The sequence below is a fragment of the Salvelinus fontinalis genome, chromosome 12, assembly GCF_029448725.1.
Source record: "Salvelinus fontinalis isolate EN_2023a chromosome 12, ASM2944872v1, whole genome shotgun sequence".
Classification (NCBI taxonomy): Eukaryota; Metazoa; Chordata; class Actinopteri; order Salmoniformes; family Salmonidae; genus Salvelinus; species Salvelinus fontinalis.
The window spans coordinates 4,320,843-4,465,021 of NC_074676.1; the positions used below are offsets into that span (position 1 = coordinate 4,320,843).

A 144,179-nucleotide genomic window follows, 5' to 3' on the forward strand; every position below is an offset into this window, starting at 1 on the left:
GCTCTGCCAGTGCCATGAGTTGGGGCTGAAGATCATTGAGCTGCAGAGCAAGTTCAAGAAGCCAAGCCTGAAGAAGGTGAAGATCTCAGCTGAGATGATGCTCAGTGTTCTGCTGGGCTCCAAGCACAAAGAGACAATCGACTTCAAGTCCAACCTCAAGACAGTCAAGAAAGCAGAGGAGAAGGTAAGACTGGTCCGTGCTCAGTCCGTTGTACTTTGTCAAGACGTCTACTTGCTTTTACTTGTTATATTGAGGTATTATCACAGACAGTAGACATCTAAGATGCTCTTCATCTCGAATCCAAACGATGAACGCGTTGTTCATTCTCACGCTAGTTTATTTGTCAATGACGGATTGAGTGTCAATGATACATTTCTGGTCCCCACAGAAAGAGGAGGTCACCGACTGGCGTCAAAATGTGGATGCCATGTCAGGCATGGAAGGCAGAAAGAAGATGTTCGACGCTTGGTAAGGCACACAAAACATTGCATGTACCGAGAAGATCAATTCCTGTAGTCGGCATATTGCTACGACACAGAACTATAATGACATTTGTTTACTTTGGGATATGACATGTTTTGCAGATTGGTGATGATTATCAAGGAAGGCTTTTGTGATTGGAGATAAAAGAAGACGCAAAAGAAAAGGAGAGGGCAACGGAAGGTATCAATAATAACTGTAAGAGAGAACTGAGTGAACACATGGAGAAGAAAGAAAAAGTTATGAAATATATTTGTTATTTTTTTTGTACAGGATATCGACATTTTAATTTAAATAACTATGCGAGACTGTTGAAGCAAGTATAAATAGTTAAAATACGTTTTTATTAAGTATTAATACAATATCTATTGTATTTGAGCAAATGCATTTCTTTATTTGCAACACCTGTATGCGGAAGTTACAAGACAATAAAAAAAATGGTTTGAGTATTTCAAGTGCAGTTTCCTGTTTAATGTACAATCCTCCACTACCGCCTGATATCAGTGTTACATTTAGGTCAGAGAAAATTGTCTTGGTTCTCTTGGCTAGGTTGGATGGGGAGCGTCTCTGCACTGCTATATTCAGGTCTCTCCAGAGATGTTCGATTGGGTTCAAGTCTGGGGTCTGGCTGGGCCACTCAAGGACATTCAGAGACTTGTCCCAAAGCCACTCCTGCGTTGTCTTGGCTGTGTAGGGTCATTGTCCTGCTGGAAGGTAAACCTTCACCCTAGTCTGAGGTCCTGAGTGCTCTGGATCAGGTTTTCATCAAGGATCTCTCTGTACTTTGCTCTGTTCATCTTTCCCTCTATCCTGACTAGTCTCCCAGTCCCTGCCGCGTGCCACCACCATGCTTCACCGTAGGGAGGTTTCCTCCAGATGTGATGCTTGACATTAAGGCCAAAGAGTTCAATCTTGGTTTCATCAGACCAGGTAATCTTGTTTCTCAAGGTCTGAGAGTCTTTAGGTGCCTTTTGGCCAACTGCAAGCGTGCTGTCATGTTCCTTTTATTGAGGAGTGGCCTCCGTCTGGCCACTCTACCATAAAGGCCTGATTGGAGGAGTTCTGCAGATATGGCTGGAAGGTTCTCCCATCTCGACAGAGGAACACTCAAGTTTTTGGTTCCCTCCATGAGAAAGGCCCTTCTCCCCCGATTGCACAGTTTGTCCGGTCGGCCAGCTCTAGGAAGAGTTTTGGTAGTTCCAAACTTCTTCCATTTAAGAATGATGGAGGCCACTGTTCTTGGGGACCTTCAATGCTGCATAAATGTTTTGGTACCCTTCCCCAGATCTGTGCCTTGACATAATCCTGTCTCGGAGCTCTACGGACAATTCCTTTGACCTCATGGTTGGTTTTTGCTGTGACATGCACTGTCAACTGTGGGACCTCATATACACAGGTGTGTGCCTTTTCAAATCATGTCCAATCATTTGAATTTACCACAGGTGGACTCCAATCAAGTTGTAGAAACATCTCAAGGATGATCATTGGAAACAGGATGCACCTGAGCTCAATTCCGAGTCGCATAGCTAAGGGTCTGAATACTTATGTAAATAACGTATTTTTTTTATTAAAATTTTGTATAAATTTGCAAAAACTGTTTTTTACCCTGTTTTTACTTTGTCGTTATGGGGTACTGTGTGTAGATTGATGAGGGAAAAAAGTATCTAATCCATTTTGGAATAAGGCTGTAAAGTAACAAAATGTAGAAAAGTCAAGGGGTCTGAATACTTTACGAATGCACTGCATACTATGTATTACTGCATTTGCATATCCCCCATCAAGAGTTGCAAGTGTTTCAACATGTACAGTATGACCTATTAATTAATACATCAATACACTTTTCAACTCAAGTGCAAATTTAACTGCTTGTCAAATGATTATGGGGGCCTTATGGATTGCTGTGGTCGAAGATTCAAGAAATGTTCATTTTGTAGACAACAGGACAATACTTTTAATACACTCTCAATATACTCGATAGAAATACGTCCAGAATCCCTTACTTACTAAAACATGTTCAAAAAAATGATTTCTAATTTGTGCAACTTAGAATATTGTTGACAGAGGTACACCTGACTTATTTTAGTGCCAGTCACTGCCAGGTATACAAAACAAAAAAAATGAAAGTCCTTGGGAACATTCAACTCTTATAATACAGATGAGGTTAACTAAAATCTGTGTGGTCATTATTATTTTCCAAATTACATGGCTTTGTACGGTTATGTGACAGACGAAATTCTCTGAAATGCTGTTAGTTGTGTACACCACATATAATGTATCACTTATATAAACTGTATTACACTCTCACATGTAGTACAACCACTTCAACTGAAATCAAGTCACTTCATCAAGTTCGTCCCCCTTCGGTCACTGTGTATGAACAGACAACCAGACAGGTGAAAAGACAAACATAATTAACATCCACAGACCAGAGATTGGGATCTGCAGCATTTCACAGCAAGAATGGTGAGGACAGTGAGTCTGTTTTAGTGAACACCTCACATGAGGTCGAGAATCTATATATCTACTTACTTTCCGTCCCTCCAGCCTCACATAGACAACTAGTAACGTTACAGTAGGTTTTCTTCTAATGAAAGGTACGTTTTCGGTATTATGGTTTTGAAAGTGGCTTGCTGTCAGTATGAGTAGTCGCCCCAACAAAGAGAGGTTAAGTTGAAGTAGTAAATATGAAGTTTGTTCACTTGATTTACATGAGGATTGTTTTAGTGTGCCAACAATTTCTATTGCAATAAAAACAATTTTTTACAATTGGATATTTTATGAATGATCGAAATACCAGAAAATTGTTATGTTCTTTGTGTTACCTATCCTATTTTTGTGAGATGTTACAGAAGATAGCTAACCAATTAAGCTATGTATATGTACAATTTATGCAATCTAAAGTCTACAATAATTAAAAGGAGATCTCTTGGGAGAATACCTTCATAAACTAAATTATAAACCTACATAAAAGCATTATTTAATCAATGCCTCAAATACAAAATTCTAGTGATATATGTTTCTAAATACTAATAATATTGAATAAAAACTACATTAAATAAAGACCAAATACTAGTCAGACAGATTCATTGTGTTAACAGTACTGACTATAATTTATTATTTAATGGTTCCTAGATCATCTCATTTTCTGTAGTTGTATCATATGTTTTATAACAGTCAATTGTTGTAGTTCTGAACGACAGGTAGCCTAGTGGTTAGAGCGTTGGGCCATTAACCAAAAAGTTGCTAGATCAAATCCCAGAGCTGACGAGGTAAAAATCTGTCATTCTGCTCCTGAACAAGGCAGTTAACCCATTGTTCCTAGGCTGTCATTGTAAATACAAATTTGTTCTTAACTGACTTGCCTAGTTAAAAAAAGGTAAAATGAAAAAAATAAGCCAAAATGTAAATTGATAACCTGGCAGAATGAATATGAATGTCATCCAAACCAACAACATGTTTTTAGAAAGTTGAAACACAATTTTGCATGCTCATCACTTGTATTGTCCATAATATAGTGACATAGTTGAGAAAAACAATTTTTTTGTCCATTTTAGTCATCTTTTTCCTTGACAGGCGACACACAGAGCCACAGCCATGTCTGAAGCGTAAGAATCCACGTCTTACCACATTTTCTTACATTGCTGTCAACATTGACAGAAAATAGCAGCTATAATAACAATATAAATATGACCATCTTCCTCTTTGCCTATTTTTCATCTTTATCTCAAATGTACTGTCTGTCCAGGCCGGTAAGTTCATTGTCATATTCAAACCAGGCCAAATTAATCCTGCTCCTGTAGTTGACTATTGTGACAGGTCTAATGTCACTCACGATCATTTATGCCTCATTGTCCTTTGGCTAGAAGTAGCCGTTGGAACAGAACACAAATCATGTCATGTCAGGATCTTATGTTGTGGATTTTTTGGGGGGGACTATACAGACAACTCATTTGAGGCAGCGATAAAAATTGTCATGTATACTGGTCATAAAACATCATTAATACTTAAATAAGAACATATTGATCATTTACATTACTGTTTATTCCATGTTCAACAATGTGCTCAAGACACCTTTTCTGCCCTGATTTCAGCCAAAACCAAAGTCAAAGACCTCTCTGCATATCAGAGACTCTTGTTGAAGGTAGCTTTTGTATGTTATTTACCTGGCAGCTGTACAATAAGCTTATCCATAACGTGTGTGTGTTGTAATTTGTGGGTAATATGTTGTACATAGATACACTGTATATAAAACATAATGCAAGTTATGCTACTATTACACTCAGGTTTGGACGGATTACTTGTAATCAGATTACTGTAATCAGTTACTGTAATTAAAATGTAATCAGTTACTGTAATTAGTAAGGCAATCAATTGGTTTACTCGAAATGACATTACATTACTAATTACTTTTGGATTCCTTCGTTGGTGAGCCAGCATCTGCCTCGTCAGTTTATGCTGCAGACCGATCAGTTCCCTCTTTAACTCTACCCACTCTACTCTACCCACCTTGGTCAAGTGATGGCTCAACTTCCTGCTGCGTCTCTGGATGAAATGACCTCAGTGGTCAGCTTCACTGTCAAGTTTCAGGGAAGGCTTTCCCAACCCTCATCTTTTTCATTGTGAAATTATAGGCCTATAGACAAATCAAATCAAAGTGTACTGGTTGCGTACACAGTTTAGCAGACGTTATAGTGGGTGCAGCGAAATTCTTATGTTACTAGCCACAACCAATGCAGGAAAATGTCAAACAAGCACACACAAAAAATAAAATGAATAAAAACACAACAAGAAATCAAGAAATGTCGGAACGAATCCAATTAACAACTCAAATAGCACTGCAACAGTAATCCAAATGCAATCTATAGGCACGGTGCATTCGGAAACTATTCAGACCCCTTCACTTTTCCCACATTGTTACGTTACAGCCTTGTTCAAAAAAAAAGTTTCTTCATCAATCTATACACAATACCCCATAATAACAAAACAGCAATACCTTTCAAAAATGAAAAAAAAAACAGCAATACCTGATTTACATAAGTATTCAGACCCTTCGCTATGCGACTAGAAATTGAGCTCAGGTGCATCCCGCCCCCATTCTCATCGACGGGGCTGTAGCGGAGCAGGTTGAGAGCTTCAAGTTCCTCGGTGTCCACATCAACAACAAACTAGAAATGGTCCAAACACACCAAGACGGTCGTGAAGAGGGCACGACAAAGCCTATTCCCCCTCAGGAAACTAAAAAGATTTGGCATGGGTCCTGAGATTCTCAAAAGGTTCTACAGCTGCACCATCGAGAGCATCCTGACTGGTTGCATCACTGCCTGGTACGGCAATTGCTCGGCCTCTGACCGCATGGCACTACAGAGGGTAGTGCGTACGGCCCAGTACATCACCGGGGCTAAGCTGCCTGCCATCCAGGATCTCTACACCAGGCGGTGTCAGAGGAAGGCCCTAAACATTTTCGAGGACCCCAGCCACCTCAGTCATAGACTGTTCTCTCTACTACCACATGGCAAGCGGTACCAGAGTGCCAAGTCTAGGACAAAAGGCTTCTCAACAGTTTTTACCCCCAAGCCATAAGACTCCTGAACAGGTAATCAAATGGCTACCCGGACTATTTGCATTGTGTGCCCCCCCCCAAACCCTCTTTTTACGCTGCTGCTACTCTCTGTTTATCATATATGCATAGTCCCTTTAACTATACGTTCATGTACATACTACCTCAATTGGGCTGACCAACCAGTGCTCCCGCACATTGGCTAACCGGCTATCTGCATTGTGTCCCGCCACCCACTAACCTCTCTTCTAAGCTACTGCTACTCTCTGTTCATCATATATGCATAGTCACTTTAACCATATCTACATGTACACACTACCTCAGACAGCCTGACTAACCGGTGTCTGTATGTAGCCTCACTACTTTTATAGCTTGTCTTTTACTGTTGTTTTATTTCTTTACTTACCTATTGTTCACCTAACACCTTTTTTGCACTATTGGTTAGAGCCTGTAAGTAAGCATTTCACTGTAAGGTCTACACCTGTTGTATTCGGCGCACGTGACAAATAAACTTTGATTTGATTTGATCATCCGTGAGATGTTTCTACAACTTGGAGTCCACCTGTGGTAAATTCAATTGATTGGACATGATTTGGAAAGACACACAACTGTCTATATAAGGTCCCAGAGTTGACAGTGCATGTCAGAACAAAAACCAAGCCATGAGGTCCAAGGAATTGTCCGTAGAGCTCCAAGACAGGATTGTGTCGAGGCACAGAACTGGGCAAGGGTACCAAAACATTTCTGCAGCATTGAAGGTCCCCAAGAACAAAGTCTCCATTACTCTTAAAAATAAGAAGTTTGGAACCACCAAGACTATTCCTAGAGCTGGCCGCCTGGCCAAACTGAGCAATTGGGTGAGAAGAGGGAGATGGTCAGGGAGATGACCAAGAACCCGATGGTCAGTCTGACAGAGCTCCAGAGTACATCTGTGGAGATGGGAGAACCTTCCAGAAGATGTTTTTTAAATTAGCTGGCGCACACCCAGAATAATAGTTTGTGTGGAGGTACTGATTAACGGCGAATAAACTATAAACTATCAAAACAAATTATGTCGCACACTCCATGTGTAATCTCCCAGCAATTTAATGGGTATTTACCAATGTTTCAGCATCACTGTGCCTTCTTCAGGGTGCTGCACAGTGATGCCGAAACGTTGGTAAATAGGTCAATTAAATTGCTGGGAGATTACACATGGAGTGTGCGACTTTCTTTATTTTGAGAGTTTATAGAACCTTCCAGAAGGACAACATCTCTGCAGCATTCCACCAATCAGGCCTTTATGGTAGAGTGGCCAGACGGAAGCCATTCCTCAGTAAAGGCACATGACAGCCCGCTTGGAGATTTCTAAAAGGCACCTAAAGGACTCTCAGACCATGAGAAACAAGATTCTCTGGTCAGATGAAACCAATATTGAACTCTTTGGCCTGAATGCCAAGCTTCACGTCTGGAGGAAACCTGGCACTATCCTTACGGTGAAGCATGGTGGTGGCAGCATCGTGCTGTGGGGATGTTTTTCAGCTGCAGGGACTGGGAGACTAGTCAGGACCGCGGGAAAGATGAACGAAGCAAAGTATAGAGAGATCCTTGATGAAAACCTACTCCAAAGCACTCAGGACCTCAGATTGTGGCGAAGGTTCACCTTCCAACAGGACAAGGACCCGAAGCACACAGCCAAGACAACACAGGAGTGGCTTTGGGATAAGTCTCTGAATGTCCTTGAGTGGCCCAGCCACAGACCCCAGACTTGAACCCGATCGAACATCTCTGGAGAGACCTGAAAATAGCTGTGCAGTGACGCTCCCTGTCCAACCTGACAGAGCTTGAGAGGATCTGCAGAGAAGAATGGGACAAACTCCCCAAATACAGGTTTGCCAAGCTTGCCAAAGGTGCTTCAACAAAGTACTGAGTAAAGGGCCTGAATATTTATGTAAATGTGATATTTCAGCTGTTGTGTTTTTATACATTTGCTACAATATCTAAAAAAATGTTTTTTCTTTCTCATTATGGCGTATTGTGTGTAGATTGATGAGAGGTAAAAACTATTTAATCCATTTTAGAATAAGGCTGTAATGTAGAAAAATTTGGAAAAAGACAAGGGGTCTGAATACTTTCCGAATGCACTGTATATACACTGGATGAAAGATATACTAAGAATGACATGTACAGTGGTACATATATTACAGTGAGCTATGTCAAGAATCCAGTATATAAATAAATATATGGTGTGTATAAATAGTGTAACTAAAATGCCATGTACAATAGTAGAAACATTAGAATGAGCTATGTTGAGAATATATTTAAATATTTAAATACACAGTACATGGCAAAATGGATTGAATTGCAGGAACTTAGCTTCCAGACCAAAGTTTGAAATATAAATACACTGCTCAAAAAAAATAAAGGGAACACTTAAACAACACAATGTAACTCCAAGTCAATCACACTTCTGTGAAATCAAACTGTCCACTTAGGAAGCAATACTGATTGACAATAAATTTCACATGCTGTTGTGCAAATGGAATAGACAACAGGTGGAAATTATAGGCAATTAGCAAGACACCCCCAATAAAGTAGTGGTTCTGCAGGTGGTGACCACAGACCACTTCTCAGTTCCTATGCTTCCTGGCTGATGTTTTGGTTACTTTTGAATGCTTTCACTCTAGTGGTAGCATGAGACGGAGTCTACAACCCACACAAGTGGCTCAGGTAGTGCAGCTCATCCAGGATGGCACATCAATGCGAGCTGTGGCAAGAAGGTTTGCTGTGTCTGTCAGCGTAGTGTCCAGAGCATGGAGACGCTACCAGGAGACAGGCCAGTACATCAGGAGACATGGAGGAGGCCGTAGGAGGGCAACAACCCAGCAGCAGGACCGCTACCTCCGCCTTTGTGCAAGGAGGAGCAGGAGGAGCACTGCCAGAGCCCTGCAAAATGACCTCCAGCAGGCCACAAATGTGCATGTGTCTGCTCAAACGGTCAGAAACAGACTCCATGAGGGTGGTATGAGGGCCCGACTTCCACAGGTGGGGGTTGTGCTTACAGCCCAACACCGTGCAGGACGTTTGGCATTTGCCAGAGAACACCAAGATTGGCAAATTCGCCACTGGCGCCCTGTGCTCTTCACAGATGAAAGCAGGTTCACACTGAGCACATGTGCCAGACGTAACAGAGTCTGGAGACGCCGTGGAGAACATTCTGCTGCCTGCAACATCCTCCAGCATGACCGGTTTGGCGGTGGGTCAGTCATGGTGTGGGGTGGCATTTCTTTGGGGGGCCGCACAGCCCTCCATGTGCTCTCCAGAGGTAGCCTGACTGCCATTAGGTACCGAGATGAGATCCTCAGACCCCTTGTGAGACCATATGCTGGTGCGGTTGGCCCTGGGTTCCTCCTAATGCAAGACAATGCTAGCCCTCATGTGGCTGGAGTGTGTCAGCAGTTCCTGCAAGAGGAAGGCATTGATGCTATGGACTGGCACGCCCGTTCCCCAGACCTGAATCCAATTGAGCACATCCGGGACATCATGTCTCGCTCCATCCACCAACGCCACGTTGCACCACAGACTGTCCAGGAGTTGGCAGATGCTTTAGTCCAGGTCTGGGAGGAGATCCCTCAGGAGACCATCCGCCACCTCATCAGGAGCATGCCCAGGCGTTGTAGGGAGGTCATACAGGCACGTGGAGGCCACACACACTACTGAGCCTCATTTTGACTTGTTTTAAGGACATTACATCAAAGTTGGATCAGCCTGTAGTGTGGTTTTCCACTTTAATTTTGAGTGTGACTCCAAATCCAGACCTCCATGGGTTGATAAATTTGATTTCCATTGATAATTTTTGTGTGATTTTGTTGTCAGCACATTCAACTATGTAAAGAAAAAAGTATTTAATAAGAATATTTCATTCGGGCCTCCCGGGTGGCGCAGTGGTCTAGGGCACTGCATCGCAGTGCTAACTGCGCCACCAGAGTCTCTGGGTTCGCGCTCTGTCGCAGCCGGCCGCGACCGGGAGGTCCGTGGGGGCGACGCACAATTGGGCTAGCGCCGTCCGGGTTAGGGTGGGTTTGGCCGGTAGGGATATCCTTGTCTCATCGCACTCCAGCGACTCCTGTGGCGGGCCGGGCGCAGTGCGTGCTAACCAAGGGGGCCAGGTGCACGGTGTTTCCTCCGACACATTGGTGCGGCTGGCTTCCGGGTTGGAGGCGTGCTGTGTTAAAGAAGCAGTGCGGCTTGGTTGGGTTGTGCTTCGGAGGACGCATGGCTTTCGACCTTCGTCTCTCCCGAGCCCGTACGGGAGTTGTAGCGATGAGACAAGATAGTAATTACTAGCGATTGGATACCACGAAAATTGGGGGGAAAAGGGGATAAAAAAAATAAAAAATAAATATTTCATTCATTCAGATCTAGGATGTGTTATTTTAGTGTTCCCTTTATTTTTTTGAGCAGTGTATATATGCAGGTGAATGGTGTTTATAGACAATATGCAAATAGAAAAGGTGTGTTTAGCAGTAGTTATATAGGATGAGCCATGACTAGAATACAGTATATACATATAAAGTCTGTAAAACAGTATAGAAACATTATTAAAGTGACCAATGACTTTATGTACATGGGCAGCAGTCTCAAAGGTGCAAGGTAGAGCACAGGGTGGTACGGAATATTCAGGAACGGAATATTCAGGTACGAATCTGCTTTCTCTTCACAGAATATTTGTAAAGTACTGCAAATTGAGGTTGTTGTTTGAAGAGCGGTACAATGTCGCAAATTAAAGTTTCCAAAAGTGACATAGAGGTACCAGACCAACAGATTCTCAAATTAAAATATTACAAACCGTTAAATTCACAGTATGATCTTTCAATTCACACTCTATCCATGTATGGGATATATTATTATGCGAATGTATAGCTCTCTGAAGATAATAAACCTTTGTTCTGGTCGATATTCTAAAAAATAATGTGCTACCATGAAAGCAAAACAGATTTTTTTTTACAATAAAATTTGAATCAAATCAATGTACAGACAGTACATATTCGTGTTGGTATGTGAGACTTTTATTTTTTAAACCTTGCTATGTGGCAATATAGATTGGAAATCTGACCATGAAGATCATTGAGCTGAAGGGCAAAAAGAGACCTCAGTTGAAGAGGGTAAGAGTATCAGCTGAAACAATGTTGGGGGCTCTGCTGGGAGCCAAGGTCAAAGTCTGTTGACTTAAAGGCCAACCTCAAGACTGTCAAAAAGGAGGAGAAGGTAAGGAAAATAGTAGTTTTACATAGTAAGATAGTAAGATAATTCTAGTCATTCAATAGAAAATGTCTTATTTTTAATGGAAAGTAATATATTACTTTTATGTAATTTGTTATGAAATTGCAGTATGTAGTATGGACACACACAATGTTGGATAGTTAGAAGTTATTCATAAAAGTGTGTTACTGTCAATAAAGCACTTATTAACATCGTATTATCATTGTCACTTGCATGTGTAACTTTAGTCCGTCCCCTCGCCCCTATTCGGGCGCGAACCAGATACCCTCTGCACACATCAACAACAGTCACCCACGAAGCATCGTTACCCATCGCACCACCGCTAACTAGCTAGCCATTTCACATCCGTTACACATGCTCAACAGTCAGCTGCACAGTTCATCCCACAAAGTTAACACTGCGTTTGTGTGAGTGCGCGCGTGTGTGAGTGAATGCGTGTGTGTGCGTGCGAGCCTACGCATGTTGTTTGCATTGTGTATCAATCATAGTTTATACTGTCGTTTTTTTTACAAAAAAAGTACAGTATTTCCCACTTTGCAGGCAAAACACTAACATAGCAGATACTTAATAATGTCCACATTCAGTGACTTTTAAAATGTAGCCAGCTAAATATGCCATGCCACGCCTTCTTCCTCCATGATGACGGTTCCAGACAGCGCGAGCCGTTCCTTTCATCCGTCCATATATGGGCAGCACACGTTACACAAATCCCGCCCAAATGTGAGATTTACCGCTTCGATTGGACCACAAGCTGTCAGTCGCGGACTTCTTTTGAACGCTCTGGATGGTGTTACAAATATCTGTCATCAGTCACGACTGCACGACAATTGGTCTAAACTTGTAACTCACGCAGGGTAAGGTAGTGTCCATGCTATTATTGTAATACATTTTCAGTTTTAATTGTTATTGAATCGCATTTTGTAGCTTGAACGTCTTTACACGCATGCCCTCGTAAAAACGCATGCACGCTATCTGAATTCTGGACAGAGTAGGCTACCAATGTATGAGATGACAAGTGCAAGGCATCCCAGCTAACGTTAGCTGCTTTTATTGTCTGTTGATATGATGTAATAATATGGTATTGCGTATTCATTACGACACAGGGAATGTGTAATAGCCACATTTCGTTGTTTAGATTCAGCGTTACCCTGTGCAATTATGTTTAACTTGGGTTAACATAACCGTGTGTTGGTTTGTAGTATGCCACTTGAAATGTTTGACCTACCAGACCCACCCCTTAAACCTCTCAGCCATGTTGATGATGGCTACTGCTTCTGATATCACGCTCATTAACAATAGAGTTGCATACAAGTAAAATATTAGGCTTATAGCAAGCGGAGTTGTGTACATGTAACTAATAACAGTGCTTAATTAATAGTGTGTGCCGTGACAAAACGTATGCACGGGTGAAGGGTGACCTCAGTGGATCTGGAAGAAAAAAAACACATTTATAATAAAGCATTGCATGCATATCATCGCAATTGCTAGTGCCATAGAGTAGAAGCACTTACAGAAGTTGCAAACATGGGGAACATTTTTAGTAGTTTATGGTCCGGGAAAAATTGGGTATTTTATGAACGCATTTCATGCATTTATACAATGACTGGATACTTTGGCAGATACCTCACAAATGATCGAAATTACAGTTTACTTTGACACAGACAAACTGAGAATCTGAAATCAGTAAAAACAACCTTGTCTTGAATCCATCAATGGCCTAGGCCTCAACCTGGTCTCAGAGCATTTTGTATTATTCTGTATGTGAATCTGAGACACTCCATTTAGTGTGATAAGTTATGTGTGGTATGGTTACATAAGACAGATGCTTACTTAAGTAGGGGGGTCAAAATCAAAGGTAACAGTCAGTATCTGGTGTGGCCACCAGCTGCATTAAGTACTGCAGTGCATCTCCTCCTCATGGACTGCACCAGATTTGCCAGTTCTTGCTGTGAGATGTTACCCCGCTCTTCCACCAAGGTACCTTCAAGTTCCCGGACATTTCTGGGGGGAATGGCCATAGCCCTCCATCCCCGATCCAATAGGTCCCAGACGTGCTCAATGGGATTGAGATCCGGGCTCTTCGCTGGCCATGTCAGAACACTGACATTCCTGTCTTGCAGGAAATCGCGCACAGAACGAGCAGTATGGTTGGTGGCATTGTCATGCTGGAGGGTCATGTCAGGATGAGCCTGCAGGAAGGGTACCACATGAGGGAGGAAGATGTCTTCCCTGTAACGCACAGCATTGAGATTGCCTGCAATGACAACAAGCTCAGTCCGATGATGCTGTGACACACCACCCCAGACCATGACGGGCCCTTCCACCTCCAAATCGATCCCGCTCCAGAGTACAGGCCTCGGTGTAACGCTCATTCCTTCGACGATAAATGAGAATCCAACCATCACCCCTGGTGAAACAAAACTGTGACTCGTCAGTGAAGAGCAATTTTTGCCAGTGGGTCTGCCAGTCCTGTCTGGTCCAGCGATGGTGGGTTTGTGCCCATAGGCGAAGTTGTTGCCTGTGATGTCTGGTGAGGTCCTGCCTTACAACAGGCCTACAAGCCCTCAGTCCAGCCTCTCAAAGGCCTATTGCGGACAGTCTGAGCACTGATGGGGCGACACAATTGGCATAGCGTCGTCCGGGTTAGGGAGGGTTTGGCCGGTAGGGATATCCTTGTCTCAGTATGTAAAAATGTAATAAAATGTATGCACTCTACTGTAAGTCGCTCTGGATAAGAGCGTCTGCTAAATGACTAAAAATGTAAATGTAAAAAATGATGAAGGGATCGTGCGTTCCTGTTGTAACTCGGGCAGTGGTTGTTGCCATCCTGTACCTATCCCACTGGTGTGATGTTCAGATATACCGATCCTGTACAGGTGTTGTTACACGTGGTCTGCCACTGCGAGGACGATCAGCTGTCAGTCCTGTCTCCTTGCAGCGCTGTCTTAGGCGTCTCATAGTATGTACATTGCCATTTATTGCCCTGGCCACATCTGTAGTCCTCATGCCTCCTTGCATCATGCCTAAGGCACATTCAAGCAGATGAGCAGGGCCCCTGGGCATCTTTCTTTTGGTGTTTTTCAGAGTCGGTAGAAAGGCCTCTTTTAGTGTCCTAAGTTTTCATAACTCTGACCATAATTGCCTACCTTCTGTAAGCTGTTAGTGTCTTAACGATCGTTCCACAGGTGCATGTTCATTATTTGTTTATGGTTCATTGAACAAGCATGGGAAACAGTGTACCTTTACAATGAAGATCTGTGAAGTTATTTTGGATTTTTACGAATTATCTTTGAAAGACAGGGTCCTGAAAGAGGGACGTTTCATTTTTTGTTTAGCTAATTAGCAACTTTTCAACTGCCTTTTTAAGTATAACACACAAACGTCAACCCAAAGGTTGCAAGTTCAAATCTCATCAGACAATTTTTTGCTAATTAGCAACTTTTCAACTACTTACAAATTTTTTGCTGCTTTGCAATTACTTACCCTAACCTTTTTAGCTAACCCTTCCACTAACCTTTACCCTTTTAGCTAACCCTAACCTTAAACCTTTAATCTAACTTCTAAACTTAACCCTAACCTATATCCCCTAGCTAACGTTAGCAAGCTAGAATTCGTAACATTAGTTTTGCAAATTTGTAACATATTGTACGTTTGCAAATTCGGAACATATAAGACATTGTTGCGAATTCGTAACATAATGTACGTTTTTCAAATTTGTGACCTATAATCAGAATTTTAATTTTTAACATATCATACGAAATGGGTGATGGACATCCACAAATGAATACATACAATACGTAACATGTCATACGAAATGCATTGTTTACGTATTTACGTACAGAATAATACAAAATGCTCTGAGGCCAGGTTGTAGGCCTAGGTGTGTGGAGATATATTGTAGGCTACAATATGAGGAAATTATAGTCCGGAAAATGCTTTCCAATTTCACTGAATCACCCAATGATGCGCAGCTCACACGTTGCTGATGGCCAACGCGTTTGTGCCAAAAGCCTATCTCTCTCTTTTTTAACTTTACAAAGTAAGTCAAGTATTCTTTTAGCTTAAAGCAGACAGATTTGAGTCGTCTCTTTTCATCAGGAGCCATTTGCTTCCTGACCTTGTGTTTTCCCGTGACAGCAGAACTTCTATAACTTTGGCAAATGTATTGCAATTCGCACGGCTATGATTCTGTATGGAAATAAGTGATGGTGCAACGCTGGAGAGATGAGTTGCAGGCTCATGTCTATCAGAGTAGAGGGAGAGAGATCATATCAAGTTGATCTCATTCTAGTTCTGTGAGGGATACAGGCGCGCTTCTCATACAGCCATGGCCACGCGTTGCTTTCGAACAGGTTACTATGTTGGTCAAATCATAAGCCCAGGCCGGCCCAACTTGATTCATAAGCCCGGCTGGCCCAACCTGCTGGGATTGAACTTTGACCGCTTTTATTATAATTTTTACATTGCAAAAAAGTGAAAATAAGGTGGCTATTATTCAATCAAATAGGTTGTGGAACAAAGCAGTCCAAAACTGAGCGGTTCCGGCTCAAATTAAGCACGGGTAATAATACAAAGCACCACTGAATTGCTGCTGTACATTTAGGTTGTTGAGACTCATCAAGTAGCCTATTTGAGACTAGTTGAATCATTTTTATTTAAGTTGTGTGCTAAGTGACTGACGATGTTAGCTGGCCACAGTCACAGTCCAGTGCATTATGGAACTGAACCTGCACCCTCAGCTTCTATAATTCCACATGGTTTGTTTGTGTACAGTACAGGCTCCTGCTGCCAGCCTGTCCTTCCGGATGTACTATAATTCAACCCATTGTTTGTTTGTGTACAGTACAGGCTCCTGCTGCCAGCCAGTCCTTCCGGATGTCCAAGTACAAAGTCTTTGTGATGAGGCATGGAGAAGGGGCCTGGACCAAAGAGAACCGCTTCTGCAGCTGGGTGGACCAGAGGCTGAGTGAGGATGGGGTAAAGGAGGCCCTGGCGTGCGGTCACCTCCTAAGAGATGCTGGCTACCACTTGGATGTGGTCTTCACATCCCTGCTCAGCCGCTCCATCCACACAGCCTGGCTGCTGCTAGAGGCCATGGGGCAGGAGTGGGTCCCAGTGGTGAAATCGTGGAGGCTGAATGAGCGCCATTATGGTGCTCTGATCGGACTCAACCGCGCCGAGATGGCCCTAAACCACGGCGAGGAGCAGGTGAAACAGTGGAGGAGGAGTTACGACCTCACGCCGCCGCCTATCGACAAATCACACCCTTACTTTCTGGAGATCTACAACGACCGGCGGTATTCTACTTGCGATGTTTCTAAAGAGGATCTCCCTAAGTCGGAGAGCCTGAAGGATGTCTTAGAGAGGCTCCAGCCATACTGGGATGGCACCATTGTGCCGGAGATCAAACAGGGGAAATCGGTGCTCATCTCTGGGCATGGGAATAGCTGCAGGGCACTGCTGAAACACTTACAAGGTATGTGTGTGTGTGCGTGTGTGTGCGTGCGCGCGCAACCACACTAGGCTTGTCTGCATCAGCTCCACCATTATTACCATTGACATTTGCTGCACCTCTATTGTCCTTTTTTAGTTCTCTTTTGTTACTGCGGATTTGAGTAAGAGCTGCATGGCCACTTTCTCTTTCACTTCCATTCGAATGTTTGAATCTACAAAGGGAGTTCGCTAGGCCCTCTATGCTTTAGGCCTAGTTCGTAACTATCGTTCACTCCCATTTGGTTTATAGCAGTATATGTGAGTTCCAGAAATGGCACGTGGTTGAACTTGTACAAAAAGGGCACTAGGTTTATGTTACATCAGGCTACTGCCATGAGATCCACATTGACCTTTTAGCTCCTCCACTGGTCACCCTGTAACTTTATAGACAGTGATGTAATGGGGATATTAATTATAAATCATCTATGCTATATAGCAGGAATTTTTGTCTTGCTCATTTGTTGTCAAAGATGACCTACGTTATAGTCCTACAGTAGTCTATTGCACATAAGAAAGTTATTCCCTTATCTGTTTATTTTGATTTGGTTTTAATTGGTTATTGATAAGTTCAGATAAGTTTACTTCAGATAGCCCGTGTACAGAAATCAGAAAAGCTTTACATAAGAATATGGGATTAAGCTGTACTAACATAATGGTTCTATTATCGTCATGGTGATAGTATAATAGTATGCCACGGGTTGTTTGTTTACTGTGGTTCACAGCAGCACGACACTACTAATCAAACATGATCTCTATTATTTCAACAGGTATATCAGATGCTGATATCGTCAACGTGACGTTACCCACAGGAACGCCTATTCTGATTGAGCTGGATGAGAACTTCCGGCCCACCAAACCCATGCAGCTCCTGGGAGACCAGGAAGCCATCCAGGCAGCCATCAGGAAGGTGGAGGATCAGGGGAAGGTTAAACAAACAGCCTGATTGGCCTGAATCTAGTCAACTGAATTATATTCATTATAGATACTAGTGGCTTCTAGAATCTAGTCAACTGGTTGTAAGACTAATATACGAATTTGCCCAGGCCTGGGCTAGCACTTATTTGGTTGCCTGTTATGCACCATTAATCAGATTCACTCAAAGCTGAATTCTTGGATTTAATTCAATCAATATTAAGTACATGCTATTGTAGCCAGTAAGTCTCATAGTGAATTGACCGTATACATAATCGTGGTATGGCCTTAACCCAGGCTACCCTATTGGGTGCAACAAGGAAACAAAATAATATTGTTCATACAGAAATAAGTGGTGTCCTGAAGGGAGTTACATTAACAGGCATATTTATCATTAACAAGCATATTTGGTAATAGGCTGACTAAGCGTGTATTGAGGCATTTTGACATTAAAGGAATAGCAGCCTGTAAAACCATCAAATGTTCCTTAAAAAAAAAAAAAAAAAAAACTTTTTCAAACCTCTTTCACGTGCCTTCACTGCCATTATTCTCAATTTCTGTAGGACTTTGCGATGCAATTTTGTTAGTTCTTACAAGTGAATTATGACTGTGACAGAATACAGAATCTAGCAGTAAAATATGAGCCAGCACTAACAGGTACAAATGACGTTATTTATCAAGAAACTTTAAAAGCACTTCATAACAAGTATTACCTCATTGAGACTGACAGCCAGGCTATTCATTCCAAGACAGGTCGGTGATTGTGTGATCAAAGCTTCTTTTAGTACAGTAATGCTGTAAATGTGTTGTTGAAAAAGATAGGTCAAACTTGATAAGAACATGTCCGCTCATACGCTACATGCTAGTTTAAGAGAAGTTCGGATGAAATAACTGTAGTGCTCATGCGGTTAATCCTAAAATACCTACGTTGACATGCTGATTTATGACTTGCTGTATATTGCCGTATAATTTGACACAAAAGCTTCTCTTGTTTCAATTTGTGACCCACCACCTGGATTCGGTTCTATGCAGCAAAATCAGATTTGTAAAAAAAAAAAATTATTTTTTATTTTTTACATTGCATGAAAGTAGAGACTCAGAGCTAGAAAATGGTATTTGATACACTGCAGTTGAGGAACAATGGAAAATGTATTCTGCTTTGAATGTTGATGAACTTATTTTTGAGAAAATTGCTATTAATGTTTTGGTACACCTACTGGAGAGGTCTTCTTTGTCTACACCCATTCAACATGGTTCACACCCTCTTAAGTCTCACCCATCTCTTTAAGGATTCACATGTGAGCCCATGTGCTAAACAGAGGGAGTAGTGTAGTAAACAACTAAAGATTTCAAGGCTAAAAGGGGTAAAAGTAGTAGCCTACAATAAGGAAAAACTCCAGGTAAAAATATACTTTATCTAGTCCTATATCCTAATATGACATTGTTGCAGGTCATGTTGTTCAACACATTAGTATCTCTGGTAAACGCACACTATATCAAATAAAATCTATGTTTATTTAAGGTGTAAACGGTACAGTGAAATGGTTACTTGCGTAGTAGTAATATAAAAACAGAAAGAGTCCAGATAAAAAATATTTGTTCAATATTTTATAGTTATTAGATGACGCTTACCCAGACAAACCTGTCCATATTGATGGGTCATGTGTAACCACCCCACGGCCACATCTAGCTAAGTGGATGGGTCACTATTGTCTAGACATGTACACTTGTTCATGAAATACAAAAGATGTCTGTAATCAACCCCGGTCACACCTGGCTAACTCGATGTAATCATCTGGCAAAGTTGAGTCTTTTTGTTTAGACCTGTAGCTAGCTAAACAATGAGCCGGCATAATCCCAACTCCAACTACAATCAATAGAAACATTGTCATAGCTGTAGTATGAATCTGCAGGTAGCTGTGGTGGTAAAGCTAAAGCTAACCAACTAGGTTCAATGTTAGCTAGGTAACATTAGGCTATAACTAGCAACGCAAATGGATTTCTGATTTGAATACATTTAATTTTTGAATGGCAACAATAATAACAATATTACACATCAATACAGGGACATTCCTGTGAATACAATGAAAGAAATGATATAATACAACACCAGGCGAACCCCCCCCCCCCCCAAAAAATAGAATAATTCAGGACATTATTAATGTGACAAGGCAATGAGACATTAACAGCCATTCAGAGACATGACTTTTTCAGAGATATATGAATTTTTCCAACTTTTTAAGTTTCACAAGTTTGATAGATTTATAAAATTGTAACAGGTCAATGAAAAAAAACTACAAAATAAGGAATCGCCCCATTTTACATTTGTGAATTGTGCTTGAATATAATTTTCCAGAAAAATAACATTACCTGGTGAAACTTAGACAATTTCCCAGGTAATTTTGGAGGGTCAAAATCACATTTCTTTAGGAATTCAAGTCCACCAAGTTTATTAAACAGACTGTTAGGGATATGATACCACATAGAAGTAGGATTAGACAGACATGATATCAACATAACGACTCAAAATCAATAGCCTGTAAATCTCCACGATCATAGTCTTACTAATTGTTATTTCTGAATATTCCTCCAAACAAATCTTAATATAACAGAATTTACTTTTTTTATGTTATTAGAAGAAAGAGAAAGGGACTGACTTGGGTAAATGGTTCTAGATAAACCATCTGTCTCGGACAAAAGAATACGACCCAAAATTGAGATATCACATTGCTGCCACTGACTTAATGAAACTCTCATGGAATTAATCATATTATCGATGTTTAAAGATTCTCTATCTGAAACGTTTTTAGTGATAACAATTCCTAAATATTTAACTTCCTTTCTAACAGGTATGGAGGCAATGTTGACGAAGGCAATGTTGACGGAGTCACAGCAAAGAATTGTCATGAGATCACATTTGTTAAGGTTGAGAGTCAACCCAGGGGCCATAGAACATTTCTTGATTCTGTCAATAGCCAAGGGAATAGACGCTCTATCCTTTAGGAAAAGGGCCGTATCATCTGCAAATTGACTGATATTTATATCTTTACCAAAAATACGGATCCATTTTAAATTCTCAGATTTGTTAAGAAATATGGCTAGTAAATCTGTGGCTAAAATAAATAAGAGGGGAGATTGGACAACCCTATCTAAATCCTCTAGCAATAGAGAAACAAGGGGATGTACCATTACTAATAGCCACCGAACTGCTAATATCATTATACAGTACATCATCCTTATCACTTATCACACCTTATCACAGAAATCCACCCAAAAGTAGAGAGTTCTAAATTAAAAGTTGGGTTCTAAAGTGTCAAAAGCCTTAAAAAAAAAATCTGAAAACATTATAAATCCACCTTCTATGAACACTGTAATCTAAAATACCACTCGTATATGGTTATGGATACTGCTTCCTTTTAATGAAGGCTGATTGAGTTTCACTGATTATATCATCAAGGCCTTTTTCCAGCCTATTGGCATAGACATGGGCTAGTAACTTGTAGTCAGTTGCCAACAACGTGATTGGTCTCCAATTGTCCAGGTAAAGAGAGTCCTTCTTTGGGTTTGGGTATAACAACTATTATTCCCTGTTTTCTAAAAGAAGGTGGTAAGATAGCATAAGCAATTCCCTCTTTGTAGTCCGAAAGCAATAACTCTCTAATATCAGGCCAAAAATGTTGATAGAATTCAGGAGTCATGCCATCCGGTCCAGGAGATTTACCTATAGCCATTTGTTTAATGGCTTAGTCCAACTAAGTAATATCTATATCAGAATCACAGAGTTTCTTAAACCTTTCTTCTATAGGGTTAACCGAGTTATTAACTGAATCAAAAAAGGAATTCAAATCGCCTTCTGAAAGATGAGATTGATATAGTGAACTGTAGAAAGAGTATTTTCTTATTAATCACTTCAAGATCATCAGATATAGTGTCATTTACAGTGGGGCAAAAAAGTATTTAGTCAGCCACCAATTGTGCAAGTTCTCTCACTTAAAAAGACGAGAGAGGCCTGTAATTTTCATCATAGGTACACTTCAACTATGACAGACAAAATGAGGAGAAAAAAATCCAGAAAATCACATTGTAGGATTTTTAATGAATTTATTTGCAAATTATGGTGGAAAATAAGTTTTTGGTCACCTACAAACAAGCAAGATTTCTGGCTCTCACAGACCTGTAACTTCTTCTTTAAGAGGCTCCTCTGTCCTCCACTCGTTACCTGTATTAATGGCACCTGTTTGAACTTGTTATCAGTATAAAAGACACATGTCCACAACCTCAAACAGTCACACTCCAAACTCCACTATGGCCAAGACCAAAGAGCCGTCAAAGGACACCAGAAACAAAATTATAGACCTGCACCAGGCTGGGAAGACTGAATCTGCAATAGGTAAGCAGCTTGGTTTGAAGAAATCAACTGTGGGAGCAATTATTAGGAAATGGAAGACATACAAGACCACTGATAATCTCCCTCGATCTGGGGCTCCATGCAAGATCTCACCCCGTGGGGTCAAAATGATCACAAGAACGGTGAGCAAAAATCCCAGAACCACACGGGGGGACCTAGTGAATGACCTTCAGAGAGCTGGGACCAAAGTAACAAAGCCTACCATCAGTAACACACTACGCCGCCAGGGACTCAAATCCTGCAGTGCCAGACGTGTCCCCCTGCTTAAGCCAGTACATGTCCAGGCCCGTCTGAAGTTTGCTAGAGAGCATTTGGATGATCCAGAAGAAGATTGGGAGAATGTCATATGGTCAGATGAAACCAAAATATAACTTTTTGGTAAAAACTCAACTTGTCGTGTTTGGAGGACAAAGAATGCTGAGTTGCATCCAAAGAACACCATACCTACTGTGAAGCATGGGGGTGGAAACATCATGCTTTGGGGCTGTTTTTCTGCAAAGGGACCAGGACGACTGATCCGTGTAAAGGAAAGAATGAATGGGGCCATGTATCATGAGATTTTGAGTGAAAACCTCCTTCCATCAGCAAGGGCATTGAAGATGAAACGTGGCTGGGTCTTTCAGCATGACAATGATCCCAAACACACCGCCCGGGCAATGAAGGAGTGGCTTCATAAGAAGCATTTCAAGGTCCTGGAGTGGCCTAGCCAGTCTCCAGATCTCAACCCCATTGAAAATCTTTGGAGGGAGTTGAAAGTTTGTGTTGCCCAGCAACAGCCCCAAAACATCACTGCTCTAGAGGAGATCTGCATGGAGGAATGGGCCAAAATACCAGCAACAGTGTGTGAAAACCTTGTGAAGACTTACAGAAACTGTTTGACCTCTGTCATTGCCAACAAAGTGTATTTAACAAAGTATTGAGATAAACTTTTGTTATTGACCAAATACTTGATTTTCCACCATAATTTGCTAATAAATTCATTAAAAATCCTACAATGTGATTTTCTGGATTTTTTTTCTTCTCATTTTGTCTGTCATAGTTGACGTGTACCTATGATGAAAATTACAGGCCTCTCTCATCTTTTTAAGTGGGAGAACTTGCACAATTGGTGGCTGACTAAATACTTTTTTTGCCCCACTGTACATAGATGGATGTAATACTATTCCTAGTCTGCCTACTCTTCTCCAAATGAAAGAAATAAGTGAAATGTTTTTTCAACTTTTTTAATCCATTTGGCCTTTGAACAGATGAAGGCCCCCTGTTCCTTTTTCATCTTCATTTAAATCTAGTTTATTGCTCAGCCTGTTAATATCAACATCTGCTTGGAGAATCTTTTCTGAGCTAGCATTTTACCAGTAGTGATGGCAAGACATTGAATTCTGAATTGAATCATTTCCCATTTGTTCGTAGAAGAAAGAGCAGGATCGAGACAGGTCTCTCTGGTAAGAGCTTTAGGCTGTAAACCAAATGACTCATTCTTTAAAAGAAAAGAGTTACATTTCCAGTATGCTTTCGAAAATCTCTTGTCATTATCAAACTAAAAGGAAAGAATAATGGAACAATGGTCTGTCAGAGGAAATAGCTGAGGAAATACTACATTCACTGACAAGATTCATAATATTGGAAGAGGCCAACCAATGATCAATTCTAGATTTTAATTGTCTGTCGCTAGTTGTAGAGTTGAACCAAGAAAATTGTTTTAAAGTTGGATTCGGTGAACGCCAAATGTCGGAAAGTTGAAAGTTGGAGCAGAAATTTAGAATTGAGTTAATAAAACAATGGGCTGAATGCCTGGTGGGATACCTATCCATCCAGTCATGAGGAGCAACATTTGAATCCCCTCCAGCAATAATGTTATCTGTAGAATATTTGTTTTTCAATTCAATTAAGACTTCACTAATAGATGTTAGAAGAATATCGTTTTTTGACTGTATGTTATAACCATAAATATTTACCAATATGTAACATGACCCTTTTATATTCGAAAACAATAGTTATCCAGTGACCCTCAGCATCACACCTGCTTTCTTAAACTGTACCAGGAAACCGTCTGAAAAGTATTCCCACACCAGCAGAATGAGATGAGCCATAGCTAAAAATTATCTTGTCACCCCATTGTGAAGTCCAACATTTTTAAGTCAGCATCTGAGGAATGTGTCTCTTGAAATAAAAAACAATTGGACTTTAATGAATCTTTACAAAAACAAAAATTCAATGCGTTTTAAATTGGTACAGAAAACCCCTGGAGTTCAAGAGTAAAAAGCAAAGAAATGTTGAAGAGCAGAGTATCCGAGATAGAGTTGTCTAGAATAAACAGGGACCCTGAATATGACGGCAGCATAAGCCCTTCAAAAATGTACTTGACGAACAGTAACGACCATAAAAGGAAAATAAATGGATAGACCGTGTAATAACACATATTATATTAATAGTTTAGATCTTCAATGGAACTCTTAAACTTAAAATAAAAACATCTCTGACAGCTAATCAACCCATATGAAAAATAAATGGAGATTTACTTACATATTATCAATCTTGAAACAAAACGAAATGAATAATAGATAACTGATATCTTAGTATGCCATCAAATGAGAATCAAAAATCAGTGTGCTTACGTTGGTTAATGTTCACATTCAAAACTCGCCACTACGGACAGTATGGCCCTATGCAATATCACCTATATGTGGTGTTCAGATAAACGATTGCATGAATAAACCAGTTGAAACGGTATATGGCTTCATTAGTATAAGCAGGCCAACTCATGAAGCATAAATCAGTCAGGCACGTGGCTCCACCCTGCGGTCGTCAATGACAGCAAACCCCTCGCGAAAGGAGGCTTTTTTTCTCCCTGCGTCTTGCCTCATCGACCTGTGGCCACAGCTTCGCATGGGCATCCCTGTCGCGCTTGCTGAAATCTTCTGCAAAGCGAATGCCTTTCTCCCTGTAGATCGGCGCAAGTTTGGCACCTCTCCACACCTCGTCTCTCACGTTCCTCAACGCAAACATCATGATGACCTGTCTGTGTCTGTTCATCTCCTTTCTCTTATCTCCGAGACGGTGTACAACATCTACAGCGATGTTCATAGCAGGGGAATATGAAACAACTTTCCCAATAATGTCAATCACAATCCCTCTGATATTCTCACCATCAGTTTCAGGTAGGCTATTCAGTCTCAGCCCCCATCGGCGCTTGTATCGGTCCTGTTCATCACTGGCTGTGCGCAGCTCCTCGTTTTCTTTTGTCAGGGCATCAACTTTATTTTTCAACAGTTTCACATCCGTGGTAATATTCTTAATGCCTGCTGCATTAAACTCTGTAGTTTTGTGGGGTTTCGAAGGGGTTATTTGGACACCTGTACCGAAGACTAATTCCTCCGACCTCGATACCGTTACTTCTGGGAGAGTGTCAAAATCTTCCATAGATTTTTTTGCTAACTTCCATCTCAGCTAATGTTACTAGCTAGCTAGTCTTGGCTGAACTTGCTTGAAGTATAACAAAGTGGAAAAGCGATGTTCGATAAACCCCCAAAAAAGACAGCAAAAATTTAGAGCATCAATGTTATTGAGAAATGTAGCAAAACTTTTGTAGTTCTCGATTGATAATGTTGTCTTACACAGCGGTGGAAAGGACTATCAAGACATACTGAGCAGCTCACGTTATAGACAGAAGCATGCTACATGGCAGACCAATCCAAACTCATCTCCCGGCATGTCCAGCCCATCCATTATCTCAGCCAGTGTTACCTTAAAAGTAAAAGTATTCTTAACATAGTTTAGGTTATGTGAACACCACTGCATTTTCAATTGAATACAGTGCTACTAAAGATGTTTAAGATTTGTACATTATTGGGATACTAGTATTCAGGGCCGGTCCTGGCCGTTCTGCAGCCCTAGGCGGAAAAAAAATGGCTGCCATTACAAGAATAATCCCAGTAAGCAAAATGAAGTTGAAAAAACGTCTAAAATAAGTATTTTTCCAGATGTTGAAGTTGGGTTCAATTTAAGCTAAGTTTAAAATAGGTATTTTCCGGTCGTTGAAAATAGGTATTTTCTGGATGTTTAAATCAGGTAAATTTTTTGGTTCTGAATGAAAGTTGAAAATATGTAATTTATAGACGTCTATGTTTGGGCCAAATCAAGGCTGGTCCAGACCGGAAAAAAATCGGAACCAAACATAGACCAAAAAAATCCACTTTTACATTATGCGGCATAGGTCAGTGACAGAAAAATCTAATTTCAATACATTTCAAATTCAGGCTGTAACTCAACAAAATGTGGAAAAATTCAAGGGGTGTGAATACTTTCTGAAGGCACATTGTTTGTGGGGCATTACTGTGGTGTTTTTTTCCCCCCAGGGAAGATACATGTATGTTACTTTGTTTGTGTGTCTCATTTTGTATTGTACGTCTGTCTGTCTAATATTTTTGTTACGCTCGCCATCTGTGTCATAATAACCATCATCTTTGGTGTTGTGGTCATTAGGGAAATGACTAATATTATTAGTTAATCCCTAAAACCGTAAATGTGTAAATATATTGACACTACAAAATACTGTAGTCATGTCCTGTAATGTATTATCCCCACGGTTATACTAAATGTGCAATGATGACATTAAGTATTAAACTTAGTTTGAAAACTTGGCTTTGCCATTTGATGGTTTCCATGGTGGTTATAGAATTAAAGGGAAATGACTCACTCTGTAATTGTAACGAATGTGAAAATAGAGTCAATAACACCCGAGGACAGAACCAAGTGGAGTGACAGATATAGGGAAGATAATCAAGGAGGAGATGGAGTCCAGGTGAGTGTCATGAGGTGCAGGTGCGCGAGACGATGGTGACAGGTGTGCGGGATAATCAGCAGCCTGATGACCTAGAGGCCGGAGAGGGGAGTATACGTGATAGTAATGATATGACTGTCTCAGAAGTTTTCTTTGTGGTAAAAATGCCAAAGCTGTTTCAAAGATGTGAAAGTATATCAGTGTAGTTGGTAGTGTATTATGATAAATGTTCCTTTAAGAAAATGTCTGTTCCTACCTGTTGGAGCTACAGTTTCCCGGAATCATGATACAGTCAAGTGAACTGCAATGAGCAAAGCCCAAAGATAATGAACCTCGACAATAGATAATGAACCTTTTCGTCCGGGTGACCACAGGCGGATACAGCGGGGAGTGGATGTGTTAGTTATTTGGCATGAAGGAGAAGACGGGGACTGTGCCAAAAACCATCAGTTCTGGGTGTGAGACTGTCGCCTGGGATCAGGCTAACAAGAATGAGGAGTATGGTGTACAATATGATTCTTATTCCCCATTGTGCTTAAACTGAGCTTGCATGTTGCAAAGGAACCAATAGAACATTTTTAAAAGTGCAACCCTCACCCAGCTTGCAGTCCAGAGAGGTAAAGCAAGATTTTAAATAATATTTGAACCTAGATCTGTTTAGCGTATTGGGAGGGTACTGTATATGTACTATAGGCCTACACATGCACTACATGACCAAAAGCATATGGACACCTGCTCGTCCAACATCTCATTCCAAAATCATAGGCATGAATAGAGAGTTGGTCCTTCCTTTGCCGAAATAGGAGCCTCCACTGTTCTGGGAAGGCTTTCCACTAGATGTTGGAACATTGCTGCGGGGACTTGCTTCCATTCAGCCATGAGCATTCGTGAGGTCAGACACCGATGTTGGGTGATTAGGCCTGGCTTGCAGTTAGCGTTCCAATTCATCCCAAAAGTGTTCGATGGGGTTGAGGTCAGGGCTCTGTGCTGGCCAGTCAAATTCTTCCCCACTGATCTCGACAAAGCAATTCTGTTTGGACCTCACTTTGTGCACAGGGGCATTATAATGCTGAAACAGGAAAGGGCCTTCCCCAGACTGTTGCCACAAAGTTGTAAGCACAGAATCATCTAGAATGTCATTGTATGCTGTAGCGTTAAGATGTCCCTTCACTGGACCTAAGGGGCCTAGCCCGAACCATGAAAAACAGCCCCAGACCATTATGCCTCCTCCACCAAACTTTACAGCTGGCACTATGCAGTCGAGCAGGTAGCATTCTCCTGACATCCGCCAGAACCCAGATTCGTCCGTCGGACTGCCAGATGGTGAAGTGCGATTCATCACTCCAGAGAACACATTACCACTGCTCCAGAGTCCAATGGCGGTGAGCTTTACACCACTCCAGCCGATGCTTGGCATTACGCATGGTGTGCGGCTGCTTAGCCATGGTAACAGATTTCATGAAGCTCCCGACAAACAGTTATTGTGCTGATGTTGCCTCCAGAGGCAGTTTGGAACTCAGTAGTGAGTGTTACAACCGAGGACAGCACTCTGCGGTCCCTTTCTGTGAGCTTGTGAGGCCTACCACTTCGCAGCTGAACCGTTGTTGCTCCAAGACGTTTCTACTTCACAATAACAGCACTTACAGTTGACCGGGGCAGCTCGAGCAGGGCAGAAATTTGACGAACTGACTTGTTGGAAAGGTGACATCCTATGACTTTGCAACGTTGAAAGTCGCCGAGCTCTTAAGTAAGTCCATTCTACTGCCAATGATTTTGTCTATGGAGATTGCATGGCCGTGAGCTCAACTTTATACACCTGTCAGCAACAGCTGTGGCCGAAAGAGCCGAATCCACTCATTTGAACAGGTTCCACATATTTTTGTACATATACTGTATCCTTTGAACACGATTGCTCTTTTATTTAGGTGGACAGAGGAGTTTCAATGAGCTGTTGACTGTTGGAGTAGTAACATGTCCTTGTTTGGTGGGAGGCTACTGTAGCTCTGTGTTCTGGCAGGAGAGAGAGATGTCAGCTGTTGGAAAGGACTTTTATAGTCTCTTTTATTTACTCATACATTTCGGCGTGGTTCAGATTCTTTTTAGATTACTGCATTGACTTCCCATCTCACTTAATAAAACTCCTTTTAAACGGATTATATTGCCAGTTTGCAAGCATCAGTATAAGTAAGCTACACGGTATATTTATTTGTTGGTACATTTTCTGACAATCACATTAGTTATTGGTCTCGCAGCACTCGCCACTCTACTTAGTTTGTATATTCCGACCTGAAATAGCTGCGTCCAATAGCTGCCAGTATGGTTAGTAATTAACTATGTAATTATTAGCCTACAGCTTTATTGAAAGCAGTAATGGTTTCCCCAATTCCCTTTGAATGAGGTATTAGCTCTTAAGGATGGTCTCCTACCTATAGTCTGCCTATCTGTTTCTAAAGTATGAATCAGACAACATTCCCACCTGGACTACATCATGGTCCCCTCCCTTGTTCTCTTTGCCCTGCCACATTTTTGTACATTTCACATCTGTCACATAGCAAAGCTGCTATATGGCCAGCCCCAAGACTAATGGCACAGTGCCAAGTTTCGTCACATTATTTCGAAGTATTTGTTGAGAGCAGCCAAAGTCTTTCAATATTGATTTCTATTTATTTCTTCAAAAACATGATTTGTCATTTTTTGGTGAAGTATAATTGTGGAGATAAGGTGGTCGGCTACCGGTTAATAAGAGAGTTAGAACAGTAACAGAAAGTTCGCTGGTTCGAATCCTAGAGCCGACTAAGTAAAACAATCTGTGGATGTACCCTTGAGCAAGGAAGTTAACCCACTGTTCCCTGGCCGTCATTGTAAATAAGAATTTGTTCTTAACTGACTTGCCTGGTTAAATAAAATAAATATATGAATTGCTCTGGATAAAAGCACCTGCTTAATGACTGAAACATATATAAGGATGCTTCATCATATTAGAAAGCAATAGTTACCTTTTTTAGAAGAAAAATACATTACAACTCTTTATTATTGCTTTTATCCTGAGCGTTTCATGATTAGGAAAAGCCAACTGCCTCCGATACACATAGATGACTACAGGTAGAGAGAGAAATAGCCAATGTAGCCTAAACATTTTAGAAATGTGAGCGAGACGGGAGGAGCCAAAACTGCACCATAGCCAATGGATAAAAGCTCAATTGTTTCAACTCTCTCCGAAGCTTCTGACATCGAACATAAAGAAACAACTGAACTTGGCTTTCTGCAGGACAGGTACGTTTGAATTAAATATTAACTTTACATGTATTAATTTCACACGCGAGAACATGTGCCACAACTCACCGCGGAGCATCAGTTGTCACGATTTTGTGCGCATCCCATTTTCCAAAGAAATTCGTGGCTTATTGCAGGATAGGCTGCGGGTATAGTTCAAGAATAATACGTTATTCCTCATAGTATGAAATGAAACGATTTCACATAAAATGTTTGCCATGTTTGCTGTATGTTCTTTAAATGGATAATTGCAACGCAGTTCTACTAGTTTTTTGACTCAGTAGGGTAACGTTGGGTAGTACCCCTTAAGAACAATTTCCAATTGCTGTGAAAAAAAAGCAAGGTTTGGTAAAAATAAACATAAGAAAAAAAGTAGATATCAAATAAACTATGAAGAAAAATGAGGCCCCAACACACTCACCTTAAATTTGACTGCTTTATTAATTAAAAACGGATTACATTTTTTTTTTATCTCTAAGCAAGTGGATTATTTCTCTTTAGGCTCCCCTAATGGTATACAGGGCCTTCAGAAACTATTCATACCCGTTGACTTATTCCCCCCAAAAATCCACAGCCTGAATTCAAAATCAATTAAATATATTTTTGTTGTTGATATTTTTTTTAATTTATTGAAAATGGAATACATAAATATCTAATTTACATGAGTATTCACATCCCATGTTAAAATCACCTTTTGCAGCGATAACAGTCTGGATGGTACAATATTTGCACATTATTATTATTTTTTAATTCTTCAAGCTCTGTCAAATTGGTTATTGATCATTGCTAGAAAGCCATTTCCGAGTCTTGCCATAGATGTTCAAGACAATTTAAGTCAAAACTGTAACTAGGCCACTCGGGAACATTCAGTGTCATCTTGGTAAGCAACTCCAGTGTATATTTGTTTAGGTTATTGTCCTGATGAAAGGTGAATTTGTCTCCCAGTGTCTGTTGGAAAGCAGACTGAACCAGGTTTTCCTTTAGGATTTTGCCTCTGCTTAGTTCTATTCTTAGAAATAATGGACTGTTTCTTTTTATCCTAAAAAAACTCCCTAGTCCTTGCCAATGACAAGCATACCCATAACATGATGCAGCCACCACCATGCTTGAAAGTATGAAGAGGGGTACTCAGTTACGTTTTGCCCCAAACATAACACTTTGTAATCGGGACATAAAGTAAAAAGTTTGCCACATTTTTGGCAGTTGTGCCTTATTGCAAACAGTATGCATGTTTGGAATATTTTGATTCTGTTCATGCTTCCTACTTTTCACTCTGTCATCTAGGTTAGTATTGTGGAGTAACTACAATGTTGTTGATCCATCCTCAGTTTTCTCTATCCGGATCAGAGTTCACCCTCTCCATTCACCATGGTATGGTGAGAATAGTGTCAACATCTTTAGTACACAACATCAATCAAAACAATCAATCCCTAATACATTAATTGCTTCACTCATATAGTTATTAACATACTAATCTCAAATCAATCATTCAGTTTTAAAAATCATTCCGTTTCCAAGTCATAATCAAAAACCCAATTAATTATCCAACCAAAATTTAGAATGACATTGCTCAGTGATTCAAATTGGTCCTATCACTCAAAGTAGAAATAACCTCAATTTAACAACATTGGCAGAATGTACATTTATATTAACATCCAGTGTAATTATCCCATAATTCTACTATTAACTTTTTTTATCATGATTATAATATAGAAATGAACCACACCTATCACAGCCATTAAACTCTGTAACTGTTAAAGTTACCATTGGCCTCGGGTGAAATCCTGAGCAGTTTCCTTCCTCTCTGGCAACTGAGTTAGGAAGGACGCCTGTATCCTTGTACTAACTGGGTGTATACACCACCCCAAGAGTAATAAATAACTTCACCATGCTCAAAGGGATATTCAAGTTTTTACCTATCCACCAATAGGTGTCCTTCTTTGCGAGGCATTGGAAAACCTCCCTGGTCTTTGTGGTTGAATCTGTGTTTGAAATTCACTGCTCGACTGAGAGACCTTACAGATAATTGTATGTGTGTGCTACAGAGATGAGGTAGTCATTCAAAAATCATGTTAAACACATGCAACTCATGTGACTTTTTAAGGAAATTTTTTGCAATTTTAAATTCAGGCTGTAACACAACAAAAAGTGAAATAAGTCAAGGGGTGTCAATACTTTCTGAAGGCACTGTAATATAAAACATTTAAAGATCTGACATAATTAGATTATATTTATATACCTTTTTATAAAATACTAAATATTAAATCAACTTACCTCAGAATCGTTTTATTAGATGAGACAGATAATTTTTTTTTAGCAAGAGTAGTGGCAGCCAGAGAAGGTTTGACACCGCTATATTGATTGTTATTACTAAATAATACTTAATAATGATACGATGCCTTGGAAATGATATAAATAGTGGAGCAGAGTTTTTGGTAGCAAGTTAAGAAACAATGAAGAAACGTTTATTTTCATATTCTTTAGATTCTCAAGATTTATTTGTCCCTTATTCAATCTGAATATAATTAGAGAAAGAATACATGTACATCTTTTACAACATCCATTTACCAAAGATGCTAACTGCATTCTGCATTCCCTTCGAAGGGAAGAAAGACTTAGGGCTGGATTCAAACAGTAGTGCCGAAGATCTGCATTGTAGCGCGGTTGAAATGTACAAGTCATTTTCAACTGAGTCGTCATATGCAGCGTTTACCGTGAATGCAGTCTCGGCGAACGCGGAAACGTTGCCTTTAAATTTAAATCACGCTATATGCTGATCTTCGGCGCTACTGATTGATTCCAGGCCTTAGGCTATTTTAGCCTTGTAACAGCGCCATGGTCTCAACTGTTAAACTAGATCACATGCCTCAGACACCTTGTTTTTGAAGCTTGGTTAGTAAAAACTCTTATTCCAGACATGATGATGAGCATGAAGCCAGTCTGGTGATATGAAAGCAGCCACAGACAGTCTCAACTTGTTTGAAGTATTGTCTTGGGCTTTAAAGGCGTGTAATTGAAGGCCACTCTCTGCATTCATCACCCCAGCTATAGTCACATGCACGTGCACACAGGCACACATTCGCGCGCACACACACAAAACCAAGTGGAGCCCATTGGAAATATGTGACCTGCAGAACAAAACGGGATGGTGAAAAGAAAGAAATGGTTAATTCGAGCATTCCTCAATCATGAAGTAAGAGTAAGCTGAACCCATGGATTTTGTTGATTTAAGTCTGTGCAAGTATGCCTTAAGTAGCCTAGCTTGCAGATGTTTCGCCAGCCAGTAACATAAATTCAAAAATTCCTAGGAATTACACCATACAGTACCAGTCAAAAGTTTGGATACACCTACACATTCAAGGGTTTTTCTTTATTTGTACTATTTACTACATTGTAGAATAATTGTGACGACATCAACACTATGAAATACCACATATGGAGTCAGGTAGCAACCCCCCAAAAATGTGATTCTTCAAAGTAGCCACCCTCTGCCTTGATGACAGCTTTGCACACTCTTGGCATTCTCTCAACCAGCTTCACCTGGAATGCTTTTCCAACAGTCTTGAAGGAGTTCCCACATATGCTGAGCACTTGTTGGCTGCTTTTCCTTCACTCTGCGGTCCAACTCATCCCAAACCATCTCAATTGGGTTGAGGTCGGGTGATTGTTGAGGCCAGGTCATCTGATGAGACACTCCATCACTCTGCTTCTTGGTCAAATAGCCCTTACACAGCCTGGAGGTGTGTTGGGTCATTGTCCTGTTGAAAAATAAATGATAGTCCCACTATGCACAAACCAGATGGGATGGCGTATCGCCGCAGAATGCCGTGGTAGCCATGCTGGTTAAGTGTGCCTTGAATTCTAAATAGATCACTGACAGTGTCACCAGCAAAGCACCCCCCCCACACCATCACACCTCCTCCTCCGTGCTTCATGGTGGGAACCACACATGCGGAGATCATCCGTTCACATACTCTGCGTCTCACAAAGACACGGCGGTTGAAACCAAAAATCTCAAATTTGGACACATCAGACCAAAGGACAGATTTCCACCGGTCTAATATCTATTGCTCATGTTTCTTGGCCCAAGCAAGTCTCTTCTTATTATTGGTGTCCTTTAGTAGTGGTTTCTTTGCAGCAATCCAACCATGAAGGCCTGATTCAAGCAGTCTCATCTGAACAGTTGATGTTGAGATGTGTCTGTTACTTGAACTCTGTGAAGCATTTATTTGGGCTGCAATTTCTGAGGCTGGTAACTCTAATGAACTTGTCCTCTGCAGCTGAGGTAACTCTGGGTCTTTCTTTCCTGTGGCGGTCCTCATGAGAGCCAGTTTCATCATAGCACTTGTTGGTTTTTGTGACAGCACTTGAAGAAACGTTCAAAGTTCTTGAAATTTTCTGGATTGACTGACTTTCATGTCTTAAAGTAATAATGGACTGTCGTTTATCTTTGCTTATTTGAACTGTTCTTGTCATAATACAGTATGGACTTGGTATTTTACCAAATAGGGCTAACTTCTGTATACCACCCCTCCATGATTGGCTCAAACGCATTAAGAAGGAAATACATTCCACAAATTAACTTAAAACAAGGCACGCATGTTAATTGAAATGCTTTCCAGGTGACTACTTCATGAAGCTGGTTGAGAGAATGTCAAGAGTGTGCATGTAGTGTATTTTCCCCCCTCCTTGTGGATTAGAAGTTCTCGCATCTGCTTTACCCAGGCCAGTGTGTGTGTGCGTGTGTGTGTGTGCACGCTCTCTCTACCCTGACCCAGGCAGTGAATACTATAATTTGACTTAACACTCTGTTTGTCATACATTAAGCAGACGTCCTGCAGTGGAAAAGCTGTGTGCCGCAGAGTACACGCCAAGCCAGGCTCCTATTCCTTAGATGGTAGTGGTTATGGAGACCAAAGCCAGAGCCTCATTGTGGATGTGTGTGAGCCGTTGAGCCATAGTCTGCTGATGAACAATGCGCTTGTCTCCTGGGGACCAGGAATGGCTTCTGGCTACAACCATCTCTCTCTCCTATAGAAGATCATCTACTTTTCTAGTTAGTCAGTGGCTGTGAGAAAGGGATTTGTGAATCTCATTGGAGAGAAAAAAAGAGCACAAGGCTGTCTCTTCCTGATACACGTGTGTCTAGGTCTGTGTTTTTGTGTCTTAGCATTCAAACCTGTGTCACAGTGCTAAAACGCTCGTCTCCTGTGTGCCGTAAGGCTGTGTAAAACCGCCGAGCTAAAGCCAAGGCAGTTGCTCCAGGAGCTAAACCAAGACTTCAGGTCTCAGTTAAGGTTATCATGCGAGTGTGTTTCACCTCAGTGAAACTCTGAAGCCTCTCTCTTCAGAGTGCACCAGTGTTGGGAAAGGGGGATACCTAGTAAGTTGCGGAACTGAATGCATTAAACCCGAAATGCGTCTTCCGTGTTTAACCCAACCACTCTGAATAATAGAGGTGCAGGGGGGCTGCCTTAATTGACATCCTCGGGGCCGGGGGGCCGTTGTTGTTGGGGGTTAACTGCCTTGCTCAAGAGCAGAACAGCAGAGTTTTTCACCTTTCGCTACAATATTATCATCTTCAGAACCCTCTCTGTGATTTGAATCGGCCACCTTAACCTCTGGGTTACCTGCTACCCGCTGTCTCATTGTCTCACTGCCATAAAGGCAGCTTAGAAATGTGAGTTGCATTACATGTTTAGGTAAGGATGAGATGCTGGCTCCCTCCTTCCGTACGGAAAGCTGTACACATGATGTTGATTGAAACAATTGTGTCTGCTTATTACTGTTTCTCGATCACCAGAGAAATTAAGATCCATCCCGTTGTTTTATGGGAAAAAGTGCATTCATGTTAAGCGTCAAGTCAAGTTGAGCATGCATACAAACACAGCATTCAATCAAAACTCCAGACTTGAGTCATGTATAGAGAGCAACATTGTATATTGCCAATAGTATCATGTTTCCTCTGTCAAAATCTGTAAATCCCTTTTGCACAAATTAAGTTTATGATTTTCTAGCAGCTGGCGTGGCAGGGTGTGAAAGCTGATGTGAAAGGCAAACACGCGACACATCGCGCCAATAGGGTTAAAGGGATACTCTGGATTTTGGCAATGAAACCCTTGATCTAATTCTCCAGAGTCAGATGAACTCGTGGATACCATTTTTACTAGCTTTAACACAAGCACTTGAAGTACAGTGGGGCAAAAAAGTATTTAGTCAGCCACCAATTGTGCAAGTTCTCCCACTTAAAAAGATGAGAGAGGCCTGTAATTTTCATCATAGGTACACTTCAACTATGACAGACATAATTAGATTTTTTTTTCTCCAGAAAATCACATTGTAGGATTTTTAATGAATTTATTTGCAAATTATGGTGGAAAAAAAGTATTTGGTCAATAACAAAAGTTTATCTCAATACTTTGTTATGTACCCTTTGTTGGCAATGACAGAGGTCAAACGTTTTCTGTAAGTCTTCACAAGGTTTTCACACACTGTTGCTGGTATTTTGGCCCATTCCTCCATGCAGATCTCCTCTAGAGCAGTGATGTTTTGGGGCTGTTGCTGGGCAACACGGACTTTCAACTCCCTCCAAAGATTTTCTATGGGGTTGAGATCTGGAGACTGGCTAGGCCACTCCAGGACCATGAAATGCTTCTTACGAAGCCACTCCTTCGTTGCCCGGGCGGTGTGTATCATTGGCAGCAGAGAACTGGAAGGAAAGGCAGCCAAAAGAGGAGTTGGCTTTGGGGATGACCAGTGAAATATACATGTTGGAGCACGTGCTATGGGTAGGTGCTGCTATGATGACCAGTGAGCTGAGATAAAGCTGGGCTTTACCTCGCAAAGACTTATAGATGACCTGGAGCCAGTGGGTTTGGCGACGAATATGAAGCGAGGGCCAGCCAACGAGAGCATACAGGTCGCAGTGGTGGGTAGTATATGGGGCTTTGGTGACAAAACGGATGGCACTGTGATAGACTGCATCCAGTTTGCTGAGTAGAGTGTTGGAGGCTATTTTGTAAATGACATCGCCGAAGTCAAGGATTGGTAGGATAGTCAGTTTTACTAGGGTAAGTTTGGCGGCGTGAGTGAAGGAGGCTTTGTTGCGGAATAGAAAGCCGACTCTAGATTTGATTTTGGATTGGAGATGTTTGATATGAGTCTGGAAGGAGAGTTTGCAGTCTAGCCAGACACCTAGGTACTTATAGATGTCCACATATTCTAGGTCGGAACCGTCCAGGGTGGTGATGCTAGTCGGGCGTGCGGGTGCAGGCAGCGATTGGTTGAAGAGCATGCATTTAGTTTTACTTGCATTTAAGAGCACTTGGAGGCCACGGAAGGAGTGTTGTATGGCATTGAAGCTCGTTTGGAGGTTAGTTAACACAGTGTCCAAAGAAGGGCCAGAAGTATACAGAATGGTGTCGTCTGCGTAGAGGTGGATCAGAGAATCACCAGCAGCAAGATCTAAAGCCTTGGCCAAGTCGATGAAGACGGCTGCACAGTATTATCTTTTATCGATGGCGGTTATGATATCGTTTAGGACCTTGAGCGTGGCTGAGGTGCACCCATGACCAGCTCGGCAACCAGATTACATAGCGGAGAAGGTACGGTGTGATTCGAAATGGTCTGTGATATGTTTGTAAACTTGGCTTTTGAAGACTTTAGGAAGGCAGGGTAGGATAGATATAGGTCTGTAACAGTTTGGGTCTAGAGTGTCTCCCCTTTGAAGAGAGGGATAATCGCAGCAGCTTTCCAATCTTTAGGGATCTCAGACGATACGAAAGAGAGGTTGAACAGGCTAGTAATAGGGGTTGCAACAATTGGGGAGGATAATTTTAGAAAGAGAGGGTCCAGATTGTCTAGCCCAGCTGATTTGTAGGGGTCCAGATTTTGCAGCTGTTTCAGAACATCAGATATCTGGATTTGGGTGAAGGAGAAATGGGGGAGGCTTGGGCAAGTTGCTGTGGGGGGTGCAGAGCTGTTGACCGGGGTAGGGGTAGCCAGGTGGAAAGCATGGCCAGCCGTAGAGAAATGCGTATTGAAATTCTCGAATATCCTAGATTTATCGGTGGTGACATTGTTTCCTAGCCTCAGTGCAGTGGGCAGCTGGGAGGAGGTGCTCTTATTCTCCATGGTACTTTACAGTGTCCCAGAACTTTTTGGAGTTTGTGCTACATGATGCAAATTTATGTTTTAAAAAGCTAGCCTTTTCTTTCCTAACTGCCTGTGTATATTGGTTCCTAACTTCCCTGAAAAGTTGGATATCGCAGTGGCTATTCGGGGGCTACTGCTAATGCAGAATGCCCCAGGATGTTTTTGTGCTGGTTAAGGGCAGTCAAGTCTGAAGTGAACCAAGGGCTATATCTGTTCTTAGTTCTACATTTTTTAAATGGGGCATGCTTATTTAAGATGGTGAGGAAAGCACTTTTAAATAATAACCAGGCATCCTCTACTGATAGAATGAGGTCAATATCCTTCCAGGATACCCGGGCCAGGTCGATTAGAAAGACCTGCTCGCTGAAAAGTTTTAGGGAGCGTTTGACAGTGATGAGGGGTGGTCGTTTGACCGCTGACCCATTGCGGACGCAGGCAATGAGGCAGTGATCGCTGAGATCTTGGTTGAAGACAGCAGAGGTGTATTTAGAGGGAAAGTTGGTCAGGATGATATCCATGAGGGTGCCCATGTTTACGGATTTAGGGTTGTACCTGATACGTTCCATGATAATTTGTGTGAGATTGAGGGTATCTAGCTTAGATTGTAGGACAGCCGGGGTGTTAAGCATATCCCAGTTTAGGTCACCCAATAGTACAAACTCTGAAGATAAATGGGGGGTAATTAATTCACATATGGTGTCCAGGGCACAGCTGGGGGCTGAGGAGGGTCTATAACAAGCGGCAACAGTGAGAGACTTATTTCTGGAAAGGTGGATTTTTAAAAGTAGAAGCTCGAACTGTTTGGGCACAGACCTAGATAGCATGACAGAACTCTGCAGGTTATCTCTGCAGTAGATTGCAACTCCACCCCCTTTGGCAGTTCTATCTTGGCAGAAAATGTTGTTGTTAGGGATGAACATTTCATAATTTTTGGTGGCCTTCTTAAGCCTGGATTTAGACACGGCTAGGACATCAGGGTTGGTGGAGTATGCTAAAGCAGTGAATAAAACAAACTTAGGGAGGAGGCTTCTGATGTTAACATGTAGGAAACCAAGGCTTTTACAGTTACAGAAGTCAACAAATGATAGTGCCTGGGGAATAGGAGTGGAACTGGGGGCTGCAGGGCCTGGGTTAACCTCTACATCACCAGAGGAACAGAGGAGGAGTAGGATCAGGGTACGGCTAAAGGCTAAAAGAACTGGTCGTCTAGTGCGTTGGCGACAGAATAAGGGGCAGATTTCTGGGCGTGGTAGAATAGATTCAGGGCATAATGTACAGAGAGTATGGTAGGATGTGAGTACAGTGGAGGTAAACCTAGGCGTTGAGTGACGATGAGAGAGGTTTTATCTCTGGAGGCACCAGTTAAGCCAGGTGAGGTCTCTCCATGTGCGTGGGGTGGGACAAAAGAGCTATCTAAGGTATTTTGAGCGGGACTGAGAGCTCTACAATGAAATAAAACAAAAGAACTTGTCAAGACAGCAGTAGACAAAGCATATTGACATTAGAGGGAGGCATAAAGCAATCACAGGTGTTGATCAGAAGAGCTAAGACAACAACGGGTAAATGGTGATGAATGGGCAGAGTGGGTCAGTTAGGTACATACAGGACCTGAGTTCAAGGCTGGGGCCGACAGGTAAACAAAATGAGGTGCCGTGTTATTGAAACAGTCCAGGGGGCATTGGCTGTGTAGCCGAGTGATCGTAGGGTCAAAAGAGAAGCAATAGGTGAGTCAGGGTGCCGTCCCGTAGCCACTACTACGCTAGGCGAGCAGGGAACACAGCGTTCAGAAAAGCTAGCGGGTCGGGGCTAGTAGATGGTTATTCGGCGTCATTGTTACAGAATAGCCTGTTGAGACCACATCGGGCAATCACATCGGCAGTCCAGTCGTGATGGATCGGCGGGGTTCCGTGTCGACAATAAAGGGTCCAGGCCAATTGGCAAAGGAGGTATTGTAGCCCTAGAATTAGCTGGTATATGGGCCTAGCTGGAAAATGATGTCATTCATCAGCCATCATTTTACCACGCACTTATACCACATATAAATAGAATAACTGTCCTTTCTAGTTATGCTATGTTAGAGACATAGAAAGGCCACCATATCCCAGACAGATGTCTATTAGCAGACATGGCTAAATCACTAGGATACCAGAATCAACTGAATGTGCTGGCATGAAAAGAAGCTCCGCATTCTGTGATTTCTCGCTTCCCCCTTGGGTGACATCACAGTAAGACTCAGAACAGATTATGTGATGGATAGGGATACAGAAATAGATACAGGATAAATGCAGAAGAGGACGTCGTAGATACTGTAGATGTTTAATTTGCACAGTCAGATATGTCATCCGTGACTTATTACCTAATTAGGCGTACTTTCTTTTATTTACCCTACCTTCTTTCCTCTCCTTCAGCGTGTAGACACACAATGGCTATTAGCATTATGGAAAACAGATTCTTTGATCATCACGGAAATAAAAGTTGTTCCTGGATCCCATCTTGTCTCTGGCTAGCTGGTCCGTGTCCCAAATGTCCCCCTATTGCCTACATAGTGCGTTCGTTTTGACCAGCGGTCTGTGGGGGGAATGGAGTGCCATTTGGGACACAGCCCTTGTCTCTGGAGAGCAGCAGCAAGCAGGTATTTGCTAGGGTAAACCGTGGCTTCTGTATTCTGCTCCTGTTCGTTCCCAGCTACGCTAGCTACTACGACACAACTGCCATCAACTAACATCGCCTCCTGTGTCGGTGTGCTTCCTTAAAAGGAGGAACAGTGCCGACGCCTTCTCGGTTGATGGGATGCGGTTGGAACAGGGAGTACACCCATAGCTTCATCTATTTGTATTAGTTTAGACTTGATGGTGACGCTAAGGGAAACTCCAACGCAAGTATTTGAATGGAGCCTCAGCCTGCTTTCTGGACACCAATGTCACAAGACTCATTAGGAGTGGGAGGGAGAGCTCAGTTTTGTGTTTCGTTCCAGCAAGTGTGTGTGTGTGTGTGTGTGTGTGTGTGTGTTTTGAGTGTGTGCCAGTTGTAAAGGTCAATCATGGCAACCCAACATCATCGTCAAAGACAACACAGGCTAATGGCTGATATACAAACTATTTCACCAGCTCAGCTGCAGCTGGTCTTTAAAGGGTAGACTTATTTTGTTGAGAGGAATATTTGTCAGTTTTGAGTGAGTGATCACTGATTACATCAAGAGATCTCAACAGAGATGGACAGAGTTCCCTTCAGAGCATTGTCTGGTGAGGGTCTGTTTAGACCGAAACAACAAACTATGTTTAATCTTAATGTCAATTGAATTGTTTGTATAATGGAGAGGGTCACACCTCACCTTCTTATGCAGTTCCCTGCATGGAACCGTTCCCACTCCAGGGCACATGGACCTTTAAAGTTGCCTGTATCACCAGATTTTTTATCAACTACTGTACTGTACACAAACCTGCTCAAACTGAGTCACCACACATCCCTGATTCCCTGAAGGTCATCCCTACACTACACTGCATCTCATAACCTTTTTGGAGTTTGTGTCCTGGATAAAGGACCGTACCATATTTGGCCACGTGGGACAACACTTGTAAGCAGCTGCGCTTTCTTGATCGATTGCGCACGCCTCTTTGCCATGTTTATCTAGTATCTATTAGTCTCTATCCTCTTCTTTACTAATAAGGGTTGCAATGACCGAAATGAGTTCTATTTGAATCGTTATTCTTTATCGTTTAACCAAGGGGGCTCTGCTCTCTGATAGTGAAGGGAACTCCTCTTGTCTGAGTGTTCTGAGGAGTTCTATTTGAATCGTTATTCTTTATCGTTTAACCAAGGGGGCTCTGCTCTCTGATAGTGAAGGGAACTCCTCTTGTCTGAGTGTTCTGAGGAGTTCTATTTGAATCGTTATTCTTTATCGTTTAACCAAGGGGGCTCTGCTCTCTGATAGTGAAGGGAACTCCTCTTGTCTGAGCGCTCTGAGGAGTTCTTTTTGAATCGTTATTCTTTATCGTTTAACCAAGGGGGCTCTGCTCTCTGATAGTGAAGGGAACTCCTCTTGTCTGAGCGCTCTGAGGAGTTATTTTTGAAGGCAATGTTGTAGTTTACTGTGTAGGAGCGACAACTCACTCACAGTGTAGCTGAACGTCTGCCAACAGCATCCAGCTGCCTCTGTCTCTACAGCCTCTACTTCATCCCCTGGATATTTCCTGATGTGATTTGTGGGTTTAGTCCTTTGATTGCCACCGCTAATGCAAACTATGCGTTTAAAAGGGAAAAAGGCACCTCATGTTTTACCGTGCCTCTCTTTGATGTCGCTGATTGATAAAGTTGTAGACATGCCTGTGGACGTGCGATTATTTTATCTAGTTGAGTCATTACATGTCCGGACAGCATCTGAATAGCACGTGGGGCATATATCAAAAAGGATCGTATGAAGACAGACATAAGGAAGTGATATGTGTTGATCTCATTATGCATCTTGTAACGGGACATCCAGACTGCCTTCAACGCCTAAGAAGCTAGTCTATAGCTATGATTGTGACCTAGAAACGTAATTTTCTCTTGTCGGCTTTTGTAACGTACAGAGTATTAACTAACTGTGTGATTTAATTCTGTCTCTTTATTTATTGATTTTTCTCCCCAACTTCGTGATATCCAATTGGTAGTTACAGTCTTGTCCCATTGCTGCAGCTCAAGTCGGTACGGGAGAGGCGAAGGTCGAGAGCCACTCGTCTATTACGTCTCTTTGTAATATAATGAGACTTTGAAATCAGATGAAGACCTTTAGGTTAAAATGTTGCACTCAATAAAACTGTGGGAGAATTCCAGTGTGCCGGTATCTATCTTTCTTTTGAGACTTTTGAAACGGAGCATTGCCCATCAATCGCACTAAGCCCAGGTAACATCATTCAGGATTTGATTATGACTCAGCAAGCTATGCCAGGAATATGCACCATTGTCTGGGAATGCAGAGTTCTTCCTTTTCATCTTCTTTGACATGAAAACACAGTAAACACATAATATATCCAATAACTCATTCTTAAATTGCTCAGAAACCTGCATGCCATTGGTTCACAGATGGACCCGATGAACTCCAGGAGTGTTTTTCTACTCCTTTGTTGCAGTGGCTTGTGTTACTGGTTGTGATATTGTTGTTGAATGTTCTCCCAGTGTGATGTTGATGTAAGGTAACTAAATATTTCTCGAACAGTACTTTTCGATGAGGCGCAGGTAAACTGTCGGTGGGTTGAGACGGGGCAGATGTTTTTTAAATTTTTATATCGACTCAAGCGCCGTTAGCACACGATTCGTGACACTTCTGTATGCACATACCTAACAGGTCAAAACACACCAACTCAAAACCAGAAGCATTTCCAAAGTTTTGTCTTGGATTCATTTTGTCGTCATCTGTTCTTACTCAGCAACAAACTGACTCGCACCCAGTTCTCCCTGTCACTTTTTATTTGTTATTCTACAGAAGGTTTAAAAACCATACACATACAAACGACGACGTCAGACAAACATCAACTACATCCCACCGGCCCAGACCCACGAGCCCTCACCTCTGTATTCCTACTTCTGACAGCATCGCGAGGTGTATTTATATTCACTGCATTTCAATATTCATGAATGCTGCATGGTCCGTGTCATGGCTGTGAATGTTTTGACCGATAGCCAGTGACACGAGAGCAGCCAGAGCGAGCCCATGAAGGTCAGAGAGAGAGAGAGAGAGAGAGAGAGAGGAAGATGTTGTCGAGACAGTTATAAGAAAGAGAGAGAGAGAGAGAGAGCGAGAGAGAGATTCAGCGAGAGAGTCCAGCTCCAACTGGTCCATGTCCAATTTCCTTTTTCATGACTTGCAGCAGGCCACAGAAAGAAGGGAGTGAGTGACGAAGAGAGGGATAGAGAGTCTAGGGAGAGAGAGAGAGACCCATGCCCGCAAACTGAACGCGCTCCAGATGTGTACATTTCAACGTGTCCCCAGCCGCCCGTCATGTGGAAGTGATTTGTGGATTTGATTCAAGTGGTACGAAGGACTGGACATAACATGGGAAATCTATTAGATGATGTTCCCAGTCCCACGCATAAATTAAGAGATTATTATGGGACTCAATTACAGGTGTATATGAACTCAGTTTTCTTGGAGGTTCCTAGGAGACGGAAAGGTGGACAATGTGTGAAGACGTCCGTCTGTACTGTATGTGATTGAGAACAGCTGATTAACATAGCTCTGTTTCCATAGCAATGGGTTTTGCATGATGTGTCAGTACTGTATATGAATGCCCTGTCGGAGAGAAACAACCAGTTTAACTGCGAATCAGAGTGAGTTCCATTCTCACTTCAGAGTGTGCCAAGAGGCAGACCGACACTCCTGACCGCCAAAGCAGGAGTTGAGAGTCTTCAACTCTTCACATGTAGAGTAGCCTCTCCCCTTCCATCACTCCATCCATCCTAGCCTGGTATTTAAACCCTTGCTGGAGCCAGGCCAACCCAAACAGACCTGCAGCTCCAGTAAAAGTAGCAGTGGTGTCAGGCTCCCCGACATATATGAGTTACCCTGCCGGCGGGTCAGTGTGTGGTCTCTTCCCAAATGGAACACTATTCTTATATGGTCATTTCCATGTAAAAGGACCCACGTTTCTTTAGGAGCATATCACATTTGGTGTCAAATGAAAGATTAGAGTCTATATTTTTAAAGGCATAAATATGTTTTTAAACTGTTTTCCATCGTAAGAATTAGGAACAGGCAAAGGCTTTCATTTCTGGTCACCCAAATGGAAAACGGGTCTTAAAAAAACATCTATGAGAAAAAGTCTTAAAAGGTATTAGAAGTACATCAAAACACAATAATGTTGAAGTAAAGGGCCCCTGTCAATTAATATCAACATTTATATTTAGTTTTGCAGAAATTATTTGCCTTCTGTAAGTTTAAGAAATATTGCGTAGTGTCTTGGCATTATGTTACCGAAAACCCACATACAGTATCTTTGAGCTATTGTCTCATTTCTCTCCCTCATGAAGGAGGATTATGAAAGTTCACAGAAGTAACAAGTAAAGGTAGACCTACCAATTAGTTGTAGTGTTTTTACTGATAACAATTTGGTTTATAAATTATGAAGGGATTAAAACGTGTCACTCTGTTACCCCAAAAATCTGTAACAAAATGACTGCAATTGAATTGGCCACAATGGGAAATCGTAGTAGTCACAAACCATAGTTGGAGTACAGCACAGCACAGCACAGTACAGCGCAGCAGGGTACAGTAGAGAACAGTACAGTACAGTAGAGAACAGTACAGTAGAGAACAGCACAGTACAGTAGAGAACAGCACAGTGCAGTAGAGAACAGCACGGCACAGTACAGCACAGCACAGTACAGCACAGTACAGTAGAGAACAGCACAGTACAGCACAGTACAGTAGAGAACAGCACAGTACAGTACAACAAAGTACAGCACAGCACAGCACAGTAGAGAACAGCACAGTATAGTACAGTAGAGAACAGAAAAATGTAGTACAGTACAGTACAGCAGAGCACATATGAGTAAAGTATAATGTAATATATTCTACTCTACTGTTCTGTACTGAACTATACTCTACTTTTCTTTACTGTACTCTACTGAACACTCTACCTTTCTTTACTGTACTCTACTGAACACTCTACTTTTCTTTACTGTACTCTACTGAACACTCTACTTTTCTTTACTGTACTCTACTGAACACTCTACCTTTCTTTACTGTACTCTACTGAACACTCTACTTTTCTTTACTGTACTCTACTGAACACTCTACTTTTCTTTACTGTACTCTACTGAACACTCTACTTTTCTTTACTGTACTCTACTGAACACTCTACTTTTCTTTACTGTACTCTACTGAACACTCTACTTTTCTTTACTGTACTCTACTGAACACTCTACTTTTCTTTACTGTACTCTAATGAACACTCTACTTTTCTTTACTGTGCTGTACTGAGATGTCCAAACTTGTGAAACATAGACTTCTATGATTGGCATAGATTTGATCCGGTCCGGACCAACCAAATTTGGTCTTGTTTGGGTGCGGAGCTCTTTAGAATAATACCCAAACATGCAAAAGAGGATATTACATTTTTCTACCTTTGCGTACCTGTTCAGGATACATCACCATGAGGAGAATGATATTCATAATTATGCATTTCTGTATTGTACAGATTAGGGACCCATGATGTCATTCTGTTACCGTCATTATGTTACCGGGTGTTGACCCACTTCGCTTACTGTAGCTCAATAACCAAAAGAGATCTTTTCAAACTCAAGGTGTGATGTCATAGCTGACACCCCAATTTTTCTGCAGACATCTTTGAATTTTAAGTAGAATTGGAGTACAGATTTAACAGAGTTTTTGGAAAATGTGGTCACCAATTTTTTTTCTCAAAATGATGATAAATTGCATCTGTTGCTCTGTTCCTCAAGTAAATGTATTTTAGTTAAAATGTCAGTGGCAATTGTTAAAAGTTAACTTCTGCATATACTGTAGGTGTATGATTTGTTCAACTTTGCAATCAATGGTATTTGCTTGGCATACATTTTAAAGTGAAAAAGTGTGTAATTGGTCCAAAGGCCCTGGTCAAAAGTAGTGAACTATATAGGGAATAGGGTGTCATTTGGGATTCAAGTTGTGTCTGCAGAGTTGCGCCGCCTCACCTCACAGAAGCACAGCAAATGATTTGTCACACCCTGGACATAGTTGGTCCACTGCACAGATGGTAAGCTCAACTCCGCTGCCCCTGGGAGACTGGTCACTACCCAGGAGTAACCTGGGTAACCCCTGTCCATACCACCAGCCTACCGCACCTCCCGACGCCATCCAGTGCTACTGGTGTGGGGAGTCAGGCTAGCCTGGCTCGAAGCCCCCTCCCTACCTGCCTTCGTCAGTCCCATTCCCCCCTTCCTTCCCATTGGATTCCATCATGACCAATTTCACTGTGGGCAGCTCGATGGTAAACGATTTTGGCCTGCCTACAGTCTGTGGACCCGGCTAAGGTTCACTGTCACCCAGACGCCCGTGTCTGAGACATCAACTCCCACCTGCCAACAGTTCTGGCCAATTACTCTAATATTGGCACCAACGTCACTCACGTTGTCTTTAACGACATTCACTTTAGGCGATACTTGGAACTGAGGGAGGATTACACGACTCTTTTAAAAACCCTTGTTAGCACAGGGAAGAGAATAATTATCTCTGGGCATCTGCCGCGCTATCGAAGGGGTTTGGGAACGTTTCAGCCCCCACGATGCCCTAAACGAGTACCTCAAGGAACTTTGCAATAAAAAAGATTGTTTCCTTTTGTGACAAATTTGATTTGCTATGGGAACAACCAGAGAAGGGGTTCACCCTAACCGCATGGGCTTCCAGGATTATTTCCACATAAACGTGCAAAGCTTGACGTCAAAGATGGAGCTTCTTGATGGGTGCATGATACGAGGCCTGATATTCTGGTTCTCACGGAGACCTGGCTCAAGGGTCCTATCATGCATAAGGACATTGAAATGGCTGTTTACAACATCTTCAAGTGTGATAGCCACCTCATCCTCTTGTTCAGTCTATATATGGGAAATCGACTCTTGTGGCATCATGTTCTCTAAGTGTCACTATCCACAAAAAGTTTGAGTGTCTGGTTAAAGATGTGGGCTCATGCCAAATGATGCATTTGTTTGTAGCTGGGATTTACCCCCCCCCCCCCCCCCCCCCCCCCTCCCTCCTGCTGCACTGGGATATGTGGATGTATGACCTCTGTGGTTACATGTATCTGTACAGGGTGAACTCTGAATTACTCTATGCAGAGAGATTTTATTGTCTTCTCAGTAATTATTTCTTATTTATATTGGTCTCATCCCCCCACACAAGCCTTTAGATCAGGGTTTAACAAACTCGGTTCTGTGGACCTCAAGGGGTACACATTTTGTTTTTTTGCCCTAACACTACACAGCTGATTCAAATAATCAACTCATCATCAAGCGTTGATGATTTGAATCAGCTGTGTAGTGCTAGGGCAACAAAAAAAAAAACGTGTACCCCTTGAGGTCCCCAGGACCGAGTTTGGGAAACGCTGCTTTAGATGCTGTGACATTTTGTGGAGATTGGACTTGGGTGATCAAGTGACTTTGTTCTATCTCATATCCTGTATCCTGTCATTGGAGGAAGGTGGTGTGATCAATTCTCATTTCCTATGCTTCTAGGCATCTCTTTCTTCATGATTTGTCTTATAAGTTAACCTTCTGGTCTATTTGCCTAGAATAATGGCTGGTAATGCTTGTTAATGCTTTGTAACTTAAGCTTCATGCCTTGTATGTGATTTAATTCATGTTACGATGTCATTAAATATCTGCTTTTAGTATTCCACTCAGACCAATTCTTCCTAGTCAAAATCAAATACATTTTTATTGATCGATACACATACAGTATTTAGAAGATGTTATTGCGGGTGGAAATGTTTGTGTTCCTAGCTCCAACAGTGCAGTAATATCTAATAATAGACAACAATATAAACACATCTAAAAAAGTAAAAGAATGGAATTAATAAATATAGAAATATTAGGACGAGCAATGTCAGAGTCCGGAGTATAAATATACACTACCGTTCAAAAGTTTGGGGCCACTTAGAAATGTCCTTGTTTTCCATGAAAACATACATGAAATGAGTTGCAAAATGAATAGGAAATATAGTCAAGACGTTGACAAGGTTAGAAATAATGATTTTTAATCAAAATAATAATTGGGTCCTTCAAACTTTGCTTTCGTCAAAGACTCCTCCATTTGCAGCAATTACAGCCTTGCAGACCTTTGGCATTCTAGTTGTCAATTTGTTGAAGTAATCTGAAGATATTTCACCCTATGCTTCCTGAAGCACCTCCCACAAGTTAGATTGGCTTGATGGGCACTTCTTACGTACCAAATGGTCAAGCTGCTCCCAGAACAGTTCAGTAGGGTTGAGATCCGGTAACTGTGCAGGCCACTCTATTATAGACAGAATACCAGCTGACTGCTTCTTCCCTAAATAGTTCTTGCATAGTTTGGAGCTGTGCTTTGGGTCATTGTCCTGTTGTAGGAGGAAATTGGCTCCAATTTAGCACCGTCCACAGGGTATGGCATGGCGTTACAAAATGGAGTGATAGCCTTCCTCCTTCAATATCCCTTTTACCCTGTACAAATCTCCCACTTTACCACCACCAAAGCACCCCCAGACCATCACGTTGCCTCCAACATGCTTGACAGATGGCGTCAAACACTCCTCCAGCATCTTTTCATTTTTTCTGCATCTCATGAATGTTCTTTGTGATCTGAACACCTTAAACTTAGATTTGTCTGTCCATAACACTTTTTTCCAATCTTCCTCTGTCCAGTGTCTGTGTTCTTTTGCCCATCTTAATATTTTATTTTTATTGGCCAGTCGGAGATATTACTTTTTCTTTGCAACTCTGCCTAGAGAGCCAGCATCCCGGAGTTGCCTCTTCACCGTTGACGTTGAGACTGGTGTTTTGCGGCTACTATTTAATGAAGCTGCCAGTTGAGGACTTGTGAGAGGTCTGTTTCTCAAACTAGACACTCTAATGTACTTGTTCTCTTGCTCAGTTGTTCCCCCGGGGCCTCCCACTCCCCTTTCTATTCTGGTTAGAGCCACTTTGCGCTGTTCTGTGAAGGGAGTAGTACACAGCGTTGTACGAGAATAGACCGACAAGTTTCAGAAGAAAGTTCTTTGTTTCTGGCCATTTTGAGCCTGTAATTGAACCCACAAATGCTGACGCTCCAGATACTCAACTAGTCTAAAGAAGGCTAGTTTTATTGCTTCTTTAATCAGAACAACAGTTTTCAGCTGTGCTAACATAATTGAAAAAGGGTTTTCTAATGATCAATTAGACTTTTAAAATGAACAACTTGGATTAGCTAACACAACGTGCCATTGTAACACAGGAGTGATGGTTGCTGATAATGGGTCTCTCTACGCCTATGTAGAAATTCCATTAAAAATCTGCCTTTTCCAGCTCCAATAGTCATTTACAACATTAACAATGTCTACACTGTATTTCTGATCAATTTGATGTTATTTTAATGGACAAAAAAATGAGCTTTTCTTTCAAAAACAAGGACATTTCTAAGTGACCCCAAACTTTTGAACGGAAGTGTATATATGATGGGATGCATAGACATTATGGACAATAGTATATCTGAAGAATACGTATAAAAGAATAGTATACAGTATGTACAGCAATAGTTAAAAAGGATAGGCCATGACTAGAATACAGTATATACATATGAAGTGGGTAAAAGAGTATGTTAACATTATTAAAAAGACCAGTGTTCCATTATTAAAGTGACCAGTGTTACATGTCCATGTACATAGGCAGCAGCCTCTAAGGTGCGGGGTTGAGTAACCAGGTGGAAGTTGGCTAGTGACAGTGACTAAAGTTCATGGCAGGGTACTGGGCGGAGGCTGGCTAATGGTGACTATTTAACATTCTGATTGCCTTGAGATATAAGCTGTTTTTCAGTCTCTTGGTCTCAGCTTTGATGCACCTGTACTGACCTCACCTTCTGGATGGTAGCGGGGTGAACAGGCCGTGGCTCGGGTCCTTGGTGATCTTTTTGGCCTTCCTGTGACATTGGGTGCTGTAGATGTCCTGGAGGGCAGGTAGTGTGCCCCCGGTGATGCGTTGGGCAGACCCTACCCTCTGGAGAGCCCTGTGGTTGAGGATAGTGCTGTTGCCGTACCAGGCAGTGATACAGCCCGACAGGATGCTCTCAATGGTGCATCTGTAAAAGTTTGAAGGTCTTAGGGGCCAAGCTGAATTTCTTCAGCCTGCTGAGGTTGAAGAGGGGCTGTTGCAACTTCTTCATGACACTCTCTGTGTGGGTGGATCATTTCAGATTATCAGTGATGTGTACGCCGAGGAACTTAAAGCTTTTGAACTTCTCCACTGTGGTCCCGTCGATGCGGATGGAGGCGTTCTCCCACTGCTGTCTCCTGAGTCCACGATCAGCTCCTTCGTTTTGTTGATGCTGAGGGAGAGGGCCCTCACCTCCACCTGTGTTGTCTGCAAACTTGATGATTGAGTTGGAGACGTGCGTGGCCACGCAGTCATGGGTAAACAGAGAGTACAGGAGGGGGCTGAGCACGCACCCTTGTAGGGCCCCTGTGTTGAGTATCAGCATAGTGGAGGTGTTGTTGCCTACCTTCACCACCTGGCAGCGGCAGGTCAGGAAGTCCAGGACCCAGTTGCACAGGGCAGGGATCAGACCCGGGGCCCCAAGCTTAACGATGAGCTTGGAGGGTACAATGGTGTTGAAGGATGAGCTGTAGTCTATGTCATTCTTACATAGGCATTCCTCTTGTCCAGATGGGATAGGGCAGTGTGCAGTGTGATGGCGATTGCATCATCTGTGGATCTATTGGGGAGGTATGCAAATTGCAGTGGGTCTAGGGTGTCGGGTAAGCTGGTCGGGTAGTCAATGTCAACTCATTGCCTAACGCAACGTCAACTCATTGCCTAATATGTTGGGTGGTCAATGTCAACTCATTGCCTAATGCTAGCTTGCATACTTGAATTATCTTTATCGAGCCAGATGACATTTTAATAGGCTAATTCTATAGTCTTATAATGGGTCACTTGTGAGGTATACAGTGCATTCGAGAAAGTATTCAGACCCCTGGACTTTTACCACATTTTGTTACATTACAGCCTTGTTCTAAAATTGATTAAATAAATAAAAAAGCTCATCAATCTACACACAATACCCCATAATGACAAAGTGAAAACAGGTTTTTAGCAAATGCAAATGTATTAAACATAAACTGAAATATCACATTTACATAAGTATTCAGACCCTTTGCTGTGTGACTTGAAATTGAGCTCACGTGCATCCTGTTTCCATTGATCATCCTTGAGATGTTTCTACAACTTGATTGGAGTCCACCTGTGGTAAATTCAATTGATTGCACATGATTTGGAAAGGCACACACCTGTCTGTATAAAGGTCCTACAGTTGACAATGCATGTCAGAGCAAAAACCAAGACATGAGGTCGAAGGAATTGTCCGTAGAGCTCTGAGACAGGATTGTGTCGAGGCACAGATCTGGGGAAGGGTACCAAAAAAATATCTGCAGCATTGAAGGTTCCCAAGAACACAGTGGCCTCCATCATTCTTAAATGGAAGAAGTTTGGAACCACCAACTCTTCCTAGAGCTGGCCACCCGGCCAAACTGAGTAATCTGGGGAGAAGGGCCTTGGTCAGGGAGGTGACCAAGAACCTGATGCTCACTCTGACAGAGCTCCAGAGTTCCTCTGTGGAGATGGTTGTCCTTCCCATCTCTGCAGCACTCCACCAATCAGGCCTTTATGGTAGAGTGGCCAGATGGAAGCCATTCCTCGGTAAAAGGCACATGACAGCCCGTTTGGAGTTTGCCAAAAGGGACCTAAAGGACTCTCAGACCATGAGAAACAAGATTCCTTAGTCTGATGAAACCAAGATTGAACTCTTTGGTCTGAATGCCAAGCGTCATGTCTGGAGGAAACCTGGCACCATCCGTACGGTGAAGCATGGTGGTGGCAGCAACTTGCTGTGGGGATGTTTTTCAGCGGCAGGGAATGGGAGACAGGATCAAGGGAAAGATGAACGAAGCAAAGTACAGAGAGATCCTAGATGAAAACCTGCTCCAGAGCACAGGACAACGACCCTAAGCACACAGCCAAGACAATGCAGGAATGGCTTCGGGACAAGTCTCTGAATGTCCTTGAGTGGCCCAGCCAGAGCCCGGACTTGAACCCAATCAAACATCTCTTCTGCAGAGAAGAATGGGAGAAACTCCCCAAATACAGGTTTGCCAAGCTTGTAGCATCATACCCAAGAAGACTCGATGTTTGATACCTCACAAGCGACCCATTATAAGACTATAGAATTAGCCTATTAAAATGTTATCTGGCTCGATAAAGATAATTCAAGTATGCAAGCTAGCATTAGGCAATGAGTAGACATTGACCACCCGACATATTAAGCAATGAGTTGACGTTGCGTTAGGCAATGAGTTGACATTGACTACCCGACCAGCTTACCCGACACCCTAGACCCACTGCAATTTGCATACCTCCCCAATAGATCCACAGATGATGCAATCGCCATCACACTGCTCACTGCCCTATCCCATCTGTACAAGAGGAATACCTATGTAAGAATGACATAGACTACAGCTCATTCTTCAACACCATTGTACCCTCCAAGCTCATCGTTAAGCTTGGGGCCCCGGGTCTGATCCCTGGCCTGTGCAACTGGGTCCTGAACTTCCTGACCTGCCGCTGCCAGGTGGTGAAGGTAGGCAACAACACCTCCACTACGCTGATACTCAACACAGGGGCCCTACAAGGGTGCGTGCTCAGCCCCATCCTGTAATCACTGCCAAAGGTGCTTCAACAAATTACTCAGTAAATGGTCTGAATACTTATGTAAATGTGATATTTCAGTAATTTTTTGTTATGTACACTGTACATTTGCAAAAACTTCAAAAAATCTCTTTGCTTTTTCATTTTGGGGTATTGTGTAGATTGATGACGGTGAAAAAATCATCTATTTCAGAATAAGGCTGTAACGTAACAATGTGAAAAAAGGGTCTGAATATTTTCCGAATGCACCGTATACACTGAGTTTACAAACATTAGGAACACCTGCTCTTTCCATAACATAGAATGACCAGGTGAATTCAGGTGAAAGCCATGATCCCCTATTGGTGTAACCTGTTAAATCCACTTTAATCAGTGTAGATGAAGGGGAGAAGACCGGTTAAAGAAGGATTGTGTTTGTGTGCCATTCAGAGGTTTAATGGTAAAACAAAATATTTAAGTGCCTTTGAACGGGGTATGGTAGTAGGTGCCAGGCGCACCTGTGTGTGTCAAGTGTGTCAAGAACTGCAACGCTGCTGGGTTTTTCACGCTCAACACTTTCCTGTTTCAATCAAGAGTGGTCCACCACCCAAAGGACATCCAGCCAACTAAACTGTGGGAAACATTGGAGTTAACATTGGCCAGCATCACTGTGGAATGCTTTCGACGCCTTGTAGAGTCCATGCCCCGATGACTTTAGGCTGTGGCAAAATGGGGTGCAACTCAATATTAGGAAGGTGTAATATTACACATCTCCCAGCCTCCAGTTGACTCGATGGAAGATCAGTCAACTTCTCGTGAATCTTTGTTTTCATTTCAACAACTTTCAACGTGATGTGTTGGATGCCTTGCTTAAGATTGAGGTAAGTCTGATTTGAGTCAGTAGCCATGTTTCCATCCAGCTGGCAACAGATTTTCTGCATAAAAACATTTTCCCATTAGAGAAGTATTTCCATCAAATTGAGGCTGTGCCGTGCTGACGTAGCGCACATAAAAATAACTTTTGCCGTTAAATTGCCATGGGCCAAGTTAAAAATACAAGTCAGCGCACTGGTTTAGACATTGTCAATGCTCTCGAACATTGGATTTATATTCAGTTATCGTTATTTTGAGAGATAATGTACAGACAGACTGAACACTAAGTATATCCTCAATGTTGCTTTCTGTAGGGGAGTCAAAAACACTGTCAGAACTATCACCTTGTTCAACTAACATTTGGTCTCCAAAGGTTGCGCTCTGGCAAATATACACTTGAGTTTGATATGTTGAAGTGGTTACAGGCCTCTTCCGGACTGCTCTGGTTTTTACGCCTCTGTTACTTTATATGGTGTTGGTCATTGTGAAATCTAAACCAGAATACACTAGTGCCCTGCTGTAAGGCATTGTGCTGTCCTTGTGGCCCCCTCTTTAGATCAGATATCATAGATAAAACGTGTAATGGGACTGCAGCACTGAAGTAGACCATCTATAACTGGGTAGACATCCTACATTACCATATAAGGCTAAGTTGAAAAGGCCCACTCGTTCAAAAACAACAAAATGCCAGTGCCACTGCTTGGTTTGCTAAAAGGCTGATCGCTATGGATGCTGAGATTGGTGTGATTTCATAAACCTTCAGTCCTGTCACTCCTCTCTGAACACATATTTCACCACTGGAATTCAAAGTTGTCGCTTGTCGAACATGAGTAGGGACAGCAAACAAGGGGGCGGAATAGGCGGTCATATGAAGAGTGATGATAAGTCAAATGACCCACAAATGACCCCGAGCTCTCACAGGGGCGATTTTAGTATGTCAATCTTGGGGGGCAAACAAAACAACAACAAAAAATGCGGATGAAAGCCACTACACAACACAACACATTTCAATGACGTTGAACCAATGCGGAATGGACGTTGAATTGCACCCAGTGAAACAGTGAAAGAAGGCTTGCTCGCTCTGTTGGCTTTGCTTTTGTCCCACCCTGATCTGTTTCACCTGTCTTTGTGATTGTCTCCACCCCCCTCCAGGTGTCGCCCATCTTCCCCTGTGTATTTACACCTGTGTTTTCTGCCTGTCTGTGACAGTTTGTCTTGTATGTTCAAGTCAACTGAGCGGGTTGTGCCTCAGCGCCTGCTTTTTCCAGTCTCTCTTTTCTCGCCCTCCCGGTTTTGACCCTTGCCTGTCCCGACTCGGAGCCCGCCTGCCTCCCGACTGGTACCTCTGCCCCCTCTGGATTACCAATCTCTATCTTACCGTGAGCCTGCCTGCCGTCCGGTACCGTTGCCCCACCTCTGGTTTTCTGACCCCTGCCTGCCTTGACCTGTCCATTGCCTGCCCCTGTTTGGAACATTAAACTATTGTTTTATCTGACTTGGTCTGCATCTGGGTCTTCCCTTCATACCTGATAGCTTTGCCATGTAACAAGCTGTAACCGCACTAACTGTACTAATGTGACGTAAGTTGAGTATGTACTATGCTTAGTGGTCATAGTATGAAGAGTTAGTATGCCTAAAGATCCTGGACGTCGTACTAAATTCACCAAAATACGAAGTATACAGGCAGTGGACACTTTCTGTGCTTTTAAGGCCCATAATGGCATTTTCAGAAAATGGGCGTGGCTTCGCCAAGTTTTCAGATTTGAAGAAAATGGCAGAAAATTTGCAGCCGACCATAACAGGTTGCGATTACCTTATTTGTCTATGCTATTAGAACTCTTTGAAGGTAACGGATGGAATTTGATAAATTAGCTACTACTAAGGACCACACAGCTTTGAAGATACAATAGCACTAAGGAATAAGTGTCCATTTATTTCCAGTGTGGTGGTTCTGGCATTACCAACGCATGGCTGGTCTATTCATGTCAGAAGTACACACGTACTCCAGCTGAGTAATTCAATGAAAGGCTGAAGGCGCTAGCCCACAACTCCCTTCTTTCAGCATCTGTTTATTCCTCGCCGACTACTCTGTTATCGTATCTGCCAATCGAGTCTCTTCACAGTGGAGGCAGACCTCTCTCTGAACAACACCACCTCCAACGAACAGCCTAAGTCAGTCACTTACGGACGTGGAGTCGTCAAATTTGTACGTCAAATAGTGTTCAGCTATTATTGTGATGTTTAATTTAAGAAATGGGGCTGCTCTGACAGATCTCGGTTCAAATCAAATTGTATTAGTCACATGCGCCGAATACAACAGGTGTAGACCGTACAGTGAAATGCTTACTTTACGCGCCCATAAACAATGCAGTTATAAAAAATATGGATAAGAAAAAAAGTACCAAGTAATTAAAGAGCAGCAGTAAAATAACAATAGGGAGACTATATACAGGGGGGTACCGGTACAGAGTCAATGTGCGGAGGCACTGGTTAGTTGAGGTAATATGTACATGAAGGTAGAGTTATTAAAGTGACTATGCATAGATGATAACAACAGAGAGTAGCAGCGGTGTAAAAGAAAGGGGGGGGGGGGGGATGCAAATAGTCTGGGTAGCCATTTGATTAGGTGTTCAGGAGTCTTATGTCTTGGGGGTAGAAGCTGTTTAGAAGCATCTTGGACCTAGACTTGGCGCTCCGGTACCGCTTGCCGTGCGGTAGCAGTGAGAACAGTCTATGACGAGGGTGGCTGGAGTCTTTGACAATTTTTAGGACCTTCCTCTGACACCGCCTGGTATAGAGGTCCTGGATGGCAGGAAGCTTGGCCCTAGTGATGTACTGGACCGTTCGCACAACCCTCTGTAGTGCCTTGCGTTCGGATGCCGAGCAGTTACCATACCAGGCAGTGATGCAACCAGTCAGGATGCTCTTGATGGTGCAGCTGTATAACCTTTTGAGGATCTGAGGACCCATGCCAAATCTGTTCAGTCTCCTGAGGGGGAATAGGTTTTGTCATGCCCTCTTCACAACTGTCTTGGTGTGCATAGACCATGTTAGTTTGTTGGTGATGTTGACACCAATGAACTTGAAGCTCTCAACCTGCTCCACTACAGCCCCGTCGATGAGAATGCTCGGTCCTCTTTTTCCTGCATTCCCCAATCATCTCCTTTGTCTTGATTCACGTTGAGGGAGAGGTTGTTGTCCTGGCACCACACGGCAAGGTCTCTGACCTCCTCCCTATAAGCTGTCTCGTCGTTGTCGGTGATCAGGCCTACCACTGTTGTGTCGTCTGCAAACTTAATGATGGTGTTGGAGTCGTGCCTGGAGCTCTATCAGCCAGCCAGTAAGAGTTTTGTCATGTGTAAGTTGTAAGGTTTTTACAGGCTTACAGTGTTACATAATAGACTGCACTTCACTAAATGACCCCCTGGCCTGCCTGGCTATAACAGCCTAAATACACATTTATTATTACGAACTAACACCGTGTTTTATAGATATTTAGTAAATGTGCTTTGGCAGCGATACCCAGTGTAATATGATCTCTTTAATATCTTTTGTTATTTACGTCTACGATATGTAACTCATTTTCAGATGCTCTTTTCCCCCCTTTCTGGCGAGATACGTGTGTTCATGGTGAGAAAAAGAGATACCCACACACTTTTGAAAAGTTGAAAAAGTCCAAAACCGAGGCTGTAAATGCTCAAATATTTCTGTTTGTTTTTCTTTCTCATAATGACATAATGGCATTATGTGAATGCCATAGACAATGGCTTCTGCAGCACAGAGGGAGAGGGAGAGGGAGAGGGAGAGGGAGAGGGAGAAGGAAGGAAGGAAGTGGATCGAGGGAATACCATCTGCAACACTGCATAGGACTGTCCTGGGGCCGTACAGTATCTTCTTGGCATGTTTGTGTCTTTCCTGTCTCTGACCCTACCCTGGTCCACTCTGTGGGCTGGAAAATAAGTTGCTGGGTAGTTTTGGCCACTCAGAGGAAGTGAAGGCCTCTGGTTTAATGCAAGAAACAATCTAGGAGACTGCCTGCCTGCTTGCCTGCCTGCCTGCTTGGCTGCCTGACTGCCTTTAACACCATATTCCAACCAGCGCTGCTGAGTTTAGCTAACCAGTGACAGCTCTGTAAACACAAGCAGGCTAAAAGGAAAATGTAGATACTGTAGGAGGGAGGTAGAGAATGGTGAGAGAGGGAGAGAGAGAGAAAGGTGGAGGGAAAGGGGTTGAGAGAGAGGCAGAGATGGAAACAAAAAAAGAGAAAAAAGAGGGGGATAGACAGAGAGCTAGAGGGAGAGAGAGACATCAGGAGCGTGTGAAAAGAAGAAGGCAAAACAAGAGAAAATAGTTTGAGGAAGATAGTCTGCACGAGAAGGAGAGAGGAGGAGAGAGTGAGAAAGAGGGAGGGAGGGAGGGAGGGAGCAAGAGAGTAAGGGGGGAGGGAGGCTGAGCAAGAGAGAGGCTTTGCCTTTTCTGGTAGTTATAGTTGCTGAAAGAGCAAGCAGGAATTCTTTGTGCTGTAGCAGAGAGAGCTGAGATATAAACCAGATTGTGGAGTTGATATACTGAGAGAGGAGGGAGTGCTGCCCATGGACTAAACCTAAGCGTCGCTACTCACTACAGCTAAGGTATTGTATAGCTATGGGATTTTTCCGACTATTCAGTAGCCCATAGAGAGCCAGGGAATGTCATAATGCTGAGTGTTGAATGTTTCTTGGGTGGTCCTACTTCGAGTCATGTCCAGTGAATGTTAGTGTGTTTCTGTGTTGACTGGGGAGCTTATCTTGTGTTTTGTCTTTACTTTGTGCCTGTTTTGTTTGGTAGCGTTTCCATCCCAGTTAGCCTAGTTAGTCCCAGAGAATTGTGATTGGAATGATGATGAGGAAGATGATGATTATGATATTTCATCATATTTATTTGATTGATTTATATTTGATTGATTCTATTTATATATATTTATTTATGATATTTCTTGCGGCTTTAGGTGTGACAACTAAGAGCTCTGATGTAAGAAAAGCAGGGGTTGGCTATACCGCAGCAGTTTTAAGTACCCAAATGTTTGTGCAGGTTGTTTACGGTGTCATGCTACTTAATGTGAATGAGTTACAAGCACTTAATCACCAATGATGTCACTGTCAGGGTTCTTCTGATGTAAGGTCAAAGGTTATGTCATTTGACTTCAAAAGAGATACAGGAGTTAAACATATTGAAAGTGTTGAGGCTACATTTGGCCTACACACACTACAGACAGGGTATTTTCCCTCACGGCATCAATCAAAACCTTTTTGCACGTCCTCATTTCAGCCTACTGACCTCTGTACAAAGTCACCGGCATAGAAGTTGTGTAAATGTGTGTAATGATGTTAAACTTACCAGTCTGTGTTGGTTTCTTTCAGTCTGAACACAGAAGAAACGCTCTCAGGCCACCATGGATGACGACTTCGACCAGCGCATGGAATTGAGGAGGCAGAGGCGTGAGCAAATGCGTCTAGAGGCAGAGAAGTGAGTGACCTGTCTGTCTAACACACACACACACACACACACAGACACACAGACACACAGACACACGCATTTACGCACACACACACGCATTTACACACACACACACACATTTACACACACGCACTTACACACACACATTCCACTGACGGTCTACACCTGTTGTTTACGAAGTATTTGACAAATAAAATGTGATTTGATCTAATATGGTGGATGAGTGGATGAGCTTTAAGCCCAAATGTGTGCTATCCTCCAGTTAAGCCCATTGCCTCATCTGAACCCAGTAAGAGTTCTCTGATCTCTTTGCCAAATTCATCCTTCTCACTGGGCATTTTTACTGGTAAACCTCAGTCAGTATTTATTGTATCTTTTGTCATGCAGGTACACTTGTACGCACACACAGGATAACATGAGAAGTCGTCCCAGACAGCTTTGGGCCCATCTCCTATCCCCTGACACCAATCTGATTTGTTAGTTTCAGTGGTGTCCAATTCTATTCGAAACCTGACCGTTTGACTGACTGACTTACTGCACACAAACAAACAAATGCTATAAATGTTCTATTTTGGCAGTGGATTTGTTTTTGGCTCCTAGAGGCTTCCGTTCTTCAGGTTTTAGGGTTGCTCATCTCTCCTTGCTTGCTATAGGGTACTGTTGTTTGTTTTGTATGGGCAACCATCACTCTACATCAGCTTCTAAGTCATTCTAACTTGAACAGATGCAGGCTTGCCTAGATGTCCATTTTGTTCTGTGTCGCCATCGGCCGGCAATTAATCGATTCTGCTTATGATTAAACCTAACATATTCCGTTACACTTTCCATTGTTTAGGAAATCTGGTTTTACTGTGAATATTTACGTTTGCTATAATCTGACATTCAGAAACATAAGTGGTTTTGTCATGCTCATGAATGCAGTATTATGGATGTTTTATGGAGAATATATTAACAGCATTAGAGGTTTGTTTGAATGAGACTGTCGAGGCCTTGGTATGCAGCGTGTTTACATTGTGCAGAGTCATGAGGCACTTTCCCTTCCTCCTGTACCTCCCAAAGTCCAGCAGCCATATATGGGCGTGTAGACAGATAATGACCAGTTGTGCTTGTACAATTTGAGTGTGTGTACTGTGTGTGTGTGCGTTGATGTGTTAGCACCTTTTTTTCTAAGAGTGTACAATCTAGAACCTAAAAAGGTTCTTCGGCTGTCCCCATAGGAGAACCCTTTGAAGAACTCCTTTTGGTTCCAGGTAGAACCCATTTGAGTTCCATGTAAAACCCTTTACACAGAGGGTTCTACATGGAACCCAAACTAGTTCTATCTGGAACAAAACAGGTTCTAAACTGGAACCAAAAAGGGTTCTCCAATCGAGACTGCCAAAGAATCCTTTCTGGAACCATTTTTTCAAAAAACGTATCCAAGCACGTGTGTGAGTGTATGTGTGAAAGCACAGTATATGTACTGCAATTGTTTCTGTCTTTGTCTGATCATATCCATGTGTTGCCCAGCAGGCCCTGTGCAGTAGACAGACACAGACAGAAGACTTACATTTACATTTACATTTAAGTCATTTAGCAGACGCTCTTATCCAGAGCGACTTACAAGTACATACATTCATACTTTTTTTGTACTGGCCCCCCGTGGGAATCGAACCCACAACCCTGGCGTTGCAAGCGCCATGCTCTACCAACTGAGCCACACGGGGCCCACACGGGACTTGGATGTAGCGGCAGGTTGAAGTGATGACTGCTTAATGGTCTCTATTGCTTTGCTCATTCATTAGTGAACAGATTGGCTGTGCTGTTTGGAGAGCTGTGTTTGTGTGTGTGTGTGTGTGTGTGTGTGCGCGAGTCTCCGGTCTGCAGTTTAGCTCTGCCCCCTGTCAGAGCTCACTCCTGTGGGTCTGGGATGCAGCCGCTCAGCTCCTCTCCTGCTGACCGTACAGGACAATTCTGACAGAGACCAGATGATACCCAGCTCACCTCGGGGGCGGCAGGTATCCTAGTGGTTAGAGCGTTGGGCCAGTAACTGAAAGGTTGCTGGATCGAATCCCCGAGCTGACAAGGTAGAAATCAGTCGGCAGTTCCCCGGTAGTCATTGTAAGTAAGAATTCGTTCTTAACTGACTTGCCTAGTTAAATAAAGTAAATAAATAAAAATAAAAACTTTTCTTATATAGAAACTGATTGTAATGTCCTATGTACAACAGTGCATGTTGGCGTAGTCTGCTGGATTGTTAGCTTCTTTCCTGTATAGTTGTGCCCAGGGCATCCAACTGATTGGTTAACTTAAGGCTCTAGAGTCAGATATTAGGCCTCTCTGGCAAACGCCACTATGTTTGTTGTTCAGTTGGTTCATGATGACGACCGCATGTAGAGTAGATTCTTTGGCCCAAATGCATTTGAAATACTACAAAATGCTAAAATCTCTTTAGCTCTGTTGCCCCTATTACCCGGGGACGAAGTTCAACAGACAGAAAGGGGATGGTGGGAAGATCTGGCACTCGAGCCAAAGTATGCGGTAGAAAAAAAAGGGCTATGAGTTAGAGATCGAGGGAATAAGTTTACTGTTAGCAGACATTGCCCAGGCACCACAGTCAGCAACTAGCCTGTGTGTGTGTGGAATTGAAGGGTGAGTGCAATCGTTCCCAGACAGAGTCACGAATTACTGCAATGCATCATCTAAGCTGCCACTGTGACCACGCCTAAATGTCAGTTTGGATCTAGAGGCTTTCGTCCAGCGAAGAGGAATGGTTCTATTGCTCAGCAGGAAGCACCGCCAGTGTGTGTGTGTGTGAGAGAGAGGGAGAGAGAAAGAATAGAAAGGGTGCAGAGAAAGCGAGCGATCCTGTAGTTTAGCTGTGAGTTTGGCCACCATAATGCGGCGGTGTTCTGCAATCGCGGAGTGTGAAAACGTCTGTGGTGCCGCGCGTGCGCTGGACTGATCAAACGGAGAAGTTCATTGGAGTTGATGTCTGCAGAATCCCGGCCTCTCTGCAGAGTAAGGAACAGATTTGTCACATTGCAGTCTGTCTTTATACTGTAGACTTGGTTTAAAAGATGTCCAGAAGAGACCAAGTATTCCCAATTGGAGCGTGAGTACCAATCTAAAAGTGTAGAATAGGCTGTAAATGACAGCATCTGTATTGTTGGGTACAGGAGACGTGATCACTTTATAGGGCACTCTCTGTTTTATGAAGGAGATAGCGATTGTTTGTTTGCTCATGGATAAAACTACAGCCCATTACATGTACTGTATCTTCAGTATTATCTGAAGTCCCATCAGCCCCTGCTCTGACTGTGGTCTGAAGGGCGGGCCTGCAGTTTTCTCACAGTCCGGCTCCTGCCCTGTATTTCCTGTGCAGCCTCACACACACAGAGCCTCGCTGCAGCGCGGCCTGGGCCCGAGGACACGTTGTGGACGCTGGAATGTTTTGTCTGCTCTTTTTATTTCAGAGCTGACAACTTGAGTCTCTCTCTCTTTCTCCCCCCCCACCCCCCCCCCCAATTGTTATAATCTGTAACATATCAACATGAGTATGTACAGTATGATTGTGTTCTTGAAGAGAAATACTGATGGTTCTCTCATCTCTGAGCAACCTTTGTCATTCGGAAAACCTGCGCACTTCCTCTCCTCCCCAGCATCTGTAAATCATTGAGTGTGTGTGTGTGTATACACACAACATGACCAAAAGTATGTGGACACCTGCTCGTCGAACATCTCATTCCAAAATCGTGGGCATTAATGTGGAGTTTCACTCATGCTGCCAAACATACCCTCGTAAAACTGACTATCCTACCCATCCTTGACTTCGGCGATGTCATTTACAAAATAGCCTCCAACACTCTACTCAGCAAACTGGATGCAGTCTATCACAGTGCCATCCGTTTTGTCACCAAAGCCCCGTATACTACCCACCACTGCGACCTGTATGCTCTCGTTGGCTGGCCCTCACTACATATTCGTCGCCAAACCCACTGGCCCCAGGTCATCTATAAGGTCTGTGAGAGCCAGAAATCTTGCTTGTTTGTAGGTGACCAAATACTTATTTCCACCATAATTTGCAAATAAATTCTTATTTGATTTTCTGGATTTTTTTTCTCATTTTGTCTGTCATAGTTGAAGTGTACCTATGATGAAAATTACAGGCCTTTCTCATCTTTTTAAGTGGGAGAACTTGCACAATTGTTGGCTGACTAAATACTTTTTTGCCCCACTGTATACACATAGTGTACAAAACATGCTCTTTCCATGACATAGACTGACCAGGTAAATCCAGGTGAAAGCTGTTAAATCCATTTTAATCGGTGTATATGAAGCCTTGAGACAATTGAGACAAAGATTGTGTATGTGTGCTATTCCGAGGGTGAATGGGTAATACAAAAGATTTCAGTGCCTTTGAACGGTGTATAGTAGTAGGTGTCAGGTGCACCATTTTGAGTTTTCTGAGGGCAAAAGGGAGGGTGCAACTCAATATTAGGAAGGTGTTCCTAATGTTTTGTCCACTCAGTGTATGTACAGTGCATTCGGAAAGTATTCAGACCCCTTGACTTTTTCCACATTTTGTTACGTTACAGCCTTATTCTAAAATGTATTAAAAAAAAAAAAATCCTCATCAATCTACACACAATACAGCATAATGACAAAGTGAAAACATGTTTTTAGACATTTTTCCTGATTTATTACAAATAAAAACAGAAATAACTTTCTAAAACTTGATTGCAGTCCACCTGTAAATTTAATTGATTGCACATGATTTGAAAAGGCACAGACCTGTCTATATAAGGTCTCACAGTTGACAGTGCATGTCAGAGAAAAAACCAAGCCATGAGGTAGAAGGAATTGTCTGTAGAGCTCAGAGACAGGATTGTGTCAAGGCACTGATCTGGGGAAGGGTAGCAAAATATTTCTACAGTATTGAAGGTCCCCAAGAACAGTATGGCCTCCATCATTCTTACATTTTTTAAATTTTAGTCATTTAGCAGACGCTCTTATCCAGAGCGACTTACAGTAGAGTGCATACATTTTATTACATTTTTACATACTGAGACAAGGATATCCCTACCGGCCAAACCCTCCCTAACCCCGACGACGCTATGCCAATTGTGCGTCGCCCCACGGACCTCCCGGTTGCGGCCGGCTGCGACAGAGCCTGGGCGCGAACCCAGCCCAGCCTGGGCGCGAACCCAGAGACTCTGGTGGCGCAGCTAGCACTGCGATGCAGTGCCCTAGACCACTGCGCCACCCGGGAAATGGAAATGGAAGAAGTTTGGAACCACCAAGACTCTTCCTAGAGATGGCCGCCCGTTCAAACTGAGCAATTGGTGGAGAAGGGCCTACGGTATAAGGGCCTTGGTCAGGAAGGTGACCAAGAACCCGATGGTCACTCTGACAGAGCTCCAGAGTTCATCTGTGGACATGGGGGAACCTTCCAGAAGGACAACCATCTCATGCAGCACTCCACCAATCAGGCCTTTATGGTAGAGTGGCCAGATGTACACCACTCCTCAGTAAAAGGCACATGACAGCCTGCTTGGGGTTTGCCAAAAGGCACCTAAAGGACTCTCAGACCATGAGAAACAAGATTCTCTAGTCTGATGAAACTGAGATTGAACTCGTTGGTCTGAATGGCAAGCGTCATGTCTGGAGGAAACCTGGCACCATCCTTACGGTGAAGCATGGGGTGGTAGCATCATGCTGTGGGGATGTTTTTCAGTGGCAGGGACTGGGATACTAGTCAGGATTGAGGGAAAGATGAATAGAGCAATGTACAGAGAAATTCTTGATGAAACTGCTCCAGAGCGTTCAGGACCTCAGACTGGGGCAAAGCATACAGCCAAGACAGCTAAGCATACAGCCAAGACAACACAGGAGTGGCTTCGGGACAAGTCTCTGAATGTCCTTGAGTGTCCCAGCCAGACCCCGGACTTGAACCCAATCGAACATCAATCAAATGTATTTATAAAGGCCTTTTTACATCAGCCGATGTCACAAAGTTCTATACAGAAACCCAGCTTTAAACCCCAAACAGCAAACAATGCAGATGTAGAAGCTCGGCGGCTTGGAAAAACTGCCTAGAAAGGCAGGAACCTAGGAAGAAACCTAGAGAGGAACCAGGCTCTGAGGGGTGGCCAGTCCTCTTCTGGCTGTTCCTTTTTGAGATTATAACAGTACATGGCCAAGATGTTCAAATGTTCAGAGATGACCAGCAGGGTCAAATAATAATAATAATAATCACAGTGGTTGTAGAGGGTGCAACAGGTCCGCACCTCAGGAGTAAATAAATGTAAGTTGGCTTTTCATAGCCGAACATCTCTGGATAGACCTGAAGATATCTGTGCAGCGACACTCCCCATCTAACCTGACAGAGCTTGAGAGGATCTACAGAGAATAATGGGAGAAACTCTCCAAATACAGGTGTCTAAAGCTTGTAGCGCTATACCCAAGAAGACTCGAGGCTGTAATCGCTGCCAAAGGTGCTTCAACAAAGTACTGAGTAAAGGGTCTGAATACTTATGTAAATGTGATATTTCTGTAAAAAAAAAAATAATAATAAAAAAAAAAAAAAAAAATATAAAGTTTTTACTTTGTCATTATGGGATATTGTGTGTAGATTGATGAGGAAAAAAGCGATTTAATACATGTTAGAATAAGGCTGTAACGTAACAAAAGGTGGAAAAAGTCAAAGGGTCTGAGTACTTTCCGAATGCCTTCTGCCTTCCCAGTGTGTGTTTGTTTGTGAGAGAGAGAGCAGGGGGAAATAATACCCATTCTCTATCAATGGGCCATTTCAAGCTCTCTGCTCACCTCATAAACAAGGCAAGAGACGGCATGGTATGATCTACAGCCACGGATCCTCACATCACAGACGCACAAGATGAATATGGAAAGAGAGAAGAGAAGGCAATAATACAAATAATAGATTGTTTGATTCCTCCATTTCTCGCTCCCTCCTATCTCCATATCCCACTTTCTAGAGCTGGGACGATAAACCAAAAGTTATCAACTCCAAACAAACCAACCAGTTATCGTGGATATTTTCTTGATATGGTTTGTTACGATAAATAATCTATAACCCTGCCATAGAAATGTGAAGTTTGAAATGAAACAAGTTTGCTAATATGTGTGATTGTTAATGAACCAATTGATAGCTACAGCATTCAAAATTGTAGTAGTAGTTTTAAGGTTAATATAAAAAAAATTAAAAAAATGAAATGTGGTCCACATTAATGTTATAAATGTGTCAGTCAATGTATGGTTGTCATGAGAATTCAGTCAAGTTATCGTGATATGGATTTTGGTTTCTCTTTATCTTGGCTGGGAGTCCAGTTGATGAGCATTGTGCGCTCCACATTCTCTCTCTCTTTCATCTCAGTGACGTTTTGATTCACAACACATCTGTGTGTGTTATCAGTCTGACCTTCCTCCACCACGACACCATGCATCCATGCATCCATCCATCCATCCATCCGCCTCTGTAATTGCTCTCCCGGTCAGATCACTGGGAGACAACATGGTGGATCAGTACAGGGCCAAGTGTTTTGACTGACAAGACCTGATCATTCATCTTTGAATAGTTTGTGAGACCGTCGGCACTATGGTGCAGGGTAAGGTCTGTGGCTGGATCATCTCTCTCAAAGCAGTTCGAGACTGTTGGTTAGACGGATGAGCAGTCTGAACTTTAGCATTTTCCTGTTAGGTCTGAACCTGTGTATAACTCCATTGAGCATTCTTCAAGCATTGTGAATGCTTGCAGTAGTAGTGTAAACCCATCTACAAATGAATCAGTTTAAGACAGCTCTTTTAAAAGTTCTGGCTGTAAGGTGTCTTAAAGACTTTATGTACTCTATATAATTACACTTTGGGACATAAGGATTAGGCCATGACTACATGGCAGATTTAGTGTTGTATAAAGAACGGAGATGGAATTAGGCTCTTCTCAGTCCAACTTACTGTATGTTTGTATCTGCCTATATACACACAATTTACATTCACCTCCCATGTAGCTAACTGTAACAGAGACCTACTCCAGTACATAACGTCTCTCTGCTTCCCCAACTCCATGTTTGGTTAAAGGCCAAGATTGCATCCCAAATAGGACCCTATTCCCTATAGAGTGCACCACTTTAGAGTGCACCACCCATAGGGCTCTGGTCAAAAGTAGTGCAATTAGTAGGGAATAGGGTGCCATATGGGACACAATGTAAGAAACTCCCCAGGGTGGAAATAAATGTCTGGAAGCTTGGGCCCCAATAAATGTCCCTCTGTAAAACGCTTGATGAAACAAAAACTTGATTTCTTACAATTGTTATGTAAACCACTATAGGTGAAAATAATTGTAGGGATGGTTTGGTATGTATGGGAATCATAATGATATGCAATAGGCATTGGGATAATATCAGTCATTTGTATGGCAGTAATACTTGTACGCAAAAGGCTAACATCTCCCATTCATTTATGTGTATGTCTTGGCTTGTTTCAGGGGCTTCAGCACAACTGATGACGATGAGGAGGTGGCTCGCGAGCGTAGGAGAAACGCTCGGGAGGAACGAATGAAAAAGGCGGAGATGGAGGAGTCTAGCAGCGGCACCGTGACAACAGAGGTCAACAACACTCACAGGTAGAGAACACGGAACACCCAGAACGTGAACAAATCCTTGAAAACCAAAAATGTCTTCTACAAATTTAGATAGAACCACCCCATTCTCCCTACTGAACAAGACCCTGATCTATAAAAAGACCCCATTTGGTAACAGTAATATAAGTTCCAGTGTTAACCAATAGCTTGTCTACAACTAATTCATTCTGTTTTCCCCTCCACTCCACAGTGTGACAGAGACAGAGTCCTCCTCCAACGGTGCAGAGGTGAGCTCCTCAGCAGGTGATGGGGATGACGTGGTACTCCTGGACCGCCTGGCCAAGCGGGAGGAACGCAGACAGAAGAGGTTGAAAGAGGCACTGGATAGACAGAAGGAGTTCGACCCTACCATCACCGATGGTAATGAGAACAGCCAGGAGGAGACCTTCTCTAGCGGGCGCCACCGAGGCACAGAGGAGGAGAAGGAGGAAAAAACAGCCCAGGCGGAAGTAACCACCAACTCCTGGAGTAGAGAGGAGGAGAAGGAGGTGAAAGAAGAGGAAGCGACGCCAAAGGAGGAAGAGCCTGAACCCGTCACAGAGCCTGAGAAAGCTGAGGAGGTGGAGGAAGAGAAGAAAGAGGTAAAGTATGACTTCCTAGATTAACGTTAAAGGGCATAAATGTTGGATGGGAGGTATTGTATTTACAGGAAGTGAATATTGACACAAAATGTACTTTATCTCATAGGAAGAGGTTGAAGAAACACAAATAGTACCAGAAAAATTGATTGAATTTGTTGTACCCGCTGCACCACTACAAGAGTGCATGTTTGAAATATCAATTATGCCCAAGATGGCAGTAGAGGAGAAATCTGTTGAAGAGATATCTAAGAAAGAAGAGGAAGAAAAACAGAAAAAAGAGTTGGAAGAAAAAGAGGCTGCAGAAAAACTCAAGAAAGAGGCTGAGGAAAAGGCTGAAAAAGAAAGGAAAGAAGCTGAAGAGAAAGCTGCTAAACTTAAAAGAGAAGAAGAAAAAGCTGCAAAACTTAAAAAAGAAGAAGAAAAAGCTGCAAAATTGAAGAAAGAAGAAGAAAAAAATGCACAACTCAAGAAAGAGGCTGAAGAAAAGGAAAAGGCTGTAAAACTGAAGAAAGAGGCTGAAGAAAAGGAAAAAGCTGCAAAACTCAACAAAGAAGAAGAAGAAAAAGCTGCAAAACTCAACAAAGAAAAAGAAGAAAAAGCTGCAAAACTCAAGAAAGAAGAAGAAGAAAAAGCTGCAAAACTCAACAAAGAAAAAGAAGAAAAAGCTGCAAAACTCAAGAAAGAAGGAGAAGAAGAAAAAGCTGCAAAACTCAAGAAAGACGCTGAAGAGAAAGCTAAAAAATCTAAGCAAGCAGAGGAAAAAAAGAAAGCTGAGGTATCAGTGTGACTTTTAGGGTGATTGCCTCCATTCAAATCCTGGATAACTCCAATGTTCCTCATTAGTTTCTTACAGCACATATATCTACTGTATCTGAATACAGTATGCTCAATAATACATTTATATTCAAGATATTTTAAATTACACATGTAGAGGATATATTTGGGTTATCCAGGTTTTGCTGCGTTTCACATCTTCACTGTTTAGGCCACTTCCATATCCACATTCTCCCATGCTTTAAGGTGTGGTCACAGATCACAGAGTGGTCACAATGTGTTGCTTTGCATCATTGAGAACTTGGGCAGTTGTGTCCTAGTCTGGTCCCAGATCTGTTTGTTCTGTCCTGCCAATTCCTATGATCATTGTCATGCCAAACTGAGCCATAGAAGTTGGCACAAACAGATCAGCAACCAGGCTAGTTATGTCACAGTGTGTGTGTGTGTGTGTGTGTGTGTGTGTGTGTGTGTGTGTGTGTGTGTGTGTGTGTGTGTGTGTGTGTGTGTGTGTGTGTGTGTGTGTGTGTGTGTGTGTGTGTGTGTGTGTGTGTGGTCAGCATCAAGGTACATCTGCATTGCTCTCACCTTGCAGGCTGCAGTGGAACACCATTGTATGGCAATTTGCCTGGCTTCTACGTTCGCATATGTAGATAGATGCCCCAGTTATCTGACTTCTCTTGTTATATTTCCCTTTGTTCCTGCCCACCAAGGAGGAAAAGTCAAAAAAGCGGGTAAGATCAAGTTGAAATGTCAATTCAAATAGAAATAATATGTATGTGATGATCAATCTAAATCATAGATTGTATAAAAAGTCCATATTATGCTGGACACCATTTGTTTATATTCTATAACTTTGTTTTTGTTTCAACATTGTTGGACTTTGATGCAGTCTGAGAAGGTGGAGTTGGAGAAACCGAAGTTAAGGTCAGTGAAGAAAGACGAGGTGAGTGTCATTTTCTGTCCCCCCGACAAACAGTTGCCTTGTTATACTAACACTGTTTGTGGCATTCATTCGCTGTTCTATCTATCTCTGCTTTTTATTGGTGTATAACTCATCCACTGGTCCATCGCTCATCAATTGGTTTCCATTGGTGAATTGATAGAAATAGATGAAGCATGGTGGATGGGGTATTGTAATCTCATTCCAACGATATGGGTCTATCACTAATCCATTGGTCTATCTATCTGTGCTCTCTATTGAACAGAAAGAGTCCTCCCTCTCCAAGCAGCAGAACGGAGGTGTGTCGCGCTCCACCGAGGCCGAGGACCAGGAGCGCCTGGAGGCGGAGCGTAAGCTGGAGGAGCTGAAGCGGCGTCGTGACGAGGCGGACAACGAGGAGTTTGAGAAGATGAAGCAGAAACAGCAGGAGTCTGAGGCCGAGCTGGAGGAGCTGAAGAAGAAGAGGGAGGGGAGGAAGAAGATCATTGAGGAGGAAGAGAAGCAGAAGAAGGCAGAGATGGCAGAAAAGAAGGCCAAGGAGCAGGTGGGTGGGGACGTAGAGATAGACAGACAGGTGGGTGGGGACGTAGAGATAGACAGACAGGTGGGTGGGGACGTAGAGATAGACAGACAGGTGGGAATTGGGGACGGACAAACATACAGACGTGGAATGGCGCTGCAGTGGATAGCAGCCGTTATACGGGCTCCTGACCAATTCTGCTATGTTGTGTGTTTTTTTTTTTACGCTGATCTTAACTTCTTATGGCCAGGTGGGACGGTAGCATCCCAACTGGCCAACATCCGGTGAAATTGTGAGCGTGAAATTCAAACTACAGAATTATAAATATTTCACTTTCATAAAATCATAAAGTGTAATACATCAAAATAAAGCTTAACTTCTTGTTAATCCAACCGCTGTGTCAGATTTCAAAAAGGCTTTACGGCGAAAGCACACCATGCGATTATCTGAGGACAGCGCCCCGCATACAAAAGCATGAAAAACATATTTCAACCAGGCAGGTGCGCCACGAAAGTCAGAAATAGCGATATAATAAATGCCTTACCTTTGATGATCTTCTTCTGTTGGCACCCCAAAAGGTCCCAGATACATCACAAATGGTCCTTTTGTTCGATAATGTCCTTCTTTATATCCATAAAAACTCAGTTTAGCTGAGTTTAGTTACTAATAAACTTTTCCAAACAAGTCAAACAACGTTTAGAATCAAACCTTAGGTACCCTAATACGTAAATAAACGATAAAATTTAAGACGGAGAATCGTTTTTGCCTTTACCGGAGAAAAATACCAAAGAACGCGCTCTCTTCCACGCGCTTCGAAACACTACAGCCAAAATGGGAGCCACCTAGAAAAACTACAATTTCTGGCTCATTTTTCCAAAAACCAGCATAAAACTCTTTCTAAAGACTGTTGACATCTAGTGGAAGCCCTAGGAACTGCAATCTGGGAGGATTTCGCCTTATAATAAAAGTGACAGCCATTGAAAACAGTGGTAGGCTGAAATAGTTTTTTTTGGGATGGTTTGTCCTCGGGGTTTTGCCTGCCATATCAATTCTGTTGTACTCACAGACATAATTTTTGTGTTTTCTATCCAAATCTACCAATTATATGCATATCCTAGCTTCTGGGCCTGAGTAACATGCAGTTTACTTTGGGCACGCTTTTCATCCGGACGTGAAAATACTGCCCCCTACCCAAGAGAGGTTAACTTCTTTTGTACATAATGTCTCCGAAAATAGCTTCTGGAGATCAGAACAGCTATCACTAATCTCGATTTGGATGACAATTTCTACTTCAACTAGTCTACAGCTTGGCGGAAGCGATGGCGGAAAAGTGGCAGACGAGCCAGCGTCCTTACGTGACTACGTTGGCGACCAAATAAACTGCCTTTACCCTCCATTCTGTTTGGGAACGTACAGTCACTAGAGACCAAACTGTACAAGCTCCATTTGAGACTATCCTATCAACGGGACCTGGAGAACTGTAATATTCTATGATTCTTGGAGACGTGGCTGAACAAGGACATGGATAATATACATCTAGCAGGCTTTTCTATCTATCGTCAAGACCAGTCAGCAGCACTGAGGAAGATGAGGGGGGAGGTGTGTGTCTCTTTGTTAACAACAGCTGGTGTGCAATGAGACCATACTGTTTACTAAGAGAGTTTTTATCTACATTTTTCATAGCTGTCCACCACAAACCGATGCTAGCACTAAGACTGCACTCAACAAGCTGTATAGGGCCATAAGCAAACAAGAAAATGCACATCCAGAGGCAGCGCTTCCTGTGGCCGGCGATTTTAATGCAGTGAAACTGAAATCCCTTTGACCTCATTTTTATCAGCATGTCACCTGTGCAAGTAGAGGCGACAAAATTCTAGATCACCTTTACTCGACACACAGAAAAGTATTAGAAGGCTTCCCCAGTGGTGCAGTGGTCTAAGGCACTGCATCACAGTGCTAGCTGTGCCACTAGAGTCCAGGCTCTGTTGCAACCGGGAGACCCATGGGGCAGTGCACAATTGGCCCAGCGTCTTCTGGGATAGGGGAAAATTTGGCCGGCAGGGATGTCCTTGTCCTATCGTGCACTAGCAACTCCTGTGGCGGGCCGGGCGCAGTGCACGCTGACACGGTTGCCAGGTGTACGGTGTTTCCTCCGAGACATTGGTGCGGCTGGCTTCCGAGTTATGTGTCAAGAAGCAGTGCGGCTTGGTTGGGTTGTGTTTCGGAGGACGCATGGCTCTCGACCTTTGCCTCTCCCGAGTCCGTACGGAAGTTGCAGCGATGAGACAAGACTGTAACTACCAATTAGATACCACGGAATTGCGGAGAAAAAGAGGTAAAAAAAAGTATTAGAGGTTCTCTCTTGCCCTCCCTTTTGCAAATCTGGCTATAACTATCTCCTCCTGTTCCTGCTTACAAGTAAAAACTCAAACAGGAAGTACTAGTGATGTGCTCGATACGGAAGTGGTCCGATGAAGCGGATGCTAAGCTACAGGACTGCTTCACTAGCACAGACTGGAATATGTTCCGGGATTCATCAGATAACATTGAGGAGTTTACCACATCAGTCACTGTATGTACAGTACGTACATATCCAAACCAGAAGCCATGGATTACAGGCAACATCCGCAGTGAGCTAAAGGCTAGAGTTGACACTTTCAAGGAGCGGGACATTAATCCGGACACTTATAAGAAATCCCGCTACGACTATGAAGTGGTGAGGGTAGGCAACAACACATCTGCCACGCTGACCCTCAACATGGGGGCCCATCAGGGGTGTGTGCTTAGTCCCCTCCTGTACTCCCTGTTCATCCACGACTGCGCATGACTCCAACACCATCTTTAAGTTTGCTGACAACACAACGTTGGTAGGCCTGATCACCAACAACCATGAGACAGCCTATAGGGAGGAGATCAGTGACCTGGCAGTGTGGTGCCAGGACAGCAACCTCTCCCTCAGCAAGACAAAGGAGCTGATTGGGACTGCAGGAAACGGAGGGCCGAGCACGCCCCCATCCACAGCACTGGGGCCAAGCTCCCTATCATCCAGGACCTCTATACCAGGCGATATCAGAGGAAGGCCCTAAAAATCAAAGACTCTAGCCTCCCAAGTCATAGACTGTTCTCTCTGCTACCGCATGGCAAGCGGTACCGATGCACCAACAAGAACCAACTGGACCCTGAACAGCTTCTACCACCAAGCCACAAGACTCCTAAATAGTTAACCAAACAGCTACTCGGCCTACCCGCATTGACTCTTTTTGCACTAACTCTTTTTGAATCACAGCCCCTACTGTTTATTATCTATCCTGTTGCCTGGTGCCTTTACCCCTAACTATATGTACTTATCTACCTCAATTAACCTGCACATCGACTTTAGTACTGGTACCCTGTGTATAAGTTAGAGTAAATCACTGTGTATTTATTCCATGTGTTATTATCTTTCTATTATTTTTCTATTATTCTCTCTGCATGCTCTGTTGGGAAAGTTTCATAAGTAAGCATTTCACTGTTAGCCTACACCTGTTGTTTACAAAGCATGTGACAAAAAAACATTTGACAGACCGGTGGAGACTGGGGACGGATGGACGGACAGACAGACAGACAGGTGGGGACATGGGACGAACAGATAGGGATTCAGTTGAAACGGAAGCAAAATGCTTTATTAAACAGCAAAATTATTTAAAAAAAAAACATGTTTTCACCCCATTTCAGAACGTTTTCTTCCATTTCGTGCCTAGTGAAAAACCCTAACTCTAGCTTCATGTCTTCATCCCGGTTTAACCTTAACCCTAACGATAACAATGATGGATAAATGGGCCATTGCTCTGGTTCTAACAGGAGGAGAGGAAGAGGTTGAAGGAAGAGATAGAGCAAAGAAGAAAAGACGCTGCAGAGAAGAAGAAACAGATGATAGAGGAATCGGGCGACGGAGACAAGAAACCCTTCACATTGGGTGTCACGCCCAAGGGCAAGGTGAGGCCCTATAGGCTTCAGCTACAGATGATATCATTACAGTAACTGAGAGAGATCTGTTGGCGATTAACAAAAGCTATCGCCTATAGATATTGTGTCCATATTGATGTGCAATGTCTTCCCAAAAAGCAATGCAATGCAACACCTTGAGTAAAGATCCATAGAATTATTCTCATACAAACATGGGAAACTTATGTGTTTCCAAATTTGAAACATGCTGCTGTCTCTTTAATTGTTAAGTCTGTTTCTATGTCCTCTGAATGATAGACAGCTTTCCATAAAAACAGAAATTTTCCATGGCAAGTGCAAAACAGTGATTTTGCAGCTGGTATCACAACTGTGCTCAAATATGGGTGTTTAGAGGAGGTCTAGGACTGAGAGGAATTTATTGTGACAAGTATTTTAGGAGCATCCACAGCTAGCAGTATGAGGGGTGTGTGTGTGAATGCTTTTGTGTGTTTGTGTACGTGTGTGCCTGCCTGAGTGTATGGCTTGCATGCGTTTGTGTGCGCACACTCGTTATAGACTTGTCATTTATCATAAACAGCAGTCCTGGGTTCCCAGCCCGGGGCTCAGGAGCTGACAGGACCTTGCTTATACTGGCTCTGTGACAGACTGACTCCTCAACACAACACTGAGTCATCACCATTTGGTTCACTTTGTTCAGATCACACAGAACTAACTGCCCAAGAATGGTAAGAATTTTAGTCTGAAGGGAGAAAGGAAGAAATGGAAAGAGAGGGACAGAGGAGGAGACAGAGAGAGAGAGAGAGAGAGAGAGCAGCAGACATTTGCATCAGCTGTGTGTTGCATGTCAATAATGTGTTTACAAGTGTAATCAAGTTAGTCTATTCTCTGTGTTTTTAGATTGGGGAGAGAGCAGAATTCTTGAACCAGAGAGCCCAGAAAGGGTGAGCATTCCTTGCCTTTTACTCCTACTATGGTATTCATGTAAACCTTCAGTCTAGAATGTTCGGCATTGTACTCACGGTTTGTGTGTTCTTGCTCCTACAGCTGTAAGACATCACATGCTCCTATTGTCTCCAAGATAGGCAACAGACTGGATTTATACACTGCTGCAGTTCATGTAAGGCATAGACACATCCTAAATGCATAGTGTTCCAGGGCATCTTGAGGCCTACTCATCATGTCATAAGAATGACAGAATGAGTACAAACATCCAATAAAAAGCTAGGAGGCAAAAATGAGGTGATTGTATCTTGTTGAGGACCTATTTGTCCATTTGTAGTCATCATTGTAAATGAGAATTGGTTCTCAACTGACTTTTATGGTTAGATAAAGGTTAAACAACTAAATAAATGGAAAACAAACACAATCACTTGCCTCCCAGTTTCTCTATTTATTGATTTATTTTTAAGTGGCTTTATCTTGATGTCTGACTGTGGGTCGCTCTGGATAAGCGTGTCTGCTAAATTACCAAAATGAAACAAATGAAATGTCTCCTTTCCCTCTCCACAGACCAACCGGGATGTGAGGTCTCCTAAGTCTCCAGTCTCAGACCTGCCAGAGACACCAAGCATCCGCAACATCAAGAGCATGTGGGAGAAAGGGAACGTTGGGGTGGCCACTGAGAGCCCCAAGTCTATGAATAAGGTGAGGGAGGAGAGGGAGTCAGGAGAGGGACGGGGAGAGAGAGAGAGAGAGGGGAGGGAGGGGGAAGGATTGAGAGAGGGAAAGGGAGAGAGGGAGAAGAAAGGCAGGTAGCCTAGCGGTTAAGAGAGATGGGCCAGTAAGTGGAATGTCACTCGTTTGAATCCCCGAGCTGACTAGGTGAAAAATCTGTTGATGTACCCTTGAGCACTTAACCATAATTGCTCCTGTAAGGTGCTCTGGATGAGAGCGTCTGCTAAATGACAAAAAAATGTAAATAAGAAGAGATTGGGAGACAGGAGGAGAGAGCGAGAGAGCAATCGCTGACTGAAAGTGATGAATGACAGTCTACTTCTCCACCTTCTTCCCCAGGATGCTGCTGATATTAAAGTGGGTGTGGCTGGACTGACTAAAGGCTGGGGCAAGAGCCCGGCAGACACTGGCAAGGCAGCCGCAGCCGCAGCTGAGAAGGCTGAAGTAAGGACAAAACACACGATTGAGCTCTTTAACTTGAAAATGTGGCTAGCTGTAGTCTAATGACCCCAAATGGCCGACCTGGTGAGTGTACGTCTATACGATCATCCATTTTGTCTCTCAACTTGTGACCTACACTAGTGGAGACGCGCTGAAATAGGATTTATGTACGCGTCATGTCATTTTTTCTGCTGTAACAGCCTCCACTCTTCTGGGAAGGCTTTCCACTAGATGTTGGAACATTGCTGTGGGGATTTGCTTCCATTCAGCCACAAGAGCATTAGTGAGGTCAGACACTGATGTTGGGCGATCAGGCCTGGCTCGCAGTCGGCATTCCAATTCATCCCAAAGGTGTTTGATGGGGTTGAGGTCAGGGCTCTGTGCAGGACAGTCAAGTTCTTCCACACAGATCTCAACAAACCACTTCTGTATGGACCTTGCCTTGTGCACAAGGTCATTGTCATGCTGAAACAGGAAAGGGCCTTCCCCAAACTGTTGCCACAAAGTTGGAAGCACAGAATTGTCTAGAATGTCATTGTATGCTGTAGCGTTAAGATTTCCCTTCACTGGAACTAAAGGGCCTAGCCCGAACCATGAAAAACATCCCCAGACCATTATTCCTCCCCCACCAAACTTTACAGTTGGCATTATGCATTGAGGAAGGTAGAGTTCTCCTGGCATCCACCAAACCCAGATTCATCCGTCGGACTGCCAGATGGTGAAGTATGATTCATCACTCCAGAGAACACTTTTCCACTGCTCCAGAGTCCAATGGCGGCGAGCTTTACACCACTCCAGCCGACACTTGGCATTGCGCATGGTGATCTTAGGCTTGAGTGCGACTGCTCGGCCATGGAAACCCATTTCATGAAGCTCCCGACGAGCAGTTATTGTGCTGACGTTGCTTGCAGAGGCAGTTTAGAGCTTGGTGTGAGTGTTGCAACCAAGGACACACAATTTTTACACACTTCAGCACTTGGCGGTCCCGTTCTGTGAGCTTGTGTGGCCTACCACTTCGCGGCTGAGATGTTTTTGCTCCTAGATGTTTCCACTTCACAATAACAGCACTTACATTTGACCCGGGCCTGCTATAGCAGGACAGAAATTTGACGAACTGACTTGTTGGAAAGGTGGCATCCTATGACGGTGCCACGTTGAAAGTCACTGCAATAAGTCCATTCTACTGCCAATGTTTGTCTATGGAGATTGCATGGGTGTGTGCTCGATTTTATACACCTGCCAGCAACAGGTGTGGCTTAAATAGCCAAATCCACTAACTTGAAGGGGTGTCCACATACATTTGTATATATAGTGTACCTCCCTGGTTATGCCCTCCACATCAGCCACTGTCAGATGCAATATTTCATCTTGCTTGGGCTGGATAGTTACTTTAACGTTATCTTACTGCTGACAGAGTACGATAAGAGTACATTCAAGTTTGCGTACACCACGCCATGGCATACGAGTGTGTGGTTTATGGAAGTGTGTAAACAGTGTCTTGAGGGGACGTTTTAGATCGTGGTGACAATGTGACTGTCTGTATGTGACCAATCAAAAAGGTAAAGTCTCTCAAATGTTTTCAGTTGATGACCAGTTTCATAAAAAACGACTTTTGCTTTCTCCTAACAGTTGATTTGTTTAGATTTCAAACTAGAGAGTTAAACCAGATCATTTCTGTGTTTAACCGATGTGTAGGATACAGGTATCCTAAATTGGATGTATATCTAAAGTAAAGGCCATATCCAGTGTGATGTTGAGGCCATTTGAGACAGTCAGTGCATGCTATTCTTTATAGCTTGCTAGCAGGCTAATCTGACCAGTTCTATTTGAGACAGTCAGTGCGTGCTATTCTTTATAGCTTGCTAGCAGGCTAATCTGACCAGTTCTATTTGAGACAGTCAGTGCGTGCTATTCCTTATAGCTTGCTAGCAGGCTAATCTGACCAGTTCTATTTGAGACAGTCAGTGCGTGCTATTCCTTATAGCTTGCTAGCAGGCTAATCTGACCAGTTCTATTTGAGACAGTCAGTGCGTGCTATTCCTTATAGCTTGCTAGCAGGCTAATCTGACCAGTTCTATTTGAGACAGTCAGTGCGTGCTATTCTTTATAGCTTGCTAGCAGGCGAATCTGACCAGTTCTATTTGAGACAGGCAGAACAGGATGTGAGACGTACTGTTGATTGGCAAGCCACTTTGTTTCGAACCTGACATTTATGAGGGGATATCTTTAGTCCCATTCCTTCTGGCCACAAGTACTTGTAAGAGCCAAGTTGCTTTTACAGGAACGCAAGGTTTCCCTCTCATGGAGAGAAGGTATAAAGCACTCCTTCTGTATGTTATATGAAATGTTTCGGTTAGGCTATTTGTTTTGAGAAAATGTCTCTCTATCAATTACTGTTGTTTAACAACTTCTTTATTTTCCTCTCTTCTACTTGACTAGCTCTGCAGTCGTCTTCCTCCGGAACTTTCCTTCCTTCTGTACTTTTCTGTTCTGTCTTCCGCTTGATTTTAACTGTGGGAAAGGTACTGTATGATCCAGTTAGCAATATGCATCTGATATCTTTCAAAAGTACTTTCTTGAATGCGCCATTGATGGAAACATATACATTTTAGTTCATCAATAAATGAATAGCAATTTAGTCGCGATCATTCGCCAACCGTTGATGCACTTCTTAGCATCCGGCGTAGTTCCGTCCATGCTTTTGTTCTGATTAAATGCGCTATTGCCTCACTAGGGCTTCTTCCCCACGTTACGCTCTGCTCTGTGTTCTCTTGCAGGACCTGAAACCTGTTGATGTGGGCAACAAGCGCAGCCTATGGGAAACAAAGGGCTCTTCCCCTGCTAAGGTGAGCTAGTAGATCAGATGAAGGCCCTGTCCCGAAAACAACCTCTAGCCCCTACCCTCAGACAAAATGGAGAACGGAGAGGATTTGATGGGTGTAAACAGTATCTTGATAGCTCCACCTTGCCCTCTTGTAGGCTAGGTGGATTTTTGCCATATGGCGAACACCTGTCCAATCTCTCAGATCTCCACAAGTGTTGGGTCTAGGGGTACATGTGTGATTAGGCAACAGTACTGGAGTATCTACAGTGTGCCAAAGATAAAACGTTTCAAACATGGTTACATTTCATTTCAATTTTGGTAATGTTCCAGGAACGTTCTCCAACTGGTTTGACATTGGGAATGTTCTCAAATAGTTCCAAGAATGTTCAGAAAGGATGTTCTTCTGTGGGAATTTCAGTACTTCAGCATAACGTTTCCTAGTCGTGTTCAATTCTGGTTTGCTGATACACAGTTGTCACACTTTCTTCACTCCTTGTGAGTCAGTTTAGCATATTAAACTGCATGACCCTGAACTATATGAAATCTGAATAAGTAGTAATGATTGCCCCTTGGTAAGACATGACTCACCTAGAAATAGTCATTTCACTGGTAAAGATTAGTAACTTTGTGTTCCCTTGTTTTCTGTTAACAGGTGACAGTTGGAGGCAAGACCAAATCTGTCACAAATGGTAAGTGAGTTTTCTCACCACGATGTGAATGTGTGCGCGCCTGCTTTTCCGAACCTGTTGCGAGTGACATTGTCACAGAACGAAAGAAGCTGGGGCTAAGGAGACTTTTTCCTCACATGAAGGACACCCACCCACACGTGCCTTGACTGGAGCCGTTGGAGCCGTGTCCATAACTCCTACGTCTGTCCTCCACTCTGTGCCCGAGTTCGCTGGCCACCGTAAATCAAATCCTTTGGACGGACATATTGGGCATGTTCCATTGCCTCATTGCATTATTGTTCTATATATAAAGGGCTCGTTCCCACTGACCTTATTTCTCTGTGCAAGGAACCTGTCGTGTCCTGTGTCCCAAATGGTCGAGGTGGCGTGGGGGTTAAACAACGCAGGGCAGTGGAGGCATCCCAAATGCCATCCTATTCCCTATATAGTGGGATGCGTAGGTCACCCCATGCCACCTGGACCCGACGAATACTGTGCAGACCGTCGGCATGATGCCACGCATGCCACAGTGCAGCTGCTATTGTCCCATTACTGTTGCATTATGCCCGCAGGCCTCTGGAGGAATCCCAGCCGTTTAAGCAGCAAAGTAGCCTCCCTCACTAGGCTTTTACACTCAACCGTAATGTTGTCAAGGCTTATGCTCATACTGGGCCAATTCTAGGTGCTTACTGTATAATCTCAGTGGCTGTTGAGTGAGACTAGCAACAGTAGATACTGACAGGTCAAAGAGGTATGATTTCCTATGGGTAACAAGTTTTGTCGATTATATAGTACACGTTTCTGCCCAAGTACCTTTCTCACTACAGTGCTACTTTTACAGTTCCCCAATACGGTATATACTGTATCATTAGTAGCACACTCAGCCCAGTCTAGCCCAAACTGGGGATATCCCTCTAACACCCACTGTCTGAGTCAGACCCTGGGGGAAGGAAAGGCTGTCGCACTCGCTTGGGTGTCACCCTATCTAGCGCCCCCCCACCCGTGCAACCTTCCCAGTTCTTCAGCTGAAATAGCCCCCTGGGAATGAACTGAAGGGCAAATTATATTGTTAGAGCTGTCAATCACTCAAACTAGTGGCACTGCAGGGGCCTCAGAATATGTGTCGACAAAGGTAGCGCCTACTGGGTCTGATATACACAACTGTGCGCACGCGCACACACACACACACATACACTAACTCAGTTGCGCGCACATACGCACACATGCATGCTTGTACACAAACACACACTTCACTGTACTTGAACACATTCACGCACACATGTTTGTACGTACACACACACACACACACACACACACACACACACACACACACACACACACACACACACACACACACACACACACACACACACACACACACACACACACATTTAGATGAACAGCTCTAAAATTAGATGACTTGTTAATTCATCAGTGTCTCTATTAACACCTAATAAAGTTTGATAAGCTATGCTGTATTCTGAAGGAGTGGATACATATTTCTCTCTGGGATTTAGAATTGAATAACTATGACTCACTTAGAAGTAGAATTATACTTGACTACTTTATTTGAAAGTGATTCTTACATTTTTAAGAGTTTGGCTGTACAGGTTGTTCTCTGTTTCCTTGCACGGTTTTGCCACTTTTTGAGACTTTTTGTTTGTGACTTTTTGCAACTTTTCCTCGGGACTAATGATCTTTTCCTCCCTACCTCTCTCAGCAGGTGTGGGACGCTAATGATCCAAAGTAAAAACCCCGAGGAAGAACAGCCAAAAACTGATGAAATACAAGACTCTACTATGTGTATTCATAACCAAAAAATATATCCATAACAGCCTTGCAGGGGTTGGAACCCAAATTATTTTCCAATCATTTAGTTCTGAACAGAATTTTTTGTTGTTGTTGTTCCATTCCACTGTTCTGACCAACACGTTCTGAACCTGTTCGAACCCCCCAAAAAAAAAAAATATTGCGTTCCTTTCTGTTCCTTTTTAAACCTCTGAAATCTATTTTTCTACATGACTTCACCAATCATTGCGGATAGAGCAGGATGCTACGGAGTGGGCAAGCTATAGTTGTTAACATGCATTGGACAGACAAGTGTAGGTCGAGAGATGCGACTCAAATTTTGAGGGTGGGGAGAGAGCGAGAGAGGGTAGAGGAGGAGGCTTGGCTAGAAGTGCTGGGCATCTTGTTATGACATGCATTTTCTGAATTAGACCCACAGAATTATAGCTACGGAGGAGCGGCTTCTATGAAGGAACTTTGAATGTCTTTGAACTTCCGAGAGTTGGCTTAACGTTGGACCAGAGCTATATAGCTTGATAACAAGCTTGTGTGTGCTATAATATCCTTAACTAGCAATGAAAAAGTTAATCCATTCTTCTCTACAAAAAAATCTTTCCTTCATTTCTGAATCACGCTTGTAACATCAGTAGGCTACAGTAGCCTATGCTTCAGAGAGGGAGGGGCATGTAGCCTACACACGCGTAAAAACTGGCGAAGATTTTCAGCTGGCAGGCACACACTAGAATACGTTTTTGAGTGTGGACTTTGCATAGGTGCTTTGTTGCGTTTTTTGTGGGACTGGGAAAAAATCCCCAGAATGTAAAATAACGTTATTAAACAGTTCCTATGCTTTTACAATAATGGTTCTGTTCCAGAACAGTATACTGTAGATCACTTCAATTCCTGGTTCTGATTCTGTTCATCGAAAGATGTCATTATTTTCCGTTCTGGTCCCTGAAACGGTTCCAACCCCCAGCCTTTGCACAATCCCTTGTACATCCTCATAGAATTTACGCTGTGAAAATGAAATTTGGAAATCATTTATGTTAGTGTCATGAAAAATATTGTATCCCCCCCACCCTTTTGGGCTCGACTTAATTTCTTTGATAAACAAAAGAAATTCAAAGAATAGATAAGAAACCTTCAAAAAAAAAAATCAAAGTTATCCAAAATGCAATGCGTCTTCTGAAGAGATACACTAAGAATTGAATAAGGTATCGATCCAAATAGCCACACCGAACTGAATTTTGTTGTACTTTTATTTTCTATTTTTCAAGAAAAGCTTCCAGTTGCGTAAGGTTGACATTAGTTGGCAGTCTGATCATATACATGTACCACCTATATGTCAGGATAGATGTTTGTCACATTCATCGCTTCGAGATCTTTGCTCACAGTGTAATGGTGATGTGATGGTGTCATTGCAGTGCATATTCACATTATTCAGTCGTACAGTATGTATGGGGTATTTTAGTTATGAATTAGCAGTATACACACTATCACGGCTTTTTTGACATGTGATCACATGTTGTATTCCATTTGTGGAAATGTCAAAATGACTATTATTGCATCACAGCTGTTTTTTTCCTCCCAAATATACTTTTCGTTGACTGATACTTTTGTCCCGCTTAGGTTTGGGCTGATAAACCTCTAAATACTTGACCTATTTTATGTTTACGGATGTCAATATTCGGACTGCCACATGGTCACGAGGAGGCTGTCCTAATATGGACACCGTACACATGTATATTGAATGGCTCTGCTCTCCAGGTGACATAAACCATGAACAACAACTTATTTCCCAATAAGCACTGGTTGCTAAACTAACCCCCTTCAAAATCATTGGATAAATAATGCCCAGGACTGTAGCAAGATTATCGGGGGGTTAATCACTCCTTGGTTGGGCTTAAAGGTCTCAATGTATAATAAGGCTATTGGAATGAAGAGCTATCCAGGAAAGGTGTGACCGTTTGACTAAAGTTAACAATCATCCATAGAGACAGGAGTCGTATCACATTGTTCCATGAAGATTTTCACAACTAAACCAAAGAGACGAGGTTTTTTGGACCAACGTTTTAAACAGTGAGGAGGTATAGATGCAGTAAAGAGGTCAATGGAACATAGACCATGGGGGATAGAAGGACACCGGATCGGGAGCACATTCAACAAATCTCAAATCAAATTGGATTGGTCACGATCACGTGTTTAGCAGATGTTATTGCGGGTGTAGCGAAATGCTTGTAAGAGCTAGAAGCGAGGCGGCCCTCTCTGTCGGCGCCATCTCCTCCCCTATCTGATCTAACAAAGTCAAATCTGTCATGATTTATATATTGTAACAGGTGCACAATGTCGTTACTAAAGTTCGATTTGGATAAATTTGGCTGTTTACGCTGCATAACATTTAGAAGTAGTGACCGCTAAATGCTAACTCCCATTCGTAGAAGCTGGTAGCGTAGCTAGCATAGAAAAATCGGTGGTGGTAGTGAAAGTCGTTTTTAACTGTAATGCAGTTGATTGATGACAATGATATAAACATGTATTGGGGTAGACATCAATACAAGCATTATTCTCCAATTTTTTACCTCAACATAGTTTCAAAGACACATAGACAATAGCCTAAATGTAGGCACATTTTGCTCGGGGCAATAAGGAGATTCAGGAACTTTCCTCCATGGCATCTTTCCCCCATGCGTTTCCATGGCATTTCCATTTCCATTGTTTTGGTCGACTTCTATTGACCTCGTTACCGCATCTATCACTTCAAAACCAAATATGTCAAATGTTCTGGGGATTCTTAAGAATGTTCTCTTTTGTTTACACATTTTCACATAATTCATTGTATTTTATTTTTTAAGGGAATCTTTGCATCATTTTTGAAACAACATGGGAATTGTTCCCACAGAGTAACATGAGCTGAGATTTGCACCATATTGCAAGTCAAGGGGAAAAGTAAGTACCCATCTGTCTATATACAGTTGACTTTACTGATGTATACCAAAATACAATACTGTACTCGGCGTCTAATTAAAATACAGTTCTTTACTCACTGATGTTTGACTTTGGCATTCTTGAGTATGAGGTGGTATCGATCTCTGTGAATGCTCCTTTTTGTTTGAAACTTGAGGCAAAGGAGAGTATTGTAAGTCAAGTAAGTCCTAATGTCTATTGTAATGAACTGCCTTGTCCAAAGGTTTCGATTCGAGATGTTCTTTGTCCCTGCTACATCAATAAAACAAATATAAAAAGCTAAGAATGTGTCATAGTTTTGTTCTTGAATGTTGTGTTTTTATTCAATAGCTTGTGAATGTTTTAAACGGATGAATGATGTTCTCAAAAGGCGAACGGTGGACAAAGAGATCGGAAACATTTTTCATGTCAAGGAATGTGGTCAATGAAACCCTGCGTGTCTGTACGGGCATGTATGCGTGTGCATGCCTTCTGATATGTTGGGGTTCCATTGTCTAAGGTTCTAACAATATCTGAACAACCATAGGGCAATGCAGTCACATGAGTAGGAAGGGCCACACTACGTAGCCTTTTTTGCCCAAACAAACCTGTTAGGATTCTGAACCCCCAAGGAATTGCAGCCTCTGTATCTGTCTCTCCCTCTCTGCCTTGGGCTCAGGTAAGGGCAATTACTTCATACTGACATGTCTTTACATCCAGACATACCTTTACGTTACCTTGGAATTCATCACAAATCAACGTGACACAGCTAGAGCAGATATCAATTTGGATGGTTCTTAGCTTGCTCATTATCTTGACCATTTAGTCTCTCTAGGACTGAGAGGAGGCAGTGGGGGAGTGGAGCGCCCTCATACATTTCAGTGACACTTTATTTGAAGGTTACCTACATAAGGAGTGTATAACAAATTCACAATGATATGCTTATGTACTGCTTGTGAATGGTTTAGCCACCCTAGTCATAGACTGTTCTCTCTGCTACCGCACAGCAAGCAGTTCCAGAGTCTAGGTCCAAGAGGCTTCTAAACAGCTTCTACCCGAAAGCCATAAGACTCCTGAACACCTATCAAAAGACTATTTGCACCCCCCCCCCCCTCTTTTACACCTCTGCTACTCTGTTGTTATCATGTACATATTACCTCGACTAACCGGTGCCCCCGCACATTGACTCTCTACCGTTACCCCCTATATATAGTCTCGCTATTGTTATTTTACTGCTGCTCTTTAATTACTTGTTATTTTTTATTATCTGTATTTGTTTTAAACTGCATTGTTGGTTAAGGGCTGTAAGGTATTCGGCGCATGTGACTAATACAATTTGACAATTTGATTTGATTTGATTTATGGATGGCTTATGGATGTTATATGTGTCATACAAAGTTGTTATGTGCTGTAGGTACCCTAATGCAGGTACCTTTCAAATAAAGCATGACTCACATTTCTAAAGCCACTGACAGGGCTCTGGCAGGCAGTTGGACATCACCATAGGATAGGCATGACATGAGGTTCAATTTCATGAGTGGTGAAGGGTCTGGGACTCCTCACCTGTCCTGAAGTACGTAACTGACAGTCCTGTTAGTTTCTAAAGCAGACAGTGTACTTGGCCGCTATCCCAGTTGAGACTCGGTATAAGGTTTATGTCCTTAACTACTGATCAGACGAGACCATGACCTGTAGACTCCTTGTATCTCTAGAAGGGAGTATGGATGAGTGCAATGTTGTGTGGATCAAGCTCTCATTAAATACAATTCAGTTATATACAGTACCAGTCAAAAGTTTGGACACACCTACTTATTCAAGGGTTTTTCTTTATATTCACTATTTTCTACATTGTAGAATAATAGTGAAGACATCAAAACTATGAGATAACAAATATGGAATCATGTAGTAACTAAAAAATCTAAATACATTTTATACTTTAGATTCTTCAAAGTAGCCACCCTTTTGCCTTGATGACAGTTTTGCACACTCTTGGCATTCTCTCAACCAGCTTCATGAGGTAGTCACCTGGAATGCATTTCCAACCGTCTTGAAGGAGTTCCCACATATGTGGAGCACTTGTTGGCTGCTTTTCCTTCACTCTACGGTCCAACTCATCCCAAACCATCTCAATTGGGTTGAGGTCAGGTGATTGTGGAGGCCAGGTCATCTGAGGCAGTATTCCATCACTATCCTTCTTGATCAAATAGCCCTTACACAGCCTGGAAGTGCGTTGGGTTATTGTCCTGTTGAAAAACAAATGATAGTCCCACTAAGCGCAAACCAGATGGGATGGCGTATCGCTGCAGAATGCTGTGATAGCCATGCTGGTTAAGTGTGCCTTGAATTCTAAATAAATCACAGGCACTGTCACCAGCAAAGCACCCGCACACCATCACACATCCTGCTCCATGCTTCATTGTGGGAACCACACATGCGGAGATCATCCGGTCACCTTCTCTGCGTCTCACAAAGACATGGCGTTTGGAATCAAAAATCTCAAATTTGGACTCATCAGACCAAAGGACAGATTTCCACCGGTCTAATGTCCATTGCTCGTGTTTCTTTGCCCAAGCAAGTCTCTCCTTCTTATTGATGTCCTTTAGTAGTAGTTTCTTTGCAGCAATTCGACCATGAAGGCCTAATTCACGCAGTTTCATCTGAACAGTTGATGTTGAGATATATCTGTTCCTTGAAATCTGTGAAACATTTATTTGAGCTGCAATTTATGAGGCTGGTAACTCTAATGAACTTATCCTCTGCAGCAGAGGTAACTCTGGGTCTTTTCCTGTGGCGGTCCTCATGAGAGCCAGTTACATCATAGCGCTTGATCGTTTTTGCGACTGCACTTGAAGAAACTTTAAAAGTTCTTGACATTTTCCGTATTGACTGACCTTCATCTGTTAAAGTAACGGACTGACGTTTCTCTTTGCTTATTTGAGCTGTTCTTGCATTAAAATGGACTTGGTCTTCTGTATACCCAACTTCTGTCACAACACAACTGATTGGCTCAAACGCATTAAGAAGGAAAGAAATTCCACAAATGAACTTTTAAGGCACACCTGTTAATTGAAATGCATTTCAGGTGACTACCTCGTGTGCAAAGCTGTCATCAAGGCAAACGGTGGCAACTTTGAGGAATCTCAAACAAATCAAAATATGTTTTATATTTAACACTTTTTTGGTTACTACATGATTCCATGTGTCATTTCATTGTTTTGATGTCTTCACTATTATTCTTGTAACGAGTGCTCTGAGAGTCGGGAAAGCAAGTACAGGGAGGGAGTGAGTGTTTTAATTCATAAATAAACAAACAAAACAATAAACACGAAACACAAACAACACACCGACATGAAACAGCGTCAACAACACCCGAGGACAGAACCAAGTGGAGTGACAAGTATAGGGAAGATAATCAAGGAGGTGACGGAGTCCAGGTGAGTGTCAGGTGCGCTTGATGATGGTGACAGGTGCGCAGGTGTCACGCCCTGGCCTTAGTATTCTTTGTTTTCTTTATTATTTTAGTTAGGTCAGGGTGTGACATGGGGAATGTTTGTGTTTTGTCGGTTTTGGGTGGTTATATGGTAAAGGGGGTGTTGGGTGTAGTGTATGGGTTTGTGTTGAGTGAATGTGTCTAGCTGTGTCTATGGTTGAGTGTAGGTATCTAGGAAAGTCTATGGTTGCCTGAATTGGGTCTCAATAAGAGACAGCTGGTTATTGTTGTCTCTGATTGGGAGCCATATTTAAGGTAGCCATAGGCTTTAGCTGTTTGTGGGGAATTGTCTATGTCATAGTGTTTAGTGTCAGCACTTCTGTTTGTATAGCTTCACGGTCGTCTGTTTTTGTAGTTTGTATAGTGTTTGTTTCGTTTTCGTCTTCTTTCGTTAATAAAGAAGATGTACTTTCCACGCGCTGCATGTTGGTCCTCACTCAGTCCCTTTGACGAACGTGACAGCAGGATAATCAGCAGGCTGATGAACTAGAGGCCGGAGAGGGACTATAAGTGACAATTCTGCAATGTATAAAATCGTAAAAAATAAATAAAAACAGTTGAATGAGTAGGCGTGCCCGAAATTTTGACTGGTAGTGTTCTTCTAAGAGCAGCTAAGTAATTGATCAGACAGACAATGTCCTCTGAGCAAGTGAACAAGCCAGAGCAAATACTTGAGATGTCGAGAGGAAGATTGAGTGCTGTGATAGTGGGACGTGATGATGGTAGCTTAGGCTATAATAGCTTGTTATTCCATGTGTTTGAATCCGGTATGGGTTACTCTCAGGGATGGAATTTAAGGGTTTTAGGCACTGGTCAGCAGGCTAGTAGACCAACATCTGTGACGCGCGATATTTGAAAAGACAAAATCTCACTAGCCAGCAGCCTAGTTTGGCACATTTTCTACTAGTCTGAAAAGTACATCCCTGATTACTCTTAGCGCCATATTACGTACTCAAGTAAAGGCGGATTTTGTATTTTAGGGTTTAAATAAAACAAAATGTCAGACACAGAAGAAGTGAAGGAAGTGCAGTGAGTATCAGATTTTTTGATTAAAAAAAATTATCTTCTGCTATATCAAACTAATGAACTGTTTATTTTGTTTTCATGCCACCTCTTTTGTGAAGGGAGAAGGTAAGATTTATTTTGGCTTTGTCTGAAAGTCTGTCGATTTAAATTTAGGTTTTCCTAAAATTATTGTAATGAATTAGACTAGTAAAGACTGACTGCTGGTAAAGACTGACACTGAGTGTTCAAAACATTAAGGACACATGCTTTTTCCATGACATAGAATGACCAGGTGAAAGCTATGATCTCTTATTGATGTCACTTGTTAAATCCACTTCAATCAGTGTAGAGGAAGGGGAGGAGACAAGTTAAAGAAGTATTTTTTTAAGGCTTAAGACAACTGAGACATGGATTGTGTACTGTATGTGTGCCATTCAGATGGTGAAAGGGCAAGAGAAGATGTAAGTGCCTTTGGACAGGGTATGGTAGTAGGTGCCAGGCGCACCGGATTTGTTTTTTCACGCTCATAAGGTTCCCCTGTGTCAAGAATGGTCTACTTCTCTAAGGACATCCAGCCAACTTGACACAACTGTGGGAAGCATTACCGTCAACATGGTCCAGCATCCCTGTGGAACGCTTTTCGACACCTTGTACAGTCGTCCATCATGCCCCAACGAATTGAGACTGTTCCGAGGGCACTCAGTATATGTTGCCCTTATCATGACTTAAATTGCATTGCATTGGGTCATTCCACGTACTGTTTAATTTTCCCGGGGGAAAATGCACCGAAGCTGCCCAAATGCTCTTTCTAAACGTTAATACACCTCGCTTGCAATACGGTTTCGAAAATATTTGGAACTTAACCTTCATATATTTTAAAAAATATATACACTTACTGTACGCAGTTTAGCGAAGTTGCACCCGGGTGTGTTTTGAGTAACACCTGCTTCAGGGTAGAAATGTGGAATAGAATGATCCAATGGAAATGCAAGCGCAAGGTGAGAGGATGTGTTGTAGCCTACTTCGGCTGGATGGTGTGAGAACACAGCCATGTGCAACTTTGCTAAACTGAGTACAGGAAGTGTATTTTTAGTATTTGAAAGATTATTTCTTGCGGATATGAAAGTTACGTTACAAAGGTTTGCATAACTGTATAGCAAGCGAGCATTGTTAACATTTCTAAACGTTAAAACGACGGGTCGGGATTGTAGTTCACATGGAGCCAGCTGTGATTCATACCTTCAATTGGGAACCCTAGCGCCGGGTATACTCCCCTTGGCTTCTTGAGAGCTAGTGTATATGCAAATGCAACTCTATATAATGGATATTTTATTACATAATTAGACTTTTATGACCCCATGCAGTAAAACTAAAGGACTTTTCTATCCCAGTTAACATACAAAATGTTATAAGCACGATTATAATTTATGATATCATCAAGCTAAGAGTCAGTTTTTTTTTCTAAGGATCTAAGCCTATACCAAAGTTTACCACAAAATCATGAGATTCAATCTGACATATTACTTGATTAAAGTCTTAAGACCTTGGCTTCTATAAGGAGCATAGTTTGTTGAAGAATGTCCTCCATCTCTCTGTTCAGGGCAAGTTTTTCCAGGTCACACCAGTTGAGGTCGTGCTTATTCATTTCTGCCGGAAGATCTCAGTTTCTGGGTTGCCCGCTCTTTCTTTTCCCCTGACAGATGACAAATTATATGTGATTAAGGATCACATTTGAAGTTTACGGAATTGTGCATATTGAGATTATATTCCATATATTTTTCATTTCCATAGGTTCATGCAAAACCTCTTTGTCACCATCCGCCATCTTTGTTGCAAAGTGGATTTTGATGTGAGTTGAACCATCCAACACACACACACACACACCATGGTAAGAAAACTCACCGTTTGTGACAGATTTGCTCTTGCCTCCAGCTGTCATATTTAGCAAATGAGAGGTACCGAAAGTCAATAAAAAGACAGAAGCCAAAAACAATAAAGTCTATCTAGTGATATGGTGTAATATATCATGTCTAACCAAAGCAATTCTTTTTTTTATTTTATTTTTTATCCCATTTTCTCCCCAATTTTCGTGGTATCCAATCGCTAGTAATTACTACCTTGTCTCATCGCTACAACTCCCGTACGGGCTCGGGAGAGACGAAGGTCGAAAGCCATGCGTCCTCCGAAGCACAACCCAACCAGCCGTACTGCTTCTTAACACAGCGCGCCTCCAACCCGGAAGCCAGCCGCACCAATGTGTCGGAGGAAACACCGTGTACCTGGCCCCCTTGGCTGGCGGGCATTGCGCCCGGCCCGCCACAGGAGTTGCTGGAGCGCGATGAGACAAGGATATCCCTACCGGCCAAACCCTCCCTACCCCGGACGACGCTATGCCAATTGTGCGTCGCCTCACGGACCTCCCGGTCGCGGCCGGCTGCGACAGAGCCTGGGCGCGAACCCAGAGACTCTGGTGGCGCAGTTAGCACTGCGATGCAGTGCCCTAGACCACTGCGCCACCCAGGAGGCCCCCAAAGCAATTCTTAATACGAAATCAAATTCTTCTTTCTGGTGGTCAGGACATCCACAGGAAGCGTCAGGAGAAGGACCTGTCTGAGCTCCAGTCTCTTGAGTGTCACTTCATCCAGAGGAAGAAGAAGGAAGAGGAGCTCATCTCCCTCGTAAACAGGATTGTGAGTCGGCCATTTTAGAACGTGACTGTGCTTTCTATAGAAATATAATTAAATAACATTTATATTTCTACAGTGTTAAAAACAACAACATTACAACTAACAAACACCTAACTACTGTGTGTTTGTGTACATATGTGTAGGAGAAACGCTGTGCGGAGAGGGCAGAGCAGCAGAGGGTTCGTGTGGAGAGGGAGAAGGAAGTTGTAAGTTCCTTCTCTCTTCTATAAAACATTTTAGGGGGTCAAACATATTGTGGATGTAGTTTCTTTGAAAGATCTCTTGATTGGTCTTTATTGCCTAATGCTCTGTCGTTTTTCTCTACTGCTCTGCAGGAGGAGAAAGAGAGGAAGGAGGCAGAAGAGCAACGTAGGAAGAACAATGACAATGCTGAGAAAAAAAAGGCTCTCACTAACATGACCCACCAGTATGGAGGCATCCAGCAGAAGGTCAGTTTGATATTGTACAAAAATGTCTAAAATATACTGTGTATTCTTTACTATAAATATATGGATAATAGTGTAACAGAGGCCTCCCAAGTAATGTGGGGCAATTAAGATTACCTCCCCTCAATGTTCTTAATTTCTTTGAGTAATTTTATTTCTGATCTTTCAATGCCCAGAGTGAAAACCGTAAAGGAGCCAAAAAACAGACAGAGGGAGAAGAAGATTCTTGCTGACCGCAGGAAACCTCTCAGCATCGACCATCTGAATGAGGACAAACTCAAGTATGATGCTGTTGTTTTTTCAATATATGACTGAACATGACTATCTGAATGGTTCAAGTGATATAGATTCTTCAGTGAGACAACAACAGTGTTCTGATTGGCCTTCTCCCTGCAGGGCAACAGCCAATGAGATGTGGCCGTGGATAATGGAGCTGGAGGCTGAGAAGTTTGACCTCTGTGAGAACCTCAAGAAACAGAAGTACAATGTAAGTCACCTTTACCTAGCACACACACACACACTTCACAAAAATGTTCTCATAACACAAAAACTGTCCAGTCATGCTGATGATTATACAATGTTCGTATAAAACATTCACCTAATGTTACAAGAATGTTCCCAGAACACATTTGGTCTGTTCTTTCAAGAAATGTGTTAGGAACTTTTAAAGAACATAAAACATTTGTTCTGGGAACAGTCTGGTGGGAACATTGTGGGGAAAAGATATGTTCCCAAAACACAAACACGGTCTAGTTGTGCGGATGATTATAAAATGTTTCTTTTAGGGTGCAAAAAACATTAACCTGATGTTACAGGAACATTCCCAGAACACTTTTTTATGTTTAAAAGTTTCTAACACGTCTAGGTTGTGGTAACATTGTGGGGATATGACGAGGTAGGTTCTCAAAGCACTAAAACTGTCCAGTAGGGCTGACATTCAGATCCTGTTTGTATTAGGTTGAATAAAGCATTAGTTTGATGTTGCAAGAATGTTGACGGAACGGGCATTGAGATCTTTAAAGGTTCCCATTTTAATTAGGTTGTGGGAATACATTACATGCTCGGTTGTGTTGACATTCATACAACGTTGAAGTTAGATTACATTCCCTTATTAATGTGCAAGAACTTTCTTGTAATGTTCAAAAGTTGCACAATATTCCACAATTTTCCAAATAAGTCTGTTTTTTATGACCTTCTTAGCATATTGGTTTTAGATAGGTTTAACAAAACATTCCAATGATGTTCAGGCAATATACATTTGATCTTGTCTTGGATGTCCTCACAATATTTCAAGGACATTTGGAAAAATTGTATATTTTAAGTTTAACCTAATATTACCACAACATGCAAATGTGTAGCTCCTTACAGCATAAGAAAGCAAACCTAAGATTATTTTTTTTTTTTACACTTTATATGTTGACAATCTGCACATAGGGGGTTTGAAACTGCCATGTCTGGTTCTCAAGCCAAGTCTTTTAACCTCAGCGCCACCAGGAAAGGTCTATTACAGCTTATTGTTTCAGTAGATTGGAATTCCTGATAGCCATGGCAGTATGGTCAAACTTCCTTTTAAGCCAACTCTTGGAAGCCGCTACTCCATAGGTATAATTCTGCGGGCCTAATTCAGAGCATTTCATTTCATCCTCTCTCCCCACCTAACAAATTTCAGTGGCATCTCCCGCCCTACACTTCTGTCTGAAGCATGTAGCTGAAGAACTATAGCTTCCCAACCCCTGATCATTTCACCATTCATATCCATTGTTTACACAGCATCTGTGTCCAGATCTGTATGTAGCATCTATGAATTAGCTCCTATTCATTTTAAAAGGAGAAAACATGGTGTGGTCTGAAATTGCAGAATGAAACCATTCCCCATTATTACAACAAAAAAACAAGCCTAAAAACCCTTACACCGGATTGATTGCACTGAACTTGACATCTTGACTGAAACCATTAAACTCATTCACACTTGAGTTGTAAGTGGACCACATCTGTAGTCCCAAAGTGTGCACTCAAACACTCCCCCCTCACAGACTCAAAAGGAATGGACTGGCCATGATTGCACCAATCCAATGATTTTACGAGTGAGGGAGAGTGAACAGTAGATCATTAGAATGAACAAAACTGCTGTAATTGAAAGACATCCACTGGCACCACAGGGCCGGCTTGCTACCTGTCGAGCATGGCAGGTTTGAGATAAAGCTTTGTAACTCTTTCCTGCCCCTTTAAGCATCAAAGGTCGCGGCAAGAAGATGGGCCGGGTGAGGTAAAGGAGCAATCACTACAGTCGGGCGAACCACCGCGACGCCAGGGATCGGCCCATGATGTGTGTTCATCTGTGGCGTTCTGTCTGGCATAGCGTCAGACTATCACTGTATATCAAGTCAATAAATGAGTCCAACACTGACACCCCTTTTGGAACATACTGTAAAGCAGTCACACAATTTAGCTCTGTACTGACATTTTAGTCTTAAAAGACATGCGCCGGTACTTTGAAAGTATTTTTTTAAACCTCCCGCATTGGGCTGGATGTGTCAATGTGCAGTTCATACATGCATAATGAGCAGAATTACTGTCTTACCTTAATTAGCCACGAAATCCCTGGCACAGCTTTTCTTAATGCTGTGTCACGCCATTTTCCCCCACGTGGGCCGACCCCGTAGCAATTCAAGTTCTAACCAATGAGCTTCAGCTCCTCGCATGAATGACAGCAAGAGGCCAGCCTAGTGTTATTTAATGAGGTTGCAGGGTGGGCCCAACGGCTCAGTGGACACGAGCGAGAACTGATATGGTGACGTATGAAATATGTTGCTAATGTTAATGGGACAATTGATTGCTACAACAAACTAGTAGTAGTTTAACACAGTTTAAAGGATTTTTAAGCCTTGAGACAGATTGCGTATGTTTCATTCAGAGGGTGAACGGGCAAGACAAAATATTTAAGTGCCTTTGAACCGAGTATGGTAGGTACCAGGCGTTCACCGGTTTGAGTGTCAAGAACTGCAATGTTGCAGGGTTTTTCCACGCTTAAGTTTCCCGTGTGTATCAGCAATGGTCCACCACCCTAAGCACATCCAGCCAACTTGACAACTGTGGGAAGCATTGGAGTCAACATGGGCCGGCATACCTGTGGAACGCTTTCGGCACCTTGTAGAGTCCATGCCCTGACAAATTGAGGGCAAGAGGGGAGTAACTCCATATTAGGCCTTACTCAGTGCACATTGATATTGTGGGTGTTCCCTAAATTCACATACTACTATACCAAATTTTAATTCGCCAGTGAGATACACCGAGAAACAAAAAATATATACATGGGCCATAGTTAAGTCAGTAGTTGTAAACACATTTAGTGTTTAGGCATGGTCAGGAGTAAACTAAACATACGAGACTGGGTGTAGCATGGTTAGGTGTATGATACATTTACATGTTAGGTGAAAAACGCATCAATCACACAAAAAGTTACCCCAAAAGTATTATATGTGAAAGAGTGGTATTTCTCTCTCTGGGAAAATCAATGCAAATGAGAGAGTTGACATGTTCAACAGTAGCATAGACAGCGACACTACATGTAGATAGGCAACCATGATCAAAACAGACAGCATTTAAAACACAGCATCCAGCCAGAGACTACAGTAAACATCTATAAGGTTTGCCATTTCTAGCTTTATTTTAACTCTACATTTAGGGACAAACATTCCTCATTAGGTATGCCTCACACCTTACATGGTATTTACTTTACTTACATATGAAAGATACTTTGGACAGGAGCGCTCCTGTGTGTGTGTGTGTTTGTGGTGCAGGCAAAGATATGTACTGCCCTTCGTGTAGCTCAAGACTGCATAATACATCATAAAACTATATTCAAAACGTGCCTCCCGATTCTCCACTCATCTCCAGAAGTGTGCACTTCTACACTCCCCATTATGGAATTAACAAATGGGGGAAGCTCCCTCCTGCCAATGCTTGCACTAATCGACCGCTTTAAATCCAAGACGGGGAGTGTGCAAGTGCACACTTCAGGAGAAGGATGGGAGAATTGAGACCCTTTAAACCAATTGACACCAGTGCATTTTCAAGTTGGCCATCTCTGCACTGCAGTCCAGGTAGGTTTGAGAGAACAGGGCTTAGGGGAAGAGTGTAGGGCATACTGTCCATGTGGGAGGGAGAGCGTATGGAGGTAGAGGCCCTCACCACAGGTGTGTTTCTCTGATCTCAGCAATCACCTGACTGGCTTTCTGCAAGGCCTGTGGACATAGGATGGAGAGGGGGTCAAAACTTTCATATAAATTCAGCAAGAAAAGAAACGTCCTCTCACTGTCAACTGCGTTTATTTTTAGCAAACTTAACATGTGTAAATATTTGTATGAACATAACAAGATTTAACAGACATAAGCTGAACAATTTCCACAGACATGTAACTAACAGAAATGGAATAATGCATCTCTGAACCAAGGGGGAGGGTCAAAATCAAAAGTCAGTATCTGGTGTGGCCACCAGCTGCATTAAGTACTGCAATTTATCTCCTGCTCATGGACTGCACCAGATTTGCCAGTTCTTGCTGTGAGACGTTGCCCCACTCTTCCACCAAGGCACCTGCAAGTTCCCGGACATTTCTTGGGGGACTGGCCCTAGCCCTCGCCCTCCGATCCAACAGGTCCCAGACGTGCCCAATACGATTGAGATCCTGGCTCTTGCAGGAAATCACGCACAGAACGAGCAGTATGGCTGGAGGGTCATGTCAGGATGAGCCTGCGGGAAGGGTATCACATGAGGAAGGAGGATGTCTTCCCTGTAACGCACAGCGTTGAGATTGCCTACAATGACAACAAGCTCAGTCCGATGATGCTGTGACACACCGCCCCAGACCATGGCGGACCCTCCACCTCCAAATGGATCCCGCTCCAGAGTACAGCCCTCGGTGTAACGCTAATTCCTTCGACGATAAACGCAAATCCAACCATCACCCTTGCTGAGACAAAACTGCGATTCGTCAGTGAAGAGCACTTTTTGCCAGTCCTGTCTGGTCCAGCGACAGTGGATTTGTGCCCATAGGCGACGTTGTTGCCGGTGATGTCTGGTGAGGACCTGCCTTACAACCGGCCTACAAGCCCTCAGTCCAGCCTCTCATCCTATTGCGGACAGTCTGAGCACTGATGGAGGGATTGTGCATTCCTGGTAGAACACGGGCAGTTGTTGTTGCCATCCTGTACCTGCCCCGCTGGCGTGATGTTCGGATGTACCGATCCTGTGCAGGTGTTGTTACATGTGGTCTGCCACTGCGAGGACAATCAGCTGTCCGTCCTGTCTCCCTGTAGCGCTGTCTTAGGCATCTCAAAGTATGGCCATTGCCCTGACCACATCTGCAGTCCTCATGCCTCCTTGCAGCATGCCTAAGGCACATTCACACAGATGAGCAGGGACCCTGGGCATCTTTCTTTTGGTGTTTTTCAGTCAGAAGAAAGGCCTCTTTAGTGTCCCAAGTTTTCATAACTGTGACCATAATTGCCTACCGTCTGTAAGCGTCTTAACGACGCTTACACAGGTACATGTTCATGAATTGCTTATGGTTCATGGGAAACAGTGTTTAAACCCTTTACAATGAAGATCTGTGAAGTTATTTGGATTTTTACGAATGATCTTAGACAGGGTCCTGAAAAAGCACACACACACACACACACACACACACACACTACCTTGAGCATGTCTGCAGCCTCATTGCGTCTCTGGGCCATGTCTTCAGACTCAGTGAGCAGGTCATCTAACAAACCTGCCTTGTACAGCTGACCCACCAGCTCACTCTGCAGGCTGTCTTTCACATGGTTCACTAAGAAGTGCATCACCGCCTTGGGCACGCTGCAGGGCGGAGCGCAAAGGGAGAGAAAAGTATACAAAGGGTGGATGAGAGAAAAAGAGTGTGAGATTGAGAAAAGAGTCCAATTTTATTTCTTTTTAAGTGCAGATCTTTAAGCAATCGAGACGGCGCCAAGTAGAAAGGAGAAAGAAACACAGAAACCACAGGAGAGGGAGTCTTAACAGCAAGTCAAGCAGAGCAGCACCATACCTATCCTGGATGTTTTTCCTGACGATGAGGAAGTAGGACTTGATGAGTCTCTCGATGACCTCACAGTCCCGCTGCTCTCGAGAAGACAGCTTCCTGGAAACGGGAACAGGCTGGGGGGGGATACACAAGAGTCAAACAGACCAATCACTGACGTGCTACTTCTCAGAGGTCATTGACATTGCGGTGCTATGGAACTTGTTTGGACTTCGAGCACTTTAGTTTCGGGTTAACCAAGATCACACTTCTGCAAACGTCAAAAAGGTATAGTGATAGAATTGGGGCCGAGTATCTGACTAGAAGAGATTACCCACCACATCCAGCAGGTTGACAGCGTGGCCCCTCTGAGGGCTGGCAGGGTTGGAGGTCTGGAGCATGGATCTATCGCTACCCATCCCCTCATCTCCCTTCTTCAGCATGCCCCTCCAGTTCCCCGTCCCTCCATCCTGGTCCCCCTGAGGACCCCCACCTGCAGCCTGGAGACAAGGAAATAAACAGACTGGTTAGAGATCTCGTCTAGTGGTTCATTCACCGTTATCGATTCATCCTTTACTTACACAGGTGTCTCCTTGAGATTAAAAAAAAAAAAAATCGATTTGACAAGAAAGAACTGCTCAAGACGGCCACAATCAATATGCTCGTTAGAATTTATTCCCAAAGACGGAGCATGCTTCTGTCAGGGCTATTACATCACCTAGGCGTGTATGATGTAACATCTACAGACTACACAGTCATGTCTGTAGATACATATACTGACTTTTTGGATTTAAAAAAATGGCATTCTGACGGCGGCAGGGCCATATTGTACAAAGAGATCACTCCAGGACCCTTCCTCCTTATAGAAGTACACATGCCGGAAAGAGGTGTACGATGGGGAATGTAATGACAGAATCAAAGTTCATCCTCAGGGGGGGTGGAGTTAGTTAGGGTGGGGGGCTCATCAACTTATTAAAACATATCTGTGGGACATTGAAGGGGAACAGATAAGGGGAATTCAGAAGTGCGCCCTACACAAAGTAAGATCGTCTACAGGGTTGCAGAGGGAAGTATGAGGGTGGGTCAGTGGAAAGTCCATTGCAATTCAGTCAATTCAGGAAATTAACTGACATTTTAAGGAACTAATGAAAACAGGACTTTCAGTTAACTTCCTGAAATGGAATGGGCCCCAATCTTGGTTGAGGTAGGATGCAGGCAGGGCCATGCAGGCATTGGGTGGGTGAGTGGCACACAGTGACACACCTTGGGTCCCTCTCCTTCGGGGGGAGAAAGCTCAGTGGGGGAGAGAGACTGACCACTTGGGCCCTTAAAGGACTAGAGAGAGAGAGAGAGAGAGAGAGAGGAGGAAGAGTGGACAGAGTTCGAAAATAGGACCTAAAAAGCCAGCAACGGAAGAACAACTTTACTGAATGAGCTGCGACAGTCTGGTGTGGAAACAAAACAACAACATGGCTTATATCTCTGCTGTAAAAGGTAGAAATCGTCACTTGGCGCAGTAAAGAAACAATCGTTGTAGCAATTCGACAAATCAAAAGCACAATGAAAGAGGGAGAGTCTTCAGTGTGTTCTGTTACCTTTTCCCTGGGAACTGAGGACGGAAGCTCTCTCATTCTATTGCGTCTCTGTTCCTAGGAGACAACCGTTACTGCTAATTATTAACAACACGATTACAACACTTCGTGTACTGTATAAGAAAGTTAGAAAACACAGAATAAAGCCATTTCTAAAAGCTGTGAATTTCTTACCTCTATGTTGTTGTTCATGAGGCCACAGGCATCAGCAAAGTCAGGGTGCTTGGTGTTAATATAGGCCAACTCTATGGCCACCAGGTTGTGAACCTGAGGAGGAGTTGGAATGAGTGCACTAAAGATAAGCAAACACACTACAAGTGGAGCAGAGAACATTCAAGAATAATCCATTTCAAATGCAGTGTAAACCGAAAAACGTGTCACCATCTCATTGGTGACCGGTAACCGTTTCCTGAGGAGGGACGTGACCACTTCTACTATGGCATCGTGGAGCTTTGGAAACCTCAACAGCTCCTGGAGAGAGAGAGAGATACAACACTCATCAGTCACTGTGGCCAGATGTCAAGAGTCAAAGCAAGTGTTGTTGATGTGAATGAACAGGCTGCCTGGGTGCTGTAGTTGCTGTGTGTGCGTGTCTAGTCTACCTGTGTGCTGTAGTTGCTTTGTGTGCGTGTCTAGTCTACCTGTGTGCTGCAGTTGCTGTGTGTGCGTCTCTAGTCTACCTGTGTGCTGTAGTTGCTGTGTGTGCGTGTCTAGTCTACCTGTGTGCTGTAGTTGCTGTGTGTGCGTGTCTAGTCTACCTGTGTGCTGTAGTTGCTGTGTGTGCGTGTCTAGTCTACCTGTGTGCTGCAGTTGCTGTGTGTGCGTGTCTAGTCTACCTGTGTGCTGCAGTTGCTGTGTGTGCGTGTCTAGTCTACCTGTGTGCTGTAGTTGCTGTGTGTGCGTGTCTAGTCTACCTGTGTGCTGTAGTTGCTGTGTGTGCGTGTCTAGTCTACCTGTGTGCTGTAGTTGCTGTGTGTGCGTGTCTAGTCTACCTGTGTGCTGTAGTTGCTGTGTGTGCGTGTCTAGTCTACCTGTGTGCTGTAGTTGCTGTGTGTGCGTGTCTAGTCTACCTGTGTGCTGTAGTTGCTGTGTGTGCGTGTCTAGTCTACCTGTGTGCTGTAGTTGCTGTGTGTGCGTGTCTAGTCTACCTGTGTGCTGTAGTTGCTGTGTGTGCGTGTCTAGTCTACCTGTGTGCTGTAGTTGCTGTGTGTGCGTGTCTAGTCTACCTGTGTGCTGTAGTTGCTGTGTGTGCGTGTCTAGTCTACCTGTGTGCTGTAGTTGCTGTGTGTGCGTGTCTAGTCTACCTGTGTGCTGTAGTTGCTGTGTGTGCGTGTCTAGTCTACCTGTGTGCTGTAGTTGCTGTGTGTGCGTGTCTAGTCTACCTGTGTGCTGTAGTTGCTGTGTGTGTGTGTCTAGTCTACCTGTGTGCTGTAGTTGCTGTGTGTGCGTGTCTAGTCTACCTGTGTGCTGTAGTTGCTGTGTGTGTGTGTCTAGTCTACCTGTGTGCTGTAGTTGCTGTGTGTGCGTGTCTAGTCTACCTGTGTGCTGTAGTTGCTGTGTGTGCGTGTCTAGTCTACCTGTGTGCTGTAGTTGCTGTGTGTGCGTGTCTAGTCTACCTGTGTGCTGTAGTTGCTGTGTGTGCGTGTCTAGTCTACCTGTGTGCTGTAGTTGCTGTGTGTGCGTGTCTAGTCTACCTGTGTGCTGTAGTTGCTGTGTGTGCGTGTCTAGTCTACCTGTGTGCTGTAGTTGCTGTGTGTGCGTGTCTAGTCTACCTGTGTGCTGTAGTTGGAGCAGTGCTGGATGATCCTCTGCATCTCCTCGTGGACCAGCTCTACACAGCGCAGACTGGGATCCTCCAGTCTCTTCACCTGTCTCTTCACAAGCAGCTCAAACGACACCTCGGGCACAAACAGGGCAGGCCGCGGGCCCTACACACACACAGACAGACAGAGACTACATTACCCAACAGTCTCTCTGGCTAACAACACGCAACTCACAATAAATCACGGAGTCGATAAAGTTATTCTTATCCAATCTCAAAGAAACGAAAACACCTAAACTGATTATCAAACCACTCAACATTCCATTATTCTACTCTGCAAACATTTTTTATTTATTTTTTAATTTAACTAGGCAAGTCAGTTAAGAACAAATTCTTAATTACAATGACAGCCTACCAGGGAACAGTGGGTTAACTGCCTTCTTCATGGACAGAATGACAGATTTTTACCTTGTCAGCTCGGGGATCCGATCTAGCAACCTTTTGGTTACTGGCCCAACGCTCTAACCACTAAGCTACCTGCTATCCCATACAGCTAAATATGTGAGTCTGTATAGATAAACATACTGAACAAAAATATAAAACACAAAATGCAACAATTTCAATGATTTTACTGAGTTACAGTTCATAAAAAGGAAATTAATAAATGTGTTAGGCTCTAATCTATGGATTTCACATGACTGGGCAGGGGCGCAGCCATGGGTGGGCATGGGAGGGCACAGGCCCAACCACTTGGGAGCCAGACACACCCACTGGGGAGCCAGGCCCAGGAGATAAGAATTTGTTTTTCCCCACAAAAGGGCTTTATTACAGACAGAAAAACTCCTCAGTTTCATCAGCTGTCCGGGTGGCTGGTCTCAGACAATCCCGCAGGTGAAGAAGCCGGATGTGGCAGTCCTGGACAAGCGTGGTTACACGTTGTCTGCGGTGGTGAGGCCAATTCTCTAAAATGACGTTGGAAGCGGCTTATGGTCGAGAAATGAACATTCAATTATCTGGCAACAGCTCTGGTGGACATTCTAGCAGTTGGCATGCCAATTACCTACTCCCTCAAAACATAAGACATCTGTGGCATTGTGTTGTGTGACAAAACTTCACATTTTAGAGTGGCTTTTTATTGTCCCCCAGCACAAGGTGCATCTGTGTAATGATCATGCTGTTTTACCAGCTTCTTGATATGCCACACCTGTCAGTTGGAGGGATTATTTTGGCAAAGGAGAAATGCTAACAGGGATTTGTGCCGAAGATTTTAGAGAAGTAAGCTTTTTGTGTGGATAGAACATTTCTGGGATCTTTTATTTCAGCTCATTAAACATGGGACCAACACTTTACATGTTGCGTTTATATTTTTGTTCAGTTTAGTAGCGCACAACACAGTATATAGCATTGCACACTCACCGTAGCATTCCTAATCGCCGTTAGCACGTCTATGGTGGTCAGACCTCCCAGTGGGTCCACAGACTCCAGCGTCCGACCAAAAGTCTCATGGAAAATATAACAGATTCGTGCTCCACCACACCTGAAAGAGAACGGTCCACTGTTACATATACATGCAACAAAATGTTTAAAATGTGTGATCAATGTATTAGCCTAGTTAATTTAGACCACATAATCTACCCATTACATTGGACTGCAAAAGCTTCAAATTGGTTGACTTGTGATGCTATACTTGTATGCCCCCTTCTGGTAACTAGAGGTACAAGGATGTTTGAAAAAGGTTATTCTATATATATTCTCTATATAATTGGTATGAGGCTGGAATAATATTGCGACATTTTGAAAATGATAATGCCTTTTAGTGTAAGAGCTGTTTGACAAGACCGTCTGAAATGTCAGCTTGTTCGGTGGGACGGAGATCAGGTCTTCCATGGGGACATCACCAGGTGGTAAATTAGTTAATAGACCAATAAGACAGATTTCCATACCTCTCTGCCAATATCAGCCAATTTTCTCCTTCCCAGTCCTAGCAAAATTCTTGCGTGAGAAATTGCCCTCTGCTATTTTTGACCATTTTAATTGAAAACAATAACTGAAAGGTACGTAATTGTTACCCAGAAATGATTTGAGAGAGAAAAACAGCTGCATTGGACCTTCAAGAGAAAGAAGAGGTTACTCACAGCTCGGTTGTCTCTATGTACTTGGCGGTGCCCTCGATGGTGTGGCAGTACTCTGCAGCAAACTTTGTGATGAGCTGCAGCAGAGTAGAGCTCTGGTCCTCTACAGGTTCACCGTAGCTGCTCAGCAGGGACTGGTACTGGGCCGCCAGCACGTTGATACGAGTCTTTAGCTCCGGGAGACAGTCTCTGATGTGGTGCATCAACAATCTGGCAACGAGGAGAAGAATGAGAAAGTAGAAAGGGCAATAGACATGATAGTTGTTAGTTTCTAGAGTGACATTACGCTCTAAAATCAGAGTTGGTCAGATGTTTTTAAACATCAAAATTACTCTTCTGTTGAGGCCTTGTATGCCTAATATATTATTTCTTTCTCATTCCCAATGTGCCTTCTAAACTGTGCGCGTGCGTGCAGTAGCCCCAAGACTGCCGCGCATAGGGAAAAAAATCCGCCCACGGAGAAAAGCACGAGATTTAACTTTTAAACTTTCTAGAGTTTTCCCCTGTTAGTTAACACTATCAACGTTTCCCTGTACTGTGGCAATTGTGATCAAATCAATGCAAAATTAGCCACTTTCAATGCAACATATCGAAACAAAACTAACTATGCAAAAGATTTTGCTGTAGGCAGAACACTTCGAAGGAGGATTCTATTGCAGCACGACTTAGCCCGTACTCTACACAGACCGGTGCGGCATAACCAATCAGAGCTGAATAGGTCTATATGCAAATAGACCATTGCCATATATGGATCTGTGCCATTTAATTTGAACTGGACTGTGTTTACAGGATGAGCGGTCGTGAGCAGATGTGCTTGTTTTGAGATCAAAGTGAGAGCTGCATGTAGCCACGTGTGCACATTTTGTTCGTTTCCTTTGCTAGTTAGTGAGTTATTAGCCAAGTTATAGATAATTTGTAGTCAGCAATAGGGGCGTGATTGCTTCCTACAAGAGCACAAAACGTACATTTCTGGACATCTTTGAAAAGTGAGTCAGGTATAGGCTTTTTTTTGTCTTAAAGGAGCATTGTATTTTGAGACAGGCTTGAATAATCTAAGTAGCATAATTTGTCTGAGTCTCTGTAATAAATGGTATGGGAATAATAATGCATTTCATTTTGTAAAGTGGTTTCTTGCATCAAACACAACAACATTTTCAGTCACCTTGTCTGAAGGACAAGTGGATAAACAGGTCAATGTCGAAACCTGTATGTGTTTTCCCAAAAGTTTCATGGAATGTAGGCCGACATTGAACACCACACACAGCGATTTCTATGTTAAAATGTTACGGGATGCATTTTCTCCATTGTTTGTGATGGTAGTCCAGTTTGCTCTAAAGCAGACCTGAAATTTGCTAAGTGTCCATTTTTTTGTGGACGGAACATTGCTCATACCTGTTCAATGTTCTAGCCAGGTATTTGGTTCCGTTTCTGTTGGCGAGGGAGGGATACCTCTTCTGTAGGAAGGCATATTCATCATGGATGGCGTCGGCCACTGTCTTCTTATTGTTGATGTCCAACTGACTCCTGAAGAGTCATGAAGGATAGGACTGTTTGAGTTATTTTACTACCAGCTCCTCATTCAGTCAGCCTATTGAGTCCACTGGTCCCACTCACACAGAACTACCCTACGCCTTGACCTCTTTCTCCTCTCTCTCTCTCTAGGTGAAATACCGTGACTAGTGATGACCAGCCACCCGACAAGCTGCTCGGTCAACGCCATCCCTGCCTCCCTTCTCCAGACCATCTTTCCCATTCCTCATCCCTGACCACCGGTTTTCACTGGCAACTCATCCCACTCGGACTTCAAAATGACCAGAGTCGCTCCCCTCCTCAAGAAACCAACACTCGACCCGAAGTAATTAAAAAAATAATAAATACAGACCGGTATCCCATCTTTTCTTTCCAAAAAACTTAAGCACACCATCTCTCCAATTCCCTCGCAGAACGAGCTTATTGACCCTAACCACTCAGGCTTCAAGACGGGTCACTCAACCGAGACTGTTCTTCTCCGTGTCATGGAGACTCTCTTCACTGCCAAAGCTGACTTTCGCTCCTCTCTTCTCATCCTCCTAAAATCTATTCACTGCCTTCCGACACAAGTGAACCATCAGATCCTCCTCTCCACCCTCTCAGGGCTGGGCGTCTCAGGCCCTGCACACTCTTGGATTGCATCCTACCTGGCAGGCCGCTCCTACCAGATGATGTGGATAGGATCTTTGTCTGCACCACGTGCTCCCACTACTGGTGTCCCCCAAGGCTCGGTTCTCCATATAGACACTCTACTCCGTCATATCCTCACATGGTCTCTCCTATCACTGCTATGCAGATGACACTCAACAACTTCCCCCCCCCCCCTTCTGACACCCAGGTGGCGACACGCATCTCTGCGTGCCTGGCAGAGACGCGTGTCAGGCTCAACCTCGACAAGATGGAGCTACTTTCCCTCCCGTGGAAGCCCTGGCCGCTCCAAGTCTTTTCCATCGCGGAGAGTGCAACTTTGCCGTGAGCATGGACAACACCATGTCGTTCTCTGCAAACATCAAAGCAGTGACTCTCTCCTGCATGTTTATCCTCTACAACATCAGTAGACTACTACCCTACCTCACACAGGGAAGTGGCGCAGGTCCTAATCCAGGCACTTGTCAACTCCCATCTGGACTACTGCAACTCATTGTTGGCTGGGCTCTCCGCTAGTGCCATCAAACCCCTGCAACTTATCCGGAACTTTGAGGAAAAATGTACTTTCTATGACAGATAATCATGTGGTTGTCCCACATAGCCATCTTAAGATGAATGCACGAACTACGTCGCTCTGGATAAGAGAGTCTGCTAAATGACTCAAAAGTAAAATGTACATAGTACAGTAGAAGAAAATCCTAACAAAACCTAAGGGATGCTGGCCCTTTTCCCATTTTGATCCGAAGTGACTGTTGGCTTCTAACACCCTTACATACTGGATTTTCCATAGGGCTGAACCCTTGCTATATTCAACATGTTAGAGACCGAAGATGATTGTGTCATGGTGCAGACCTGTTGACCACGCCAATGAGGCCAAGTTTAACAGGGATGACCCGGCCCATCAGAACGTCCATGGCATCTGTCCCAGCGTCCATCAGGTCCAGTTTGGTCACCACCGCTAACGTCCTCCTGCCTACACAGTGACACAAACCCCCAGAACCCATAGTCAAAAAGCATATCAGAGTAGGAGTGTTAATCTAGGATCAGGTCCCCCCCCGTCCATAAAATCTTATTCATTATGATCTGAAAGGCAGATCCTAGGTCGTCTACCTTACTTTGAGAAGCTTTATGAATACGGGACCAGATCCACAGCCATGATAACTAAACCTTTCCACAGTTACCTCCAAATATGGCCAGGAGTTTAGCCTATAACTAGAGGCTAGAGTTTTCCTGGTCAAGTGAGATAGTCAGGAAAAACTCCTGGGCCTACATCCAGGTAATCAAGAGTTTTTGTAAGCCAGAGTACGCCACGGCGTGTCTGATATAAGGATTAGAGAAAACAGTAGGTGACAGACAATAAAGGTTAACAGAGAGAGCAAGAGTGGTGGAGAGATGCAGAGACCGGCAGAGAGAGCGACAGACACACAAAAAGAAGAGGCATAGACAAACAAAAAAGGAGAGAGAGACAGTGAAGAAGAGAAGAGATTTCAATTTGAGGTGTTTACCGTCGGGGTCGACCTCGCGGGCAACTTTGAGGGCCTCTGAGGTGGCCATGTCTGTGTTGGCCGCAGTCACAGCCAGGATGATAGAGTTGGGGTTAGAGATGTGCTTCACGATCAAGTCTTTGATCTGCACCTCTATGTCTTTGGGCTGGTCTCCCACTGGGACCTGGGTAGAACATACACACACACACACAATTAATTCCTGCCCATATCATAGTTCAAACCATACTTGGGAGTTCTATCTCCCTCAATAAACTTGGAAAGAGGTGGTTCAGTGCATGAAAGATAGGATCCCAGGCACTGAGATCACCTAAGACCTGCGTTAGCGCCCAGAGCTAATGCCTAGGCGTTAGCGCAGACAGCTAAATAAGTATTGTGGCAGGTTCAAACCAACTCGATCACACTTGAGCAACTCAAGTCGCTTTTACATTTGAAATAAAAGCACCTTGCTTTGTGTGTACCTTTGTGATACCTGGCAGATCCACTAGTGTGAGGTTGACTACGTGAGGGGAGAAGATCTTCAGGTGAATGGGTTCATCAGTGATTCCCTGGAAGAAAACAAAGAAATGTCAACTCAGCAGTTGGCAATCTGTTCGACATTGCTTTGGACTACCTTTGCATCAAATACTTTTATTGTTGACATACCTTGTTATTGCCAGAAACTCTTTCGGTTTCAGCTTCGATCTCGAGCCTGATTTCATCGAAGTCTGTGTAGATCTAAAAACAAAAACATGTTTATGAATAATGCGCAGTATAAGAAATGATTCAGTTCTGTTTTACATAGCTGCATATGACAAATGTAAATGTGATTTACTATAATCTGGACCCAACCGCAAAAGACCACTACAGAAGTCTAAATATAATCAAATCTTACAATGTAATCATAAAGATAAAGAAAAAAACATCCTCCATCACCCACTGCATCAATGCCATTTACAGTATAGCACATCACAAGGGTTTCTCTGTTCACGCATGAAGGACCTAAAGCACCAGAGCAAATTACTGTGTCTGCCCTCATCTCGACCGCGTGCTCTGCCCTCATCTCGACCGCGTGCTCTGCCCTCATCTCGACCGCGTGCTCTGCCCTCATCTCGACCGCGTGCTCTGCCCTCATCTCGACCGCGTGCTCTGCCCTCATCTCGACCGCGTGCTCTGCCCTCATCTCGACCGCGTGCTCTGCCCTCATCTCGACCGCGTGCTCTGCCCTCATCTCGACCGCGTGCTCTGCCCTCATCTCGACCGCGTGCTCTGCCCTCATCTCGACCGCGTGCTCTGCCCTCATCTCGACCGCGTGCTCTGCCCTCATCTCGACCGCGTGCTCTGCCCTCATCTCGACCGCGTGCTCTGCCCTCATCTCGACCGCGTGCTCTGCCCTCATCTCGACCGCGTGCTCTGCCCTCATCTCGACCGCGTGCTCTGCCCTCATCTCGACCGCGTGCTCTGCCCTCATCTCGACCGCGTGCTCTGCCCTCATCTCGACCGCGTGCTCTGCCCTCATCTCGACCGCGTGCTCTGCCCTCATCTCGACCGCGTGCTCTGCCCTCATCTCGACCGCGTGCTCTGCCCTCATCTCGACCGCGTGCTCTGCCCTCATCTCGACCGCGTGCTCTGCCCTCATCTCGACCGCGTGCTCTGCCCTCATCTCGACCGCGTGCTCTGCCCTCATCTCGACCGCGTGCTCTGCCCTCATCTCGACCGCGTGCTCTGCCCTCATCTCGACCGCGTGCTCTGCCCTCATCTCGACCGCGTGCTCTGCCCTCATCTCGACCGCGTGCTCTGCCCTCATCTCGACCGCGTGCTCTGCCCTCATCTCGACCGCGTGCTCTGCCCTCATCTCGACCGCGTGCTCTGCCCTCATCTCGACCGCGTGCTCTGCCCTCATCTCGACCGCGTGCTCTGCCCTCATCTCGACCGCGTGCTCTGCCCTCATCTCGACCGCGTGCTCTGCCCTCTTCCCTCATCTCGACCGCGTGCTCTGCCCTCTGCCCTCATCTCGACCGCGTGCTCTGCCCTCATCTCGACCGCGTGCTCTGCCCTCTTCCCTCATCTCGACCGCGTGCTCTGCCCTCTTCCCTCATCTCGACCGCGTGCTCTGCCCTCTTCCCTCATCTCGACCGCGTGCTCTGCCCTCTTCCCTCATCTCGACCGCGTGCTCTGCCCTCTTCCCTCATCTCGACCGCGTGCTCTGCCCTCTTCCCTCATCTCGACCGCGTGCTCTGCCCTCTTCCCTCATCTCGACCGCGTGCTCTGCCCTCTTCCCTCATCTCGACCGCGTGCTCTGCCCTCTTCCCTCATCTCGACCGCGTGCTCTGCCCTCTTCCCTCATCTCGACCGCGTGCTCTGCCCTCTTCCCTCATCTCGACCGCGTGCTCTGCCCTCTTCCCTCATCTCGACCGCGTGCTCTGCCCTCTTCCCTCATCTCGACCGCGTGCTCTGCCCTCTTCCCTCATCTCGACCGCGTGCTCTGCCCTCTTCCCTCATCTCGACCGCGTGCTCTGCCCTCTTCCCTCATCTCGACTGTATATTACGCCCTATTCCCTCATCTCTACTTTATGCTCTAGGCCATTCCCTCTAGAAGACAGTACTGCTGTACATCCCCCTGTGTCTTTTTTTGCCCGCGACTGAAAGGGTCTGTGCCTGAGGTGATTTAAAAAGGATTGCTGTCAAACAAACTCTCCAGACAAAGCTACAAAACCCATATAGCTTTTCCAGTGATCTTCAGTCAGTAAATCAAAACAATGCTTTGCATGCATGCCTATAATCAGGTCAATCAAGTATTTAAACTGCATGTCTATTTGTAACAGTGAAAGGGCAGGGAACTCCCTGAGATGAACAGATAGTTGGAGGAGGTGCTTCACTTTGTCAGCAACCTGCAGGCTTTGAGCCAACACAGAAACTAGCTCTGAGGAATGGTTACTGAGACATACCTTGCTTTTGGTGTGTAGAAACTTGCCCCATTCCTCTCCATCGACGCCTATGGGAACATAAACACAAGACCGTGTCATTCCCATTCCCCAGCCGGTCTGGCAGATGTCATTTGGAGTAGTACTTTAATGACCAGTGTTGTGATGATAGAGCAGGTCCCAATTCACTCCCTAATACCTTTACGGTGGCCCTAACCCATGTTTGCATATCTGAAGGGTCTGGATAGACATTAAAAGTGCAGTGGTGGAGCTTCCAACAGATCAAGTACATCTTACAGATCTGTAAAGCAAGGTTAGGGACCAGGGGAGTGAATTGGGACCGGCTGATCCTGTCATTGTGTCGGGTTGAGTTGTTCAGCTGGGATGGCAATACATCCTGCAGGCCAATAACCCAGAGGCTTGAACAAACAATACAGTGAGAAATGTTGTTTGTCAATAAAAATAATATGCATGTGAGACAAGCCAAAGCATGGTTGGTGCGTTACGGGGAGCACAGGCATACGCTACTACCTAGCTACCAAACACCTTTGATAAACAACAAAGTTATTCTTTCAACTAATAAATCACTGTATTAGTTGGATTATTTAAACAAATAATTACCTACCAAACTAAGAAAACAAAATCAGCTGTTTGAGGACAGCTGATTTTTTTTGTATAAATCTGCCCCTAAAAAAAGTCATACTTACCATGATTTCTGACAAAGTTGACACCGATCATGCACTCCGGAATAGTTTTTATTTTATACAGGATGTCCTTATACAGACAATCAAGTGTTTTGTCTGAAACACCAGACTGACCTTGTTGGGCTTGATTCGCTGAATCAAGTTAAGCCAAAGTTTGGCAGCTTAATCAAGTCTACAAAAACAATAGGCAGGATGGAAAGGGGGGGGGGGGCATATGAAAAGGGACAGGCCTCGAGTAAGAAGCTGATGATCGAACACAGACAAAAAGGCAAGGAGAAACAATGAAAAGGAGACCTTTGTAATAGCGCCCGTTTTTCCAGGCATTGGGGTCTGTGGTTCAGGAGAGATCAGATGACAGGTGAAAATGGTTAGCCGTTAGCCTAGCTGCAGCTCCTGCACCATGGCCATCTGCAGCAATGCAGTACTTTTTTTGGCATGATCCATCCGGTGTGTGACTATTCACAACAGCAGGGCACAGGCTTGGTTTTGTGTTCAAATGTCTTGGGATGACATTGAGGATTGAGTAACATGACATTGCACGCTGTTGTGACTTAATCGCTCAGTAATAATATTTAGGAGCCTCTAGATATAACGTGAGTAGAATCTAAGGGGAAGCCTATTTATTTGTCTATACCTTGCCGTATTTACTGCAGTATATTAGCTAGCTACTATGGACACTAGCTGGATAGTAGCTAGTACTCAGACGGAGTGCTGCAGACTTGAATATATGCCGAGTTATCAACACAGTGACACACAAAAAAAAAAAAACAGCAGTCACAGAAGGACAAAGTCTGAACTAGAGGAATGTAAACAGTCATCTAATGACTGTAGACATGAGAGGGTCAGGGAAGGGGGGGGTCAACAACATGTGCCCTGTAGAGACACCGTGCAGCACAGCTCCCTGGGACTGACATGCAGAAGAAATGTCAGCCCACCGAAACACGAGGTTGAACTTCACTCAACTTCTAGAGTTTTCCCTGTTAACACTATCAACGTTTCCCTTTACTGTGGCGAATCAATGCAATATTAGCCACTTTCAATGCAACATACCGAAACAAAATGAACTATACACGACTTAGTATGCAAAACTAACCATGCAAGAGATTTTGTTGTAAACAGAACGCATCGGAGTAGGATTTGATTGCATCGACACGCACGACTCAGCCCGTACTCTACACAGACCGGTGCGGCATAACCAATCAAAGCTGCAGTAGGTCTATATGCAAATTCACCATTGCCATATCTGGATCTGTGCCATTTACTTTGAACAGGACTGTGTTTACAGCATGAGTGGTCGTGAGCTGATGTGCTTGTTTTGAGATCAAAGCAAGAGCTGCATGTAGCCACATTTTGTTCGTATCCTTTGCAATTTAATGAATTATTAGCCTAGTTATAGATCATTTGTAGTCAACAATAGGGGTGTGATTGCTTCCTACAAGAACACAAAACGTGTACATTTCTAACATCTTTGAAAAGCGAGTCTGGTAAAGAGCTTTTTTTTTTGTCTCAAATGGGCAGTGTTGTATTTTGAGACAGTCTTGAATAAGTTACATAGCCAATAGGCAGAGGGTAGAATAATTTGTCTGATTCTCTGTAATAAATGGTATGGGAATAATAATGCATTTTATTTTGTCAAGTGGTTTCTTGCATCAAACACAACAACATTTTCAGTCACATGGATAAACAGGTTTAGGTTAAGCCCTGCATGTGTTTTTCAAAAGTTTCATGGAATGTAGGCCTACATTGAACACCAGACATTGGGTGCTACTGTAGGCTGATTGATAGAACAGCTATTTCCATGTTAAAATGTTATGGGATGGATTTTCTCCATTGCCTACAATATGATCAAATAGCTACAGTAGCCTACTTGGACACTGTTTTAACTTACTTAAAGTGGGTACAGCCTCAGTGTTCACAGTAAACGCACGCTGGAAGTTGCACAGACTTTTCCCAAAGTTCAAGTTTGCACTCAGCAGAGGTACAGAGGCATCTTTTTCAAAAACCTTGGTTGGAGGATTCCCTTGCAGAATTAGAAGGGAATAGCCTAAGCAGAGGAGGGCTCCTCCAACCAGGCTTTCTGAAAACCTGGGAATTTTTGGGGAAATTCGCAGAATTTTGCCACCCTAAAGCAGTGAGTGTTGTGTTCACAGTACCATTCTCCTCGCTGGTCTTCCTGCGGTCCTCTGGGTCCACGTGGACCAGCTGGAGGATGAGGGGCCGACGGGTGACAACACCAGTACCACGGGGCAGAAGGTCTCGGCCCACCAGAGCCTCTAGCACCGAACTCTTCCCACTGCTCTGGAGACAGAAACACATAGCATGCTCACCTACAGAGCGAAAGTAAAAGTGAGCTAGCAGTAAACATCGTTCAACTGAGGCTACGACAGCCATGACTCATCACAAGTCAAATAGTTTCACATCATTTGGAACCAACCGACCTCACCTGCGCCTGGATGCGGTTGACCTAATTTAGCTTGGGCTCGATTCATGTGTGGCAATTATAGAACTGACGGGGTCAAGGATTTCTCAAAAGATCCCCTCGGTGTGCATCTGTCCTTTTGGAAAAGCACTAATGAATAACGAGACCAGAGCAGACACACACTTGGAGCATCCAAGGGGCTGCCTTCTTGTCGCCATGGCACCTTCAGTTCAGACGGTTGCCAAAGGGCTGAGATAGTGACAACGAAGGTGACAGACCAGTGAAGGTGTCAGAGAGGATGTCATGCTTGTGTAAACCTATTAGGTAACACCTAGGCCATCAAGAGCTGTGTGTGGAGAGAAGATTACAGGTGTAGCCTATTTGATGATAATAATTCATTGGATTTATATAGAGCTTTTCTACCAACTGAGGAACTCAAAGCACTTTACACAGTAGGGGGAACCATTTTTGTGCCAGAATGCTCACCACACAAGCTCTTAGATGGAGAGGTGAGGAGTGATATGCCAATTAGGAATAAGGGGGATGATTCGGGGGCCATGACACCGGCGTTAACACCCCTACTCTTACGATATGTGCCATGGGATTTTGAAATGATCACAGAGAGTCAGGACACCCGTTTAACATCACATCCGAAAGACGGCACCCTACGCAGTGCAACGTCCCCTTCACTGCCCTGGGGCATTGGGATCTCTATCCTTAGACCAGATGGAAGAGTGCCCCCTGGTCAGGGTTTCCGTTAAGAGAATTTGGCACCAGACAACGTGATGGGCAACATTTAAAATGACCAGACATCCATTTTCATTGGGTGTGTAACACATTAGGGCATCCACCCAAGGTGCTCGAAAATCACATTTAGATTATTGTAATTCATTTTAACACAATAGAAATATGCCTGTAATAAAATAAAGTAGAACAATGTTCTTATACCAACATGACAGGTTTATAAAATAAAAAATTGCCCATTGTGTCTTAATCGCTGGTATAAATCATAAATGAATATATAATTTAAGAAAATACATTTAACCTAGAAGAACAAGACCCCTACACAGTAATACAACTTCAAAATATAATATTAGTATAATAAAATTTGCGAACAACCTGTCCTATAGGAAATTTGTATGAAATGTTTTATTAATAAATAACAGCTGTTTTCAAATACAATCTAGGCCTCTAATTTAAAATGGAGCATAGGCATGAACATTTTAAATTAGGTGTAATAACTAAACATAGCTGTCTACAAACACCGGGGCCAGAATGGATCCAGCTTGTCAAATTAATGTTAGATTTGACTTTGCATTCATGAAAGCACTTGTTTCCAAAACTCAAATTAAGGAGGTAGTAATTTGCCTCTAATTTACTTGCGTTTGCGGCAGACCTTGGTCTGCTCAAAGTGAGCCGTTGCTGTTGGGTAGAAGTCAAAACTGTCCAACTACTTGCTCCTTGGAGCCTCGTTACTTTGTCCTCAAGAAGGTACGATCTTGAGGCAATCTTTACTCTGTTGGCAGGCACACTGGAAACGGGGTACACTTAGCTGAAGTCCCTTACATGCTGAACAGACCGCTCGTCCTCCTGCGCATTTAGATTTTGTCCACCCACACGCGATCAGGACACGCAGGTTGAAATATCAAAACGAACTCTGAACTAACTATATTAATTTGGGGACAGGTCTTAAAAGCATTAAACATTGAAATATGAATCACCCACGTGGGTATATGCTCCTAAAAACCAATGAGGAGATGGGAGAGGCAGGACTTGCAGCGCATCAAGCGTCACATATAGAACCAAGTTCTATTTTAGCGTCTGGCTACGCAGACGCTTGTTAATACGCGCGAGCACTGTTGGTGCAATGATTGAATAGCATGTGTATATTTATTTTGCAACGCTGGCGCAGGCGGTGTGGTCAGCATGGTACATTCAATCAGTACACCCACACTGCTCGTGCGTCTGCGTAGCCAGTTGGTAAAATAGAACTTGAAATGAAAGCTGAACTGAGGTCCATACTCCAGTCCAGTTGGTAATACACCAGTTGGTTGCCAACTGACATATAATGAATGGTAATTCAAGCAATTAGAACTGGGAGGGATGTCTTGGAAGAATTATTTGATGTTTTCATTCATCAAAACCACTGAAGTCTTCAAAGGCTAGGAGAGGGATGCCAGTGTAAACAAATCAGTCAATGTGTAATTCGTACATTTAGAGACATGGGATGCCATTACATTTCAATGGCACCTTCTGCTGAGCACAGCTATTTTAACATTACACAGGGCTAACGTTAGCCAGGTTCCACTGCCTGTCAAATTCGCTATAACCAACTAGTTAGCAGCTCATGATTCATAGCCACTAACGTTAGCCAAGCTAACTATCTAGCTAGCTAACTAAGTTGCTACAACTAAGGTAACTATAGTAACGTTAGCTAACCTTTCATCGAAAACACAGTACACGTAAATGTACTATGAAATATCTCGAAGTGGAACTGCGTGATACAGACAACAGTACTATAGCTAACGTTAAGGGAATGAAACTAGGTGAAGGGATGCTAGTTAGCTGGCCAGCGATTCTTACCTGCGTTCCAACAACAGCAATCTGCGGCAGCTGGATAATGTCTGCGCCAACTGTATTAAACACATCTTGTAATTTATTGATGACAGGGATAAGGGCCTCCATGGCTCTGAAAATGTAGCACCTGTCAAATAAACGACCTAACTAGCCTGCTAAACACAGGCACAAAGTCATACAACGTCCCTTACACTGCCACCTCTTACCCGGCCCGGAAAACTGCGCACAAAATAATTCAGCGTTGCATTGTGGGACTTTGAGTTTTTTATATATATGTTTTATTTAACTTAAATTTAACTAGGCAGGTCAGTTAAGAACAAATTCTTATTTACAATGACGGCCTACCAAAAGGCAAAAGGCATCCTGCGAGTACGGGGGCTGGGATAAAATAAATAAATAAAATATTAAAATAGGACAGAACACACATCACGACAAGAGATACAACACAACACTACATAAAGAGAGACCTAAAACGACAACATAGCATGGTAGTAACACAACAACAACATGGTAGCAGCACAAAACATGGTACAAACATTATTGGGCACAGACAGCACAAGGGGCTGAAGGTAGAGGCAACAATACATCGCCCAAATTAGCCACAACTGTCAGTAGAGTGTCCATGATTGAGTCTTTGAATTAAGAGTTTGAGATGAAAAAAAAACTGTTCAGTTTGAGTGTTTGTTGCAGTGAACTGAAAAGACGCGACCCAGGGATGTGTGTGCTTTGGGGACCTTTAACAGAACGTGACTGGTAGAACGGGTGTTGTATATAGAGGATGAGGGCTGCAGTAGACATCTCAATCATCAAGTTTGCGGACGACACTGCAGTGGTAGGCTTGATTACCAACAACGACGAGACGGCCTACAGGGAGGAGGTGAGGGCCCTCGGAGTGTGGTGTCAGGAAAATAACCTCACACTCAACGTCAACAAAACAAAGGAGATGATTGTGGACTTCAGGAAACAGCAGAGGGAGCACCCCCCTATCCACATCGACGGGACAGTAGTGGAGAGGGTAGTAAGTTAAGTTCCTCGGTGTTCACATCACGGACAAACTGAATTGGTCCACTCACACAGACAGCGTTGTGAAGAAGGCGCAGCAGCGCCTCTTCAACCTCAGGAGGCTGAAGAAATTCGGCTTGTCACCAAAAGCACTCACAAACTTCTACAGATGCACAATCGAGAGCATCCTGTCGGGCTGTATCACCGCCTGGTACGGCAACTGCTCCGCCCACAACCGTAAGGCTCTCCAGAGGGTAGTGAGGTCTGCACAACACATCACCGGGGGCAAACTACCTGCCCTCCAGGACACCTACACCACCCGATGTCACAGGAAGGCCATAAAGATCATCAAGGACAACAACCACCCGAGCCACTGCCTGTTCACCCCGCTATCATCCAGAAGGCGAGGTCAGTACAGGTGCATCAAAGCAGGGACCGAGAGACTGAAAAACAGCTTCTATCTCAAGGCCATCAGACTGTTAAACAGCCACCACTAACATTTAGTGGCCGCTGCCAACATACTGACTCAACTCCAGCCACTTTAATAATGGGAATTGATGGAAATTTATATAAAATGTATCACTAGCCACTTTAAACAATGCCACTTAATATAATGTTTACATACCCTACATTACTCATCTCATATGTATATGTATATACTGTCCTCTGTACCATCTACTGCATCTCTGCCCTCTGTCAGTCAAGAAGCGCATTTGTTGTTCTTCGATCACGAGACACCTGCATTCAGTGTCTGCATGATCAATGCAGCACATGCAACATTGCTGATTAAAAAATCACTAGTTAGCTGGCTAGCTACCCTCGCTAATACATGTACTGAGTTAGAGTAAACGTACCTAGCTATACAGCCTGATAATACCAGGGATGGTGCCTAAATCAGCATGTTGTTTGTGCAACAGTATCTTCTAAATCAGAAAGGAATACGTAAAGCATGAATATTTTAGCAACATTAAGTAGTTAAGAAAAAATTAAATGTAGTCAAAGGTTATAGTGTCCCATAGAAAATACTGGCCATCACTTTGTTCATATCCCTGTCACAATTACTCCTCCCTGGCATTTTCATTCGTTGTCATGTCAAACAACCCTGTATTCAAAGTGCCCACTATTTAAAACATCATGTCAAACAACGCTGTATTAAAAGTGACCACTTTTTAATACAGTACTGTTTTTAATTGGTTAATGTTGTATAGGCTTACATTTTTTAAGTCATGTTAAAAAAAAATCTGAGCAATAGATCTCAGCATGCATTTTGACTTAGTGTTCTTGAAAAGGTTGGGGACCACTGTTCTAGTTTTCCCTGTTAACTCTATCAACGTGTCCCTTTACTGTGGAAATTGTGACAAATCAATGGAATATTAGCCACTTTCAATGCAACATACCGAAACAAAAATAACTATGCAAGAGATTTTGTTGTAGGCAGAAGGCTTTGGAGTAGGATTCTATTGCATTGACACGCACTACTCAGCCCGTACTCTACATAACATAAATCATCAGAGCTGCAGTGGGCCTATGTAACCGATGTGAAATGGCTATCTAGTTAGCGGTGGTGCGCGCTAATAGCCTTTCAATCGATGACGTCACTTGCTCTGAGACCTTGAAGTAGTGTTTCCCCTTGCTCTGCAAGGGCCGCGGCCTTTGTGGAGCAATGTGTAACGATGCTTCGTGGGTGACTGTTGTTGATGTGTGCAGAAGGTCCCTGGTTCGCGCCCGGTTTGGGGCGAGGGGACGGACTAAAGTTGAACTGTTACACCTATATGCAAATAGACCATTGCCATATATGGATCTGTGCCATTTACTTTGAACTGGACTGTGTTTACAGGATGGGCGGTCGTGAGCCAGATGTGCTTGTTTTGAGAACAAAGTGAGAGCTGCATATAGCCACGTGTGCACATTTTGTTCAAATCCTTTGCTAGTTAGTGAGTTATTAGCCCAGTTATAGATCATTTGTAGTCAGCAATGTGGGCGTGAATGCTTCCAACAAGAGCAGAAAACATGTACATTTGAAAAGCAAATCAGAGAAAGTGCTTTTTTTTCTTTTTTTTGTCCTAAAGGGTGTTAAGTAGCCAATAGGCAGAGGGTAGCATAATTTGTCTGATTCTCTGTAATAATGGTATGGGAATAATAATGCATTTTTTGCATCAAACAACACAACATTTTTCAGTCACCTCCTTGTCTGAAGGACAAGTGGATTAACAGGTTTATGCCCTGCATGTATTTTTCAAAAGTTTAATGGAATGTAGGCCTACACTGAACACCACACATTGGCTGCTTATGTTGGCTGAATGATAGAACAGCTATTTCCGTGTTAAAATGTTATGGGATGCATTTTCTCAATTGATTTTGATGGTAGGCCAATCTGGTAGACCTACATTATGATCAAATTGCCACAGTAGCCTACTTGGCCACTGTAACATAAAGCGGGTACAGCCTCACTGAAAGTTGCACAAAATTCAAGTTTGCGCTCAGCAGAGGCATGTCATGTGAGTATGCAGGCCATGGAAGAACTGGGACCTTTTCAAGTTCCAGGAATTGTGTACAGATCCTTGTGTCATGGGGCTGTGCATTATTATGCTGAAACATGAGGTAATGGCGGCGGATGCATGGCACGACAGTGAGCTAGGGGATTTCATCACGGTATCTCTGTGCATTCAAATTGCTATCTATAAAATGCAATTGTGTTCGAAGCTTATGCCTGCCCACACCATAATCACACCACCACCATTGGGCACTCTGTTCACAACGTTGACATCAGCAAACCGCTCATGGTCTGCCATTTGGCCGGTACAGTTGAAAGTGTGAAGAGAACACTTCTCCAGCCATTTGCCCACTGAAGTCAGACTGAACTGCAGTCTGGTCAAGACCGGGGTGAGGATGACGAGCACGCAAATGAGCTTCCCTGAGATGGTTTCTGACAGTTTGTGCTGAAATTCTTCGGTTGTGCAAAACCAGTTTCAGTAGCTATCCGGGTGGCTGGTCTCAGAGGATCCCACAAGTGAAGAAGCCGGATGTGGAGGTCCTGGGCTGGCATGGTCTGCGGTTGTGAGGCCGGTTGAACGTACTGCTTAATTCTCTGAAACAACGTTGGTGGCTTATGGTAGAGAAATTAACATTAAATTCTCTGGCAACAGCTCTGGTGGACATTCCAGCAGTCAGCATGCCAATTGCACGATCCCTACTATGAGGTTGCATACATACCTGCCAAAATTCAGCACAAGGCAAAAAGAATGCAAATAAAGTTTATTTTCTGCTATTTTATATAACACTTTTATTTACAGGGACGATACACAATTTTTCTGTCAAAGTAACACATTTTATCCAAAGGATTAAAATAATGAAAGTGCTTATATGGGTCAAGGTATCACAACGACAAAGCCAGCAAACAGTGGCAAAAAAAAAGACCAAAAAAAGGAGTGCTGGCTTTACACACGACATAACAAAACTGGATAACGTACATTTCTAGTCTACAGTCTAGGGAAACAGGTAACGGATGTTTAATGAGGTGTTGGATGAACAACACTGGATTGTATTTACACCAACGTGAGCTTATGAATTCAAGTGGTCCACGCAGACAGGACGAAAGATGTTGACAAAGAAGCAATGGCCAGCACACAGCAGCAACGACAACAGCTGGCTACGTGAACTGCAAGTAGTCTCCAATGTGTTCCCTTGGCCATACGAGTTCTTGTAGAGCTGAATAGTTTGACAGTTTTGTTCCAACTAAAGGTGGCTGGAGTCACACAATGGAACCGTGTAGGCTATACAAACTACTAAATGCACACAGAAAATGTCTAGATCTGGGAGTGGTAGGAGTTACTAAACACTTTTGGCTAACGAGTAAGAGACTTTGTAAATATTCAAGAGGGGTACTAAATATACTGTACATAGAATGATAGTGTAATGCAGGGTTTCCCAAACTTAGTCCTCGGGACCCCAAGGGGTGCATGTTTTGGTTTTTGCCCTACCACTACACAGCTGATTCAAATGGTCAACTAATCATCAAGCTTTGATAATTTAAATTAGCTGTGAAGTGTTAGGGCAAAAACCAAAACGTGCACCGAGTTTGTGAAACGTTGGTCAAATGGATATACAAAACAATTTCTGAACACTTCCCAAAAAGATTATCCTCTACAACATTCAAATTCTCAACTATACTTGATGTAAACTGTGAGCAATAAGCTTCACAAGCTGTTCAGTGCTTGAATTATTATTATTGATTGTTTTACAAACAGTGTCTGCTCAAAAGTGTTTTCATTAGCTACATACTTTAACTCAACAAAGTAGCAATGACCAGCACTTAGGTCACAGCATCAACAAAAACACCTGGCTCCCACCACAGGTGCCTGCCCAGTTGCAAGCTGTTGCAGGGTCATGTTCATTAGGGCACACCATAGAGAAACATTTCAAAATGTTGTGCACTGGAGAAAAAAAAACGACCATTTCTTATTGGACAAGTTCAGATCAGTGGAGGCTCGTGGGGGGAGCTATAGGAGGACAGGCTTATTGTAATGGCTCCCAAGTGGTACAGCAGTCTAAAGCACTGCATCTCAGTGTTAGAGGCGTCACTGCAGACCCTGGTTCGATCCCGGGCTGTATCACAACCTGCTGTGATCGGGAGTACCATAGGCCGGCGCACAATTGGCCCAGCGTCTTCCGGGTTAGGGGAGGCCAGGGTAGGCAGTCATTGTAAATAAGAATTTGTTCTTAACAGACTTGCCTAGTTAAATAAAAGGTTAAATAAAAATAAAAAACATTTAAAAAATGGCTGGAATGGAATGAAGGAACGGAGTCAAACGGGGTTTCCATATGTTTGATACCGTTCCATTAATTCCATTCCAGCCATTACAATGAGCCCGTCCTCCTATAGCTCCTCCCATCAGCCACAATTGGTTCAGATAGTACCTCCCCATTTCAAACCGCATTCTTCCATTTCATGCCTGATGAACACAACCCAAGTGATGTGGATATGGACGTTGCCCCTGTCCTCAGGAGCCAGTGCAGTCAGTGTACGTGGTGACCATGTTCCCCCTGCGTTGTGTCACTGTTCTGCAGTGTTGCTTCGCGGTAGTACTCTGAAACCTGCTCTCAGTCTGCTTAGTAGTGTCCCTGTGAAAAGTAAACTTCTTCATGTCGTTAAACATGCCGTCAAAGCCACCACCACCTGCTGCTCCAAAAGCACCCTGGGAGTGTCTCTTGTGTCTGCTGTGATGGGCCTCCTGGTGGGCCCGGAAGTGATCCTCGAAGTGCCTCTTGTGACGGGCGTGCCGGTTCTGGCTGTAAATATCAAAGTCCTTGAACATGTCGCCAAAGTTGAAGGGCTGGTGGACGTTTGGCCCGTTTCTGCCTTTGGTTCCATCGTTATGGAATGTGCCATGTCCAAACTGGTCATACTCTTGTCGCCTCTTCTCGTCTGACAATGTTTCATATGCTGTAGATGAGAGAGTTGCAAAAAAAAGGGTTTAAGATCATACCAATGATTCTATTAGCAGTCGTGTAAAAAAACAACAGTGATGTAATTAGGCTACAACACAATAATAGGAAAGAAAGCGCTGGAACGCGAGTAGTCATTTTTACATAAATAAAGACACGACAGTAAAGTACCAACCTGTAATAGGAATATTTAAGATGACTAAACTTCATATCTCATTTAGCATGACCAACACAATGTTAAGCGTATTTTGAGTTTCTGTAATACAAATCCTTTGCAGAGTTACACTCAAGGTGTGGGTTGATGGTTGCTAGACCGGAAGCCAAATGGTATGGATTCTCATATCTGTTGATAGCGATTGACTCCAGACTGGAGGTACAAGGACGCACTGTTTATTCACTGTTGTGTTGTATCGATGACATTCTGTGAACACTGTGCGATTCTGTAGCAGCTGACAAAGTCACTGCCTTTTTGTTTTGACTTCCTATAGAACATTTGGCACTTTTTGATTAGGATATAGGGGCCTGCTCAGAGAAGGCCAGTTAGACATTTTCTCTGCTTGTGCTGGACTTGCAACTTATAATACACCAGATTGACTCTTAAATTGACTTTATCTGGGACTGCTCTTCTCCTTTGTTCACCTGGAAATTCCTATTACACTTACCCTCAGCAATGTCTCTGAACTTTGTCTCAGCATCTGGGCTCTTGTTCTTGTCTGGGTGATACTTCATAGCCAGCTTGTGAAAAGCCTTCTTTATCTGACGCTCGTTGGCATCTTTCGGCACTCCCAATATGTCATAGTAGTCCTTTTTGGCCAGTATTAACTCTGTTATTATCAGGATACAAACTGCAAATGCGAAGGCTGACTGTGAAGTTGCCATGGTGCTGGTGGCTTCTGTAAAGTAAATTTGGGAGGAGTAGAAGAACAGTTGACGTTACACTACAGCATACACATGTAAAACACGTACAATGCATCACTGAGACCACAGTACCCTGTATTATTTATGCAAAGGAGTGGGCAGAAAAGGTATACTACCAGTATTGATATAATCTCCAACCTAAATATCCCACATCATGTAGTAGAGTAGTTTTAATCGTGTGACCTATTTCACTATCAACAGTTTCTTGAGTTGAGAAAAGTGATATCACACTTACTCTGATCAGATGCATCTTGACGAAGCTATTTACATTATTGATGGAGACAGGCAGGCAGATCGAGCCTGGTTGAACTAGCTACCGTTAACGTTAGCTAAGAAAACTCAGTTATCCTGAACTGACACGATATTAGCGATATTTTGTATGTATTTTTTTCATTCATCCAAAGATAAGGGCACAACAAACGACACATTGCTGGTGATGATGTTGGCTATCTTATATAACGTTAGCTAACGTTTGCTAATTCATGTTAGCTGATGGTTAGTTCACAATTTAACGCTAGCAAGCTTGATTGCCCAATAAAGCCAAAAAACAATGATTGAATGACCCTAATCATGGACTTATGCGAAGAGTCAAAACTGCAACAATACAGTTTCACTTACATTTTTGCTGAATTGCGAAGGATAACTTCAGTTAATAATTCGCACTATTTTTGATATTTGATGCTCAATCGTGCACCTTCTTCTTCTTTGGTGGTGTTTAGGGCGGACTACACCGGAAAAGGTTTATTGCTGCCAACTACTGGATGCGAAGGGGAAAATGAGGGGAAAACGGAAAGGGAAATAAACTGAAACCAAAGACAGTAGCTACAGTATGAAGAACACTAGATGCATCCTAATTAAGAAAAAAAACGTTATTTTACAATGAGTGGATGGAGAAAGGTATCTGGTATTTTCCGGTGAAAGGGTTCTACATGGAACCCAATAGGGTTTTACCTCGAACCAAAAAGGGTTCTTCAAAGGGTTCTCCTATGGAGACAACCAAATAACCCTTTTAGGTTCTAGATAGCGCCTTTCTTTGTAAGTGCAGTCATCCAAGAAATAACACCATATATATACTCTAGTGCTACATCAATAGGGTCTGTAAAATATTTTGTTCTTTACATTAATTTAAATACTGAACAAAACTATAAACACAACATGGAACAATTTAAACGAGTTTACTGAGTTACAGTCCATATAAGGAAATCAGTCAATTGAAATAAATTCATTAGGCCTTAATCTATGGATTTCACATGACAGGGTAGGGGCACAGCCATGGGTGAGCCTTGGAGGGCATAGGCCCGCCCACTTCGGAGCCAGTCCCCCCACTGGGGAGTCAGGCCCAGCTAATCAGAATATGTTTTTCCCCACAAAAGGGCTTCATTACAAACAGAAATACTTGTCAGTTTCATCAGCTGTCCAGATCTCAGACAGTCCCACAAGTGAAGAAGCCAGATGTGGAGGTCCTGAGCTGGCGTGGTTGCACGTGGTCTGCGGTTGTGAGGCCAGTTGGACCTACTGCCAAATTCTCTAAAATGATGTTGGAGGTGGCTTATGGTAGAGAAATTAACATTCAATTTTCTGGCAACAGCTCTGGTGGACATTCATGCAGCCAGCATTCCAAATGCACACTCCCTCAAAACTTGAGACATCTGTGGCATTGTGCTGTTTAATCAGCTTCTTGATATGCCACACCTGGCAAGAGGACGGACTATGGAACATTTCTGGGATCTTTTATTTCAGCTCATGAAACCTGGGACCAACACTTGACATGTTGCGTTTATATTTTTGTTCAGTGTACTTAAGCTAGAACCATTTATCAACATGCTCCACCTCATGATATTATTTATCTTGTGTAAAGTAATAATTATCTTTAGGTTACATTTTTTGTAACGTTATTTTAACATTATGCACTATGCAAAGCTGCAAAAATTCTTCATTTCGTATCATACACATAGCGTCTTAATGCATTTTATTTTGAACACTAAATCAGAAAACTGGAAGTCTTTATGTTGCTGCCATGGTGCTAATGAAAGTAGGCCTAACCCGAAGTGGAATTGTGATGTTTGTTTGTGTTTCTTCCACCCAGAGGGAGCGGCTGCTCTGAGCCACGCATCCTCGAGTCAAGATCTATTACTCTTAGGAACAGGGCACCATTGAAATGAGGGATTTCTGGGTTAGCGTTAAGGGTGGAGATGGAGCAATTGAAATGGAAGATTCCTGGTGTTTGTGTCGCCCGTCATTTGGTGCAACGCAGACCCGGTGCGGAGCGTGGTGAAACAGAGGTGTCAGAGACTGTCCTTTTGAGTTGCGAATTAGAGTCTTTACCGACAAAGTCATGTTAGGACATATCAGTTACAGAGGAAGCTGGTGGGAGGAGCTATAGGAAGATGGGCTATTCGTAATGGTTGGAATGGAATGATTGGAACGGAGTCAAACATGTGGTTTCCATCTGTTTGATGTGTTTGAAAATGTTCCATTTAATCCATTCCAGCCATTTCAATGAGCCCATCCTCCTATAGCTCCTCCCACCAGCCTCCACTGATCAGTTATCCTGTTAGAGCTTTTGTGCCGAATCCTCTACAGTGTTTCAGGCAGTGTGTCCAATCTGTCCATCCTGATCAAGTCCTCTAGCCCTAAATCCTTCATTTTGACACCTCACATCAGAGCAGTATGCAGTACAGCATTGTTTTTGCCTTCATAATCATGTTGTGTCTGGTGAGATTCTGGGGCAGCTGATTTGCTTGTGTTGTTTTTCTATGCTGGGCCTATAGTGCACTACTTTTGAACGGGGCCGAGTGCCCATTGGGCTCTGGTCAAAAGTAGTGCACTATTTAATAGGGTGCCATTTGGGACACAGCCTTAAGCTCTCTGATGCCTTCCTGAATGTCAAGTTTTGCTATGGCAACAGCATAGCCCACATAATGTTATACACGACGAGTCAGTCAATGAGAGAACTGTCTTACTATGTTGTCGGGATGTCAAACGTTCAGCCTGCTGCACAGGTCTAATGGATGCTCTAGTCTAGAGTGCCTGGTTAAACTGTGCTTCGGATAATTTTTTACCCTCATGATTAAATTAGGAAGAAATAAATGTCATTGTTGTAAAAATGTGTGTGTGCTTTATTTACATTACATTTAAGTCATTTAGCAGACGCTCTTATCCAGAGCGACTTACAAATTGGAAAGTTCATACATATTCATCCTGGTCCCCCCGTGGGAATTGAACCCTGGTCCCCCCGTGGGAATTGAACCTCTCAACCCTGGCGTTGCAAGCGCCATGCTCTACCAACTGAGCCACACGGGACCACATTTACACATTTACTATCATCATATATGAAAATATTGAATTTCTTTGACATAATTAATTATGTTATATTACTCGCATTTCCTTATGGTGGAGAAAACGTGTTTCTACATTACAGAAGCTTGCTTTTTTTTAAAACCACATTTCATATCCTTTTTGCTTCAGATTGGTGATCTTTAGTTTACAGTCATCACCAATACATTAAAATAAATTGCTTTCAATACAGATTCATATATTTGGTTTGGTACTGTTGATTTTGTTATACTCGCCTGTCCGTCGCAGGACTTAATGTGGTTATTGATTTGGACATGCTAAAACTGTGTTTTGACATTGGGCTATTTATCAAAATGTCTTGTCAACAGGAAGCAGAGACAGAATCATTATCACCTTAAGTTTTAGGGATATAAACGTGACATTAATTTCCAATGATATAGTTCTTAATCAGGTAAAAACTACCAGAAATCCCCAAAACGAGTTTGCAATGCCCTGTTTGTTCCCTTATCATATAAGCTATTCATATTACAGATAGCCTTATCTGTAGGGACTTCCCGATTGGACACTTAACCCATGGCCTTTGTTTCTGGCCTTGCATAAAAACTAGCGCTGTAGAACTGAATAAATTAGTGTATGTTCACCATGTAGTATTACCGTGCCTACTTTGTCTCCGACAGGCTGAGAATCCGTCTCTGAAAGCAGAGGTCAGGGAGGCCCTCGCTCTGGTGGGTTACAACAGCCCTGTTAAAGGCCCGGGCATCAGGGTTCGACGGAGGGCGAACCAGGTACAGTAATATGTGTGTTTTTTTGTTTTTTTTGTGTCTGTGTGGTTTGTCAAACGGTCACTGCGTTCAAGTTTATCCAATGTTCTCCATTGGCTGCGTGTGTGACATGGGCGGATGTTATTACCAGTCTCTGTGCCAGCCTGTGCTAGACTGACTGACTCCGCTACCTAATACCAATGGCCTGTCCAGAAACAACCCCTAGCCCCTACTGCCCAGAGTCTACACACTTGTGGAGATCTCAGAGGGATTTATGGCTGGTGGTGACATGGTGAGAGCTCCACCTTACCCTCTGAAAGGCTCGGTGGAATGTATTGCTTACGCCTGTCCAATCCTCTCAGATCTCCATAAGTGTCTATGAATAGCGGCTAGGGGTGGCTTCTGGGCAGGACCCCACAACCCTCCGGGTGTGTGTTGGACCTACTACTGTACAGCACGACTTGAGGCATTGGTCGATTGTTTCATTCCATTGCTATACACACATGGATTTGCACAGGTGTAAGCTGGAGACACCCACGGCATTTACATGTCTACTGTTCACACCCTTGATTCATTCCAGCTAGTTAGATGTGCAACCACTGACTAAATATAGCCAGGGCATATCTCTAGTCTAGCAATAGATACTGTTGTTTCGGCTGTATGGCATCATTGAATAAGATTACCAATGGTTAGTGACTAGAATATATGAGCCAGCTAACTATTTACAGTAACAGCAGTTCATTAATAAGTCAATACACACAAAATCTTATGCAGATGTTTAGAAATCTTGCTTTATCTTGGTACAGTGGCATGGTATTGGCAACTATTAATTGATGAATTAATAGATAAAAGATTCATATAATGCCATTAGAAGGGTGAACTATTTTGAAAGTACAGGAAGTGTTGGCTGTGCACTTAACCAATGATAGGCATTCCACATTTAACCCCACCCACATGTGAAAATCGAAATATCAAGTTGTGTGTTTTGATTTAATATGCAGTTGTCACGCCCTGGCCTTTAGTATTATTTGTTTTCTTTATTATTTTAGTTAGGTCAGGGTGTGACATGGGGAATGTTTGTGTTTTATAGGTTTTGGGTGGTTATATGGTAAAGGGGGTGTTGGGTGTAGTGTATGGGTTTGTGTTGAGTGCATGTGTCTAGTTGTGTCTATGTTGGTGTAGTTGTCTAGGAGAGTCTATGGTTACCTGAATGGGTTCCCAATTAGAGACAGCTGATTTCTGTTGTCTCTGATTGGGAGCCATATTTAGGGTGGTCATGGGCTTTCATTTGATGTGGGTAATTGTCTATGTTATACGTTTGTAGCATGTGTGTGCACTTCGTTATTAGCTTCACGATCGTTTTCTTGTTTTGTTTAGTGTGTAAGTGTTTTTGTTTCGTTTTACCTTCGTATTCATTAAAAGGAATATGGCTTATTGTCCTACTGCTGCGTTTTGGTCCGTCAATCCTCCACACGATAGTGACAGCAGTTATATATATTTTTTTTTAATTGAATAAACAAGCAGTTCCCGATTGGTCCATTTTTAAGTCGGAAAATAAATGATCAAAACGTATACGGACCGTAATCTTACCTCAGGAATATGTTGTCCAAGACATAGGTTAATTATCTTCACCGCCTTAACAACAAACACCAAAATGTCGGTCAATTCTCCAGATTAACATTAATTACCACACTTTGGCTGTTGTTCAATCGCGGTCATTATCACACCAGCTCTTTATCACACCAGCTCTTTATCACACCAGCTCTTTATCACTTGTCTGTCATTCTAGAAAACCTTTCCTGAATCAGCTGATGTTGCACTATAATTTCCCCACATAACTGAACAGCAAGACATCAAATGCGCATTAATCAACTGTTATGCATAAATATTGAAGAACCCCATTAATGACCGTATCGATTTTGGGTTTGATTTCATCTTGTTAAAGTTACTCTTTCTGTTAAAAACATTTGATTTTGCAATCCATACATTATTTTGGATATGTGTGCCCATGAAAACTGTTTTCAAACTATAACATAGGGAGATACAAAATATGAGGTTACAGTGCACTTCCGAGATCTCCATACAATGTGTAATTCAATTGTTAAATACTTAGTATATGATATAATGACAAACAGCAGTATCATTTACATTGACATTTTAGTCATTTAGCAGATGCTCTTATCCAGAGCGACTTACATAAATGTATGGGAAGAAAGGTAGTGTTTTATGTCACATGATTTTGGCCAAATCTGTGAAGACTCCAAGCCTGAGAAAGGGTTTAAACATAGGCTTTGATTCAACTCATGAATTATATAGATTTTTTTTTTTATAGCTTAATGTTTTCACATGAAAAAAAATATTATTAATGACTTTGTGACAGCTTCAAACAGTTGTGCACTACAAAAAATGCTCACTGGTACCCTAGTTTATAGAAGGACCCATGTACACACACACAGAGAGAGAGAGAGAGATACACATAGGATAGAGGACCCTGCAGCCTACTTACTGTGGTGTGGAGCAGCAACAGTTGAGACGGTGCAAAAATAGGTGGAATTTATTTAACAGTACAAATCAAAGGTATTTATAAAGCCCTTTTTACATCAGCATATGTCACAAAGTGCTATACTGAAACCCAGCCTAAAACCCCAAACAGCAACCAATGCAGATGTAGAAGTACGGTGGCTAGGAAACACTCCCTAGAAAGGCAGTAATCTACGAAGAATCCTATACAGGAACCAGAGGCTCTGAAGGGTGGCCAGTCCTCTTCTGGCTTTGCAGGGTGGATTATAAGAGTACATGGCCATTAAGGCCAGATTGTTCTTCAAGATGTTCAAACGTTCATAGATGAGCAGCAGGGTCAAATAATAATTGTAATATTTGTGTTGTGGAGAAATGACCAGGCAGGAGACGGGAGTACAGTTAGTTTTCCTTTAGTCAAAACCTCTCATGCTCTACAGTTCTCCCGGGCACACTAGTGCGCATGTGCATTTCCTATTAGGTGTAGTAACGTAACACTGTCGTAATACATCACTGCTTAGTAACAGCATAGTAACTAATATAAACAGATGTAGATCCCAGATACTACAATAATCACAGTGGTTGTAGAGGTTGCAACAGGTCAGCACCTCAGGAGTAAACGTTAGTTGTCTTTCAAAGGTCGAGACAGCACGTGCTGGACAAAGTAGCACGTCCGGTGAACAGGTCAGGGTTCCATAGCTGCAGGCAGAACAGTTGAAACTGATCAGTTGGACTGGGGACAGCCAGGAGTCATCAGGCCAGGTAGTCCTGAGGCATGGTCCTAGGGCTCAGGTCCTCCTGGACGGGAGGGAGAGCGGGAAGTGATGAGAAGACTGGACCCAGAGGTTGCATTTACAAAATATACAAGCAATGAAAAATTATAAATAATTATTGTCAAATATATAATTTGAAAACTACAAACTTAAATGGCCTTTAGCAGAATAACCTCCACACGAGGGCAAAATGCCTCAAACAAGCTGCAAAATGTCCATAAACTCACACATCTGAGATGAATATGGCAGAGTTATAGAAACAGCATGTTGTCTGACAAAGCAGCCCTCCATGAATGAGGAGAACGAGGATCCTAAATGGACCTGCCCTAACCTGGCATAAACCATTCTCACCTTTAAACAGATCAATTCTCAATGACAACGGCTGATCGTTAACGCATTCATGAAAACAAAGACATTACATGCACAAACATTCATGTTTTAGCTTAACAATGAAACACCCCGTAAAACGGGATAAACCAAGTACAAATAGTGGTGAGTGGAACAAGTTGGCGATAGAACAGAAGAATGACGAATACTAAATATTTCTAAATAAATGACAATATTACCAGACATTGGCATTTGTGTTCTTTACATGATACAATGCACCGTTTGAGGCAAATAGCGAAATCATGGTCTATTTAGCAAGCAAATGTTTGTACCATACGATCAGTACGTTTGTGTAAGGAGAAATGGAGGGAAATTTCCAGACATGGCTATGGCTCAAAGGTACATCGTCACACACACTCTATAACCCAGATATAAAGTAGGACCTGACACCACAGATGTAATCAAACAGTTGGTAGATGGGTTTGCTTGTCAGGGCTTCCAGATTCTGCAGAGTCTGAAGGGCAATCAGTCCCCTGGAGAGTAGAAAACACACACACACACACACACACACACACACACACACACACACACACACACACACACACACACACACACACACACACACACACACACACACACACACACACACACACACACACACACACACACGGGTCGTAAGGCCTTCACGATATCAGTATTGTGATATTTTTTCCATGGCAAAAATGAAAACACGAAGGAGACCAAACTCTTTGGTCCTTTAACACTAGAACCGCCATAGACCAATGGCCACTGAAGTTTGATTTTGTAAATAAATAAAAATCAGCCCCGAAACAAGTATGTCCTGCTCCTTCCCGGACTTTTTAAATGTTTATATTTTACACTGCTCATTTGTCAGAATTTTGAAATCAGACACTGAAAGGTAGTTTTTCACACCTACATCAATCAATCAATCAAGTTTATTTTATATAGCCCTTTGTACATCAGCTAATGTCTCGAAGTGCTGTACAGAGACCCAGCCTAAACCCCAAACAGCTAGAATGCAGGTGTAGAAGCACATATTCCACATATACATATTCCCAACTTAACCACCAAGCAGTGTGCTGTAGAACGTTGGTACCCAGCCAGGCGCTAATGCGTCTCTCTCTCCTCACTGAATTATTGACAAATGGATGAATGGGCGATAGTTGTGCACTGTACTTCACAATTTAATTTAAATGAGGCCTAACTGAATGATAAGGAGGCTGAAGAGGTTGATTTAATTTAGAAAGACAATAGTGTAATAAAGAGTTATGCCTATTTATCAGTAGCAAATCATTTGACCCTGCCTTTGGGGTTGATAGCATTCTCGTTTATGTTTTACTTTGTAAAAAGAAGCTGTTATGGGACTGTTTAATTTACTGTAATTACTACTAATCACATGTATTGTGCAAAACATATCCTTGACTCTGTCCAGCGAAGCAAATGATGCCAGCCCACTGAATGAATGACAAATGGATGGAATGGACAGTAATTATGCACCTTATTTAAATTAGGCTTAATTAACTGAACAATGACTAATTATGCACCTTATTTAAATTAGGTAATTATGCACCTTATTTTAAATTAGGCTTAATTAACTGAATGATGAGGGTGATGAGGTTGATTTAGTTTAGAACAACAATAGTGTAATGATGAGGTTGTGTTATGCCTATTATTAGTGTTGGTGATCATGTTAATAATTTGACCGCGCGCCTTGCAGGTTAATACCATTCTCTTTTACGTTTTACTTTGTAAAAAGAAGCTGTAACAGGACAGTTGTATTTACTGTAACTTCTACTAATCACATGTATTGTAAGGGAAACATGCTATGTGTTGCAGTAGGCCTTCAGAATGATGCAAGACATATCCTTGACTATATCCAAGTTGATGAGCGGGAAACAAACGATGCCAGTCAGCCTACACAGCCAGCCCATCGAAACTACACCTAAACTATACCCACATATTTTTGTTACACATAATAAGAGTTAGCCTATGGTCCCGTGTGGCTCAGTTGGTAGAGCATGGCACTTGCAACGCCAGGGTTGTGGGTTAAATTCCCATGTGGGGACCAGGATGAATATGTATGAACTTTCCAATTTGTAAGTCGCTCTGGATAAGATTCAATGAACAATAATCTGATGAGGTATAATATTGGGCCTATCAGTTTTCAAATTGTACATGAAGAGATGGGCGCATCTTGAAATTGACAGATGCAGGGAAAGGAGCATCACTTTATCAAATCCTCCTTCAGAGTCACACGCAGGTAAAACATTTGGAATACACTTACCTTTGTCAAATAACTCTTGTAATTCAAGAGGTGCAGCTCTATTTCCAAATGTAAAGTTTTCCAAGAATATCCGTACTGTACATGCATTCAGCACATGACCACTTGCGCGGCAACATTGCTTTGGCTACTAAGCAAAAACTAGTAACATAATAAACGTATAATTAAAATATACTATTCTGTCATCAATGGATGAATGGGCAATAGAAACCAGATAGAAACTGACAAGGGTGCATGTGACTTCAGTGACATGAATGATGAGGGGGGTGAAGAGGGTGATTGAATTTGATTGATCTGAATGATGAGGGCGAAGAAAATAATTGAATTTAGAACAGCAGTGTAATTTTGATGAAGAATTGTGGGCATGGTGGGCAGTCAAAATTATTTTATTATGAAAGGCTGGAAATGGTAAATATTGCATATATTTTCCCCTCGGAGCCTCTCCGTCAAAAACCCCCAGAACAGAGCCAACTGATACGGTGATCCCAACTGCCACGGTGAGACAGGAGTCTGAGAGGGATGACACGGTTTGGATAGAAAAGAGTGATGAGTTTATGTGATATGCTGATGTTGCAGCACACCAGAGATTAGACTGTTGCTCATGCGCCCAGAAAATGTAACAGTTATTGCACTCTTGTATGTCTGTTGGACATTCGGCGGAAAGTCATTTTGGTTTGATAGGTATGGGGTGGCCTTTTTCTGAGAGACCATGCCACGCAACCGCTTCAGGGAGATTACATGACACCTGCGACAGGTGCACACGACGCAAGGCCCATGATAACTGTATGCAGTGCAACTGATTTGTTTGTAGGGCTTGCTCACTCAAAGCCCCGAAGCTGTGTGATGACTGTGGACCCAAAGTAAAAAGAGAAGACAAGATTGATTAATGCAGTACAGTGTCTGATACAATCAACAAATGACTGTTTATATCTTGTCATGAATATACTGTATCAGCCAATCAGAGCTGTGTATGTAAATATATTCCGATTTGTTTCCTAACACCCACACAATCAGACTGAGCATTTCAAGGCTCAGGGAAATGAAGTATAACATTTTTATTTTAGAGTTATTTTAACACACAGTGATTTATCAAAAATACAGAGATTATTGAAATACAATTACCAAAACTGCATGGGGGCTTTAATAGTTGTCAAATACTTGCTTCCTATGTGCTTGGGAGAATCTCAATTTAATTTCCTTGATTTGTCACATCCTCTCTCCTCGTCTCCTTCTCAAAACCCATTGGATGAGAAGGTCAGAGGTCCTTCCTTTTCATGGATTTTTGTCTCCATTATTTCAAAACATAATCTGGCTGTGAACACATTGAACAATAGTGTAATATTGCATACAGCGTTTTTAAGGAGACATACAAAACAGGTCTGCTGAAACTCTTGAGGCCTACTTGGATAAAACTGGGCACGCTATTCTGCACTTGGGTATTTTCTGAGCAGACAATCGCCTACTGCTGCTTTCATCCTTCCACTTGACATTTTGCCTTGGATGTTTTTGGACTACTGTCAAACTTGAACTCCACTTGGATGTACTCTTTTGGACTCTCCTGCGGCCCGATGTAGAGCTTGCCACCCTCCCGGCTTTCCACCGGCCTGTACTGGAAACTACATCCCCTCCAATGTGCTTCTCTCCTGGCTGTCATACTGGTAACACAGCCTCCGTTGCATTGCTGTTTTGATGGGCCCCAGCATTTAATTGCACTGAGTAAATAACCGCTCTCTCCTTGCTGTTGTTATGCTGGCAAGTTTTGTGCCTTGGTTGTGTTCATTGTGATGATGAGGGTCCTAGTGCTGACTGTATTTTAGTCTGTGGTTGAGTTCTGGCTTGTCGCCTATAACGGTAGGGATCCCACAAACTGTGATTCAATCTAACTATCACACTGTGTGGATTGATTGACTTTTAGCTGATTCCTCTCCAACCTATTTTCCCCCCCAACTTTCCACCGTACAGGTAAACTGACATTTTCCATATTGGCTGCTACCACCTTCAGAGACTACGGTGTACGTTTCATCCCATGTAGGAGCTGCGCCTATTTTGCACAGTTTTGGGATAATTGGCCGGCCAAATTTCCAGTGTGGAAACTGTCAGCTTATTCAGGAATATATGTCTGAGCTGGACGTCCAGAGTAAGCAAATTGAGACATTGCAGCGTATCCTGGATAGGTCACAATCTGCCTGGTTGTCGTGCCACTGCTTCACCACTGTGTTGCCACTCTCTGGCTGACTTGCCAGGGTTGCCCTGCAGAGACCTCTCCCGAATGAAGTCACCTCTTGCCTACCAACTCACCTGCCCTTCACATCCTACCCTGACCTCCCATTGAGGGTTGTCGTGTGTTTAGAGCTGACAGACAGGGTAGAGGTGGGGGAGTGGCCATTTTTTATAAAAAATTGTTTCTCTGTCTCTACTGAAATCCATTCCCCTTGTCAAAACTACAGCCAGATTTTATAGCTATGCTTGAATCCCTTGTTGATTTTAAACGTGTGCTTAATGCAGAAAAACAAAATTCATACAGTATGTTTCAGATTATTTACTACATGTTCACTAGATGGTTCTCCAATTGAACCTGTTCCCGCATATAAATATTTAGGCATTTGGATTGATATGGATTTGATGTTTAAAAACCGGTACCATGTTAATAACATGTTTTTAAGAACAAAAATAGGTGACAGGGTGGTGAATCCTAAACAGCAGAAGGCCTCAGACATAGATAGATGAGCTGTTTAAGAGGCTAAGATTTAAAGTTGGCTTTTTCTACAGAAACAGATTGTGTCTTTCTCTAAGCAGTAGGAAGCAGATGATTCAGTCAACCTTTTGATCTGTTCTTGATTATGGTGATAGTATTAATCAAAGTGCAGCTGCTATGACTTGTAAACCTTTGAATGCCATCTACCATAGTCATCTTTGTGTTGTATCCTGTATCAAAAGGTTGGCTGGACTTCTCTAAAGACCCGTAGATCTCTACATTTCTCCCATTTTTGTTTACAAGCCCCTACTTCATAAACTTCCTTGTTATCTAACTTTGCTATTGAAGTATAGACACCTAAGTCTTAAGGTTCCTAGGGTCTCTACCGAGCTAGGTAAATCTGGTTTTAGTTTTAATGCACCGTATTGATGGAACAAAATTCATCTTGATGTTCTGGTACCGTTCGGGCAATTCTGGCAACCGTTCGGGCAAAGTGCAGACTTTCAGCTTTAATTTGAGGGCATTTACATCCAAATCGGGTAAACAGTGTAGGAATTACAACACTTTTTATATGTGGTCCCCCCCAATTTTAGGGGCTCAAAAGTAATTGGACAAACTAACATAATCATAAATTAAATTGTGATTTTTAAGACTTGGTTGCAAATCCTTTGCAGTCAATGACTGGAACCCATAGACATCACCAGAGGCTGGGTTTCTTTCATGGTGATGCTCTGCCAGGCCTTTACTGCAGCTGTCTTCAGTTCCTGCTTGTTCTTGTGGCGGTTTGCCTTCAGCAAGTGAAATGCATCCTCAATTGGATTCAGGTCAGGTGATTGACTTGGCCATTGCAGAACATTCCACTTCTTTGCCTTTAACAAGTATTGGGTTGCTTTCGCGGTATGCTTCGGGTCATTGTCCATCTGCGCTGTGAAGCACCGTCCAATGAGTTTTGAAGCATTTGGCTGAATCTGAGCAGATAATATAGCCCTAAACACTTCAAAATTCATCCTGCTGCTTTTGTCAGCAGTCACATCATCAATAAATACAAGGGAACCAGTTCCATTGGCAGCAATACATGCCCACGCCATAACACTACCTCCACTATGCTTCACAGATGAGGTGGTATGCATGAGCAGTTCCTTCCCTTCTCCATACTCTTCTCTTCCCATCATTCTGTTACAAGTTGATCTTTGTCTCATCTGTCCATAGGATGTTGTACAGGAACTGTACAGGCTTTTTTAGATGTTGTTTGGCTAACTAATCTGGTCTTCCTGTTTTTGAGGCCGACCAATGGTTAACATCTTGTGGTAAACCGTCAGTATTTACTCTGGTGAAGTATTTTCTTGACTGTTGACTTTGACACAGATACGCCTACCTCCTGGAGGATGTTCTTGATCTGGCCAACTGTTGTGAAGGGGTTTTTCTTCACCAGGGAAAGAATTCTTCTGTCATCCACCACAGTTGTTTTCCGTGGTCTTCCGGGCCTTTTGGTGTTCCTGAGCTCACCAGTAAGTTCTTTCTTTTTAACTTCTACTTGGTCACCATCCCGGATCCGGGAGCATCCTCATCAGTAAAAAAGCTGACTAGCATAGCCTAGCATAGCGCCACAAGTAAATACTAGCATATAAATATCATGAAATCACAAGTCCAAGACACCAAATGAAAGATACACATCTTGTGAATCCAGCTATCATTTTCAAATTTTAAAATGTTTTACAGCGAAAACACAACATGTATTTCTATTAGCTAACCACAATAGCAAAAGACTCAACCGCATATTTTCACCATTTTTTACCGCATAGGTAGCTATCACAAAACCGACCAAATAGAGATATAATTAGTCACTAACCAAGAAACAACTTCATCAGATGACAGTTTTATAACATGTTATACAATAAATCTATGTTTTGTTCGAAAATGTGCATATTTGAGGTATAAATCATAGTTTTACATTGCAGCTACCATAAAAACTATCACCAAAGCAGCCAGAATAATTACAGAGAGCAACTTGAAATACCTAAATACTCATCATAAAACATTTATGAAAAATACATGGTGTAGAGCAAATGAAAGATAAACATCTTGTGAATCCAGCCAGTATTTCAGATTTTTTAAGTGTTTTACAGCGAAAACACAATATAGCATTATATTAGCTTACCACAATAGCCAACCACACAACCGCATTCATTCACCGCAAAGGTAGCGATCGCAAAAAAACACTAACCTTGACAAACTTCATCAGATGACAGTCCTATAACATCATGTTACACAATACATATATGTTTTGTTCGAATTTTTTTTGCATATTTAGCGGTACAAATACATGTTGTACAGCAAATTAAAGATACACTAATTCTTAATGCAACCGCTGTGTTAGATTTAAAAAAAAATAACTTTAGTACGACATACAGCTTACGTTATAGCGAGACAGCGCCCGCAATAAGTGCGGAAAATATGACTAAACATTTTCCACAGAAATACGAAATAACATCATAAATGGTTCCTACTTTTGCTGAGCTTCCATCAGAATCTTGTACAAGGAGTCCTTTGTCCAGAATAATCATTGTTTGGTTTTAGAATGTCCTCTTCTCCTGTCGAATTAGCAACCATAGCTAGCCATGTGGCGCAAACGTGCCCAACTTCACATGACACAAAGAAAAGAAAATTCCAAAACTCTCAATAAACGTTCAATAAACTGATATAACTCGTTTGAAAAAAAATACTTTATGATGTTTTTATCACATCTATCAAATAAAATCAGAGCCGGAAATATCTAACGTGTATACCGAAAGCTTTTCAGAAGGCAATCTGGGGTTCCTTCTCGCGCCTTCAAAGACAATGACATTTCCAGACACGTCATTCCAAAAGCTCTTGTTCGGCCTCAGATCAAGCTCTTGTTCGTGCCATTCCACCTCTCACTGCCTGTTGACATCTAGTGGAAGGCGTATGCAATGCATGTATATCCATAGATTTCAGGCAAATTAATAGGAAGGCCCTGGAACAGAGGATCGATTTCAGATTTTTCACTTCCTGTTAGGAAGTTTTCTGCAAAATGAGTTCTGTTTTACTCACAGATATAATTCAAACGGTTTTAGAAACTTGAGAGTGTTTTCTATCCAATAGTAATAATAATATGCATATTGTACGAGCTAGAATAGAGTACGAGGCAGTTTAATTTGGGCAAGATTTTTTACAAAGTGAAAATAGAGCCCCCCTATGTACCAAAATAGTTGATTTGGCCACACCTAATGTTTTTGCTATCTTTCTGATGGGTTTGTTTTGATTTTTCAGGCTACTGATGTCTTGCTTCACTGGCAGTGACACCTCTTTGGACTTCATATTGAGGGTTAACAGTAACAGATTCCAAATGCAAATGCCACACTTGAAATCAACTCTAGACCTTTTAATGAACTAATGAGGGAATAACACACACCTGTCCATGGAACAGCTGAGCAGCCAATTGTCCAATTACTTTTGGTCACTTAGAAAGGGGGAGACCACAATAAAAAGTCCTGTAATTCCTACACCGTTCACCCGATGTGGATGTAAATACACTCAAATTATACCTGAACGTCCTTTCAAATCATATTCATGAATTAATTTCAACTGCAATATGCTGTGGTAGATAGCTAAAAACAATAATAACTTGGTCAATGTCCAAATATTTATGGACCTGACTGTACCAGTCAAAAGTTGACACACCTACTCATTCAAGGGGTTTTCTTTATTTTTACTATTTTCTACATTGCATAATAATAGTTAAGACATCAACACTATGAAATAACACATGTAGAATAATGTATTAACCAAAAAAGTGTTAAATATTTTATATGAGATTCTTCAAAGTAGCCACCTGTAACGATCGTCTAAGGGAGGAGACCAAACCGCAGCGTGGTAAGTGTTCATGTTAATTTAATAAATTAACTGAACACTGAAATAACAAAAACAACAAATAGAGTGACCCAAAACGAAACAGTGCTGTCTGGTGTAGACACAAAACAGAAACCAACTACCCACAACAAACAGGTGGAAAACAGCTACCTTAGTATGGTTCTCAATCAGAGAAAACGATAGACAGCTGCCTCTGATTGAGAACCACACCCGGCCAAACACATAGAAATAGAAAATCATAGAACATAGACTGCCCACCCAAATCACACCCTAACCAAACCAAAATAAAGACATAAAACGCTCTCTATGGTCAGGGCGTGACAGTACCCCCCCCCCCCCCCCCCCCCAAAGGTGCGGACTCTGGCCGCAAAACCTGAACCTATAGGGGAGGGTCTGGGTGGGCATCTATCCGCAGTGGCGGTTCTGGCGCGGGACGTGGACCCCGCTCCACCTTAGTCTTGGCCCACTTAGGTGGCGCCTCTGGAGCGGGGACCCTTGCAGTGGGCCCCGGACAGGAGGGAGACTCTGGCAGCTCCGGACAGGAGGGAGACTCTGGCAGCTCCGGACAGGAGGGAGACTCTGGAGGCTCCGGACTGGGGATCGACTCTGGAGGCTCCGGACTGAAGGGCGTCACTGGAGTGGAGAGACACACAGGAGGCTTCGTGCCATGGATCATCACTGGAGGCTTCTTGCCATGGATCATCACTGGAGGCTTCGTGCCCTGGATCATCACTGGAGGCTTCATGCCATGGATCATCACTGGAGGCTTCATGCCATGGATCATCACTGGAGGCTTCATGCCATGGATCATCACTGGAGGCTTCATGCCATGGATCATCACTGGAGGCTTCGTGCCATGGATCATCACTGGAGGCTTCGTGCCATGGATCATCACTGGAGGCTTCGTGCCATGGATCATCACTGGAGGCTTCGTGCCATGGATCATCACTGGAGGCTTCTTGCCATGGATCAACACTGGAGGCTTCGTGCCATGGATCGTCACTGGAGGCTTCTTGCCATGGATCATCACTTGAGTGGAGAGACACACAGGAGGCCTGGCTCTGGGAGCAGGCACAGGACTCACCAGGCTGAGGAGACATGCAGGAGGGTTAGGGCTTAGTACAGGCACAGGACTCACCAGGCTGGGGAGACATGCAGGAGGGTTAGGGCTTAGTACAGGCACAGGACTCACGAGGCTGGGGAGACATGCAGGAGGCCTCTTCCTTGGCCGATGCACCGGATACACTGGGCCGTGGAGGCCACTGGCGGTCTCGAGCACAGAGCTAGCACAACTCGTCCTGGCTGGATACCCCCTGTAGCCCGGCAAGTGCGGGGAGCTGGAACAGGCCGCACTGGGCTGTGCTGGCGAATCGGGGACACCGTGCGTAGGGCTAGCGCAGGATAACCCGGGCGGGGGAGACACACTGGAGGCCAGATGCGCTGAGCCGGCACCATCCCTCCTGGCTCGATGCCCACTCTAGCCCGGCCGATGCGAGGAGCTGCGATGTAGCGCACCTGGCTATGTGCGCACTGGGGACACCGTGTGCTTCACCGCATAACACGCTGCCTGCCCGGTCACTCTCTCCCCACGGCAAACACGAGGAGTTGGCTCAGGTCTATGACCTGACTCCGCCAATCTCCCCGTGTCCCTCCCCCCCAAAAAATTCTGGGGTTACCTCTCGTGCACGCCTCCTCGAGCCAACTCCTCGTAGCTTCGCCGCTCCGCCTTAGCTGCCTCCAGCTCCTCTTTAGGACGGCGATACTCTCCCGTCTGTGCCCAGGGTCCCTTGCCGTCCAGGATTTCCTCCCATGTCCAACTCTCCAACAAATGCTGCTCCTTCCTAATACGCTGCTTTGTCCTTTGGTGGTGGGTAGTTCTGTAACGATGTTCGTCTGAGGAAGAAGGAGTAGACCAAAGCGCAGCGTGTACGTGTTCATGATGTTTATTATCACCTGAACACTGAAACAAAAACAAAAGTGGAACAAAACGCAACAGTTCTGTCAGGTACTCATACAAAACAGAAAACAACTACCCACAAAACACAGGTGGGAAAAGGCTACCTAAGTATGGTTCTCAATCAGAGACAACGATAGACAGCTGCCTCTGATTGAGAACCACACCCGGCAAAAACACATAGAAATAGACAGCATAGAACACCAGACATAGAATGCCCACCCCAACTCACGCCCTGACCAACCAAAATAGAGACATAAAAAGGATCTCTACTGTCAGGGCGTGACAGTCACACATTGACCTCTTTATTTATAGAAAGACCCACATGCCTGTTTGTGTGAGGGCAGCTTGGCCTGCAGTAAGGGAGGGTGGATTAACCTAAACAGAGCAGAGTGTTCACCGCTCCTCCCAGTCACTACAGTACGTGGCTGAACCCATTTCACACCCATGGGTGACCCAGTTCCTGGCAGTGACGTAAAGTACTTAAGTAAAAATACTTTCAAGTACTAGTTAATTTTTTTTTTTGTATCTGTACTTTACTATTTATATTTTTGACAAGTTTTACTTCACTACATTCCTAAAGAAAATGTACTTTTTACTGCATACATTATCCCTTACACCTAAAAGTACTCGTTACATTTTGAATGCTTAGAAGGACAGGAAAATGGTTGAATTCTGTCACGGATCCCTCCAGAACTTTGATTATGCACACCTGTCCCCTATTCCCACTGATTAGTACTTGTATAAGTGTTCCCTTTGGTTTCCCTTGGGCTGTCGATTATTGTTACAATGTCCGTTGGTGCGTGTGAGTATCTGTGCTGTGTGTTTTGGGCTTTCGTGCCATTGTGGATTGCGCAGATGATTACGGGTCTCGTCCCGTGTGTTAATCATTGTGCGTGTGTGTTATTTATTCTAGGTACTCCTCGCTCTTTGGTTTGGGTTTCAACCCTGTGTTTTTGTTACGTGTTTGTTTGGTCTTCGTCCCTGTGCCTTTACACGGCACGCCGTAATTTAGGCTTAATAAAAAAAATACTATTACGCATTCCTGCGCCTGTCTCCCGACTCG

General features: G+C 43.1%; 5 protein-coding genes, 1 non-coding gene and 1 pseudogene across 14 annotated transcripts in view; 4 read left to right on the forward strand and 3 right to left on the reverse strand.

The window, feature by feature from the left end:
- Positions 1 to 473, forward strand: part of LOC129867675 (troponin I, slow skeletal muscle-like) — a 4,577-nt gene extending 4,104 nt beyond the window's left edge. Inside the window, exons 5-6 of the mRNA XM_055941245.1 lie at positions 11 to 184; positions 390 to 473. Coding sequence (XP_055797220.1) covers positions 11 to 184; positions 390 to 473 — 258 coding nt within the window. The remainder of the gene's footprint in view (positions 1 to 10; positions 185 to 389) is intronic.
- Positions 474 to 12,059: 11,586 nt separating this feature from the next.
- On the forward strand, positions 12,060 to 26,753 carry LOC129866674 (bisphosphoglycerate mutase-like). Its single transcript, XM_055939462.1, has 3 exons — positions 12,060 to 12,154; positions 16,144 to 16,776; positions 17,561 to 26,753. The coding sequence occupies exons 2-3, from the start codon at positions 16,176 to 16,178 to the stop codon at positions 17,734 to 17,736; spliced, it is 777 nt and encodes a 258-aa protein (XP_055795437.1). The 5' UTR covers positions 12,060 to 12,154; positions 16,144 to 16,175; the 3' UTR covers positions 17,737 to 26,753.
- A 3,309-nt stretch (positions 26,754 to 30,062) lies between these two features.
- Positions 30,063 to 86,107, forward strand: LOC129866671 (caldesmon-like). 6 transcript variants are annotated; one of them, XM_055939453.1, is made up of 16 exons: positions 30,063 to 30,166; positions 59,968 to 60,073; positions 68,547 to 68,684; positions 68,893 to 69,283; positions 69,390 to 70,058; positions 70,768 to 70,788; positions 70,947 to 71,000; positions 71,263 to 71,541; positions 75,358 to 75,492; positions 76,360 to 76,403; positions 76,507 to 76,579; positions 76,972 to 77,106; positions 77,476 to 77,580; positions 80,355 to 80,423; positions 81,054 to 81,090; positions 82,790 to 86,107. In XM_055939453.1, exons 2-16 carry the CDS (start codon positions 60,000 to 60,002, stop codon positions 82,804 to 82,806), a joined length of 2,241 nt encoding a protein of 746 aa, XP_055795428.1. In that variant the 5' UTR covers positions 30,063 to 30,166; positions 59,968 to 59,999; the 3' UTR covers positions 82,807 to 86,107. The 6 variants fall into 6 exon arrangements, with proteins under 6 accessions (XP_055795428.1, XP_055795427.1, XP_055795430.1 ...); XM_055939452.1 differs by lacking the exon at positions 30,063 to 30,166 and adding an exon at positions 59,014 to 59,199; XM_055939455.1 differs by lacking the exon at positions 30,063 to 30,166 and adding an exon at positions 59,014 to 59,199 and having other exon boundaries at positions 82,793 to 86,107.
- On the reverse strand, positions 61,697 to 61,772 carry trnaa-ugc (transfer RNA alanine (anticodon UGC)). Its single transcript has one exon. It is a non-coding gene; the product is annotated as a tRNA-Ala (tRNA).
- A 5,159-nt stretch (positions 86,108 to 91,266) lies between the features above and the next one.
- LOC129867676 (troponin T, cardiac muscle-like) lies at positions 91,267 to 95,835 on the forward strand (annotated as a pseudogene).
- A 1,236-nt stretch (positions 95,836 to 97,071) lies between these two features.
- Positions 97,072 to 117,462, reverse strand: LOC129866672 (dynamin-1-like protein). 4 transcript variants are annotated; one of them, XM_055939458.1, is made up of 20 exons: positions 117,238 to 117,462; positions 114,389 to 114,533; positions 112,530 to 112,565; positions 111,556 to 111,602; positions 109,274 to 109,345; positions 109,090 to 109,176; positions 108,632 to 108,794; positions 107,979 to 108,099; positions 106,341 to 106,472; positions 104,952 to 105,158; positions 104,233 to 104,353; positions 102,827 to 102,982; positions 101,436 to 101,525; positions 101,229 to 101,321; positions 101,058 to 101,111; positions 100,726 to 100,797; positions 99,801 to 99,962; positions 99,490 to 99,599; positions 99,122 to 99,281; positions 97,072 to 97,672 (listed from the first exon to the last, which is right to left on the reverse strand). In XM_055939458.1, the coding sequence occupies exons 1-20, from the start codon at positions 117,337 to 117,339 to the stop codon at positions 97,616 to 97,618; spliced, it is 2,187 nt and encodes a 728-aa protein (XP_055795433.1). In that variant the 5' UTR covers positions 117,340 to 117,462; the 3' UTR covers positions 97,072 to 97,615. The 4 variants fall into 4 exon arrangements, with proteins under 4 accessions (XP_055795433.1, XP_055795434.1, XP_055795435.1 ...); XM_055939459.1 differs by lacking the exon at positions 112,530 to 112,565; XM_055939460.1 differs by lacking the exon at positions 100,726 to 100,797.
- A 4,009-nt stretch (positions 117,463 to 121,471) lies between these two features.
- Positions 121,472 to 125,346, reverse strand: LOC129866675 (dnaJ homolog subfamily B member 9-like). Its single transcript, XM_055939463.1, has 3 exons — positions 125,215 to 125,346; positions 124,341 to 124,571; positions 121,472 to 123,676 (listed from the first exon to the last, which is right to left on the reverse strand). Exons 2-3 carry the CDS (start codon positions 124,555 to 124,557, stop codon positions 123,234 to 123,236), a joined length of 660 nt encoding a protein of 219 aa, XP_055795438.1. The 5' UTR covers positions 124,558 to 124,571; positions 125,215 to 125,346; the 3' UTR covers positions 121,472 to 123,233.
- Between the last annotated feature and the right edge of the window lie 18,833 nt (positions 125,347 to 144,179).

Excerpts from the sequence above, each read along its gene's own strand:
- LOC129866671 (XM_055939453.1), top strand. The coding sequence starts at position 60,000 with ATGGATGACGACTTCGACCAGCGCATGGAATTGAGGAGGCAGAGGCGT. Across the intron at positions 70,059-70,767 it reads AGGAAAAAAAGAAAGCTGAG|GAGGAAAAGTCAAAAAAGCG; the intron begins GTATCAGTGTGA and ends CTGCCCACCAAG. Across the intron at positions 76,580-76,971 it reads TATACACTGCTGCAGTTCAT|ACCAACCGGGATGTGAGGTC; the intron begins GTAAGGCATAGA and ends CCCTCTCCACAG.
- LOC129866674 (XM_055939462.1), top strand. The coding sequence starts at position 16,176 with ATGTCCAAGTACAAAGTCTTTGTGATGAGGCATGGAGAAGGGGCCTGG. Across the intron at positions 16,777-17,560 it reads ACTGCTGAAACACTTACAAG|GTATATCAGATGCTGATATC; the intron begins GTATGTGTGTGT and ends TTATTTCAACAG.
- LOC129866675 (XM_055939463.1), bottom strand. The coding sequence starts at position 124,557 with ATGGCAACTTCACAGTCAGCCTTCGCATTTGCAGTTTGTATCCTGATA. Across the intron at positions 123,677-124,340 it reads GTTCAGAGACATTGCTGAGG|CATATGAAACATTGTCAGAC; the intron begins GTAAGTGTAATA and ends TCTCATCTACAG.
- LOC129866672 (XM_055939458.1), bottom strand. The coding sequence starts at position 117,339 with ATGGAGGCCCTTATCCCTGTCATCAATAAATTACAAGATGTGTTTAAT. Across the intron at positions 104,354-104,951 it reads TACATAGAGACAACCGAGCT|GTGTGGTGGAGCACGAATCT; the intron begins GTGAGTAACCTC and ends GTTCTCTTTCAG. Across the intron at positions 101,112-101,228 it reads TCATGAACAACAACATAGAG|GAACAGAGACGCAATAGAAT; the intron begins GTAAGAAATTCA and ends GTTGTCTCCTAG.